Genomic DNA, 144,179 nt, shown 5'->3' on the forward strand with positions numbered 1-144,179 from the left:
AGGACTGTTAGCGCTCTAGTTGTTCTTTAGAACACACTGGGAAGCTGCAGTAGAACACAAAGGAATCAACTGACAGTCTCTGCCCTTGTTGGATGTACATGTTTTACTGAGAATGTCAGACTTCATTCTCACATGACTGAGAAAGATAATGTGAATTTACATAAAATATGCTCTCAGTTAGCTTATAGATCACCTTCCAAACCTCTGTGGGAAAAGCATGAGAAAATAGTTTTCTCTCAAACATGATTCATGATATCACAGCAGAAGGCTTTTTCACATGGTAAAATCACCTTAGAACACATCACAATTCCTAAAATGAGTATGGTACCATCAACAAATGATTTATTATGTAACTAAAGTCTTAAAACCTTCTATTAACTGCAATGCTTTTTAATGAGGTGCTATCATGTATATTGGTCCCAAGATGGCTGCCAACACTTCTTGGATGAAGTTCTGACAGCCAATTAGATCTCACGATGAGATGTGTGGTTAGGCTCCGCCCAGATATATATGTGATTTTACTTTTGATTTTCTCAGGAACTACAGAACGGATTTCCACCATTTAAGCAAAAGGCACATGCCTGACCTGAGGACTACCTCTTTGCCAAATTTCAAGTAATTCTGTTCAGCCGTTCGGGCTGTACCTTCGACCAAAGGTCCTATGGAAAAATGCATGGGGAAAAGGCATTTTGAGACCCCCCTTTTTTCTCAGCCCCCACATGACGAATCACCCCGAGACTTTCAGGGTAGGAGCTTAGCGGAGCGCCCCATTAGTTTTGAAAATTTCACGAAGATAAGTCAACAGGCGCCAAAGTTATTCAAAATAGAATTTTCAGATTTCCTATGGGAACTCGGTCCTAACTACAACTATCTACTGGCATTTTTGAGTAAATATATATATATTTTCGCAATGAAATTGCATACGCAGAGCCCCCCATGCGGGTTATTGCCACGGAGCATCACTTCACTGCAAGGGGAGAGAGGAGGCGGATCTGTACAGCCTGAGAAGGGGAAACGTATGGCAAGAATCGGACAAATTTTTGTTCTTACAAAGCTGTGGCGAAATCATGTGGAATCTCGCCAAAGATTGGAGACACCACTGTGTGTTCTTGGATTTTCTAGATCACTGGATCAAGTTTCCACGAGCGACTACATGAAGCAGCATGCAGCCTACTTTGAAACGCTGTGAGAGGAGGTACAAACCTGGTCATAGTAGGAGGAGCTAAGAGACTGAAACATTGGGAGTGGTCTCTTAAGGCTTTAAGAACTTCAGGTGAAACAATCATACCTGTGATTCTGGCACTGATGAAAGCCGAGTCCCGGCTAGAAACGCGTCTGCCCCAGCGCTTCTTGAACTTTTTTTTGCACGCTTCGATTGCTTATATAAATCGTTTTACCCCGGAGCATGTGTCCTGCCTACTTCTTACTGAGTAAGTGAGCACCTGGTGTTGATGTATAGCCGGTAGTTGACACCGGCAAGGACACGCCCTCTCGATCAGGCGCCCTGCGACAGTCAACTCTCTCTTTTGGTTTTCGCAATGAAATTGCATACGCAGAGCCCCCACATGCGGGTTATTGCCACGGAGCATCACTTCACTGCAAGGGGAGAGAGGAGGCGGATCTGTACAGCCTGAGAATGGGAAACGTATGGCAAGAATCGGACAAATTTTTGTTCTTACAAAGCTGTGGCGAAATCATGTGGAATCTCGCCAAAGATTGGAGACACCACTGTGTGTTCTTGGATTTTCTAGATCACTGGATCAAGTTTCCACGAGCGACTACATGAACCAGCATGCAGCTTACTTTGAAACGCTGTGAGAGGAGGTACAAACCTGGTCATAGTAGGAGGAGCTAAGAGACTGAAACATTGGGAGTGGTCTCTTAAGGCTTTAAGAACTTCAGGTGAAACAATCATACCTGTGATTCTGGCACTGATGAAAGCCGAGTCCCGGCTAGAAGCGCGTCTGCCCCAGCGCTTCTTGAACTTTTTTTTGCACGCTTCGATTGCTTATATAAATCGTTTTACCCCGGAGCATGTGTCCTGCCTACTTCTTACTGAGTAAGTGAGCACCTGGTGTTGAGATATATATATATATATATATATATATTATCTACTGGCGGTCGCCAGTAGATAGTTATAGTTAGGACCCTGTTTCCATAGGAAATCCGTAACATTCTATTTGGAATAACTTTGGCGCCGGTCGACGAATCCTCGCGAAATTTTCAAAATAGGTGGGGCGCTACGCTCCGCTCCTACCCTGAAAGTCTCGGGGGGATTCGTCAAGCGGGGGCTGAGAAAAAAGGGCGGTCCCAAAACGCGTTTTTCCCATGCATTTTTCCATAGGACCTTTAGACACAGCTACAGCCCGAACGGCCGAACAGTTACTTGAAATTTGGCAGAGAGGTAGTCTACAGGTCAAGGAAGTGCCTTTTGTAGGTCTGGTGTAAATCTGTTCAGTAGATCCTGAGAAAATAGCATTTAAATCAACTATATATCTGAGCCAGCTTACGGTGCGCTTACCGTGCGCTTACGGTAAGCTTACCGTACACGTACGGTGCCGTGCGCGAGCACGATTCTGATTGGCTGTTAGATCTTAGTAAACATTTGAATCGGTCGAAACCAGGAAGCGGCGGCCGCCATTTTCTCTCTCGCACTCTGAGGGGTGGAGGAAAAACAAAGGCAAAAAACATCTAAAGGGGCTGTTTATACAGCTCCTAACCACCTAGCCTTGATTACGGTGTCCCAAAAGAACCCCCAATGCAAAAAATTCAATTTTATTTTTTTTCGCAAAAACGCCGATTACGCATACCGTACGCGTACGGTAAAAATAATTTTTTTTTTTTAAAAACTATCCACACTTTCCCCACCTCGTGTGCAAAAGGTGCCCGATGTGCACCTTTTGTGCATGGCATAAATATATAAAGGAACATTTAAAATATTACCTTTCACAACGAAGTGCATAATATGTCCTCCATGTGCGGACGGTGTGCGAAGCGCATCGTGCGTACATGGCCCATCAAGCGTAACGTGGGCACGCGGTGCGCGTAGCGCACCGCGTGCCCACTGTGCGTGCACGGCACTAACTGCGCACCGCGTGCTCACTGTGCGCGCACGGTGCGCGAAGCGCACCGTGCGCGCACGGAACGAACTGCGTTAAGTGGGCGCGCACGCCACGAACGGCGTAAAGTAACTTAGCATTTAAAAAACCGTACAAATTCACTGAAAAAACCATAGGTTTCACACACGTTATAGTTAGGAATTAGCATTTAAAAAACCTTGCAAATTCAGTGAAAAAACCATAGGTTTCACACATGCTATAGTTAGCTGGAGATTTTACTCATAAAAAACCAATGAAATTCCCCCGTTATAGTTAGTGCAGGCAACTATAACTCACGCGACCGCAATCCTCTGCTGATGACATATGTGTCTTTATGAAAAAAAAATATTTGTAATATATGTATAGCTAAAATTTAATGGAAGAAGACATGGCCAAATAAGTGTCTAAATACAGTATTAGCATCAGCAGAGGATTGCGGTCGTGTGAGTTATAGTTGCCTGCACTAACTATAACGTGGGAATTTCATTGGTTTTTTATGAGTAAAATCTCCAGCTAACTATAGCATGTGTGAAACCTATGGTTTTTTCACTGAATATATATATATATAAGATTTTTATTTTATATAACGAGTTTAGTGTATGTAAGACTATGCTTACCAATATAATCTTAAATTCACAATATTTTGGGCTTCTATAATTTTGCTACAATATTTTGGCCCCACAATATTCTGCAGTCGATACTCTGGTGGAATGCCCTGTACTTACTTCTAAGTGAATCGTATTAGCCCCCCTTTGGGATCTTACGAGAGGTTGAATTGGTTCCTTTACGCCCTGTCTCTGTCATTATAGTCCATCTTAAAGGCAGGCAATCTGTTTGTTTAACTCTCATCCTCACATTCATAGACATAGGTGTGGCTTGATTCATGCAGCCGGTGGCAGATTCAAGGATTCTTAATGAGGCTCCCACTAGCAGAGCTTTACGACACTTACCTTTGTCACCACCTGCGCCTTACACCAACTCCTATGAACACCGAATAGAACACAGTACAGTCTGTAAACTTTTGTCACTGAAATCCTCGTTTCTCCTGTTATCTCCTCCATAGTTATCTGAGGTGACTAAGCATAAATAATTAAATATAAATAATTTTCACCTCATCACATTTCGCATTCAAATGGATTAAATCCTTCTGTGAATTAACCTATCTGCTGATGCATTTGGATCACTGAACTAAAGTACATTTGATCAAGAAACCACAAGCTCCTCTTTGAACCGGAAGGAATGCTGTTGAGTTTACAGATACCTGACTTAACACGTTGAAAAGGAAAGAGTGTGAGATAACTTTCTAGTAGGCGTTAAGCCAATGTATGGGTTCTCTATACATGTGCCTATGGTAGAGACAACTGTAGCATACATATGTCTACATACCCTCACTCTGACGTTCTTGCCGTCTGTGCAATATGTTATGACGCATCATTGCTATATCAGATGCGGTATCGATAGTTCTTTTGACTAAAAGCAGCGATGGGATTTAAAGGAACACGTACCCTTCAAATAGTGCTTATGAGCGGGACCACAGATGAACTTTTATAGTATGTGGATGAAAAAGCCACTTTATTGACGAAAAAACACTTTGGCCTACCGCATAAACAGCAGGCCTCATCCAAGCACTCAAACAGGGACCGCAGTTTCAGTGCTTGGAAGCAGATTCGTCATCACAAAAACATGTAGGTCTAAAAGGAAGAAACTGATTCCAAGTTTTATTGGGTCCTAAATATGTATTTACCAGCTTTGAAAAGTCACCTTGCACCTATATGTAGAGGATTATGCGTGTAATTATCCGTGCTTGCATCCTCATCATCTAGCAGGGTGAAAACCATTTTATGCTATTCAGATTCCTTACAGAAAATAACAAGGCGTCAGTACAAATATTATTATTATAATGGGGTTTCATTTCTAGAGGTCATCAGGGGCCGGATTAATTTTCCTTGCTTTATTGTATAGAGAAAGCAGCATAGGGAGTCAAATTACCATATGTCACGGGGAAATGACATCCATTTCTAATGAAGCAAATTCTTTTATTTTACAAAAGTTACATACAATATTTTTTAGCGTTTTTTTTATGGAGAGTTTACCACATATCTTGCGACTTTCAACTTCATTACTTTCACACTTTTGGTGTTTTGAGCTCCGATTTCAAGACCCGAAATGAATTTCTTATTAATCGCTAGTACACACACTGTTTATTTTTTCTTTAATGTTTGCATTCGTTGTCTTGCCTGATTTCTTTTTGCCTTAAGCACTAATTTTCCTGTCCCTTCAAAAATCTCGAAGGAAGTGGTAGGAGCTTTTAGTGAATTGCTGTTAGGGATGGGAAAGCCTCTGGAAAAACACACACACACACACACCCACACACACACGCACACACACACACACACACACGCTCTCTCTCTCTCTCTCTGTCGTGGAAGGCCAGACCAAAGAAATATTCTAGTTCAAATTATTTTTTGCCACAGAGTTTACACATAGGCTCAAGTGCAGTTGTAAAAACATTTGTGTGCATAAGTAAGCAGTAGCTTTGAATGTCTTCAACATTCTCTTGCTCTTTCTGAGCAGCACGAGTAGTTCCCCACCTAAGGGGGCTATAGCATGCTTTACTTAGAAGCTCAGGAAGGACAGGAGCAAAGGACATTTATATGTGCTATGCCTGGTCCCACAGCACCTCTGTTTGGAGGACCCCTCACAGGAAAAATAACAAGGGTGGGGTGGCCGGAGGACAAAGAACCACAACAATCAGCTAAGGAACTGAAGGAACAAGGAATGCCTTCAGAGACACATGTGATATTTCAGACAATCAATCAATCAGCGGAATTGTAAGCGCACTACTCACCCTTGAGGGTCTCAAGGCGCTGGGGTGGGGTGTGGGGGGGGGGGGTGGTGAGCAGCTCCATTAGTTGAAAAGTCAGGTCTTGAGTGTTTTCCTGAAGATGTTCAGGGAGGGGGCGCATCTGATGTCAACCCGGAGCTCGTTCCAGGTTTTGGCCGCGATTTAGGAGAAGGCTCTTCCACCTGTTCTGGCTCTGTGAATGCGAGGGGTTTCATAGCCACAAACCCGCTAGGTCATCATAGCCTCTGCTCTGCTCACCTTGTGGAGGACCACATGCCATACTAAGATATCCCTAAGCATTAGAGGTACAACCCAGTGATTAGTTTTCAATATAAATTCAGTGCAAGGACTCGAGGCTTTTTCGTAGGAGCTGCTTCTGGCTCTACCAAATGCTGTGATATCTGAATGCCAAGACTGCTGTGCCACAACTTCACCTCAGGATCCATTGTTACCCTTTTCGTTTAGTTCCTATATACCCATATAGGTTCTGCGTGTTTGGATAAGATAAACTGTGGGACTGGTGGCAGACGTGCACCCCCACATGGTATGTTAGTCTATCTGTATCAGCTAGCTCACAGTGCCACTAGAATCTCCTCTTATCGTGGAGAGAATAGTTCTTGGCAACTTCAGAACATGACAACCCTGATCCCTCAGAATCGTGGAAACAATATACTACCTTGCGCTCAGTCACTCGTGCTCACTTAGTTTGTCTCAGAGATACACAGAATAAACAGGCTGGGCGTTATCAATAAGAATTTATTGAACAGTTGTTATTCTAGTGTAGAATAGATGAGCAGCAACAACCATTAGACAGTAGCAGAGATATATGATTAGAAGTACTACAAAAGTAAAGGGATGGTACAGTTCTACCATCTTGCAATAATCATGATTACTCTTGATTACTCTGGATTAATACCTCCAGAAACAGTTTTTACAGTGCCTGCCCATTGAGGATCCTTGTCCATAATTAGTTGGAACATTTCAGGGTTCAAGTCCAAAGTGTGAATACCAGAATGGGTATCCTTTATCAAAAAAGTATGATATAATATTTATTTAGAGAACCTGGGACATAGGGCCAGTAGAGAATAATGGTTATACATGCTATTATACCCACACCATCCGTTCTAGCTCTGGTTGAGCGAAAGGAGACTGGTAATTAGGATTAAAGTATCACTTAATCTTGTTGTGGAGGAGGCCCTTACTGTGCACCATGTATTCCAACCAATTCATGTTAAGGGAGAGGAAATGTGCATGTCTATTTGATACATCTGTATAATAACAATTTCCATAGTAAAGCCAATAGAAATGTTGCTTATCTGTTTAAGTTTCTCAACAACTTAATAGCTCAGTGTCACACTCAATAGCAGCATTTTATGGGTTGTGGAGATTTGAATGAAAAATCTAATTCTAGTATAGCCGCTGTGGGTTTTTGACACCCCCAAATAACTAAACATTTTGTAAAGCACAAACATATCACCCCTGTAAGGGCTTCAAAGTGCTGAGGGCTGTCGGGGAGATTAAATGAGCTATTGCCCAGAGTCACATGATGCTGACCTGCCGCTGGCACTGGGGAACTAACCATGAGCCCCACGTTCCGAAGTCAGCCCCTCTGGCTGCTGCACAACACCTCTCACACTGCTGTGCCACACCTCTCACACCACTGCACCACACCTCTCCCACGATGCCCCCCAACCAAGTAATCGAAGGGGTGAAGAATTGGGAAAGTATTCAGCTACTTTCTACTTAGTTGACGCAATGACCTACATGGACAAAGGAGAGAGGAGACTACCCTCATTCCAAAGGAGGGGTGGTCCTACGACTATTGATTGATTATATATTTGTTTCTAGAAATGTACTGCCCTTTATAGTTAGGGGTAATATATGCGAAACCAGACACAATGATCATAGTGCTCCTACTGTGCTGCTAGCTTTACCCATACTCAGAGGTAAGACTCCATCAAATGCCCTGACCCCAACCACGGCCCAGCAAAATGGCTTAAAGCTATGTTGGCACATGCGTAATTTTAGTTAAATCCTGGCCAGATTACACTAAAATATCACTGTCTTTTTAAAGTGGGGAGAGGAGTTAGCCTAACGGCTAGGGCAATCGACTTTGAATCTGGGGAACCGGGTTTGAGTCTCAGCAACGACGCTGAACATCCTGTGATTCTGGGCAAGTCACTTAATCTCCCCGTGCCTAACAAACAATGAATGTGTCCTCACGTAATGCAACTGGTGCTATGTAAAGCGTTCTGATATCCGATACCTTCGGGTCAAGTTTGCGCTATATGAAATTCCGTAAAATAAAAAACTCTAAAAAAAAATCAGGTTGATGTGTTTACTATCCCACACAACTTCGAAGAACTGTGAACTTTTATTACACTGTCTCTTCTGAAACCAGTAAAAAGTCATTGGGTAGCTCCTAGGTGGTTTGTTCCCTTTATTCTGTGGCAAACTGATGCCTTAGGTAAGCTCTGTCAGCAAAATTTAGTATACCGTATGAAATAACGAAAGCTAGATTTGAATTAAAGCAGCAATTAAAGAGAAGGAAGGAAGAACTTGATGAGGAAGATTCAAAGCCCCTTACCATTTCGGACAAACCTTTTGGGCCACAATTAATTGTTGTAGGTCAAGGGGGAGCCCAGAAAATAAGCTATGGAGTAATATAAATCCCAGAGCATGGGTTAATCATTTCTCAACAATATAGCGGAGCCCTGCAGAGGACTCTGTGTCCAACCCATTATCAGAGAATTGTTCTGGAAACAGCCCTAAGTTAATGTTTTTCCATCAAAAAAGTGATGGAAACTATCAAGTTAAGCCTAATTGGTAAAGCTCTTGGACCAGGTGGACTACCTATAGATCTGGTGGAATACAATGTGGAGTTTTGGGCCCTGTTTCTTTAAATGTATTTTACAATCTTCCCTGAGACAGTGTCCCAGGAACTTGATCACAGCCAACGATCATGCCAATTTTCAAGAAAGGCGATAGGTTAGAGCCCAAATGCTACCGCCCTATCTCCCTGATCGACACCTCGGTTAAGATTATAGGGAGAGTCATTTTCAATAGGAGTCGGGAGTGGGCTCGGGTCTGCAACGTAGGTGTCTGTTGCACTTGCCGCCAACCAGCTCTCATTTTATTACTCACAGCCAGCTTGGTTTGGCATATATGGAAGGTATTGCTAAGATGGCCGCTATTTTTTTGTGGCTCTTGGTTTGGTCCAACCATGAGGCAGCCCTGAATAGGGTCATTATTAAGTATTGCCTATTTTAAGAAAAGGAAACAGATATCCTGTTGATCACTTATGTCGTTTCATCCCTTACAGAAAGAAGATAAAAAGATAGTTAAACTCCTCCTCCTGAAGACCAAATCTTAATAAACACACTGCACTTACTAAAATTACTGTTGGAGGGTAAGGAACCACATATAACTTGGACAATGGGAAGGTAAGAAAGGGCATTGCTATTTCGTTTTAGGGCATGAACAGGTCATTACAACTCCGTTTTCTTATGGTCTTCATCCACGAGTCCATCCCGGGTGTTTTCCGTTGCGATGGCTCTTCTGAGCAAATCCGGCTTCACTTTCTATTTTTCTGTATGTTTTATGCAATTTTTACTAAACAGTTTTTATGACTGATTTAAAAATAAATCTTTTTTGGCCCAGTGTTAGGTGACTTTTTGCTACTGTTAGGCAACAAAACTGTGTGTTACGGGGTGGCCTACTTAAACTTCTGTGTAATCGAGGAGAAGCATGCTCTATTGAGTTTTTGTTTTAGCTACCCGCACTTTTGTCCAGTCTCTCTTCATTGCACTTTTGTTTTACATCATATATATACACACACACACAACCCACCCCACACACACACAAACATACATATTGGTATTTTATCAGCTGATTTGCACCAGATGAATGGATGTATTTATTGACTTGTTTTATATTGTTTTAATATTTGCTTTACCCATCCTTGGTATGCGTATAAATAATTTTGATTGATTGATTGATTGACTACTTTGCCTTTATCTCCTTTACTACATCACACTACACTTCCTGCCTTTCTATCACAGTGTTGTAGGATCTTTTTTAACCCTGGTTAAACCTATGTTACTGTTTTCCAAACGTTCTCTTCCTTCTTCTTTCTATATAAGTCCCAGCTTCCAAAAATGAGTTGGATAGCCATCTGCACAAATTATGCACTGGTAAACATCTTTTGGGCGTTTTTATTCATGAATATTTAACTGTGTGGAAACCAGCTCGTCTGTGCTCCTCTTATGAGCCACAGATGGAAATGCGTAACGTGAAGACATATTTGGAATATGAATACCTATAAGGACCATTAAGAAGTAGGATTAGATAATAGAGTAACTTGAAACCTGAATTTAGTGAGACGCTGGGGGATCTCTATCAAAGAGACAGCTGTATTACCTTTGAACAGGCACAAGAGATTTTTGGTTCATGGCAATTTTGGCACTTTGCTAAATTGACGAAGACAGCAAAAGATATATCGACATGCTTCCTACTACACCCAAGGAAACATAATGAATGTGCTATTAGAAATGGGTTCTTCCGGACGGTTGGTCTCCTCCCTGAGTGAGGCTTTAAATAAGGATAGGGTACAAATCATACTGCCTGGAAAATGAAATGTGAAGAGGACCTCTCAGAGCCATATACAGACAGAGACTGGAATACTGCATGTGCACTGGGAGGTGTTCCGTTAATGCTAGACATGCACTTGCTCAAGTTTATGTGTTAGACTGCACTCACCTATCACCTACAAGGTTATGTAAAATCTATCTGGCCTGTTTAAATGAGTGTCCTGGATGCACAGAGCAGGGGGCTGAGTCTGAGTGCATGATTGGGAGCTGTGTTGTGATCACACATTATTGGGTGGAAATGTATCGATTTTTGAAGTAGATATCTAGTATTAGATTGGAGATCACCATAACAAATTGCCTACTTAAAGTAATTCCATGCCCTAAAGCTAGTGGAAAACAAGTAATATAGATTTGCATTAATAGGACTGTTGCTGGTCAAGAGAAGGATGGCTATTCAATGGATATCTACCACTGGTCCTCACTACAGGTGTGGACCAAAAATATGTCTGAATAGACATTAGCAGAGGAAAGGCGCATGCAGAAGGACTCATGAGCAGGTGGTGGAAGAATCCATAGAATGAGCTGAAATGTTACAGAGTTGCTTGACTCCTACAGCAGAGGGCCAGGAAGTGTAAGCTACATGTAATGAAGAGATTCATTGAAGCTGAAAATAATGCTTCTGTCACGTGACACAATGATCATGGAAGGCAGTTGTCACAAACTAACAATGTGCATGCCACAATGCTAAAGAGCAATAATGGAGGAGCGTTATTTAATGTTACACAGGAGACACTTCAATGGAGCCTATTAGTAGAAACGTAAATAATCAGGTGAAAGGAAGGATTGCAATAAAGGGAATCGGAAAAAGTACACTCTGCAGCTGATGCTTGCTATATGTTTTTCAAACAATGAAAAATAAAGATTAAAAAACATATGAACTGTGAGATATACACATATAACGCGCACTTACAAAAGGAGACGCAAGAGCATGTAAGGGTGTTAAATCCAGGGTACGCATTTGACAAACGTTGATGCTGATGCCTTTAACTGCTACCAAAAAATCACATCTCTGAGTTCTAAAAGCTGGTGGCTATGTACCAGGGGAGATTTTCTCTTTCAACATTGCTTGACATCGGACCAGGTACATAAGTATTAGGTTAGCTGAATCCTAACTGATATGTATCAGTCTGATCATCCCCAAACAGAGCAAATTCTTCAATAGGCATTCCATCGATGGAAATCCGGAGGAAATGATTGCTACATGAATAACTACAATGATCATGATGCATTAGGCTATAATGCCTGGAATTATGCTGCAATGATAAATAGTGGAAAATACAACTATGAATTCTGCAAAGCAATGGAAGATCACAAGACAAGTCCCTATAAACCCCTTAACTGCGGGCACTCCGTCTCCATATCCCTCCCTCCCTCCCCTCCCCGCCACCCAGTGCTGAGCCCTTTTTGGGCTATTTGAGGTAGTACGCACTTCAGGATCCATAAACAGTTTGTCCACTTAAGGTATCTATGCCAAATTTGAGTCCTTTTTTCAAACATCCCTTTGGGGAATACCCCTTGAAGGAACAGACGTGAAAAAAGAGCTCTGGATAAAAATGTCTGTTTTTTTAAACTAAAATGGCATCTTCCCAGCTTTCAGAAACATGCAGATCTAAATAAAAAATCCTATTTTTTTTACCACAGTTTTGGCATTTTTCAAAGAGAGAGCCCATTTTTCCAAATTTCTTTTTTCATTATCTCTCAACCTACTTCCAGTTTATGGTGGAAACCAGTATCAAACCCATGGGTGGTCCAGGAAAACTATACATTTCTGAAAAGAAGGCAAAATGCAGGTTTCAGCAGGGGGTCACATGTGTATATCCCTCAAGGCTTTCCCAGAGAAACTAACTGCTAAATTAAAGAAATACTGAAAATGAGTAGGAAGAAATGGCCATTTGTGACAATGTTTTCATCTGTAACTTTTTGTCACAATGGCAAATTCACAAAAGCAATATACCATTATGTTCACTAGATCTTTGTGTTTGCGAGGATATATAGGGTTTGTAGGTTCTCCAAGAACCCAAGGTAGCCAGAGCTAACAACTGAGTTGCACAGATCAATGGTTTTGCATTGTGTACCAAGTATAGACCAATCGAATATGGTGAAATATGTAGAATGAAAAAAGGGTATCAAGGAAACCTATGTATTTCGAATTTGAGCACAAGATACAGAGTTTAGGAGCAGGAGTTATTTGTTCATCTTTGAATTTGTGGGTACATATATTAGCATATGATTTAGATAGTATTTTTCAAAATGTCTTCTTTCTTACACACTGGCTTACATTTCGAAGGCACAAATGCAGTATAGTTCAATTGGTAATAACAAATATCCTTGGGGCTATACAACATACCCTTTGGGACACTCAGGCAGTGGCTGTCTTCCTCAATATGGAGAAGGCATTTGATTCTGTGGAGTGGAGGTTCATGACCCATGTGTTGATGAGAATGGGGCTTGGGAGTGTCTTTCTGCAAATGGTAGGAGTGCTATACCATTCCCCCACAGCTAGGATTAAGATAGGTGACTTGGTTACAGATCCTATTCACATTACTAGGAGTACACACCAGGGGTGCCCACTTTCCCCATTGTTGTACGCCCTGGTTGCTGAGCCTCTCACCTTTGCGATGCGGGAGTATCATAGTCATAGGGGTATTCGGGTTCCGAACTATAATCTAATTATATCCACGTATGCAGATGACACACTGCTATACGTCAGAGATCCTGATCAGAATCTCTCGATGGTACTGCGTGAGGTCCTTCTTTTTGGGACCAGATCTGGCCTCAAGGTGAACTGGAATAAATCTCTTATTTTCCCGCTAACCGCAGAGACTGCCCAGTTCATGCCGGACTACCCCCTTTGTAAGACGACAGAGTCTGTTCAATGCTTGGGCATTAGAGAGTATAGTGATTCAGAAAAGTCTTCAAAGAAAATTATGCTACGGCAATGTCCAGATTGGCAGATGATGTGGATAGATGGATACAATTGCCCCTGTCACCAGTGGGTAGAGTCTCGATAATGGAAATGGTAGTACTCCCACGGTTTTTATTTTTATTCACTAACATCCCCATTGTCCTTCCAAGGTCTTTTTTTCGATTAGTGACAGCCCTGATGGTGCGGTTGGCCTGGGCTGGGAAGCATGCTCATGTTAAATGGGAAATTCTCACGCTGCCATACGGTTTGGGGGGGCTTGATGCTCCGGATTTAGAATCATACTACAGGGCGCTGCAGGGAGCTCACGTGCACCACTGGATGCATGGCCCCACAGACGCTCCACATTTCCACATTGAGAACGTAGTGGCGTCACCTACCCCACTGCCAGCACTTTTGTTTAAGCCCTCTGATTGCAGAACTGGCATCCTGGACTTCATTAATGCGACTACGCATGCCTGGCATCACCTGCTAAAGCTGCAGGCGGGCCCCCTACTATATTCCCCTAAAATGCTGCTGGAGTGGTGTCACTGGTTGCCCCCGTGCAGAGAAGGAGGGGTTGTTAGAGCCCTTAACACCATAAACATCCACACTATAGGAGAGTTGTTTTCCGGGGGTAAGGCGATCTTGTGGGGTGACGCTACTCGGGACGCTCAGTCGGTCACCCCATGACCCAATTCCATTTCCACAGAGTGAGGCATGCCTTGAGAGAGCTCCTAGGCAGCGAGCTTGACAAGCCGCCAGAAGTTGCCCCGCTCTCATACATCATAAAGGCAGAATCGCCAGCGTGTAAGGTGTCCAAGATTTATAATACAGTACAGGGCTACTGAGCCAACTATTACACCAAAGCTAGACGGGCATGGCAGGTATACTTGGGCCGCCCTATTGACGATCCCTCTTGGAAATATTGCTGTGAGAGCATGAAACGTATTTCACTAAATGGCGTCACAGATTGATCATATTTTTAAACAGGGTGTATTATACTCCGGAGAGGCTCTGCAGGTATGGCTTGCAAGACTGAGCATGTGCGAACGCTGTGGACTTCACCCTGCAGATTTTTTCCAATTAGCCTTGTCGTGCCCTGCGATAGCGCCCTTTTGGGCACTGATATTTAATACACTGAGGGACATCACAGACACCACACTTGACCCAGGCCCTATGCTCGCATTAACAGGATATTCCAAACACTTGCCCAAGGGAATTAGACGACTGGTAGATATGGGGCTCCTCATGGCTAGACGCAGGATTGCGATCTGCTGGGCTCGCGGCCCGACTCCCACTGTAAAGGGATGGACACATGACATGATGTTTGGCAGTACACAAACTGAACACTATAGCGAGTTATTGCCTCCGCGCGACCATCCCAAAAATGTCTGGGGTCTATACCAGTCTTATTTAGATATCAAGGCAGGTGACTCAAATCGTGCTGAACCCCTTGAACCATAGCACGGAAGTGCGAGACGTATGTTGTGCTCCCTGTTGCTGACCAGTGTGTAAATCCTTGGCTGCTGTCCGCCCTTTCGTTGCCTCTAGCACAGCACTGTGCCCTGGGTATTAACATCATTACACCACACTGTGCGCATTATTGTTGCAAATTGTACGCTGATGATATTGACATAGTCTGCTTCATGATATTTGCATTGCCCCACTGTGTTAGACTTTATGCACTGTGTGCTCTGTGACATATGTGTTATGTTTCTATTTTTCGTTTCAATAAAACTTTTCAAAGAAAAAAAACATATATATCCTACTATTCTATGCTCCCACATGTCTTCTGATAAAAATGGTAACTCACATGTGCAGCTAGGCCTAGTGCCAGGATAGGAAACAACACAAAACGCAGCTTGGATACATCACATTTTCAACTTAAAACTGATCACATTTTTGCAAAGTGGGTAGCTGTGGATTTTGGTCCCTAACTCAGAAATGCGGTCTCAAGTTGTCAATAGATAGGGACCCTCACTGTAGTCAGTGTAAGTCAGTTGCACCCTTAGAATAAACCTTGCTCACCGCCTTGGTAGCTTGGCAAGAGCAGTCAAGCTTATCTTCAAAGGAAATGTGTAAAGTATTTGTACACACACACACACGCAGTAATAGAGTCAAAACAGCACAAAGCACTCCACCTCAGTTTAGAAAAATAGCCAATATTTATCAGAACAAAACAAGACCAAAATGACAAAAATCCAACATATACAAGTAAAGATGCAAAAGTTCAAAGTTAAATAAAGTTATAGCTCTTAGAAATCAATGGTTGCTCTTGACCAGGACCAAGTACCTTTGATGCATAAGAAATCAAAGACGATGCATGGTGCAGTGGAGGTAAGGTGTCACGAAATCAGGTGATACATCAGTTCCTTACTGCCATGTAGGTTGTTGGCACACTGGCACTTGGTGACAGTGCGTTGCACAAAGAAGATGATGCGTCGCTTGTAGTAAAGGATGCATCTGTTCCTGGAGGTGGTGCAGGGTTGTTGAGCTGCTAACGCCGGATGATGGTATGAGGCATAGGGGAGGTGATGCATCGATTGCAAGTGTGTTACCTCGGTTGCGGAAGGCCACATGGTGTTGATATCACAGTGCGATGCGTTGATGCCGTGGGGTTGATGTCGAACCACAGACGCTGCGTCAGAGTTAGAGCGGTGCAAAACGGACATCAGAGATGAAGTGTTCGACAATCATGCAGTGGCGATTCTTCAGGGCCCTACGGCAAAGTTGGATCTTGCGTTGTAAACAGCAGTCGGTGTGTCGTGCACTCGACAAGCAGGGACCTCAGCTTCAATGCAGGCAGCAGCAATGTGGCTATTCTTGCAGGGGTGCAAGTGATGCTCAGAGTCAATATGTGGCTTTCTTCTCTTCACACCAGAACTCACTTCCAAAGGCCCAGAACTGGAATTTGGCACCACTTGGCAGAGCAGGGTTCTCAGCAGAGGAGCCCAGCTGCTGGCAGATGAAGCCTTTGATGGCCCTGATACTTCCAACAGGACGTAAGCTCAAATCAAGCTCTTCGAGAAACTTAAAAAGCATGATTCAGAAAGCAAAGTCCAGTCCGTTCACTCCCAGAACGTAAGCAGCAAGCTGCAGGGCAACACAGCAAAGCAAACAGCAAAGTGACAGTCCCTTCTGACAGCAACACACCTCTTCTTCCTGGCAGAATATCCTCAATCCAGAAGTGATCTGAGTGTGTGGTGTCAGAGCATCAGTACTTATACCCATTTCAGCCTTTGAAATTGGCAAACATCAAAGAAAAGTCTTTGTACTGCACAAGACCCTGCCCTTCCTGGCACTGGCTCCAGACATACTACAGGGTTGGGAACTTCTTTATGAGGGTACAGGCACAGCCCTATTAAGGTGCAAGTGTCAACTCCTCCCACCATTCTAGCTCAGGAAGACCCCTCAGACTGGCGATGGACCATCAGGATATGCAGGGCACAACTCAGCTCCCTTTGTGTGTGACTGCCTAGAGTAAATTCGCAAAGCCCAACTGTCACCCAACCCAGATATGTATTGACAGACAGGCAGAGGCACAGAATGGTTAATCAAAAAAATGGCAACTTTCTAAAAGTAGTATTTTCATACCTGTAATGTGAATACCAACTTCAATAAAATATATGTGTTTAAATTGTGAGTCCAGAGACACCAAACTCCAATTTTCTATCAGCTTCCAATCAGAAGATACACTTGTAAAATGTTACAAGACAGGACCAATGCTAATCTAAGCGATAGATATGCCTTGCTGTAGTGAAAAACTAATGTATCAGTATTTCACTACCAGGACATGTGAAACTCCAACATGCATGTCCTACCTTTTAAATGCACTGCACCCTGCCCTTGGAGCTCCCATGGGCCTACCTTAGGGGTTCCTTACATGTAATAAAAGGGAAGGTTTGGGCCTGGCAAGGAGGTGCACTTGCCAGGCCAACATGGAAGTTTAAAACTGCACATACAAGCTCTGCAGTTCCAGGCCTGAGACAGGTTTGAAGGGCTACTTATGTGAGTGGCTCAATCAGTGCTGCATACCCACTGGTGAGGCGTGGTGATCAAAAGAACGATGGGTTAAACCCAGATCTTTGTTACTGGGGGTGAATGCTTGCATTGTTCAGCATTCCGTCCATCATTTGTTCCTTTTGCTTTTGTCGCCCTAAATGGGAAGGGTATGCTCAGACGTGGGTCCCGTGCTCACTGCGCCACTGGATTCGAGCTAGCCTGGCTGATGAGGGGGTGATGCCTTGAAACCGGTCCCAGGATGCTTGTTTCCGGTCCATGGAGGACCTGGCTTGGCAGTTCGGGCTGGACTGTTCTCATGAGGAACAGGGTTAAGATTCATTTGCATATGGCTGGGTCCAAACTGGGGTGGCATGGTGAGCAAAAGAACAATGGACTCAACCCAGATCTTTGTGACTGGGGGTGAATGTTTGTATTGTTCAGCATTCTGTCCCTCATTTGTTCCTTTTGCTTTTGTCGCCCTAAGTGGGAAGGGTATGCCCAGACGTGGGTCATGTGCTCACTGAGCCACTGTGTTCAAGCAAGCCTGGCTGATGAGGGGTGATGCCCTGAAACCGGTCTCAGGATCCTTGCTTTCGGTCCCGGAAATACCAGGTGTGGCAGTTCAGGCTGGACTGTTCCCACGAGGAACATGGTCAAGACTTATTTGCATATTGCTGGGTCCAAACTAAGATGGCGTGGTGATCAAAAGAACAATGGATTTAATCCAGATCTTTGTGACTGCGGGTGAACTTTTGCATTGTTCAGCATTTTGTCCATCATTTGTTACTTTTAGTTTTGTAACCCACAAGTAGCTTTTGATTTACAGGCCTTTAGATTTACTAATAAAGGTGATAAAACATGTAACAGCAAATAGTTGGATTCTAACATGTCCAGTGCGCACCTCTCGTAGTGCTCTGATGCAGTCACCAGGACTGCACAAAGAACCAAGATAAATGTAGGATATTATTCAGAAATTAGAGAAAAGAAAGACCATGCCTGTCACAAGGAGTGCCAGATAACCCTTCATTAACAGCAAGAAGGTGAACAGGAGATAAAGTACTGGAAACACACACAAAGCTGGAAGTTAAAAAAGGTATTATTCTCAAAACCATGTTTGAAAGTGAATGCAAACGGAAACTTCTGATTTGTTTTGTCATCTTATAAGGTGAGAATGAAAGGGGTGGGGCGAGTGGTGAAAGTGGAATGCAGGTGAGAACCGATTCCGGGAGGTGAGGAAGTGAAGATGTGGTAAGAATGTTGAAAGGTAGTGAGCTTGGCAGAGGGGAATCTGAAAGGATGGGTATCCGAAATGACAGATGTAAAAGATGGCATGAGAAAAGTAGCTTTGTCAATGAGTTAGTACTCAAAAATCAACTAAGCCTAATACAAATTAATGTACCAAAATGTAGTACGTTTTATTCTGTTTTTATTAGATAAAATAACTCTGCTTTTATTACCATGTTTTAGTTGCCACTCTTCAAAAATTGATCTCGGATAAAAATCTGGGATCACCACCTAGAATGTGTTGCTTAGTAATGCCTATTTCTTCTGCGATAAAGTTAGTCTTTTACCCCGGGAGGGATAGTCATCAACTTCATATTGGCCTGTAGTGTTCAGGGTCAGCAGCGGATGGACAATAGCCTTGTATGTATGATCGCAAATGGGAGCAGAGTGATTGCCATCCACTGCTTGACTGTGGTGATGGAATGTCAATGGCCTTAAAGTGAGAGATGCCAGAGCCCTCCTGTGGGTAAAGAAACGCAAGCATCTCATTCCAACTTTCCTTTTGAAACTGATAGGCCGACAAAGTAGACTACACTGACTCATCAGATCCACTGTACAGTTCACCATGTGGCAGGTTTTTTTGTCAGATCACAGAAAGTCTTCCGCAACACAAGTATTCATGCTTTAGGAGCAGCGATCCATTACATACAGATTATTTAGGGGCGGTACTGAAAGAAGCTACATGCAATGATCTCCAATAGCGAGTTGCAGTCTTGGGGAGCTGTTCACTCACAGTTGCTGGAAGAGGAACATCCAGTTAGCCAATAACAGGCTAATAATGATGGTGGACAATCGTGGTGCAGATGTGAAGTGTGAGATCTTCACAGCCCTGTTGTAACTTATCCAGATGTTTCTGATGAACCGAATGAAAACAAAGAACAGTGGTGACAATCTTAGAATGGGACCGTCTTTCGGCAATAAGGTGACCACTTAAATGGTGAAATACAAAAATTGCTTTGCCAAGCATTTAATGTGTGCACATACAAATATTGTGATGCTGTCCGGGCCTTTCTGCCTCAATATCTTGGAATGTAACTGCAGCACCAAATAATGAGGAGAGTTTTTTAAGGTAATACAGACATGTACCCGACTGGGACCAGCTAATTTAACTTTTGTTGTTGGTTGGCGCTAATCATATTTTTGTTATTAATAATTTCTACAATGGTCAACATCAAAAGACTGCTGAGAACTGCAGTGACAGTAAGCTTGATGGGTTGCTTGCCATAGCCAATGCTCTAAAAACACTGCTAATGGGAGAACACTATGGCCTACTCGCCAACAATCTTTCCCAAAAAATGTTTCAAAAGCTTGGATAGCTGTAGCCACCATTCACAGTACTAACAGTGTCAGGGAGGCCACGTCCAGGAGATTGGAGGCCTACGTTTCAACCGTGTCCTGCCATCGGACAGGGTAGGGTAACTGGATTTTACTTATTAACAAGCAAAACCCACATCTTCTTTGAAAGCTGCAGGGTGACAAATATGAAAGGTCCATCGAAAAGGGGCACTACCATATCAGAGGCTACCTTTCTAAGAAAGCTCATACATGGGCAGCAAACACATCAGGGCTTGGCGAAGGTCAAGTCGCTCGCTTGAAGATAGCTTCATAATTTATTTTTGTTTAATACCCAAGAGTTTTCATAAATAGATCATTAAACACATTGTCATTCACTGTTCTTGGGGCACTTTCTACTAGTTTCCCCATCAGGAAAAAGAATTGCAGAACCCATCAAAAACCTTAGGGCTGGGACTTCTGGGTTTACCATACCTCAGGAAGAGTGTTGTACAAGAAATTTTAAAAGAACCTCTTCAAGCAGACTCAGCTGGAAGCGACTGCCACGCTTCTGTCTTTGGTGTTTAAAGCTGGTTGATACCAACATTCGACACAACTTCACGTAGAAGATCACAGGAGTCAGAAGCCAACAGCCAGACATATATCCCTAGATTGTTCTCCAGGACTTTCCCCCTCGTTCCAGAAAAGTCACCCCTAAAACTCTTAAAGTTACTGCAATCAACATGTGACCGACCAAATTACCCTCTCACATTAAACTATCTAACAACGCAATGTTATTTTGTATTCCTCACCAGCCACATGCCGCATCCTGCTCATAGTGCTGCTATTAGCCATGGGACATTGTACACAGCAGAGCATGGGGGAGAGGCACAGTGCCCCAAGCACAGATAAAGGAACAAGAAGCTACCCCGCCAACTCTCCCCAGACATGTTCACATGGTTATAATGTGACACCTGATTCACCACTGCTTTTGAACCCATCTACACTGGGCTCTGAATGCCTTTTTAGGGCAGGATCCTTGATCTCACAAAGACATGCCGGCTGCCCAACTCCTGCTCTGACCTTTTTAGACTTGCCGGGCACAAACAACAGCAAAAAAGGCTCTAGGTTCCACTTTAAACATGTTAACAAATACCACCTGTCGTGATTCCTTCTGTGGTATCTGTTGTAAGGTGTCTTCTAGGAATTCTATCCCAGTTTGTAGAGCAGGGCTTGCTATTGACAATACTTAAATATCACACACACTGGTGGCAGTGCTGTTCAGAATTACAAGGTTCCAATACCTACTCCAATACAGACTATAAACAAGGGAATAGAGGAGAAATCGCTCTATTCATACCGCCAAACGTAACCATCACCACACTCAGCTCCGTAGTCCAGCCACCTACCATAAACAACCGCTAATTGACATCTCAAAAGTTTCTGTAGGGCTCGGACAAGCCGATGAGTTTGTTTTCTGGAGAGCACGGAACGCGGGCAGTCTACACTGTGATCTGTGAAAAACACACATTTTTGAAGTGTGTGCTACGAATTACATTGAAGCGCACCCACACACGCAAACAAATGTAATTAGATAAATTCAAAATAAAACGGAGCGTACATAAAAGAAAAAAGCAATTACTGAAGTCGATGGGAGAAAGTAAGCGATGCGGCAGAAGGGACCGACAGGTAATGCAACCGGTGGTGAAATTAATAGTACCTGCATCAGCAGAGGGGCACTAATCAAATCAAATTATTCTGTACTTGAGCAGTGCTCTGTAGTTAGAAACGGCAATGACATATCAGATGCCTGAAACAATTAGGAAAAGACACACAATTGATGGATGGAATGCAGAACAAATCAAAACATTCATCCGAGTCAAGAGATCTAGGTTAAGTCCATTATTCTTTTGCTCACCATGCCACCCCAGTTTAGACCTAAAACGATGATGGATTCATCCCAGATATGTGACTGGGGGTGAGTGTCTGAAAAGTTTCAGCACTCCATCCATCAATTCCTTGTGTTTGCTTTGTTCGCCCTAAGTTGGCAGAGTATGCCCAGACGTGGGTCCCTTGCTCACTTTGCCACTGTATGCAAGCTAGCCTAGCTGGTGAGGGGTGTTACTCCAAAACTGGTCGCAGGATGCTTGTTTCTGGTTCAGGGAAGGCCTGGCTTGGCAGTTCGGGCTGGACTGCTCCCATGAGGCACAGGGTCAAGACTGATTTGCATATAGCTGGGTCTGAACTCTGAACGGAGGTGGCGAAGTGAGCTAAAGAACGATGATGGATTCAACCCAGATCTGTGACTTGGGGTGCATGTCTGAAAAGTTTCAGCACTCAGTCTATCATCTCCTTGTGTTTGCTTCGAACCAATTAGGAGGCAGCAAAGAGGAGCGATGCTGGAGTAAACCTATGTTAAGCAGCAGGCGGGATCAAAGTTCTTTTAGCATATACAACATCTTGCAGGCAGCACGCTGACGCTCACCCTAAAAAAAAGCTCAGGCTCCTCGGGAAGCTCTTCCCGAGTTGCCTGAGTTTAGAAATTAATAAAGGAATCCCTCTTCACCAGAGAGGCCTTTAGGTGTCTCCGCAATGGCCGACACCTTCACTTGGGAGGAAGTGCGGCCGTCAGCCATTGGCAACAGCTGCATTTAAAAGGTTAATGCCAGGTGACACTCTTGAGAGTCATTGCTACTGGTATGAGTGTGCCTACAACACACATTTTTTTATTTAATTTTTGCGTCTGACAGTCTTGTTGCAATTTACATGGGCAAAAATTCCCTTACAGTACATGATGTTTTTGAACATGTACTAAAATACCATATTGCATTAATATTTAACTGCTAACAAACAGGCACTATTTCACTCCCCTGATGATGTCCTATAAGTGGGAGATATATATTCAGAGGTTCAAATATACTGAACTGTTTACCCCATGAAAAACTAGCGTGGTCAACAAAAGTTAGGTCTTTTGCAATTTGCGATTATGCTACAACAAAAGAACTGTGAAATATGCAAATAGAAGTCCATAATGCAATGGATAAGAGAAGGAGGAAGGCCTAATAAAGTCAAGGAGCTTGCCAGAAAGACACTGATGCAAGTTAGCTATTTGAAGACCTTATATTATCTTTAAAGTGCATAAAATACATGTAAGAAATACTGGCCTTTGGGGAATCCCCTGTCATGCCACAAGGTTTCATGTAGTTTTCAAGGTTTGCCATTGATTGAATGGGTTGTCCTTGTGTTGTATACTTACCGAGAATACTGAGAGCATTGAGAATTTACCAGAGCTTACAGGCATGCAGCTGGCGTGCTGCTTATGTGCCTGTGTAGTGTATGACCAAATGCTGTTCTCTAAGCATACTAGGACACTCCTTCCAAGTAGACCTCACTGATTTTTCTGTGCTTGCAGTTACCTGGAGAGGTGTTTATGAGTTATGTGGAACATTGGACAGGAATGGCAGTAGTGAAGTACACTGCCAAATGAAGAATGTCAGACTTGGGCTGTTGCCTCTTATGCCTAACTTCTGCATGAATTTCAAGAAGGAGGTCTGAACAAGCTTTACATCCAATTATCAATCCAAGATGAAAGAAACGTTTTTCTTCTGATGTCAAAGAGTCATGTATAAGAGATTGATGCATCACAGTGCATTCATTTCCTTATTTTGCACCATGGTTATCACCAATATTTACTCTTTTTCTCACACATTTTTGATCCTCTTTAACTGGAGACTGCTGGATTCTTATGGGCAATACTTGTTTGCCTCTTGCTCCTACATGATGTCAGAGTGGGAGTATATTGCCTAGCTATTTATATGAACTTCAATTTCATCTTCAATTAAAAGCTCCAAAATTTCCATTGACGTTTTTTACAGTTTGTGAGTTTTTTTCGTCCTCTTGGTAGCTTTTCAAGGAGACATTTAATACCTTTTTGTATGTACTGTTAAGCGCAGTGAGGCACCCTGGCTACTGGGAAGAGTTACCCTTACCCTGGGCAATGAAAAATGTCATTCAACAGACCTTCTCAGCTCCCAGTCCTTGACCCCTTCATGGCCATGGTATTTCATTGACGGTTTTATTGGTGTCCTTTACTGTTTGCTTTTAGGTTTTGCTGAGAAGGCTGACTTCAAGTATCTTCACTTTCCCCTGTTGTTTGCTTCCTCTCACTTTACTCTCCCATTTCTCATACTCCCCAGATTCATCGTCCCCATCATTTTCTTCATTCATTCTCATCTTGCTGCTTCCATCCTCATCCCTGCCTCACCTTCTTGTAACAGCCTCCTTTCCTGGACATCTTCAAATCCTCTTTACTATAGTGTAGTTCCTATGGTACCCCTGCAGTACCTGCGCTTTTGGATAACATACACTGTGGGATTGGTGGCAGACTGACTCTGAGCATCCCCAACGCGTATGTTAGCCGTGTTAGCATTAGCTAGCTCACAGTGCCACTAGAATCTCCTTTTTAGGTCTCGACTAGGAAGCGCATGCGCTGTCTTGTTGAGAGATGCTGTATACAGAATAGTGGGGGAAGTTCCGCCCACTTTCCAGTCTTATTTTTGATTGACTTGAACCATAATTTCTGCATTCTGATTGGTGCTTTGCTTGTTAACCCCACCTCCTGACTACCATGTCGTCATTTTTATCCTTATGAGACTATCTGCCCCTTTACTAGAAAAACTGTTTTGTTCCCCTGCCTCTTCCCATTCCCTCCTGTAGTCTGTAACTCCTTACACCACAACCACACCCCCCCCTCTCATTCGTGCCTTCTTTTACGCCCGCACGTCCATGTAAAATGCAATAGGGCTTGTGTAAATACGAGCCCTATTGCATTTTCAATGCTTGTTTGCCGTGTCATTGTCTCGCATGCGCGCGATGCCTTACATCATGCGCATGCTAGACAAAGAGAGGCAGAGACAGCACAAGCAGTGAAGCAGGACGAGGTAAAGCAGCAGCCAGGTTCCACCCCATCCTCCCCACCCACAGATCACCCGCCTGACTACACAATGCTTCTTTCTACAAAGACCCGCAGGGGTCGGTCAGGCAGAAGCACTCCTACGGTCCACTTGTGTCCTCCACTCTCGCCCTTGGCTCTCGTCTCTAGTCTCGGGAGCTCCTCTCCAGCCCCACAGATGGGCCGGAACAGCACATGGTGCCTCTTACCCTGGCCGCCAGGCTGCCGCAATCCCAGAGCGAGGTAAGGCTGGTGTGTGCGGGTACTACTGCCCTCTATGGGACCTGGCGTCCCCGCTGCTCGCTGGGGCACAGGCAGGTGCAGTGTGCCACCCCGGTAAACAATGCTAATAATTAAAGTTTTTTTTCTTTTAATCAAATTTGGATGGATTATAGCAGCACTATGGCTCAAAGTTTAACATTCTCTGCTGATATCGGATGTAGGTCATACATTTGAATCTTTGCAAAGCCAAGTAAGCCCTCCATCACTTCAAAGTTGATATATTCAGTACCAGTAAATTGGGAATTAGAATCAACTGTTAGCTGACAGTGCTTAGAGACAGCTAAACTAGTATAAAGTGCACTCTAAAACACAAAAACAAAAACAAAAATACACAGAACATACCTCGCTTTCCAGAAGGCTCTAAACTACCGGATCTTAGCACCAAGTCCTTGTATGACCCTCAATCAACCCACAAGACAACACATCTTAACCACTGAAAGGGGAGGTAAGTCCACCATTAGGTGCGGACTCTCCAGGTAGGTGGGAATAAACTGCATATTGTGTGGTCTAGAAACATTAGCATAAATACCAGCAGTGCCAACATCACAGCAATACCCCCATGCCATGTGTGACCACACCACACACCTCAAGCAACTCATCCCACGAAGGTCGCATGAGAAACCACAAAACTCTCGAACCACAGAGGTCCGAATTTAACCACCCCGGCAGTTAAAGGGCTACAAAGCCTCACTACTGCAGATGCGCGCTGTACAAATGCCAAAAAACATCACTTGAACGGCCAAATTTGGAATGGTTATTGGTCTTTTGTTGTGTTAAACGTAAGAAATTGTGCTTTGTTTCTTAAAAAAACAAAAAAAACAGCAGTACTATGCAAGTCACACAGCCCGGTTGTGGTGCTCTGTGAAGCACAATATATCTTCAGAGGCAGCACCACATTGGTGTCATTTTTTTAAAGTATGAATTGTTTGTCCGTTGGCATGTTTTGCCGTCTGGGACCAAGAGTGAAGTGTGAACCGTTCCCGATCCACAGGGTAAGAGGCCTTTGCAAGGCCGGGCAGGCTCTGAAACAGATGTTTATCTGATGAATGGCCTTTAATATTGAGCCTGGGAGGTGAGCAAAGGGACGAGATGGTGTGTGCAAACAACCTACTAACAATCTTTCATATATTTGCATATCTATGTACCATGCCTCGGCTGTCCTGTGAAATAATTGCTTTCTGTTGAGGAACTCTAGCTAATCACTTTAGCATTCTTTAGATTCCAGTCCAGTCTTCGACGAGCATCCGTAGACAATATTATTTTTTCCACAACTTGTATTTTCAGCGATATGACCACCAAAGGTCCCGATATTATATTAAAAACAGAGCTTTGGACTATATCATTTACCGCTGAAAGGCAATATTTCTCTCCATATGTTCCCATACCTAGCATGTCACGCAGTTTGGTGCTTACTTTCCCTCCATGTTGAAGGACAGTAGATGTTTCAGCACCCAGGCTAATGTGCTTCATAGCTAAATACATATAAGGTCCCAAATGAGAGACCAATTGCATTGCATATGCCAGTCAGTCAGTCAGTCAATAGGCTTTATTTCAATAAAATCTTATCTTAAAAAGCAGTACATACAATATGGTGAAAAAACAAAAAACAAAAAAACAAAGCCATAACAATACAGTACAGTCGATAAAATTTACCATAAACAAATGACATTAATAAGTTACCTTTAACACACAGATTTAAAATCCTCCAATTAAACAATGAATTTAAGCCTTCTTGATCTGATCACCCACGCCCAACTTAAAAACTTTGCCATGGCACACACAATTAGGGGCCGTGAATCTGACTTCAATATTCTCAAGGCTACCATATAGTGCCTAGTACCCAACTCCTTACACAATGGTTTTAACCACCTAGATCTAGGCGCTTTGTAGGCAGGGCACTCAAACAATAGATGGGCAACCGACTCAGTCCTCTGCGAACAAAAAACACACAAGGGACTAGTTTGAGCCGGGATTTTCCAACGGACAGTCAATTCTCCCACAGGTAGAACCCCAATTCTAAATTTGATATACAAGGCCCAGTCTCTGGATTTTGAAATTATGTCGAGATAGGGTTCCCGAGACGACACATCCTTAACCAAGAAGAATTCACTGGAAGATCTACATACATTTGGGTTAGAATTGTTCCTAACCACTACCCAATTCCAAAAAATCTTCTTCAAGGCGGATTTGGGAGGGGCAGACCTGGAATACCATGACTCCCAGAGACCCAATTCCCCCAGCAAAAATTTAACATCCCTTAACCACCCAATTTTTGACCAGCCAGGCAGCGATAAAATCTCCCTCAGCCCATCTGCATAACTCACTAATTCAGGGACTCTCCTTAGGCGAGCCCAGAGGAGCAAGGGGCGAAGCCTTGCCTGATCACTAATAGAGCGGCAGCCAATATCCATAAATAAAGGTAAGGACGGGGTACTATATGGGAGGGACAACAAATCTTTCAGAAATTTACTCTCTGAACATGCTAGCAGGTCAGTGTTCTGAAAACCCCATAGCTCATCACCATACAGGGCAGCACTAACCCCTCTGGCTGTGTAGATGTCCAACACAGGAGCGATGGGTTTTGAGGTGGATAATCGTTGCTCTTTAAGAAGAGCCCCTATCACCCTTTTATGACTCAGCAACATCTTCTGGAGATGGGAAGTCCACTGCATAGTATCAGTGAGACGGATACCAAGGTAATCAAACTCCTTGACCCTTTCCAAAGGCACCCCATTTAAAATTGGAAATTTTCCAAGTTTCTTCGGGGGATTAAGGATCAAATATTTAGTTTTATCTGTATTAATTTGAAGACCCCTTTTCTCACAAAAAGTTTGGAAACTGTCAAGGAGGCTTTGTAAGCCCATCGGGGATTTGGAGATGAGCAGGGTGTCATCGGCGAATAGTAAGGTAGGTATACTCCTGCCCGCCAGGGATGGCGAATCGGTAGGATTTTCCAAAAGATGCTCCACCACACCGTTCACATACAAAGTGAACAGAGTGGGAGCAAGCACACACCCCTGTCGGACACCCCTATTCACCGGTATTCTAGCGGTCTTCTCCCCCTGCTTGCCCCACCTCACCTGTGCAAAATTTCCTGTGTGGAGCTTCATTACCAAGGATAATAAATATGCGGGCATTCCCATTTTCGACAGAACCTTCCACAAACAGCCCCGAGGGACAAGGTCAAATGCGGAACGTAAATCAATAAAGGCAAGATACAAACTGCCTTTACCCAGGACAACCACTTTCCAATATAAGAGCATCAATCTAAATGTCTGCTCAATAGTCCCGGTGCCTGATCTAAACCCATCCTGTAGGTCTGAGAGAATTTTCATGTCATCCACCCACTGAAGCACTCTCCCCAGAACCACCTTCCCCGCCACTTTCTGGGAAGAGTCAATTAGGCTTATGGGCCGGTAATTAGCTGGGTCGTCCCGGCCCCCCTTCTTGAAGATCGGAACGACCTCAGCACTAACCCCGGGCGTAGCACTACGCTTCGCCCACGTAGTGTACGTAGCGCTGCCTGCTTTGCACTTTCCGAAGTAGGCGAAGCAGGGCAGCGCTACGCACACACCGAGGGCGAAGCGTAGCTGCTTGCCACCCGCCACCCACCTCCCGCCTGCCCTCCTTTTAATAATATCAGCAATGAAAAATAAATTAAAGTAAAGCGACTTACCGTAAGCGCGGCGTCTCCGGGGCTCCCTCTTTCTGTTTCTAATTTCTTCTGGCAAATGCGCATGCGCGGACACCCGCGCATGCGCATTTCTTGTGAGAAATGCGCATGCGCGGGCGTCCGCGCATGCGCATTTGTCAGAAGAAATTAGAAACGAAGAAGAGGGAGCCCCGGAGACGCCGCGCTTACGGTAAGTCGCTTTACTTTAATTTATTTTACATTGCTGATATTATTTAAAAGGAGGGCGGGCGGGAGGTGGGTGGCACATAGTGGGGCTACGCGAAGCGCGTAGTGTGCGTAGATTTGGGCACACTACGTGCTGCTTCACGTAGCCCCACTACGCCCACTACGCCCACCCTTACTCAGCACCCATCCAACAATCAGGAAGTGCTGCACCACCATACGAAGCATTTAATAGTGAAGAGATAAGTAACCCCCATTCCGTTAAGTTAAGACGGAACAGATCACCCGGTATCCCATCTGGGCCTGAAGCTTTGTTGGGGGCAAGAGAGTTAATAACCTTCTCCACCTCCTTAGGTGTAAAAGAAACATCTTCGCTCAAACCAGGAGGTCTCAGAGAAGGTAAGACAATCATCCCACTGGTATCATCCTGGGAGGGAGAGTAAAGTTTGGAGAAATGATTAAACCACATCTCCTCAGAGATGTTACAAGTTAACAGAGAGTCAACCGGCCTGTTCCTCGACCTAACTAGGTCCCAAAAACCCCTCGAGTCCCTCTCAGTACTAGCCATTTTCAAATCACACCAGAACTTATCGTCCCACTCTTTCTTAGCGATACTGATAGCATAGCTATATTCCATTCTAGCTACGCCAATCAACTCAGAACTCTTGGACTTCACAGCTTCAATTAAAACCCTTTTTCGCTCTCTGACATTCCTTGGAATACCATCCATAGTTGCCCCCAGATTCCCTATAAACTCTTGTTGAAGAACCCTTATTCCGTATCACAAATAACTCTCCCAGGGCTTCAATAGTGTCACAAAAAATGGAGGAAACGTCAGGGTAGGTCAGGGGGCCGGTTCCTAGTCCTAACATAGCCTTAGTCAAGGTCAGACCTATTTCCTGAACCTTCCTCTCATCCAAAATGACCTTTTGCCACTTAAGACGCCTCCCACAGTTTGCTGGACAGACTTCCCCAGTTGAACGCAAAACTGGAACTTCTTGAGAGCGAATACGGACTGACAGCATAGGGGAGAGTGACAAAGAAAGCGGGTTATGATCGCTGTCTATAGATTGGAGGACAGCCATGTCAATCACATGAACCCAGAGCTTAAGGTCCAATAAAACATAATCTATTCTAGAGGAATGGCCAACCCTGTTAAACGTATGTGCTCCACAGCAGTCCGAAGTTGTTCTGCCATTTGCTGCCCTTAAACCATATTCCAGAACTAGGGCATTAAGCTGCATGGCCCGTTTGGTCCACCATTGCAAATGCTTGTTATCAGAGAGATTCGTTTTTGGCAACCTCAGAACACAACAACCCTGATTCCTCCGACTCGTGGAAACAATGTACTACTTTCCACCCAGTCACTCATGCTTGCTTATTTGGTCTCAGAGAGTTACACAGAAGAAACAGTTGAGCCTGTTTACAATAAGAATTTATTGCACAGTTGTTCTTATAGTGTGAAATATATGTGCTGCGATAACTGTTAAACAGTAGCAGAGATATATGGTCAGCAGCACAGTGAATAAAAAGGAATAGTACAGTTCTGCCATTTTGCAATAGTCATGAGCATATACATGAATATGAAATGAATTTATAAAATTAAGCGCATACTACTACGATGCCTGTCTAGATGTATCTAAGTGTACCTAGCATGTGAGTAGGTGCGAAAGAGACAAGAATCCCGCTAGGATTTAGTCAAACCCCATTACCTGAATAATGAGAGTGTGGGACCTCGTCCTTGTCTCGAGTTGGACACCCCGCAAGGGATGGTTACACCACTGTCAGCTGGAGCGACTACATGTAGGAGCCTCAGCGTCTCTGGTCAGTGTATTGGCTTGGAAGTCTTAGTTCCCTCTAACTACTGATAGCAAGAGGTGCTGTATTTATACAGATAGAGTATAGAGTCCCTTTGTCCCTTGTACTTGTGTTAGTCATTGTTTAGTGTGAGGATGACATATGGAATGAACCTTGTGCGTAGATAGGAAGAAGGTGAAGTATAGCCCCTGAATAGTTTCCTTATAAATTATTCATATGTGCTAAGGATGAAGTCATAGCACTATTGTTCGGAAAAAACCCTCCGTCTGCCTAGAACTAGGTGAAAGGTTCAGTCCATAAAAGGCGTTCAATCCTTATAAGGCGTTCTGTCCCTATAAGGCATTCTATCCTTATGAGGCATTCTGTCCTTATAAGGCGTTATGTCCCTAAAAGGCTTCTTCGTGTGTAATGTAGGGGAGATGATGTATGTGAAAGGGTACGATGTTCCCTGGACCTATATTAGGGTACCTCTATGAAAAAACCCACTACATTTTATACATTCCACATCATCATCCCCACCTCTTATCCTCATACCTGCCTCCAGTCCTAACAATTCTCGCTTCCCCTCACCCTTCTCATTCATTCCTGTTCTGAATCCCCCATCATTGTCTCTACTTATTAATCTGATCATCACTTCATTTCCTCCATCATCTCCATTCCCATCTCCTCCCCAGCCATTCTTCAAAATCATCCCTGACTCCTCTCCTGGATCATCTCCATTCACTACCTCCTCCTCATATATTCCCCATCATCAGCCCCTCTTTCCTCTCCTCATTGCTGCATCCATTGCTCTCCGTTCATGCCACCTTCATATCTGCCTCTTCCTAATTCATGCATCATCATCACCTCTCAATGTATCCCTATCATGGCACTACCATCATTGTTCTCTTCTTCAATTCCCTGCAGACTACCACATCACTCCTCCCCTTTCTTTATCATCGTTCCCGTTACTATTTTGCAAAACATCAAAATAGCTGCTCTTTATGGATCACTAAATAGTTTCTAAATAAAGTGACTGTTGCTACTTATAAAGATGAATGTGTGTTTCTTGAAAAACAAATACATGAAATGCACTCAGAGCCTCAACAATGACTACCATCCTCATAAGCCTGCATTGGGTTATTTATTAGGAACATGTAAAACAAACAAAATCATTAGACATGGCAAAGTGAATATGCAAATATATTTGTTGCAGCCACTCTCTTTCTTTGATCTGCCACACTAATATAAAAGCACCTTCGACTTCATGGCCATTGTTCCTTTCCATTTTAATACAAGGAGAACTTCCGTACTGTCTTGTCTATTCATCCCCTCCTTCAGGGTGCAATTGTGAAAGTCTCTCCCTTCAAACCATATTTAATGCACCTAGAGAAAAGTAAGTTCTGGACATTAAATTATCACACCAGCTTCACCACAACACCATCTAGACATTAAGTACTCCACTTACTGTGTATCTAGCAGATAAAGAGTCTCACAATCAGTTATTTAGGGAGTGTGAAATTCTCTCATAGGACTTTGAATCCAAAATGGGATTTGCATCTCCTTTGCGATCAAGGCCTTAATATTCAAACTCCTGTTCTAGCAGTCTCATTAATGGAGACAATAAAAGGTGCTAGAAAGCCTAAGTAATATAAACAAACAGAAAGCAGTGTCATTCTTGTGTAGGTTTAGAAATTTCACCCTTTCTGCAGGGCCACTCCAGATTTTTTGCCTTTTGTTGAACCCTATTTTTCTGGCTACAGAGCTGTGTGCAGTTTACGCTGCTAACCAGTGGTAAAGTGGATGTGCTTCTATCTGCAGCATGTTGAATGTGGTATTCTCCTGATTGGCATATTTAACTTGCTCATAAGACCCAGGTTTATGGAACAAATATGTACCCAGGGCCTGTAACTTAAATATCACAAGAACAGTGCAGCACCCATTGTGCCATCCACTACAGTGAAAATTTTAACAAGACTGCAGATCAGCCACCAGTAGCCTGGATGTGCAGGTTTAACTACAAATTTGCCCCACCAAAATAGATATTTTTTTCTAAAGGCTACGGGAAACTAATTTTTAGAAAGTTACTTGTTCCCTATGTGAAGTCTCCGGAAGCTAAATCTGCAGTTTGCTCTCCCACTTCAGCCAGTCAGTAATTAGCATTCAAATGGGTGTGAATGACATATGAACTAGCTACCGGGAGCAAACAGCAGTCTGACCTGAAGGGGCAGAGATGACCCATTTGAATCTGATAGAAATGCAGAAGTGTTAGGAGCATCCTTTTTGACACTTAAGTGTTAACTTCTGCTTGATTGTCACATCCTGCTTGACCGATCTGTGGTGGGTGTTCACATCACACTTGGGGTAAACTTCAAAGAGGCCTTCCCTGTTGCAAGCAAATTTTAGCTGACACATGAGCAGGGCACTTCTTTTGTCACCCAGCTAGTCAGGCCCCAATCACAGTGGGATTCATTTTTACATTACAGTGTCATCACCTGTTTGATAGGTTTGCTGGGTTTACATATAATATTTGTGGTGCACTTTAAATAGCCAGAGCCAAAGGCTCACAAACTTGTGTTTCCAATGAAAACTCAGCTTTGTTCTATCGGATTTCTGACTTTGCCTTTGTTGGTGATGCAGGGGCTGCCTAAAACTGGATTTTAGCGTTATATGTGGGGGACTCTAGGATTACCATAGTGTAGTTGCCACAGATACCCCCAGAGCCTATGTTTAGTGTGAGCAAAGACTTTGGCTATCTTTAAAATGCCCAAAGTGGGTAGGGTTAGCCCCAGAAACCTTTAGGTTAGGGTATCCCCAGAAGTCATTCCTACTCACTACCTCCTGAGATGCCACATATCCTGGAATAAATGTAGCAACTCAAAGCACTAACTTCAGAACACTCATCAACCTGTGGAAGATCAGAAGAGAACTGAACCTGCTCACAGTTACCAGGGAAAAGGCTAGAAGACTGGACCTGCTCTCCCTCTTGCTCCCTGGACAAATAGGTGGACTCCAATATTAATAAGGCTAACTCCTCTTCAATCCACTGGGATACAAAAAGCTACAAGAGGCTTTTCCTGCAACTGCCAGGCTGATCAGCGACAACTGTACCTGGACTGGAATCTGCCTGATAACCTGTCTCTAAGTGCCTCCCCTGAGTACTCATGTGGTGGATTGGGACCTACAGGACTAAAGTCAGATGGTACAGTCTTTTTTTTTAAGTTCAAGAAAATTTTTATTGAGAAGAATAAAGGTGTCTATATGCGGTACATAATAACAAACTCACATCATTACATAATAAGACCATTACATTCAAATTACATGAATTGGACTAATTAATAAAATTAGAAAGAGCATAACAATATAAGCGCGATATGAACATCATTAGAATATAAAAGTATTTAGGAACAATTGGGAGAATTAAGGTGGTTTAAGGACTTCTTGTTGAGATGGTTGTAGCTGGGAACTTCGTTTGGCACTTGCGTCAATGTAGATTGTTACGGGTGACCACAAGTTTAATCTTTTCGTTGCCAAATGTATAGGGTAGAGAAAGGAAGTGTCCAACCTATGGTTATGACAAACAGCATACCACCAAGCCCTGTAAGATATATTTGTAAAATCTTTCCAGTTATTGGTGATCATTGAACGTGATGTTGTCCCAAATAGGAGAGAGACTACCTAAAAATATGTGAATAGAGGCAAAAGAAAATTTGGTGCCAAAAATTAAATTAATTTGATTCCAAACTTGTTTCTAAAAAGTATGAACGCATGGGCAAGAGAATAGCATGTGAAATAAATCTGCATTTGCAGATGAACATGTCCAGCAAGTATCTGACAAAGTCGAAATCCTTTTACGTAATGCAAAAGGAGTTAATAAAAGCCTATTATATACAAAAAACAGTGTTTGCGTTGTGTTTGCTGCTCTGGAAGACTTGCGTATCTTAACCCATATGTGTTGCCAGAGTGATAGTGGCCAAGATGTATTGAAACCAGTCTCCCATGCTTCCTCTATTTTAGACTTCTGTTGAACAATATGTTTACCTTGTAAATAGCTATATATGATAGATGCTTTGGGCTTGGTATTTAACAAAGTATGAAGTTGTGGTGAAGTATTCGGTGTATTAGAGATATCCGGTGCATTAATGAGTGAAGTGTATGCACTCATCGCAGCGTCTCTAAGTAGGTTGTATTTATGGCAAAATGAGACAGGTAAGTCAAATGAGCGGCTGAGTGAAGAAAAAGGTATGAAGTCTGACCCTGAAAATAATTGATGCTTCCATAGTAGTCCCTTTGACCTCCAAGTTTTCCAGTAGAAGGGTTTGTTTCAAATGAGCAAGTTCTTATTGTGCCAAGATTTTGAGATAAGGAAGGAATCTCTGTTTGTGTGGGAGGATGGAGAGGTTGATTCCAGAAGTTTGGAGGTTAGTTTGATTATGGGGGTGGAGAGGGATTGTGGTTTACGTGTAAAAGACAGATATTCGTGAAAAGAGAAGGGGAATAAAAATTGACGTTCTATTAAGGTCCAAAGAGGAGAATCGTCTGTGGAATCAAGCAACCAAAAAGAATCTTGATGTAAAAGGAATGCTTTCTGGTATGCCGAAAAGTCGGGAAAATTAACTCCACCCTCTGCTTTAGGGCAAGTCAATTTTAATAAAGACATTCGGGATTTCTTGTTATTCCACAAGAAGGAAAAGAGGATAGAATTGACCCTCTTAAAAAGTTTAGCCAGAATAAGGACTGGGATATTGGAAATAGTATATAAAACTATAGGAGATAACATCATCTTTATAGTGTCCAAACGCCCCCACCATGATAAATAAAGAGGATGCCATTTGGTGGTTAACTCTGAAATTTTATGAATGCACTTATTCATACACAGTGCTACTGTGTCCTTAATTGAAGAGGTGAAGTGTAATCTTAAATATTTGATGGATTTAGGACTCCATGTGAAGTTAGAAGCACTAAAATCTGTCTTAAAGGTGTATTTAGTTAAGGGCAGAATCTCACACTTATCATTATTCAATTTGTAACTAGAAACACGGGAGAACGAACCCACTGCCTCTAAAAAAGCAGGAATTGAGTCCTCTGGTTTTGATATAAAAAGCAAAATATCGTCAGCAAAAGCCGCCAATTTAATGTGAGAGGTCGGAGTTTTAAAGCCATGTAAGTTTGGATTCTGACGTAATATAGACAGAAACGGTTCTAAAGCCAAGTTGAAAAGGAAAGCGGAGAGAGGACATCCTTGTCAAACTCCTCTGCCTAAATCAAAGAACGAGGAGATGAGGCCATTAGCGCAGACTGTAGCTTGTGGGTTAGAATAGAGGTGAGAAATGAAAGATATGAATTTGGGGCCAAAACCGAACCACTTAAGAGTATAAAATAAATAATTCCACGCAACTCTGTCAAGCGCTTTTTCCGCGTCCAGTGCTATTGCTGCAAGGGGTTGTTTTAAGTGTGAAGACTTTGATAAAACATTAAAAAAGAGTTGTGTGTTATCAGTTATAAGTCTCCCCTTAACAAAACCAGATTGTTCTCTGCCTAACAAATCCGGTAAACAGGAGTCTAAACGAAGGGCTAATGCTTTGGATTACATTTTGCAATCAATATTGACCAAAGAAATGGGTCTATAGTTTTTACAATATCTGGGATCTTTGCCTTCCTTATGAATGAGACAAATGTTAGCTTCTGAGAAAGAATCAAACAGAGTTGTTAAGGGAACAAAACGATTGTATCAGAAAGTGCAATTTGGGTAATAAGAGTTTAGAAAAGTGGAGATAAAATTCAACGGTGAACCCTTCTGGACCTGGTGCTTTGTCTTTTTTAATACATTGGAGAGCTTTCAAGAGTTCATGCTGTGTTAGGTCTAATTCCAAAGAGGACAAATCAAGCGGAAATTGTTGGGGTTTCTGAATTGTGGAAAAAAAATATGAGAAAATGAATGATCTGTGGATTGTGTTTCCGATGCGTATAGTGATTTGTAAAAAAGAGAGAATTCCTTCAATATTTATGCTTCTTTTAATTTTAAATCGCCATGTTCTTCATAGATGGATTCAATATTTAACTTGTTATGTTGGATTTTCAAGTCGTTAGCCAAAATTTTCCCTGCTTTGTTTTTGCCTCCATAACATTTTGTGCTAGCTTTTAATAAATATAGGGAAGCATTGTCTGTAGATTTCTTATTAAATTGTAGCTTGGCATCAATAAGTGTAGTTAAGCACTCTTTCGAGTGAGTAGTATAGTAAGAGTGCTCCAATCTCTTAATGTCCTGAAGGAGATCGTTGGTGAGGTTGTGTGCAATTTGTCGCTTTTTGGCAGTAAAACCAATGATAAAATCTCTTGCTGAAGCCTTAAAAGCATCCCAATTAGTTGAAAATGACAAGGATTCATTTTTATTATACGCAAAATACACACTAAAGAAGGTGGTGAAGGAATCAGTGAACATTGGATCTAGAAGAAGGTTATTAAAAGGCCATCTTCCAGGAGCATTAACTTTGGGTAGTAAGTCAAGGCTGATTGAGATAAGGGCATGGTCAGATAATAAAGTTGGGGCTGATTTCTGCGGTCATGATAGACTGTGTAATGTTGTGAGAAATAAAAATATAATCTATTCTTGATTGTGTTTGATGAGCAGGAGAATAAAAGGTGTATTCGATAATGGTCGGGTTACATAACCGCCAAGCATCAAGAAGTTTGTGTTGGGTAATGGCATGGACAAAAGATTCATAGGACTTATTAGGGATAAAATTGACTCTGCAGTTTCTATCAATGAATGGATCAAAGACCTGATTACAGTCACCAGTTAATATAAAATTATCTTCAATACAGTGAGTAATTTGCTTCGCCAATGCATGCCAGAAAGACGCATCACCACCAGTAGGAGCTTATACATTAAGAAAAGAAACTGAAACATCATTCAATGACAATTTCACATTCAGCCATCGACTGTCTTCATCCGTGTCTTGCGAAATAAGCTTAACTGGAAGCACTTTACTACACAGTATCATAACTCCATTGCGTTTTCCATCTCTATGGGAAAAGAAAACTTCCCCCACCCAGCCTCTTTTTAATTTTCAAGATTCAACCTCTGTAAGATGTGTTTCCTGCAGAAATACTATATCCGCACCTAATTTGGCCAGATGGGCTAAAACTCTTTGTCTTTTGATAGGAGAATTTAATCCCCTAACGTTCCAAGAGATTAGTTTTAAAGGCATAGGTTATCAGGAAAAGAAAGAAGTAAGGACGAGAAGCGAGAGTCCAATTCAGTGAAGCTAAGATAAAGCGAGAATACACTAAAGATATAGAGAACAAGTGTCAGGCAAAGAGGGATAAAGAGAGCATATGTTCGAAGCCAGAAATGCGAGCCGAACATAGTAAAAGAAATGAAGATAAGTATAGTAGATAAGAAATGGAAAAATGGAAAAATAATAAAATTTGAATATGCAGCAGTGAGTATAGAAATAAAAAAGAGAATAGGAGAGGAAATAAGAGTACTAAAGACACAAAGTAACCAAAAAATCAATGAATGCAATGCGAACCGAAGAACAAAAGACATTACGAAACAAATAACAAAAGACAAAACAAGTAACATACCTGCAATAAGGGAATGTGGATGTGGGGGTATGTGGAACCACATGAGCAGACAGACGACTAGGGATGGCTCGGCTGGAACCAGGGAGGACCTTTTGACGACTAGACATAACTGTGAAGCGAAGAATAACATATATAACTTATTTCATAAAATGAACCATAAACATAAAAACATTAAAACATGATAACAAGAACTCAAGGCTATCAAAACAGCATAAAAAAGAAGAGAAAAACTATAATGCTGTCGAGAAGAACTGTCAACATGTGCATGAAACTAACAACATAAAATCTGCAATCAAAAGGATACCAACTAATCAAATATGCAATTCAAAAAGTTCATGTAATATGAGCTGAGGAAGAGCCTGAAGAGACCATAGGATCCGTCTTATGCGAATTGATGAAACTCTGCAAACAAACTGGTTCTTCGTTCTGTTGTTGTAGGTGACCTTGAAAAGACATGGGTGAAAGAGGCCATATCTGGCACCCATGGAGCGGAGGTCAGGTCTCATGTTATGAAAGGCTTTACGTCTGGCTGCTGTAGCTTTAGAATAGTCTTGCGCAAAGAACAGTGTGGAACCAGACCACGAGATCCATTGAATAGCTTTGGCTGCTGTCAGTACTTTCAGCAGGTCAGTATAGTCTAGAAAATAAAGAATGACTCCTCTTGGCCTTTGTAAAGAAGAAGTAGTGGCGGAAGCTCATCCCAGTCTGTGGGCGTGTTGTATGTTCAACGTAGAATCTTCTGACATGTGTAGGATTTTAGGGAGGAATGATTTAAAGAATGTAAGAGAGTCTGTACCTTCAGCCCCCTCTGCCAGACCATAAATACATAAGTTATTTCTTCTATTACGATTTTCAAGGTCCTCGACCTGCTTCTGAAGAGTTGAGACTTGAGAGTGCAGGAAAGTGACACTCTTAGTAGTTTTGTTGAGGGAAGAGACGTTATGCTCTACTGCTGTAAGTCTTGTATCTAGTTGCGACCAATTGTCTGAGAGAATTTGTAGTTTAGAATTGGTGCCCTCCATGAATGATCTAAGGGCTCTTATTTCCTGTAGCAGCAATTCTGTTGAAACTGGGGAAGCTGGGTTAGGGGGAGAAGGGGGATCTTTTTTCAACCGTTTCACATTAGATTTTCCTGGTGTAGCTTGTGAAGGATCCATTGTTTTATTGGCGCGTTTTGCCTCAATTAATCGTAAATCTTTCAGTTTGGATAGGTCTGAGAAAAGTGTAGAATTTTTAATGAAAGAGCGTTGTGGCTTTGATGCGTTATGAAGATAGCCTTTTCGTTCTGCTCATGAACTGGAGAAGTAGGTAAAGCAGGGATTTCTAAAGGTGAATTCAGAAAGAATTGGCTGAAAGGTAAATAAAAGAAGGAAGCAGTTTCAAACTGGAGAGCGCAGTGCCTTAAATAAAGATTAAGCAGCCAGGTGTATTGATGTAGCCTGTGAGGGGCGATAAGATACTTACTGTCCTAAGGGACAAGGACCGCTGCAGTCATTGTTACACAAGAGCTGTACTCCCTCAAAACACCCTCACCCTCCTCTTAACATGTGACATAAGAGCCAGCATTTAGAGCAAGAGAGTGAAAAATTCAAAAATATCCACTATTTGAAGTGACATTATAAGTGAAAAGGTGTAAAAAGCAATTAAAGGCCATCTAAGTACTGAAAAGTTTGCTGTGTTGGAGTTGCGAAAGAAACTCAAGAAGCCGGTCATATCATAGTCCCCTCAACCACTGTGGAAGGGTGAAGCAATGTGGGGTAACTGTGCCACGATAATGTCACCATTGATGAGGGCAATAAAGTAATTGTAATCCAAATGGGGTACAAGGCATACTGAGGCAGCCCAATTTCGATTCTAGGAGATAGTAAAACACTCGCAGCTCGAGCCGAGTTTCCAAAATGGCGGCAGCGATGTCGCGAAGTCACGTAAGAGCGCTTTACCTCGAAATATTCCTTTTTATAGCCTTGAGCGGCTTCGAGCATCGTCGCGTCTTTGCTCACATCAGTTCACCAATGCTTTCCCATATGCGGCTCCACTCGGAATTCTGTTTCAGCGGGGCTCCTCCATGTCGGTGCCGGGAGCCTCACGGAGAGGCCGCCATGCTGGCCAGGCACCTGGCCATGCCCCCCCAGATGGTACAGTCTTTGACCACAACAAATCTGATTAGTGTATCCAAACATGTCCCATCGATGTCAGCGTCAAATTGTGCTTACTGTGACCATGAACTATCATTTGCACTTTGTGCTTCTTGGTGCTATTCCTAAATAAACCTTCAAAAATTCTTATTTCTGATTCCTCTTATTGAAGTTTTATTATTTTGGTGTCATTTTGTTTATTATACTTTACATTGGAATTTTTTATTGTTTTGCATTTTTTTTTTTTTTTTAAGTTTGAAAGAAGAATTTTATTGAGACAAACAGAGGTATCCATACTGTAAGCAATAACAATAAATACATATCAAGGTAATCCATTGACATAGAACAAAAAGAAAGCGGTAAGTTCATGCCATTACATTACAATAGACTTATACTGCTAAAAATAAAAAGACAAAGTCATGAGTAAAAGATAGGCTAGTGATGCAAAGAAAATAACTCAAAACAGTATTAAAATTTGGAAATAAATCTGGGAACGCATAAGGGGTTCATGGGGGTTTCAAGACCTCTGGTTGGGACGGCTTTAGCTGAGAGGATTTTTTGGCACACAAGTCAAGGTAAAGTGTAACAGGGGACCACAAGTCCAAACGCTTCGTTGCCAACTGCATTGGATATACAAAGGAGGTGTCCAGTCTGTGATTATGGCAGACTACATACCACCACGCCTTGTAAGAAATTTTAGTAGAGTCCTTCCAATTAACCGTGATCTGCTGAAACGCAGCCGCTAACAGCAAATCAACAATTTTAGTATTACCTGGGACATTCTCCCAGCATGATGAGAGACTCCCTAAGAAAATATGAGGGATAGAAAAGGGAAATGTAGTGTCAAAAATTAAATTTATTTGGGACCAAACTCGCTCCCAAAAGCTTTGCACAAGCGGGCATAGAAATAGCGCATGGAATATGTCAACGTTTGGGGACGAACATGACCAACACGTATCTGGAGTAGATGTGAATCTTCTGCTCAAAGCACTTGGAATAAGTAGAATACGATTATACACAAAAAATAGCGTTTGTGTGAGATTGGCTGCCCTGGAGGATTTACGCAACTTGAGCCAGATATTATTCCAAAGAGATAGTGGCCATGAGAGTTGATGATCGCGCTCCCAAGCATCCTCCACTTTAGATTTCTGTCTAAGAACGTCTATCCCCTGTAAGTGCTTATATATGCTAGAAGCCGAGGGTTTAGACTTAAGTAGGGAGGAGAGTTGTGAGAAAGAAGTCTGGGATGTGGGGACCTGAGGCAAAGCAGATAGGCGATCAAACCTATCCATCACAGCCAACTTGAGTAAAGGATATTTATGTATGAATGAGGCAGGCAAGTCAAAACGCTGCTTAAGTGAGTGAAAGGACATAAAATTTGAATCTGAGAATAGCTGGTGTATCCATATTAAACCCTTTCGACGCCAGGTCTTCCAGTAGAATGGTTTACCACGCACAACCAAGTCTTTATTATGCCAGATTGTTGAATTTAGGAAGTAGTCAATCGAATCCGGGGGGGGAGAAGGTGAGAACATCAGGAGCTTGGAAGTCAATTTAATTATAGGAGAGGACACCGCCTGCGGTTTGCGTGAAAATAAAAGGTATTCAGAAAAGGAGAAGGGAGAAAGGAAAAGACGCTCTGTCCTAAGCCATAGAGGACAGTTCTCCGAGGGGTCGAGCAACCAGAGTGAGGCTTGTCGCAGAAGGAAAGCTTTTTGATAAACCTGGAAATCAGGAAAATTAACTCCACCCTCAGCCTTTGGGCGAATTAATTTAGCTAATGACATACGAGGCCGCTTTGAATTCCACAAGAAGGAAGAAAGGGTGAAATTGATCTTTTTAAAGAATTTGGCCGGGATGGGGACTGGAATATTGGAGATGGTGTATAGTACAATGGGTGCTAGCATCATCTTTATGGTGTCTAACCGACCCCACCATGATAGGTACAGTGGATGCCACTTGGCCGTTAAGTCAGTAATTTTTTGTATACATTTGTTTAAACATAGTGCTACTGTGTCAGATATTGAGGGAGTAATATACATGGCCAAATATCTAATATGAGAGGGGCTCCACGTAAAGTTTGAGGCGCTGAAATCTGCTTTAAATGTGTACTTGGTCAGGGGAAGAATCTCACATTTATCGCTGTTCAATTTGTAGCCAGAAATATTAGAATATGCCTGTACATCCGTCAAAAAGGCGGGAACAGAAACACTAGGGTTGGACATAAAAAGTAAAATGTCATCTGCATAGGCAGCTAACTTAAGGTGAATGTTCGTTGATTGAAAGCCAAATAAATTTGGATTCTGACGAAGCTTAGAAAGAAAGGGCTCCAAAGCTAAATTAAAAAGAAAAGGAGAGAGAGGGCAGCCCTGACGGACCCCCCTGCCCAAATCAAAATATGAGGAAATCAGACCATTGGCACAAATAGCCGCACGCGGGTTGGAATAAAGAAGAGAAATCAAGGACACAAACTTGGGACCGAAACCAAACCAACGAAGAGTATAAAACAAATATTTCCATTCAACCCTATCAAACGCCTTCTCGGCATCAAGCGCAATTGCCGCTAGGGGATGCTTCAAAGACGAGGATTTGGACAAGACATCGAAAAGAAGTCTGGTATTGTCCGTGATAAATCTGCCTTTGACAAAGCCCGATTGTTCCGCATCTAGTAAATCAGGCAAGTAGGAGTCAAGACGTATGGCTAAGGCTTTGGAGAAAATCTTATAGTCTATATTGACCAAAGAAATAGGCCTATAATTTTTGCAGTGTCTATGGTCTTTCCCTTCCTTCGGTATCAGGCATATGTGTGCTTACAAAAAGGAACCTGAAGAACAACCCAGGGTATTAAAGAAAGCTATAAGGGAGTGCAACTTGGGTAACAGGAGTTTGGAAAAGTGCTGGAAGAACTCTACTGTGAAGCCATCAGGCCCCGGCGCCTTATCTTTCTTGAGCAGCTGGAGTGCCGCTAACAGTTCTTGGTGCGTTAGATCGGTCTCCAGGAGACTGAGATCCGGCTGATGACAGGGAGGAGCCTGAAGTGTTGAAAAAAACTGGGAAAGAGAGTCATCAGAAGGCTGCGATTCTGAGGTATAGAGGGATTTGTAAAATAGGGAGAATTCGTTCAGAATATCCGAATCTTTAAATTTCAAATCCAGGCAGTCATCATAGATGGACTCAATATTAAGTCTATTCTGTTTAACTTTCAGGTAGTTAGCTAGTATCTTTCCTGCCTTGTTTTTGCCTCCATAAAATTTAGCACTGGACTTTAGCAAGTACAATGAAGCATCTTCCGTAGATTTCTTGTTAAATGCTAATTTGGCGTTAATGAGGGCCGCGAGGGAATGGCTCGAATGCGAAGTGTAAAAGGAATGTTCCAATGCTTTGATGTCCCGTAAAAGGTCAGCAGTAAATTTGCGGGAAAGTTTCCGCCTCTTAGCAACAAAGCCAATTACGAAATCCCTCGCTGAGGCCTTGAAAGCATCCCAAATGGTTGAGAAGGGCATAGATTGGTCAGTATTAAACACAAAAAACTCTTCAAAAAAAGCAGCGGTGAATTTCGGATCCAGAAGGAGGGCATTGTTAAAGCGCCACCTTTTAGGATGTGGCTTGAGGGAGAATTTCGAGACCAATTGACACAGGGGCATGATCTGATAACAAAATAGGGCCAATTTCTGCGTGTGTAAGGGTTTGTGAGATAGAGTGAGAAACAAAAATGTAGTCAATTCTCGATTGAGTGTGATGTGAGGGGGAATAAAAAGTGTACTCTCTGGTGGTTGGATTACAGAGACGCCAGGCGTCAAAGAGTTGTTGCTGGGAAATAACTCGTACAAATGATTTCTGAGGTTTTTAGGAATATAAGGAACCTTGGAGCTTCTGTCAATAAAGGGATCAAAAACCTGATTACAATCACCAGCAAAAATAAAATTATCCTCTAAACCAAGGGCAATCTGAGCAGCTAAGGTGGACCAAAAAGATGGTTCTCCGCAGGTTGGGGCGTATACATTGAACAGAGAAACAGGAACCCCTTTAAAGGACAGTTTAACATTTAACCATCGTCCGTTAACATCTGAATTCTGGGTCAATAACGTAAGCGGGAGAGATTTGCGGCAAAGAATCATCACCCCATTCCGTTTGCCATCCCCAGGAGAGAAGAAGACCTCCCCTACCCAACCCCTTTTCAGCTTTAATGATTCATCAGCGGAGAGGTGAGTCTCTTGTAAAAAGACAATGTCCGCATTTAATTTGGCCAGATGGGTCAAGATCCTTTGCCGCTTAATGGGAGAATGTAAACCCCTGACGTTCCATGTAACTAGTTTCAAAGACATGAGCAATCATAAGTAATACAGAATGCAATTAGAAAGCATAAAGTCAATGCAGTACAAAATCCGTAGAAAATGGAAAAGATGCATGGCACAAAAGAAATCTGTTGGTTGAAGAGAGAAACAGAAGAAAAAGACGAAGCAAGCATAGAGAAGAGGATAGAAGTAAATAGGAGAAAGAAAGTCGGAGCAATAGGGATACCAGAAAGGCAATGAGATACACATGAAAAAGTAGAACACCAAAACAAAAACAGTACAACAGAGAAGACGCACAACAAAATATAAAACATACCTACAAAAGGAGAGAATGGGTGGGAAGGTGGGTGGAACCACATGGAGCAGACACACGTCCAGGGAGGATCCGGTGGGGAACGGGGAAGACCGTATAAGAGGACATCATAACTGTGAAACAAGAACATATGACAAAAATTAGTCTCAAGAGGCAACTGTAAAAGACAAGCACCAGGAAAATACGAGCCTAAAAAATATAAAAGAACAATACTGTAAAAATGCAGAACCATTAATGCAGTGAAGAACGGCACAAATAACTAGCACTACTATATAGAATAAAATGGGAACAACTTTCAACTAGCAATTGGAGAGACTATAAAGCAGGAAGAATGATAGAAAGACAAAAATATTGAGTAACGATTAAGCAACATGTGAGGAGGGAGCTCCCGAAGAGGTGGTGGCATCCATCCTGTGTGAGTCGATAAAGCTCTGCAGGCGCCCAGGATCTTCGTAAGTCGTAGTCCTATTATTGTACGTGACCTTGAAAAGACAAGGGTGAAAGAGGCCAAATCTAGCCCCCATAGAACGAAGATCAGGTCGGAGATTCAGGAAAGCTTTGCGCCTGTCGGCAGTGGCCTTAGAGTAATCCTGCGCAAAAAACTGCGTGGAACCTGACCATGTGACACGTTGAAGAGCTTTGGCTGCCGCCAACACCTTTAGCAAATCTGTATATTCTAAGAAGTAGATGATGACACCCCTCGGCCGTTGGGGAGAGGAGCCAACAGAAGGAACACGCCCTAACCTGTGGGCTCGTTGGATGTTGAGCATAGTTCCGTCTGACAAGTGAAGGACTTTAGGGAGGAAAGTCTTAAAGAACGCAATAGGGTCACTCCCTTCAAGTCCCTCCCCCAGGCCAAAAATGCGGAAGTTATTCCTCCGATTGCGATTTTCAAGGTCTTCGACCTGTTTCTGGAGGCTAATAATTTGCGAGTGCAAGACAGGAACAGTCTTAGTAGTGTCACTGAGGGTGGCAACACTATGTTCAACCGCTGTAAGCCTTGTGTCGAGTTGCCCCCCTTGTCAGAGAGAGCTTGTAATTTGGAATTTGTTTCCTCCATAAAGGGTCTAAGAGCCCTTATCTCATGTAGCAATAGTTCCATGGAGATATCCGAGGATGCTTTGGGAGGCGAGGGAGGGTCTTTTTTTAGCCTCTTCACGTTCGACTTGGCAGTTGTAGCAGGTACAGGATCCATCGTCAAATGCTCAGTCCCTTCCTCAGGCAGCTGCGAATCTTCCAGCTTGGAAAGTTGTGAAAACAAAGTAGAATTTTTGACAAATGAACGCGGCGGTAGGAACGGACTGGTATGAGCGCCCGTGTCCTACCCATAAATTAGTAGGACTAGTAGCAAGGCACAGAAGAGAAGAGACCACCAAATATGGTGTGCAGTAGCTAGTCGTGAGTCAACAAGAAAGGTGGTAGCGAGGGTGAAGAAAGCAGTCCAGAACTTATTTGCCAATAAGGTTACTAGAAGCTACAATCCATGAAAAAAGTGGTAATGGAGAGTAACAGCGAGGAGCTTTCGTGGACCCAAAGCAAGACTATGCAGTCCCAGCCAGCGCCTATCCGGAATTGGGCAGCAAAAATATAACAGGAGAGAATGATGAGGCAAACCATCACCTAAAATGGCGGCCACTGCTAGTATCCATGTAGGCTGAGGTAAAAACAGAAACAGCAACAAAGAAAAACCAGGAAAAACGGTCTTGTAGGCATCATGAGTAAAGGAGACATCAATTGCCACTAGAATTATGTCTTGATATCGCTTTGTAGTGGAAGCTCATGAGAAGAGAGGTCATTCCGCCGAAATTCAAAATGGCGGCCGCGATGCTGCAGAGACGGGCAGACGCTCATTACCTGAGAAAGGTAAAGTAAATCGGCTCAAATCTGCTCGTGTAACATCGTGCGCGATGTAGGAGCGCTTCCGATGCTAAATGCTGCCAGCCGCTTCTCAGGAAATCATCACGAAGTCGGACTTCTCCGCTCCGGGCCCGGGAGCCTCACGGAGACGCGTCCATACTCCTTGGGCGTCTAGCCACGCCCCCATTGTTTTGCATTTTAACTTTATTACTTTATACATTGCCGCTTAGTTAAGCCTATCTGCTCTGTTCCATAAGTACAAGGTGATTGAGCTCAGGTGAATATAGTGACTTTAGTGGTTCACCCTATCAAGGATATTGGATTGTGATTATTACTTGAGATGGGTACTTAACCCCTCTACTACTAACCCAATTTCTTACATAAACCCATTATCTGTGCTTCCTATTTAGAGAGCATGATTTGAATGCGTTTGCGTAAAAGGACGCAGACCACTTCGCCCATGTTAGGTTGCAAGCTTCATCATAGGGGTCGCTGCTCACCAGCAACATGTGTTGCTAGGCAGGCTCATGGAGAGCTCTTCTCATGAGCAGTTGCAAATGTACATGTCCTCGAAGGGTCACTGTAGTTAAAATTGCCTTCACTGGGGAACTAATGACTGATTTAATCATTTCTTTGCCCTCATTTATACAAGATTAAAAGCAGATATGGATGGGGCAGTATGTGGACTGTGACACCTCCATCATCACTTTTCTTGTGGTCAACATTTTTCTGCCCTGTACTCCATTACCTTCTGTTCAATGGGTTTTCATCAGGACTAAAGGGACCTTTGCTAATCTAAATCTAGCTGCTGACTATGTAGTGTTGAGTGTTAGAAATTATAATCTCTATCAGAAAGCCAGGAGATAACATGATTCAGAATTTGTTAGAACATTATCTTTCTGGAATTAATGAGAGAATAAATTAATTCCAGAGGCCCATTCTTTACTTGGCGTACCACAGAAATATTATAAAAAGAAGTAATACCATTAATGTTCACTTCCATACATATAGGTTAACCACCAAAACTACACCATAAACACATGATACCAATGCAAAGGCATGCTTCGAGGTTACAGGAGGTATGTGAAGTAATTGTCTCTCCCTCACATAGTCTAGGATAGTCATCGTGAACAAGACTAGAGGGGAATGCCGCATAACTCTCTGGAGATTCATCTATTAACTTCTGTGAGGCACACAATTTACATTTTATGTCCAAAGTTAGTCTCAGACCTTCTTCATAGTTAAGTCTTCTGTACCTACCATTTTATTGGTAGACTGTAGTAAGTGCTCCAAGTGCCACCTATTAGCCTACTGTATGGGGAAGTATGGTAGTCGGATACATACTGTAATGGAGGGCTTGCATGACTGAACTGTCAAAAATGATGTGTTTTGTAGGGCTAGGGAGGAAGTACTGTGAAAACTCTATAAATTCTACTCTCTTATTTTTTCAAGTGACGGAATGTCCATGGTAATGATCAAGCCCAAGAAGGGTTCAGTTATTGTAAATGTGTTGGTCTAAGTGGGGTGGTTCTTGTTTTCCTGTGCTATATCTGTGTTTTTCTTTCTCAAGATTTAATCTAACTCACTTTCACACTCCTAAAATTAGTTTTATCCTTTTCTACCTTGGTTACTCATCCACTCACTCACATCACTCAATCAAACTCCTGCTTTAAACTTTGCAAACCAGTGAAAAGGTAGGTTTGATTGTCTTATTCCACTATATGAGTTCAAAATGTTTTCAACATTTTCCTCTTTATTCATTGTTTTCGAGTTCCTCATCTAAAAATGCCTGTGTGGTTTTGTAAAATACAGTCTAAATCTAACACAGACTCACTGTTCTTTCCTGTCAGGGGCATCATGAACCCCCACTTTAGGTGGGGTGCTTTATGGGTTTCTTCTGTCTGCAACTCGGCAGACAAGAGAGCACAATTAACGCTAAGAAGCCAGAGTTAATAGAAAAGGGAAATAAGAATGAAAGAAAGGAAAAGTGAGAGGAAGAAAGAATGAAGGAAAGTTGGGAAGAGTGATAGAATGGATGGCCGGGTGGATGAATGAGAGGGTGGATGAAAGAGTAGCTTGATGGATAGGTGAATGGAGAAGTGGATGGACGGGTGAAAGGATAGCAGAGTAAATGGAAGTCTGGGAGGGTGACGGATGGGCTGGTGAATAAATGGCTGGGTGGATGAATGGTAAAAAGGAACAATTGATGGATGTAAGCCTTTAATGATGGTTGTGCAAGACAAAGGATGAATGTATGGGTGGATGGAAATATGCATATTTGGCAGATGTGTGAATGGATGGAATAATGAAAGAATGGATGATAGAACATAAAGGTGAAATGATGGCCATCAGAGGGTGGATGGAAGGGTGAAAGTACGAATGGATGGATAGATGCTTGGATGGAAGAGACAAGGAATCGCTTCTATGAAGGTTTGACCTCCCTTTCTGCAGTTGCTTGATGCCATCAGAGGTTTTACTCCAAGTGCGGGTATGTTAATTTTCTGACTACGCCCTTGCTTCCTGTAAGCACTTTTGAGTCAATAACGTGTTTAAGTAAGGCAACACCTAAGGAGCGCTATATCTAGTGCTTAATTATTTATTTTTTTAAATATGGGCTTAATGTTGTTTTCAGAAGCCTGATGGAGCTACAGCTGTTTGTCGGGGTTGCCAAATACCAACGCTGTCCAGTCTTAATACCACCACCATTCTCTCCCTGACCCTTCATCTCTCTCTTGCAGGTTCTTTTTCATCCCTGCTTTTTGCGTATGTGATTTTCCCACCTTTGTCCCTTCTTCTCTGTTGTCTGCCTTTCTCCCTTTTGTTTCGGGTCAAAGTCTGTGGATGAAAAATAAGCCACGTTCCCCCAAAAAGAGGGCCGGTGGGACTCACCTGTAATTATCGGCTCGACCTAAAGACTGACAGTATCCTTAAGAACATCTTGCAAAATAGCCCCCAGCTGACGGTGCAACTTGAGGTTTCTAGGCAGAATCTGGATTTGTTAGCAGCCTGCCAAAAAGGTAAAACGCATGCCGTTCAAGTACTTGAAGCAGGATCCTGGCTTTTTATTGTGAGAGAGAGGAACATTTTCACATTTGACGTTTGCAACAAACCGGTATTTGGAATTACCGCTCTCCATTCTGTAAGGGATCCACTGCCTATTATGGGAAAGGACGCCCAGGCTAAATGAAAAATTCCATTAAACAATAGGCCAGTGCTCTGATGACATTCTTAAAGCAGTTTGATCGAGACCGTTCCCAAGGATAGGGAAATCTCTCCATTACTAAATGCAGCATCGCTCTCACATGCCCAAGGATGCCATAAAGTGTGTGAAGACGTCTGTGACCTAACCTTGGTACGACATTTGCATTGTGCTATTTCTATACAGCAACACAGAACACAAAAAGAGGTGTTGGTGAATTGATAGCAGTTGAACCTATGCACAATTTTCAATGAACATTCTCTCCTGCAAACAATAAAAAAGCAGGACAAAAAGTCTAAATAGTGTATGTTATGTGGCACTGTATAGGGATCATTTTTCGTTCAAAACCAGTTCTTTTTTCTGTTATTCTCCCGAAGCAGGAATAATGTATTTATGAACAGCAGTAACACATTTGGATCAGAAGTGCTGTACAAAGAATCAATGACAGTAATTACGTAATGAATGTTGGATTATTTATTTTTTGGGTGGACGTCATGATGAGTTGTGCCAGTGATTGGTTGTGAATGATGAAAGCAAAAACAAAACAGTGAAAAAGTCCTATAACTACCAAAGGATCATAACTCGACACATAAGGGGCAGGACATCTACACATTTACATCTGAGTGGACGTTATCCCACAGTTATTACAGTCGCACAAGATTTCCTTTCAGTGTGAATTTGAACACCCGGAACAAGCCACAGGCACAAATAACAAGTAGTGGAAATTTCAGTTAGAAGACTTGGACATTAAAGGTGACACTTGGTGGTTTAGATGTTGTCAAAAGCTGTTTTGTAGCATGCTAGGTTATCTAAGAAATATCTAGATGCCAGGTTGTTAGTTGATTTGACTATGAGTAATAGTAATTTGCATAGAGCTCTATTCTAGATGGCTTCCAATTAGCCTGGTGTCATTAAGTGTAAGTGGAGACATACTTAGGAAGGTTAAATTTAGTCTAGGTGTAGAGCTTAGAACCCTGCATGAGGTTGTATGTGAGTAGCTGTGGAGGCCAACCAGAAAGCTAATCCAGTCTACTGAAGACCAGGGAGTTAATGAGTGATTTGGGTGTTTGTCTGTTTCAATAGGCAGAAGAGAATATCAAGGTTTTTAGCCAATAAGGCAAAATTAAGCTAGTCAGGATATGATGGGCAGTGGGGCGGGTGCAGCCTAGGTTGCAAAGTTTAACGCTTCACATTTGTGAGTGTGCAGCATGAGCAACTGGAATGTCATCCAGTGTCTAATGACTTGGAGGCAGTTTGTGTCGTTGGAGTCAGATGTAAAGTTTGAAGATAAGGAAGTAAATTTAGTTATCATCAGCATAAAGGTGTGAGGAAAAGTCAACAAGGGCAATAATGTCTCCAAGAAAGGTGGTGTAGAAGAAGAGAAGAAGAGGAACAAGGAGTGGCACTGTATGAAATCAGCAGACCTCCATGCCTGTGACTGCTTTTAAATAAAGCAGTTTTTCTTTTTTAAAATGCAGCCTGTTTTCCTTAAAGGAAAACGGCATGCATCTAAAAAAAGAAAAATGAAACGTTTTTGTTTCATTTTTTAAGGGCCGGTAGTGGTCCCTGGGACCACTGCCTGCCCCTAAAAAATATTTACCCCTGCATTCACAAAGGGGAAGGGGTCCCCTGGAGACCCCTTCCCGTTTACAAGTGCTTTTGGTAAACTGTGACTGTTTTGCAACCGCAATTGCGGTCACAACACAGTCTCACATAGGGCTCAGACTCACTATTAGGAAGGGACGCCCTTGGAACTCCCCTTCCTAATAGCGAATCACTAATCCTATTTAGCGAGTTTCAAATCATTTGCAACTCGCTAAATAGGGTTAGTACATGGGCCATTTGTTTTTTGCATGCGCAAATGGGTCACAAACCCGTTTGCGCATGCAAAAAACTGTAGTACATCTGGCCCTATGTGGCTAAATCGTAGAGAGTTAAAAGACGGAACATTGAGGAGTGGTCAGTGAGGAGAAAAAAAGAGTACTTATGATATGTGGAATTCTCTAACGGTGGTGTTGTTGTGAGGAGATGAGGGTTAAAATGTATGAAGATTTAGCAGCATCAAGGGAAGTAGGTAGCATGTGCAGGGCTTCTTTTTATCCATCTAAGTTTGCATTAATCTTTGTTTTGTGTCATTCATGTAGCTGTATTTTCATCTTAGTGTAAGTATCCTGATCCTTGATGTTATCTATAGTCAAGGACATGGAGAACTGGGGTGAAGATATGTAATGGGTATTGTGTATTAAAGGTTTGACTAACAATGTTGTTAAAGAGGTCGAATTATGTTTTGTGTAAAACTGGAGTGTGATTGTTGTGGGTTTAGTGTTGTAATACAGGAAGACAGTCAGGATTTTATTTTCTCCCGGACATGCGTATGTTTGTTGGGGAAGAAAGGGTTAGAGTGATATTGAATATCATATTGGTCAGGTCAAGATCATGCAGTGATGGGTTGATTGTGTGTTTAGACTGGGATAGAGTGTTAGGCAAGAGTATGAGTTTTTCTTGACAGTGTGTCACTTCAAGATGTGCATTGGTTTAAGAGTGGTCAGAGAGACGTTGTGAGAATAATGCATATTGGAATTGATTGCTGAGTGTTAGAGTGAAGTCACCAAGATGGATGGTCAATTTGGAGAGAGAAAGTAGGTCAAGGATGGTTATACGCTTTGAGAAAGTTGTCTATCACAGTTGGAGCGGGAGAATAGATTATGATATTTAATTTGAATGGTGCATTGAGTTTCTGATTAAAGTAGCAACTGCCTGACCCTTCCATAAGATGTGTAAGGATTGTGAGAGGCTAGGTCAGTATGAGAGCTGCGTGTTTGGCTGAACCTTTGAGGTTGATCCAGGTACCTGTAATGACTCTAAAATGTAGTGGGGCTTGTGAGAGGCAAATTGATCAGTGATGAAGAAAGTTTTATTGCAGCCTGATCTTGCACCCCACAGACTGACTAAAATGGAAAGCTTAGTAGTTAGTGTGGAATAGGCCTGGAGCCCAAAGATCGAAATGCAGTGGTTGCGAGCAAATAGCTAATTATTAAATAGTATTGTGGGACTGACTTGAGGGAATAGTGTTGCAAGGAACTAGATTCACCTTCCTCAAAAGATTTTGGTACATGTTCTAACTTGTCAACTAATGAGTACTGCATGCTGGAGGTGTGTGAATTACACTAAATAAATCAAAGTTATTTCTATAACCAGTTTAACTTCATTATCCCATTGTCTGGTTACTCCTACCAATTCTCAGAAGACCTGGCCCTTAGCCCAGTGATTGACTATCATCCCCTGTCCTGATGATGCCCTCACAGTAACCCTGAGGTTGAAACGCTGCCAACAACAGATGACGCATAGACTCTATTGTCCTCTTAATTCAAATACTTCTTAGAGTCAAGAGTCATGCGTCTTCTTATGTATAAGTCCTTCCCACTTGTTCACTTTGTCTGCACCACATGATCATTATCCTAGCATTCTATTACTAAGTAAGCATACATCTTCTGTTAAGAAAAAACTATATTGAATAGTTCCTTCTTGGTTGGTTTCTCACAATTGCTATTGCTTCATTACTGAGAAGTGTCTATCGGAATGTGATTGATCTTTGGATGGATTAGTCATCCCCTTTTAAAGAAATTATATCACTTAAAATAATACAAAAGTAAACTACTGTTATTTGATAATAGTTGTTGCCTCTGGTTCCTTTCTAGCATATAGGTCACACCTTGCTTTTATGCTGTTGTATGGGTGATGCAACAGCGTTCCCATGCATTACCCATGTGAATTGATGAAAGTCTCTCTCTACTAACATTTGTGAACAGGGATTTGTGCCAAAATAATATGCCTCCTCGAAGCAGGCATAAATGGGAGAAAAACATTCTCCTTGTTTTTCCAATTTTGCATCTGTGCTGCATTACACAGCATGCATACAAAGTGCAAAAAGCCTTGGAGTGTGTTTTTGTACTAGTGGGGCTCCCTTCAAGAATAAAACCAATGCTTCAGAGAAATTAAAAACCATTGCACTGTGATTCGAGGGTATGTGCTTTGGTACGTGGCTGCTAAAAATGTGTCAGCTCTGGATAGACAAATGCACAATAATCTTAGTAGCTATCTACAAGAAATGGGTTGATGGGTGACTGGGGGGGTGAGCCCTGGTCATGTAACAACCACAGTTGCTGTCAGGGTGAGGCACAAGCCAACTCTAAATTAACCTATGCTCAAACGTCTGGTAGCTTGGCACAGATCAGTCAGGATTAACTTGAAGGAAATGTGTAAAGTATTTGTGCAAATCTTCAAACAGTAATACAGTGAAAACACGACACAAAAAGGATCCCAAACCAAGTTAGAAAAATAGAATGGGCCTTATTTATGATGCCTTGCGACAGTTTTTCGCTTCCGTTGCGTCATTTTTTGTGACGCAACGATGGCGTAAAACATGCCTCCTGTTGCGCCCTATTTACAAAGTGACGCATCTAAGCAGATGCGTCACTTTGTAAACCCCTGCGCTACATTATACCTGCATCAGGTATAATGTATTCAGGGTGGGCGTTCCCACGTAAATGTGCCTCGTAGAATGCTTGCCCCATGTGAAATGCTTGCCCCATGTGAAAGGACACATTGATGGAGTTGCGTCACTTTTGTGACACACTCCAGCAATGCGTCACTTTTGCACCTACAGATACATCAGAAATACTGACGTATCTGTAACGCCTTGAGACATGATGCTTTCACGCAGCGATGCGTCACTTCCCATAAATGAGGCCTAATGTTTTTTAATGACTAAAACAAGACCAAAATGATAAAAATCCAGTCAATAGAAAAAGAAATATGCAATTTTAAAAATTTCAGTCAAAATAGAACCAAAAAGCACAAAGCACCAAATATGAATATCTGGTTGCACCAGACTGAGACAAAGTTACAAGTTCATGCCGACGGCGATGGAGCCTGCTGAACACAGTACCTTAAATCCTGTTTTGCAGAGAGTTGTGATGATTCTAGTCAAAGATACGTCACGCAGCCAGAGCAATGCGTTTGTTCTGTGGTTCAACGAGGCTGCAATGCGAAGTTCATTGTCAAGGATGCATTGCGCAGTCAGGGAGATGCGTTGGTTCTGAGAAGCTGTGAGGTTAGGAAACGGAGTCTGGCACCATCGTGGAGGCTGCTTTCAATGAGGAAAGCGAGGGCCTGTGCCTAGGATGCATCACACAGCAACAGCTCCGAAGAGGCTGTGGGCTGCAGAGGCAATGTGGGTCTTTGCGATGGGTCCAATCCACGCAGCAGCCGCGTTGCACTGGTTCTGCTCAGGGTTGAGCCACGCAGCAGAGTAGATGTGTCAGTGTCACTGGATCCACAATGACTGGCAGAGCACCTTAGGCCCACTTCCAAGGTTCCAGTACTGGGGTGGCAGCACTTGGCAGACTGGACTTACTGATGGCAGAGTTCAGGTGCTTGGGTTGAGGTTGTGGGAGACTTCTATCCCTGAGGCTGAAGTCAGGAGGCCAGTCAACTAGCCCTTGGAGTCACTCTGGGGTCCTAGGTTCAACAGATGCAGGTCCAGTCCTTCTCGCCCAGACAACAGAGTTACATTCCTTTCAGCAGCACAACAGTCCTTCTTCCTGGCAGACTATCCACGGATACAGAAGGATACTGAAGAGTTGGTGCCTGAGATCCAATATGTATACCCAGGTGTATCTTTGAAGTAGGGTGAAGCTTCTAGAGGCGTGCCTTTGAAGTGCACAGGTGCCCTGCTTTCCTGGCCCTGGCTCCAGACTAACTATGGGGGTAAGCAGCCCATTGTGTGGAGGCAGGACACAGCCTATTCATGTGAAAGTGGAACTGGGCCCAGTTCCTCCTTCCCATTCTGCCAGTGATGGCCCATCCAAGCACACCTAAGCTTCCTATTGTGTGTGTCTCTCTTGGAGGAATACACAAAGCTGTACTGTTACCTACACCTATTCATGTGATCCACAGACAGGCTGTAGGAACTAAATGGATATGGCACGAAAATGCCAACTTTCTAAATGAAGCATTTTCAATTTTTTTTTTTAATCTGACTTCACCATCAGTTAGGATTTTTCATTACAATTCCTAAGACACCAAATATGAACTGGTTACGTGCTCCCATTTGTAAATTACAGCTTATTAAATGTAATTTAAAAAATGTCAATGTTATCCTATTGGAATGTTAGGCCTTGCAGTAGTGAAACATGAAATTAAGAGTTTTTCACCACTAGGACATGTAAAACTTGAAAGTACATGTCCTACTTTTAAAAAACATTGCATTTTGCCCTCTTGCCTGTCCTGGACCTACCCTAGGGCTGACCTATGTAAATTAAAAAAGCAGGTTTGGGTCTGGCAAAGCTTTCTCTTGCCAGGTCGAAGTGGCAGTTTAAAACTGCATACACTAAGGCTTCAATGGCAGGCTTAAGACATTTTTAAAGTGCTTCTTAAGTGGGTGGCATAATCAGTGCTCCAGGTCAACTAGTAGCATTTAATTTACAGGCCCCGGGCACAGGTAGTGCCACTTTACAAGGGACTTACAGGTGCACTTAAATATGCAATTGTGTATAAGACAATTCTACCATGTTTTAAGGAGAGAGCACAAGCACTTTAGCACTGGTTGTCAGTTGGAATGTGCATAGAGTCCTAAAGCTTGGAAAAATGAATTCAGCAAACATAATAGTTGAAGGCAAAAAATTAGATGGTAAACCATGCCAAGCATGCCAGATCTAATAATATCTTGCACTTTTCTTTTCTCCCTTTAGCGAAAGGTAGCGCAGAACTATGGTGCAATGTTACCTTGCATCAAAGAACCATAAACCCCAGCCTCTGTGCTTAGTAAACAAATTTGATGTAATGTAATGTGGCATCTTTACAGATATTCGTGCATAATTATACTAATAACAGGTATTTATAGAGCACACAATGTAGCAAACGGGACAGCTCAGTAAGTTGAACATTCAATAATATGCAGGTCACATGTTTGAGTCCTGGCAAGGCCACATTACCATTTAATCGATCAGTGGTCACAATATTTTGTAACAATTATTTCGAATAGTATAACCTTTTACTTACAGCACATAGAAGCAGGAGTGTAGCATGTAGTGCTATGTGTCATTACTAAAATACAATTTAATTACATTGCTATGTAACATTAGGTTACTACCCATCACAATGCTACAGAAACACAAACCTTTGAGTCAGTTCTGCATAGATTCAATAGTATGCTTTGCTGGTTACAAGCAGATGATTGGAGCAGGCACATAATCCACTAAAGCAATTTGTTGACCTGCAGTTTGTTCAAAAATGTTGAAACCCATTGCTTTATGTTATAGGGATTAAAATGTGATCTACAGCTTTCAAGAAGTACTATGCAGCCTCCATGTTAACCCTATGCATTATCTGACTACTCGTGCATGCAACCAGCAGACTACACATAGAACTTGCTCTCTCTAGCAAGTGCTTGACAGCCTAGGCTTTCTTGCCAGTATTATACTAAAAGTTACTAGAACACACACATGTCTTCAGAAGGTGTCTTACCCACTTCATCTTACCAGTAGATGCACTTTGTAGGTAGTTGTAGCCAGTAAGATAATGCAGTTGACAATGCTCCTATTGTGGTAGCCTGAAGCACACATGTGTAAATGTCTTGGTAGCTTAGCCTTTCATGTTTCTAAGGTGGCTAAAATAAACACACATGATGTGCGTATTGAGAATTCTTGTTAACTGTGAACACACAGGTATACTTTTGTATCTGTGCAAGTGCACCTACTTCAGTAAAAATAAATGGGAATGTTGCAAAGATATGTGTGACTTTCATATGGGCAGAGTTTAACTCCAGATTTTACTTTCAGCAGGGTTCGCAGCTCTACCTGCTTGAGCAAGCTGTTACATTCGATAAGAAGGTGGCCTTATTTGTAACATATTTGTGCATATTAAGGTGGCCGTATGGCTACTGATTTTCAAAGTTATATGCTATTGTTTATTGTCGTTGTATGAAGGGGTGTAACGCAGGCTCTGCGTGCACGGGGGACTGGGCCCAACTCTTCCTCGGCCCCATAACTCTTCTGGGTGCCCCCCCTTTAGCTCAATACCAAGGAATATCTGCAAACTAAGGGAGACCAACGGGGGCCATATTCATATTCTTCCAGACGGGCGTCATCATGTTATGTTTCGCCACTGGGTGTGTTTTCATTGTTTATGTCACATTCGTTCTGTAGAGACAAGGTGGACAATGCGAGGAATCCTCGGTGAGCTCGTTTTTTTTTCCATTTTGTTTTGCACTTGAAGCAGTGGCGTGGCTCGCTCTGTAGAGGAAAAAATGTAGTCTCTGGTCGCCACACTCCCCTTTCCAATTCCCCTTCAAAACACCCCAGCAGATACGAAACATGAATTAGTCTGCAGCCTTGCCGTAGCGCCAGGCCGCCCGTTGTTTCCTCGCGTCAGTAACAGTCCCTCCATCACCTGCGCGCCACACACTTCTCAATACTGTTTCATAAAACAAATGTCAAATCACAGTTGCTTTTTCTTTTCGTTCTTATTCCCGGAGAATTATTTCTCTTGCGCTTGTGACGGAAACATAGAAGAAACAGGAACAAATCATGGCGGCTTAGGATCTCCAGATCATAAATAATGCACAAAATAATCTATGCATTAGATAGTCACAAAAGAGAACAAAGTACGTTTTGCTTTATTCATTTCTTATTTATTCCCCTTGGCCGCAGATCCCACTGAGGCACTTAAATATCCGCAGCCTTCAAGGTGATACAGTGTATTGATCTAAGCCATCCTCAGACCTCATAATAAAGTACATGTTTTATGATTGGATGACATGCCGGCTCACGTCTCGCTGCCTACAGAACGTTCAGTGGACTAAGGTCATCCATAGCCTATAGATAATCTACACAACTAATAAAAATGTTAATGCTAACCTGGATTCCAATTCACTTTCCAATTAAATATACTTAATAGGCTATCCTGTAATTTTCCGGCTCAAATTAATCCTGAACAAGATTTTTTAATGAACTACTGTGTATTGCGTTTCAGGATGCCACTTTTCACCGTTTTGAGGTTACTCGCCTTTGGTCATGGAAAACGCGCTGCGCGCGTGCTTACCGGCAGGGTGGCCACATACGGGCTCACGTAGGCACGCTCTACGCAGCGTGTCCCATCACGCGGCCTCTTGGAGCCGGACTGCACACTCCCTAAGGGCCTCTCTTCCTCCGATGCTAATCAGACCTCACAAGGTATAATGACAATGGGCTCTTGTACTATGCTTGCGGGCAAGAAGGGGGATTCTTGAAATATTTAATATTGAATTTGAAAGCAATTATAATGCGGCTATGAATACGAAATCCATAGGTGCGTTACAGTATGTTAATTTATACCTGTGGGGCACCTGTTATTGGATAACATTGGCGTCTCCCTCTAGACTCGCAATTTTCACGCCTGTGCTGCTCAGGAGGCGCCGCGATTATTCAATAAGTGGGGTCCCTCAGGGTATGTATTAACATATTGTTGAGGTAAAACAAATCTGCTGTAGAGTCACTGAGTGGATATAAGGAAATAATTTTACAGACGATATAAACAGTTTTAAGATATATTTGTAAGGCTCTCCAGACCTGCGTGGAGTTTCTTGTGGAGAGGAATATTCCAGCTTCCAATTATTGTTTCTCGCTGGCAGTAATAATATATCTGCCCTGCACGAGCAGCATTGTTTTTACAGATCTGACTAATCTGAGATTAGCTTCCAGCGTGTAAAAATAATGTGCGGCGTATCTTATTAAAAATCAAATCATAACAATACTTTAACATCTCAACCTGCTGGAAAATGTATGTAAATTGCATCACTCATTTCAGTCAAATTGATTGATTCAGTTAACAAGATAAATACATACTTCATGAACAGTGCTCATGAAAGGTCAGACATACTAGGGGATTGTTTAAAATATGGATGAAACTAATGCCATTAAATTCAGCCGGATCATTTTTTGTTTGATCCTTCTGTGTTCTCTTTATGCCTCATACTCCCACCTCAGACTTGAACAAGATGTGTCATTGTTTTCTGACTGCTCATCAGAAGTCACCAAAAAGTCATCTTTGGCCATCATCAAGTTGGAGATGATGTCTTCCGAGGTTTAGCTTTTATTTTTAAATCCGCAAATATGTCATCTCAATGATCAAAGATAAAACCATGTAAGACATAATTAATTAATAAGGAAACAAAGTGCAAATGATAATTGAATGCAGGAAGGTACATGGGTGGAAACGTAATAGTTGCTGCATTCTTAGACCCGTATATTACTAGGATTTGTGGTCGTGCCTTCACAAACAGCCACAAAAGCCAATGCTCCTGGTGTTCTGGTAGGAAAAAGACAGTGGGGCAGATATACAAAGATTTGGCGCAGTGCAACACAATGCAATGCAACAAGGCAAATTGCTTTGCTGCACTGCATCAAATGAAGACAGCAGGGATGAGGCACCTCCCTGTCCAAAACAATCCTCCGAGGCATTTTCCTCTTTCTTTGTGTGCTGAAGAATGCATCACACGTAGAAACAGGAAACAATGAGAAGAAATACAGATATTTCGCCTTGTTACACCTCACCTGCAAATACATAGCATTTTTGACACATTTCCAGGTTTGCTAGTGTAAGTAAATCTGGTAATACTCCAAAGACAATGAAAGGATGAGTGGCAACACCCATGCTTGACCCATGGAATGCCTTTCCAGCATAGAGTAACACAAGGCAGTGACTTGTGGTGCCTTGCATTACTCCAAATGGACTATGCCATGCAGACCTATATGCAGAATCATGCAAGGTGGCTCTGCGTGGCATAGTGAATCTCACGAAAGCTCTTGGGTTGCTATGTTCTGCCTTGGTTGACACAGTGGCAACACTAGGGCTTCCTACATCTTGGCCAGTGTGTATAAAATTTCAGACCCCTGCAGCTATATATTCTATTTCTGGGTATACAAACTCATTTATGCTGAGTTTCCTCTAGATCTGCTTGTAGGGTCTTTGATTGTTCCTGTGGTGGTATTTTTCTTTAAAGTGGTATAGTTGTACAACTTCCTGTATCCATATATTTATATAAAAATAATGGGCATCACAACTTGTAACCTTTCCCTTAGGATTGCAAGGTTTATGATGTCACAAGTCTTGGTATTACTGATTTCCACTATATGCATAGCCAGTCAGTCAAATAATCTTTATTTCGGTCAAAGACCCTAAAAGATACATAATTGCAAGCAATAGCATATCAAATGTTACAAGCATTTATAAAAAGCACAATATGGATATCATATTATGAAAGTTATTTACAATTAAGAACTAGAGCTATAAAAAATTAAAAAGATCATATTATCAGTTCTAGCATGATTAGCTGCCAGAAAATGTAAGTCAAAGAAAGTTATAAAAAGGATCTTCTCCTGCGCCACATGGCATTAATAAAACGCAAGACCGAAAAGACTATTGGGGTGGAGGTGTTAGTTTGGAATATTCTGAGCATCTCTTTATAATTGCTGGCCCAAAGGTTTCTACATAGTAGAACAAGCCATCGTTTTCGAATGAGTTTATACCCCATACAGAAGAAAAAACGTGGGCTACAGACTCTTCCTTTCCCCCACATGCCGGGCATTCTATGGACTTATCAGTCGACCATTTGTAGGAAAAAACCCTGAGTGGGAGTGTGCCATATCTAAACTGTAGATAGAGTTTTCTCGCGGAGGTGGGCAAGATCTCGTCTAGAAACGGCTCCACTCTGTAAACAGTTTTTATGTTCAGAAAATCGAGGGTAAGGGAACCCAACCCAGGGTTACTAAAAATGGCCGTAGAACTACACGTACGATGTAGGTGAACCAAATCAGCACGGGACAACTCAGCACAGCAGGATTAGACCAAAAGGCTGGGATGCCCAATCTCCTGCTTTCTTTTTTTATAAAAGCAAACCAGGGCAAGTTCTGGGACCCCAGAAGGCCCAATATCTCTACAGTTTCATCTCTAAAGTGCGTCAGCTCAGGGGTGACCCATAGTCTGCGCCAATATAGTAGAGGCCGTAAGGCGACTACTTCTTCTATGGGTCTGATACCCAAATCCAATCTAATGGGAATAAGAGGGGTGCTAGATGGTAAAGCTAACAATGATCTAAGAAAATAATTTTCAGACTTGCAAATGTCAGGTATCAAAGAGTAGCCCCACAATTCCGCCCCATACAGAATAGCACCACGTGTTTGAGCTCTGTATATTTCTATGATGGAAGCAACAGGCTTAGAGGAGGATTCTCTATGAAGTTTTAGAATACCACCTGTAGTTTGCACCAGTCTTAATTTAGCTTTAGCCAGTTGTGGGCCCCAATCCATTCTGTCAGTCGGGGTAATGCCCAGATATTCAAAGACAGTAACCCTGTCCAATGCTGTGCCATTCAAAGAGGGATTGGGACATCTGGTCTTTAGTGGATTACAGACCATAAACTTGGTCTTTTGGGTGTAATCTCCAACCCCCTTATAAGACAAAAATTGACAAAACTGTCCAGGGCACGTTGGATACCCATGGGCGATTTAGACAGTAGAAGGGTATCATCGTCAAACATTAATGCCACCACCTGATCATTAAGTAGCTTTGGGGCATCGATGTCTTTAACCCCTTTGAGGTGGGCAATCAATGCATTAACAAAAAGACAGAATAGGTGGGGGCCAAAACACAGCCTTGTCTTACTCCTCTCTCAACTGGAAATCTAGTTGTTAGAACGCCCCGTTTACCACTCCTCACTTGTGCAAAGTTATCCAGATGGAGCCTCCTAATGATATTTAGGAGGTTGGCTGGGACACCCATGTTCTCCATCACTGCCCATAATATTTGACTGGGTACCAGATCAAAGGCAGATTTAAGGTCAACAAAGATTAAGTAGAGGCTGCCACCCTCTACTCTTACGGTTTTCCAGTGTAAGAGTTGGAGCCTTAATAACTGGTCGACCGTAGATGTCTTTTCCCTAAAACCTGCCTGATAACAACTAAGGATCGACTGGTCCTCCATCCAAGTCTGGAGCCGATCGAGTATAATGCGTGAGAATAGTTTTTGGCTTACATCGATCAGACTGATCGGACGATAGTTGGCCGGTAATAGTGGGGATCCTTTTTTAAATACTGGTATAATCTCAGCACCCACCCAGGTATCCGGTAATTTGGCTCCCAAGATTATGGCATTAAACAAATAACAGAGATATGGAACCCAGATCGCTGTTTGATCCTTGTAAAGATCGCCAGGGATGTTATCAAGGCCAGGCGCCTTACCTGCTGGGAGCCTTTTTATGGCAGATTCAACCTCCATCAAAGTAACTTTAAAATAGGATGCTTCAATGGAAGTGTAGGGAGAGGGATGGTTGTCGAGGGAGCATTCTGGTGCCACGTTGGTGTTCTGGGGCAGTGACTGAGGAGAGGGGTCGAGAGAGAAGTTGGATACTGTCAAAGGAGCATACAGGAAATGGTAGTGCTCAACCCATCTCTCTGGTGCAATATTGGGGTCATCTGCCTTTAGGCCAACCCCACTACCAGTTCTGATTATTGACCAGAATGCCCTCATATCCCTATTCCCAAGAGCAGATTTTATAGCGTCCCATTTGCTGTTGTCCCAATTCTGTTCAGCCTCAGTTAACACTTTCTCGTAATCCAATCTCTTTTGTCTTATAAGTGGTCTATTCAGAGATTTTATAGCTTCCAGAAGTGCCCCCTTTGCAGTCTTACAATTATGATCAAACCAAGTGAGGGCCTTCTTATTCTTCCTTGGTTTGGCCGATAATGGATTTAATAATACAGCAAGAGCAGTCACTAAGCCTGAATGGATGTTATATATCTGATGGGCAGAAGATTCCTGGCCCTGGTCTAAGTGTCCACTTAGTTTGAGAAGCGCCTGATAAACGGCTTGGTAGAGAGTGGTCATTATATCAGGGGACCTTTTCACCATTGGCCATTTAAGCCTTCTTCTGTCATTAGAGAGGAGTGGGGTGCCACGGTTGTCAGCTCTTTCCTCTATATTTAAACCCATCTCAGGGATACTTAGGTCAAGAACAAGGGCGTCGTGGTCACTATCGTGACGTGGAAGAATCATAAAATCAATTACCCTAGGCCAGGTCCTTGTCTCTACCAGAACATAATCAATACGGGAGGTCTGGCCAGGACGATTAAAAGTGGATCTACCCTCCAGATCAGATTGAAAGCGACCATTACAGGCTCTCACAGAATGTGCCATAGTAATGGAATTCAACTGGAGGGCAAGTGGTGTCCATGCCTTGATCGGGGAAACTTGGAGATCAGGGATAGACCAAAGTGAGTCCTCCTCAGAAGTGATAGACTCCGTAATGCCCGGGAGAGGTTTCTACTGACAGTTAAAATCCCCTACAATGATCAGAGTAGTCTCCCCCTGTACTGAAGATTAGGGGTGGGCGGAATTTGCGTAGTCGCGTTACGCAAATCTCCGTGGAATGGTTCAAAATCTCCGCGAACACGCAGAAATTCCGCGAACACGCGGAATTGCTTGTTCGCGATGCTTTTTTCCTGTTCGCGACCGCTGTTTGCTTGCTCGGGGGGAAATATCTCGCGAACACGCATTTTGAGATCGCGAACAAGCAAAAATTCCGCGAAGCCGCGGAAAGCAGCATTTTGGGCAATTCCGCGTTCTCCGCGGAACGCAAAATTACCTAAATTCCACAAATTCCGTGAGCGGAACGAAATTTACCGCCCAGGCCTACTGAAGATATAAATTTATCGAGAGTGTCCAGTGTTGGTGATTCTTTACCCGTCTGGGTAAGACGAGAATAGACATTAATGAAGGTTAGGCTAAATTTAGATGAAAAGGAAAGTCTGACACATTGTAGATCAGGGGATGGAGTGTCTAATTGGGACACTGAACAGCCTAGATGTGAGCCAATTAGAATAGTCATACCCCCAGAGGGTCTACTCCTCTCAGCAATTAAAGCCAAATTGTTAACAGACAAAAAACCCAACCTAAAAAAGTGCTCCCTAAGCCAGGTCTCCTGAAACAGGCAGACATCGAACTGGTCGATAAAAGATCCCCAGTCTGGTGAGGTCATTTTGTTACGGAGCCCCGCCACGTTCCAAGACAGAATGGAAAATTTGTTGTCAGATGCCGATGGTTCGGGTCCTTTGTCATTTGGGGACCTTAACACCGTAGTTGCAGCAGGGGAGGGAATGATGGCCATATCACTTATAGGTTTGTTAATACCGTTCACCTTGTGGGGGCATAAGGGGAAGATAGGTAGAGGAAGAGGGGAACCCACGGTTACATCATACCTTGTTGTATCTAATTTAGTAGGAGTAGCAATGGGATCTAAGATGATACTAGTCCCCAAAATACTATTAGGGAGAACAGAATTGGTAGCTGTAACAAGGAGGTCAGAGTGGTGGCCACCGACATTGGCAAAGAGATCAGGATAATATCGTCCCAGGTACGGGTCGTGTAACCTGCCAAGTCAATCTACTTCCTCCAGTTGGGCATAACGATTTCATACAGGAATATTAAAAAGAGAAGAATGGTGTTGCAAACTAGCGGGTGTGATCTGACGAGTCAAGCCTCGTCTTTTAAGGTTAATTAGAGGCTGGGGGGCTCCCGTCCTCCAGGGACATGGATAGAAGAAATCAAGAGGAAGGGTACAGATTTTCACAGAGGATTCCCTGTTGGTCGGATGTTGCATTAATAGACTTCGGATGGTTTCTGGGAATCTAAAATTGATAATCGCACAATCCCCATCAATAGACTGTTGGAGGGAGGACCACCGGGGAGTCGGGGGGACTGCTCCGGCCACCTTCCTTCCGCAAAGTTATAGCCGAGCGCCGCTGAGAAGCCTCCGAGGAGAGGTCCTTCTCCTGAGATCGTACTAGGCCCAGTAACACCACCACACAGGACTCTGTATCAGTTGCTTATCTTGGTTCTTTATCAAAGGTAGCACATTCAATATTTACAGTGGGATCGAGTGATCCAAAAAGAGTCTCAATGTCTTTAGGGGGATAGGGTAGCGGGTCAGTCTCAGTACCAGCCAGGTACGGGGAGGCTCTGCGCCAGACCTTGCGTGCTGGCCTCAAAGTAGCTCGGACGTGGAGAGCCGCGACGGCGTCTGCAGGTCTCGGGTGGTAGTTCCGCTTGGGTCGAGCCGCGACACAGTCAGCAGGGCTCCGGTGGTAGGTCCGCTTTGGTCGAGCCGCGACGAGGTCAGCTGGGCTCTGATGGCAAGTTCAACAAGGTCGGGCCGCGACGGCGTCAGCAGGGCCCCAAAGGTTCGTGAAGGTCTTTAAGCACGGTGGAGCCGCGACGTCGTCAGCAGGGCTCAGGGGGTAGTTTCAGGATGAGTCTTTCTCCGTAGGGTCAGCCGCGATCCGATCAGCAGGGCTCTCGACTCCGGGATACAACTGTTGTCTTGTTGCCGGGTCGCCCCAGATATAGGACTGGAGCCCTTTGATGTCCGGACCCTTGCGCCCAGGGGGGCGGAGAGGCCGGGTAGGGAGCGGCCAGACGCCCAGCAGGAGAGGCGCCAGGCCCCAGAGAGCTGTGGGGCGATCGCACCTAGGTGTGGAAGGACGGTTGGGGGTCCCATCGATACTGCCCTCCACCGGGAGTGGGAAGGGTTCACGTGGTATCCCCCGGGCCAGGGGTTGGCGCCTCGATGTCGGGCCTCACTGGGACCGAGGCCGGGTGGAGCGGGGTCACGTAGGTGGTCACGTGGAGTGACGTATAATCCAAAATGGAGGAGCCCCGAGGTGCATGGGACCTCGTGCGGCTTAGCGAGGGGGAACAGGACCACGCCACGAGGCTGGCTCCAACACGCGTCCCCCCCAGCTGAAGGCAGGGAGAGTCACCCATCTCCTTGGGGGTTCTCCTCGCCGAGGCGGAAGAATCTGGACAGGCCGTCAGCATTGGCGTGGTCGTTGCCGGGCCGGTGCTCCACGGTGAAGTCCATCCCTTGCAGCGAGATGGACCATTGCAACAGCTTGGGGTTCTCGCCCCGCATTTGCATTAGCCACCGCAAGGGCCGGTGGTCAGTTTGGACTCTGAAGTGGGTGCCGAAAAGGTAGGGCCGGAGCTTCTTGAGAGCCCATACCACAGCAAAGGCTTCCCGCTCGATGGTGCTCCACCTCTGTTCTCATGGCAGCAGTCGGCGGCTGATAAAGGCCACAGGTCGGTCGAGGCCCTCGGCGTCCATCTGGGAGAGGACCGCCCCGACCCCGTACTCTGATGCATCGGTCTGCACCACAATTTCCTTGCTGTAGTCAGGGGCCTGTAGCACAGGGGCAGCACACATGGCCGCCTTGAGGGCTTCAAAAGCGGTCTGACAGCGGGGCGTCCAGTGCACCGCCTTGGGCTGTTTCTTGGAAGTGAGCTCCGTAAGGGGCCCCACAATGCTGCCATAATCTTTAATAAATCGCCGGTAGTAGCCTGTGAGGCCTAAGAAGGCCCGGACAGCGGTTTGGGTTGCGGGGGGCTCCCACGCCTGGATGGCATCGACCTTTAACTGGAGGGGCGCCACCTGGCCACTCCCCACCTGGTGGCCCAGATAGGTCACTGATCCTTGACCGATCTGGCATTTGCTGGCCTTAATTGTGAGCCCGGCCCTTTGGAGAGCGGCCAGGACTTCTCCGAGGTGTCCTAGGTGCGCGGCCCAGTGGTTGCTGAAGATGGCAATGTCATCGAGGTAGGCCGCGCTGAAGGCTTCTAGCCCGGCCAGGACCTTGTTCACCAGCCTCTGGAAGGTCGCTGGGGCGTTCTTCATACCGAAGGGCATCACCCGAAAGTGGTAGTGCCCATCGGGGGTGGAAAAGGCGGATCGTTCCTGGGCGCCGGGAGTGAGCTTGATCTGCCAGTACCCAGCGGTGAGATCAAAGGTGCTTAGGTAGCGAGCAGCCCCTAAGCGATCGATCAGCTCGTCTGCCCGTGGCAGGGGGTGGGCATCGGTCTTGGTGACTGCGTTCAGGCCCCGGTAGTCTACACAAAATCTGAGTTCCGGGGAGGTGCCGGGGGCAGCGGCCTTCGGCACCAGGACCACTGGGCTGGCCCACGGGCTGTCTGATGGCTCGATGACTCCGAGGGCGAGCATCTTGGAGACCTCGGTCTGTATGCAGGCTCGGACTTGGTCGGGTACTCTGTAGGCGCGGTGCCGCACCGGGGGGCTGTCCCCGGTGTCCACGTCGTGGACGCACCAGGGGGTCACCCCGGGCGTGAGAGAGAAGAGGGCAGCGAAGGTTTGCAGCAGCTTCCGGCAGTCATGGCGCTGTTCTGGGGTCAGGGTGGCGGAGAGGTGGACGCCCTCCAAGGAGCCGTCTTGGCCCGAGGACCCCAGGAGGTCTGGTAGGGGCTCGGAGTCGCTTTCGCCCCCGTCGTCGGTAGCCAGCAGCAGGCTTAGTTCAGTTCGGGCAAAGTGGGGCTTGAGCCGGTTGGCATGTAGGACCCGGAGGGGGTTCCTCGGGGACTCCATGTCGACCAGGTAGGTGACGGGGCTCTTCCTCTCAACCACCTTGAAGGGCCCGGTCCACTTGTCCTGCAGGGCGCAGGGGTCCACGGGCGACATGACCCAGACTTGCTGGCCCGGCTCGAACTCGATGGTCGAGGCATTTTCGTCATACCAGCGTTTCATGTCTTCTTGGCTGGCTTCGAGGTTGGCTTCTGCCAGGGCCCGGAACTTCCAAGTCTGGTTCCGCAGGGTCAGGAGGTACCGGTAGACGTCAGGGGGGGCATCTTGGACGTTCGTCTCCCAGCCCTCCTTGACCAGGCTGAGGGGCCCTCGGACGAGGTGCCCATACAATAGGTCGAAGGGGCTGAAGCCCAGGGATTTCTGTGGTACCTCTCGATAGGCGAACAGGAGGCAGGGCAGCAGGACGTCCCATCTCTTCCTCAGGGGCTCTTCCAGACCCTTGATCATTCCCTTCAGGGTTCTGTTGAACCGCTCGACCAGTCCGTTCCCCTGGGGGTGGTAAGGGGTGGTGAATTTGTAGGTGACCCCACATTGTTGCCAGAGGGATTTCATGTATTTTGAAATAAAGTTCGTACCCCTGTCGCTCACCACTTCTCGGGGGAACCCCACTCTGGAGAAGATGCCCATCAGGGCCCGGCCCACCACTGGAGCTGTCACAGTGCGGAGTGGGATGGCCTCGGGGTATCGGGTGGCGTGGTCGACCAGTACCAGGATAAAGCGGTGTCCCAGGGCGGTCCGGGGGTCGAGGGGCCCCACGATGTCGATCCCTACTCGTTCGAACGGGGTGTGGATGGCTGGAAATGGTTGGAGGGGGGCCTTAACTCGACCCCCAGTCTTTCTGCTAGCCTGGCAGGTCTGGCAGGACCGGCAGTGATGGTCCACGTCCCTCCGCATTCGGGGCCAATAGAAATGGGTCACTAGGCGGCTGTAAGTTTTGTCTCGCCCGAGGTGTCTGGCGAGGGGCACGTCATGCGCCAAGTTCAGGAGGAACTCTCGGAATCGGAGGGGAACCACCAACACCCGGCCGGCTCCCAGTTCGGCGACTTTCTGCTCGCTATACAATAAGTCATTGTCCCAATAGATCCAGTGGGTTCCTGTGGTGTCCCCCGAGGCCTGGGCGGCCGCTTGCTGTCGGGCCCCCTCGAGGGATGGGCAGGCCTTTTGCTCTTGCTGGAATTGTTCGCGGGTGGGGCCCCCGTCATGGCGCCACTGGGCCAGCTCGGGGATCTCGCTGAGGGAGGCGGCCTCGTCGGGAGGAAGTTTGAATGGCCCGGCCTCATCGTCAGGTTCCTCCGTGCCGGAGGAGGGTGGTAGTTCTGGGCCCGTAGGCTTGTCGGGGGCCGCGGCAGCGGCAGGTTGGGCGGTCATGGATCGGGTGGTGGCGCAGGCCCCCTCGGGCAGCCCTAGCATCCCCAGATGCTCTCGGTGCTCCACCTGGGCCCAGGGGGAGCTCTCTAGGTCGTTCCCCAGGAGGCAGTCCACCGGGGCGTCGTCGCGGACAGTTACTTTGAGGGTGCCTGACACTCCTCCCCACTCGAAGGGGATCCTGGCCATCCGGCACATGCTTTCGGTGTTGTCCGCGGTCCGGACAGGGCATAGGACATGCGGCAGGATTTGTTCGGGGGTCACCAGGTGGCATCGGACAGCGGTCACACTGGCCCCAGTGTCCCGGAGAGCTTCGGCCCGTTGTCCATTGATGGTGACCCACTGCTGGTACTTCTGGGTGTTGCTTGGGATGGCAGCCCGGGGCACCATTTCTCGGGGGCCTAGGCATACGAGTGACATGGCAGCTGGTTCCCACTCGGGGGACCCGCCCTCGCGGTTTTCCTCCTCTTCCTCTCCTTCCCCCAGGGCTGCGGCGGCTATTTGTCAGGGAGGGGGCCCAGCGGTCCCGCTCCGCCGGTTCACAGGGCAGGCCGGGTCGCTCGCATAGTGGCCGGTCTGTTGGCAGCCGAAGCAGGTCACTGTTGGTCGGGGTCCATGCCTGGCGATGAGGGTCCCCCTTCGGACCAGGGTCGGGGACGTGTGGTTGGCGGCTTGGCCTCGTGGCGGGCTTCTGGGCGGCCCGGTCGGGAAGTCTCGTCTGCGGTGGGACCCCCCTCCTCCGCCCCGCTGGCGAGGAGGTCCCGTGGTACTCCGTTGGTAGTCCCCCACGGGGTTCCGGGGGACCCGGGTGTTGACCCATCGGTCGGCTTCGGCGGCGAGCTTCCGGGGCTCGGTCAGCTTACTGTCCAGGAGGTGTTGCCTTAGTTCCACAAAGCAGTTGTTGGCGAGGTGCTCCCAGACAATGAGGTCGAACAGTTCGTTGTACGAGGTGACCTTGCTCCCTTTTATCCACCCTTCAAAGGCCCGGCTGAAGAAGTCCACGTATTCGACCCATGTGGTACCGGGGAGCTTCTTACAGTCCCGGAAGCGCTGCCGGTACATCTCGGCTGATAGTCCGTAGCGTGTGAGTAGGGCTTCTTTCATGTGGTCGTATGAGGTCATCTCCGCGTCGGGGAGTTGCAGCAGGGTATCCCGGCCCTCGCTGAGGAACCTCCCCCATAGGCCGGCACCCCAATCCTTCCGGGGTACCCGATGGGAGGTCATGGCTACCTCGTAGGCTCGGAACCACTGCTGGATGTCGTCGTTTTTGTAGTATTCTTTGACGACATCCTCGGGGATATGAACCTTCGGCTCGGTTAGTGGCAGAGCGTCCCGGGCCCCGGGGTTGCAGGTGTCCCCCGTTTTGGATTTCAGTTTGAGTGCCTTGAGGCCCCTCTCGTGCTCGAGGGTTAGCCGTTTCTCTTCTAGTTCTCGCTGCCGATTCTTTTCTTCGATTTCCTCCTGCAGCCGGAGTTGCTCCAAGGCTAGTTTCTTCTCTGCCAGCAGGAGTTCACTGTCCAGCCGGAGTCGGGCGAGGTCCATTTCGTGTGTCCGGGCCCTCTCCCGTTCTTGCATCTCCTCGTGGGACAGGCCGGCTTCCAGGATGCTTCGTCCCCCATCTGTCGGGGTTATGGTTGGTGGCAGGTTTCCGCCCCGGGCCGCGGTTCCTTCGGCTCGGGGTGGAGTGGTCTCGGATTCTGCCCAGGTTTTCAGGGCTTTCTGCATTTCTTCCTTGGTGCCCAATCCTGTGGTTGGGATCCCTTTGTCCTTGCAGAATTGTTTCAGTTCTTTGTGGGTGTATTCTTCCAGCTTTTCCAGTTGGAAGGTTGCGGCGATGGTTGCTTCTTGGTCGTTCTTGGTTCCCTTCTTTCCGTCTGGTTAGGTAGTGGTTGCGTTACTTGCTTGTACGATTGCGTCTGGCTCGGATCCCGTCGCTGGCCACCAAATGTTGGAGGGAGGACCACCGGGGAGTTGGGGGGACTGCTCCGGCCACCTTCCTTCAGCAAAGTTATAGCCGAGCGCCGCTGAGAAGCCTCCGAGGAGAGGTCCTTCTCCTGAGATCGTACTAGGCCCAGTAACACCACCACACAGGACTCTGTATCAGTTGCTTATCTTGGTTCTTTATCAAAGGTAGCACATTCAATATTTACAGTGGGATCGAGTGATCCAAAAAGAGTCTCAATGTCTTTAGGGGGATAGGGTAGCGGGTCAGTCTCAGTACCAGCCAGGTACGGGGAGGCTCTGCGCCAGACCTTGCGTGCTGGCCTCAAAGTAGCTCGGACGTGGAGAGCCGCGACGGCGTCTGCAGGTCTCGGGTGGTAGTTCCGCTTGGGTCGAGCCGCGACACAGTCAGCAGGGCTCCGGTGGTAGGTCCGCTTCGGTCGAGCCGCGACGAGGTCAGCTGGGCTCTGATGGCAAGTTCAACAAGGTCGGGCCGCGACGGCATCAGCAGGGCCCCAAAGGTTCGTGAAGGTCTTTAAGCACGGTGGAGCCGCGACGTCGTCAGCAGGGCTCAGGGGGTAGTTTCAGGATGAGTCTTTCTCCGTAGGGTCAGCCTCGATCCGATCAGCAGGGCTCTCGACTCCGGGATACAACTGTTGTCTTGTTGCCGGGTCGCCCCAGATATAGGACTGGAGCCCTTTGATGTCCGGACCCTTGCGCCCGGGGGGGCGGAGAGGCCGGGTAGGGAGCGGCCAGATGCCCAGCAGGAGAGGCGCCAGGCCCCAGAGAGCTGTGGGGCGATCACACCTAGGTGTGGAAGGACGGTTGGGGGTCCCATCGATACTGCCCTCCGCCGGGCGTGGGAAGGGTTCACGTGGTATCCCCCAGGCCAGGGGTTGGCGCCTCGATGTCGGGCCTCACTGGGACCGAGGCCGGGGGGAGCGGGGTCACGTACGTGGTCACGTGGAGTGACGTATAATCCAAAATGGAGGAGCCCCGAGGTGCATGGGACCTCGTGCGGCTTAGCGAGGGGGAACAGGACCACGCCACAAGGCCGGCTCCAACATAGACTTATATGTGGGGCCCACCCAAGCAACCCGCCTTACCATCAAGATGTCACCTGCCTTACTATATGGAAATTGCTTATTTTTGGCCAACCAAAACAAGATCTTATTTCGTAGTTCCAGATGGGATTCTCTGTGGCCATTCTTCAATTCTAGTAATCCTGCCAATATGATTACATAAGTAGCTGCTTCCGGGGGTAGATTAATTGCAGGAAGACAGGTTTGTGGCGGAACGTGACTTTCCCCCCCTGGATTTCCTATGACAGATAACGAAACACTCTTGACAGTATCAGGTACATTTCTTGGTGTAGGAAGAGTATGGGTTGCTATTTCCCACACAAGGTTATGGGTATTGTCGTGTAAAATTTGGGAAGATGGTCCAACCAGTCCTTGACCACTGGTTGAAGTCACACCAAAGTTATTCCTACGGGCTTCGGAATTTTGAAGAGGTCGATCTTGGGTCAATTTTGTAGCTGCAAGAGACTGCTCAACCTGAGAAGGAGGTAGATTCCGTGTGGTCAAAGGACCATGCTTTTGTATGAGGGCTATGGGGGTTGCCATGGGTTCCACATTAGAATGGACCTGAGATATAATATTAGTAAATGTAAGGTTTTGAAAGTAATAAAGAATCGGGGCAATCTCTTCCCTCACAATTGCTCGACACTGGGCTAAAAAGTCCGCCACTAGAGCGTGAGCCCAGGGAGGATAAGACTGAAGTGGGAGAGATTTGGGAGAGATGGGCAGTGAAGTTCCAGTGTCAGTTAACCTCATGGTACCTTGAGCGGGTCTTACTCTTGTTTTTTTCCCTTTGGAGCCCCCTTGTAATTTTCTCTTCCTGGGTCTGGAGGATTTAGAAGTGATACCCTCAGCTACGGACTCCAAATTTGAAGTTGAGAAAGGTTCAGAATTAATAGGAGCCTCATTTTGGCCAAAATTCAAATCTATAAGATTCACTGGGTCATTCGGAGGTGATTGAGTCAGATGGAAACAATCTGGAGTAATTGAAAGGCGTCTTTCAGTCTGTTCAATTTCAGATGTAACAACACCAATTGACTTCTGAAGCATTAGGTCAATAGCAGTGGGCAAAGATGGTGAGGGTGGATTTGACTTTAGCCCAGGGCGCTTTGCTGCACATGCACGTCTCCCCTTTCTACGGAGGGGAGGATCTTGGGAAGCCATCACAGCACAGAGACAAAAGATGAATAGATGGACAGACAGATGATCTAATTGGCGGTACAGTACCTTCTGGCTGGTAAGCGAATGTAGTACCCAAGAATCCAGGGATTAGAGGGTTAGCCCAGCCCAGCCTCCTCCAGGCGATGACGGGCAAGGACGGGCCCGCCCTTGGCCCAGGCTTTGCCCGGGTGAGCCCGCGCGTGTCCCTCGCTGCGGGAAGTGCTCGTTGCTTATGAGGGCCTCTGGCGCCCTCTGGTGACGCCCTGCGCTGATTCCGCGCACTGCCCCCTGGGATGGATAGTCCAATCAGCGAGCCGTTCCCCTCATGGCGATGACAACGTGGTAGGCGACGGAGCAGGACAATGCAGCATGTGGAAGGTAATGCAGCAAGCGAGGGTGAGTACCAGCCGTTCCCCTCATGGCGTGTGTAGATAAGTGGATAGCGCGTCCCGTGCTGCGGGAAGTGCTCGTTGCTTATGAGGGCCTCTGGCGCCCTCTGGTGATGCTCTGCGTGGATTCCGCGCACTGCCCCCTGGGATGGATAGTCCAATCAGCGAGCCGTTTCCCTCACGGTGATGACAACGTGGTAGGCGACGGAGCAGGACAATGCAGCATGTGGAAGGTACTGCAGCAAGCGAGGGTGAGTACCAGCCGTTCCCCTCACGGCATGTGTAGATAAGTGGATAGCGCGTCCCGCGCTGCGGGAAGTGCTCGTTGCTTATGAGGGCCTCTGGCGCCCTCTGGTGACGCCCTGCGCGGATTCTGCACACTGCCCCCTGGGATGGATAGTCCAATCAGCGAGCCGTTCCCCTCACGGCGATGACAACGTGGTAGGCGACGGAGCAGGACAATGCAGCATGTGCAAGGTACTGCAGCAAGCGAGGGTGAGTACCAGCCGTTCCCCTCACGGCGTGTGTAGATAAGTGGATACCGCGTCCTGCGCTGCGGGAAGTGCTCGTTGCTTATGAGGGCCTCTGGCGCCTTCTGGTGACGCCCTGCGCGGATTCCGCGCACTGCCCCCTGGGATGGATAGTCCAATCAGCGAGCCGTTCCCCTCACGGCGATGACAACGTGGTAGGCGACGGAGCAGGACAATGCAGCATGTGCAAGGTACTGCAGCAAGCGAGGGTGAGTACCAGCCGTTCCCCTCACGGCACGTGTAGATAAGTGGATCGCGCGTCCTGCGCTGCGGGAAGTGCTCGTTGCTTATGAGGGCCTCCGGCGCCTTCTGGTGACGCCATGCGCGGATTCCGCGCACAGCCCTCTGGGATGGATAGTCCAATCAGCAAGCCGTTCCCCTCACGGCGATGACAACGTGGTAGGCAACGGAGCAGGACAATGCAGCATGTGGAAGGTACTGCAGCAAGCGAGGGTGAGTACCAGCCGGTCCCCTCACGGCGTGTGTAGATAAGTGCATAGCACTTTCCAGGAGTACTGAGTATGACTGATAAGTATTATAATTGCAGTGTTTTGTACCAATCCACTGTTTCATCTTTCATATGCCCCAGAACTACTGCAAATAAAACACCAGCATACTTATAATTTGCATCCACTAATAAAAGTCAAAGCAGATACGATGAGTGCTAGTAAAGTATTTCTGTAGCAGTCTATGTCACTGTACATAGAGTGTGACTGTGGGAAAAGACCAGGCACATAATCTAATCTGCCAGTTCACTGCATATTCTATAATCTATAGGTATGTAAATATTCCCAAAGCAATATGCAGGAGGCACTTGTTTATTCAAGCTACTGTTTTCAATAGGACAGTGTTAGATCTTTCAGCCTTAGGGTGGTCTTGTCCCAAACTTTTTGCCTTCGTCCTCCTGTATTGCTTAACTCAGTTTTGTTGACTCTGGGGACTCTACACACTTTGGCACTACCAATCAGTGCTAAAGTGCTTGTGCTCTCTCAAACATGGCGATATTGGCTTGCATCCCATTGGCAAATTTAATTTACTTGTAAGTCCCTAATAAAGGGGAATACATGTACCCAGGGTCTGTAAATTAAATGCTACTAGTGGGCCTGCAGCATTTAAGTAGCCTTTTAGACCAGTCTCAGGCCTGTTGTTGTAGCTGTGTGTGCAGCTTTAAACTGTCATTTCAACCTAGCAAAATAAACTTTTTGCCAGTTCTAAAACGTCCTTTGTAATACATATAAGTCACCCTAGAGTAGGCCCTAACCAGCCTAAAGCTCAGGGTGCCTTGTATTTAAAAAGTTGGACATGTGTATTGAACTTTTACATGTCCTGGTAGTAAAAAACTCCTAAATTTGTTTTCCACTACTCCAAGGCCTGCTTCTCCAGTAAGTTAACACTGAGTTACCTTATTACATATAATACATGATGGGCCCGATGTACGACCATGACAATTTGTGAGTCGCAAATTGCGCTCGATTGCGAGTCGCAATTTGGGGGTTGCAAAATGCCATGTACAACAGTGTCTGAGACACTGTTTGTGATTCCAAAATGGGGTCGCAAATTGCATGCCTCATGAATATTCATGAGGCACTCACAATTTGCGACCTCATTGGGAATGGCTGGCCCTCCCAGGGATGGTGGCCTGCTGGGCTTAGCAGACCTCCATGTCTGGAACTGCTTTTAAATAAAGCAGTTTTTTTTTTAATGCTTTAAAGAAAAACGGAATGCATTTAAAAAAAGAAAATGAACCGTTTTCCTTTCATTTTTTAAGGGCAGGTAGTGGTCCATGGGACCGCTGACTGCCCCTAAAAATATTTTACCCTGCATTTCCCTGGGGATCCCTTCCTATTTGCGAGTGCATTACACCCCTCTTGAAGAGGGCGGTTAATTGCGAGTGTTTTGCAACCGCAATTGCGGTCGCAAAACATTCATACATGGGGTAGAGAGTCTCTATTAGGAAGGGACACCCTTGAAACGCCCTTTCCTAAGAGCGAGTTGCAATTCCTATTTAGCGAGTCACAAATAAATTGTGACTCATTAAATAGGAATTGTACATGGCCCTATTCGTTTTTGCATGCGCAAATAGGTCGCTAACCTGTTTGCGCATGCAATTTAGGGCCGTACATCGGGCCCAATAACGTTCAATTCGGAGCAGGTAGAAAACTTGACTTTGGTCTCAAAAGAATTGTAATTGAAAACCCCCTTTAATGATGAAGCTAGATTTTAAGTTTTAATCCTTAAAATGCCGCTTTTATAAAGTTTTTTTTTTGTCCCAAACAGGAGTTAGTGTATTCTGGCTGGGTGGGTGCGCTTGCCAGCACCTGAAAGTCTGCATGAGGGGCATATTTGGTATCCCTGTGCATAGTCCAGTTCAAACCAATCCTGGGAGCCATTGGTTCCCGCTCTGGCGCAAAACTGGACAAAGGACATGGGAGTAACCTCCCACCTGTCCAGACCCTCCCCTGGGAGGCCCCCCTGAATCTTCCCAACCTTTTCATTAGGGTACTTAAGGGCTTACCTGGCTGTAGGACCTTAGCTGGACAAGATTCAGAACTGAAACCACTGCACTTTGACCATCTGGGCACTCTGGACTTCGCTGGACTTCATTTGGGCCTGACTTTGTCTCCCTCTCAGTCTGCTGCATCATCTGTACCTGTGCACTGTACAGGATCCATGCAGGACCTGTGGAGCATCAAAGACACCTGAAGATAATCTCCCTTGGAGTGAAGGAGTCACTCCCCTGCAATCACAGGCACCGCAACACTGCTGACCCGTCTGCTGATCCTGAGCTCCTACGGACTCGGAAGGGTTGAACAACACAGGAGGTGGGCTCCTACATCCCTCAAGGCCCAAGCTGCCATCTCACTGAGTTTGAGGCCAGTATCCCTCGTGGGGGCTGCATTACCCGAACCCCTGTGCACCGCATACTTTTGCTAGTGCATACACTTGTCGGCAATTCTGTGACAAGTGCATCGGGCTCCAAGTTAGTAATCTAACCCTGACCAAGGGGAACGCGATGTCTCCCACCAGGACAACTCATATCTGCCAGAAGATATGAAGAAGGCCCTGAGGGCCTCCCCTTCATTCCTCCTGGAAGAGTGCAGAGTTTACCCAGGATATCTAGATCTCCCTCTGCAGAGTCTAATCACACAGGACAGTCTGTAGGGACCTCTGTATCTAGCAAGGGAGACAACTCCTTTGATAGGGAATACCAACTTCTTGAACTTGAGAAAACTTGGCTTAGGCTTAGGCTCAGGCAAAAGCAGTTGTCCCTTGACAAGCAGTCCCTAGAAGTCCAGAGAGCTTGAAAAAAGTTGGAACTAGAGTCTGAAGGAGAGAGCAACAGTGTCCCTAGAATTAAGAAACATTCCTTTGACAATAGGAACCTGAGCAAGATTGTCCCTCCCTACCATGTTGGGGATGACACACATAAATGTATAACTGCTTTAGAGAGGGCCTGTAAAGTACAGAGGGTCCCACAAGAGCAGTGGAAAGCTATCTTGTGGCTCTCCTTTGCTGACAAAGGTAGAGATAATCTCCTCACCGTCAGAGAGAAGGATGCTGACGATCACTCAGTTGTGAAGAGTGTTCTCATTGGTGGGTTTGGCTTAACCACTGAACAGTACAGGATTAAGTTCAGAGGCACCCAGAAGGCACAGAATGAGGATTGGGTAGACGTTGAGGATAGTGCTATGAAGTCTGGGTGCTTGGCAACAAAGTGCATGATTTTAATGGATTATACACTTTGATTATGAGGGAGCAGATCCTTAATAATTGCCAAAATCAGTTGTTGCATCAGTACCTGGTGGATTATGATCTGGCTTCTCCCCAAGAATTGAGAAAGAAGGCAGATAAATGAGTCAGGACCAGGGTGAAGCAGAAAACCCAGAACAATGGTGGTGACCGAAAGTAGCACGATTCTAAAACTCAAGATAAGGGTGGGGACAAGGGTAAAGGCAAAAAGGAGTCTTCATCAGGGCCCCAAAAGCCTGCATCTGAAGGGGGAGTCCCAATCCAACAAGGGAAAAGGCACAAAGAAACCTTGGTGTTACTTGTGTAAGGTAAAAACCCATTGGACAAAATATGTTGATTGTTCAAAAGCCAAGGAGACTACTCCTACCACCACTGCCCCTAAGACAACTGCTCCCCTTAGCACAAGTACAAGTGGTGGTAGAGGAAACAAGGGATTAGTGGGGTAACCTTGGGCTCTGAGTTGGGTTCTAGCCTAGTCAGAACTCCAGCTCAGGCTGTTCTAGTCTGTGATGGTGGCATAGATCTTGCCACCTTGCTTGTCATCCCCAGTAACCTGGGAAAGTACAGACAACAGCCTTTGATCAATGGAATTGAGGCCATGGCCCATAGAAACACAGGTGCCTGTGTCACAATGACGACAGAGAAACTTGTGTCTCCTGGTCAAACCATACCTGTTGAGATATACCAAGTGACCAATGTGAACAATGTCAGGACTGACCAAGCCTTGGCAGTTGTTAATTTCTGCTGGGGAGGGGTAACTGGCCCTAAGAAGGTTGTGGTTAGCTCAGACCTATCAGTAGATTGTGTGTTGGGCAATGATTTGGAGACATTAGCCTGGGCTGAGGTGGAACTTAGGACTCATGCAGCAATGCTGGGCATCTCTGCAGATGTGTTTACTGTGACCAGGCCACAAGCCAAACTGACTAACACTGAACAGGCCCTGGATCCTGGAAAAATGGACCAGGTGCCTTCCAAGAGAAGGAGCAGGAGGGGTAACGCTGTGTCTTCCCCCCAGACTCAGAGTGAAGATCAGTCTCCTGTGGGAGATGATCTCAGTTCCTGTGAAGGAACTGTCCCTGATGAGCTTGAACTTGATTAGGTTGATTTCTTGGGAACAGGGGGCCCTTCCAGGGCAGACTTGAGTTTGGAGCAGCAAACCTGCCCCTCTCTTGAGCCACTCAGACAGCAAGCTGCTGTTGAGACTGCTGAGAATGCCAGTGGATCCCACAGGAACTATTTGGATGAGGGACTCCTTTACTCAGAGGGTAGAGACCCCAAGCCTGGTGCCACCAGAAGGTCGGTTATACCTCTGAAATTTAGGAGCTTCCTACACAATGTGGCACATGGCATTCCCTTAGCAGAAAACCTAGGCCAAGGTAAGTCTTTGGACAGGCTTGTCCCTCACTTTCACTGGCCTCACATGTCAGAGTACTAGAATCCTAACAATGGATCAAGTGTGATACTTAAAGTAACAAAACATACATCCTAACATACCAAAATAATGTTTAAGTCATACAAAAAAGAAGAAAGAAAGAAGAATCATAAACAGTGAGAAAAAAGTGCCTTACTTCCGTAAGTGTCACTGCACAGTTAAGGTAGCACCCTTCTGTGAGTGCAGGAGACTACAAAATTAATTAAATTAAACGCCCCTAACCGCCGAATGAAATCCAATTAAGTAGCCCTAGAAGAATACTCTAACCAGCGCAGTATGTGGCGTATCCAAAGACTAGATCTAAGTGTCTCAACCCCAACGAATCACGAGGGACTGCCACCAAACAGCTTAAACCAATAGCCGTTCTGCTTCTTCAAGTTAACCAGAGCTTCAAAAAAATGATAAAGAGAAAGGTTGCGTTCACTAAGAATGTAATACTCTGCTGCCCAGCTTAATGAGTATAGGCAAGAGGGCCAACAAGGTCGCCATTAACCAGGATTTATGTAATTGTGCACCTTAAACCATACTTACATCCACACCAATTTGTGGCACGGGACTGATATATATCAGTCACCACCAGTCCAGAAAGATCTGTTAAAGACTTTCTCCTGGCTGGTAATCAAAATAAATTAAATGCTTTCCGGTAGTTGCAAAACCAAAGAAAAGGAAAGGTATGGTCTTTAAAATTGAGCATGTTCCATGATTACTATGACAACTGCGATAAGGCCAACCACCTTCTACTTTTACCTTTGTGTGAAATTACAGGCAAAACGTGGAAAGACGTGGGCCTTACTGGTTTTCAAGGTCCCACCCGACGGGCTCAACAGTATGAAAGAGACCATGCAAACATTCCGTGTGAGACATTACACGCGTAAACGTTGAAATAAAACAGCTTATAGTGTCAATTCTAACTGGTACTGGACAACCAATCCCGACTTACCTTCCCGCTGGAAAAGTTGAATTAGACGAGCATGCCGATCGAATCCTGTTCTGGGCAGAGGACCGGAAGGTACACGGCTTGCAGAACGCACAGAAATTATACCGTCATGCACCCATGGCGGCATAGACATGAAAAGAGGACTGTGGATCAAGTCCCAGAAAGAGGCTGTTTGTGTCGGCACTACTGGAGTAAAGAAACTCCTTACAAACTAAGGGAATATCTGATACTTGAGGATATATGTCCATTTTTAACAGTAATGTGGAAACACACAAATGTGGCCACATTTATCCTTAAGCCAAAGCAATATCACATAAAGACTGCTTCATTGGTGGATAACTAGAAGTTGGACCGTGTTTATGGTAATCCTCCTACATCATGAAATAACAGGCGATTTTCAGTGGCCCTGACCCTAAGGAATAAATATACACAGTAGGGTGTATAATGTATATTAAAACTTATAGTTCACGAAGTATGAACAATCAAATATATTAATATATGCTGGTCATGGAAGAAAAACCTATGCAAATATACATAGTATCTACTACGCTAACAGCTCCCCAGCAATAAGGAGGACTCTAATCAAAGTCTGCCGTATGTAGCAATCTGTGATCAATCTAATGTAAATAGGCAAAAGACATGTAAAACCCAAATTGTGTGATGGTGAAAATGCAAGAAACACTCAAGGTGAAAAAAGGTAAAAAATAAGCGAAAAAAATTAAAGTACGAATTGCAAGGATTATACTGAATAAATCTTTTGCTATGTATAACTGCAGGAAACCCTAAATTAATAGGCGTACAAGTAAACCATACATTTTACGGCAATTCAACTCATTGGCAATAAATGAGAAGCAAATTACATTTCATGTATAAGGTGACAAAAAATCACAATGTATTCAGATAATAGGTACATAAAATACAAAAGACATGAAAACATAGCATTACTTTGTTTAACTGGTCATTGCACAAAGCCTTCGGCAATTGCCCTAAGAAAAAAGAGGCATGTCTGTATCTTACAATAATGTGGTCATACCAATATGTCAATTCATATAGTACAGTTCTGACCCAAGGTGAAACTTTCGTAAGATAGCTAACAGAGATAGACAGAAAAGAATTAAAAATAAATAAGACTCAGCCAGATATTATAGCATTGCATTCTTCAAGGATGTTCAGACCTTTTTTAATGCTATCACATCTAAGACTCCATCGGCATTAAGTTTTATTCAGTATGTTTACAATATTGCCATCCCTAGGTGGTTTCCTGATCATTTCAATCACCTGCCAGCGCAAATCAGACAGCGCATGATTGTGTTCTACAAAATGAGAAACTAGGGGGGCATGCTCGTTCTTACATTTAATGTAACTTTTATGCTGAGAAAGTCGAGCCTTTATTCTCTGAGTGGTTTGCCCCACATAGATGAGATTGCAGGGGCACCAAATGGCATATACAAAATTTTGTGAATTACAGTTGGTATGATCACGAAGATCATACGATATTGCACCATGAGTAAACTGTTTAGTGTTGAAGGTGGAATCACACATTAAACAGTTGCCACAACTATAGTGGCCCACAATCCTATTCATGCCCCACAAATTAGTCAAATCCAGCGGATCAAATACTGGGTAAGGCAGCCTGGACCAAATGATCACCAATGTTTCTGCCTCTCTTAAAGGAGAATAAGGGTTGTTCCTTAGTGATGCATGTGGATTGAATCAGCGGCCAATGCTTTTTCATGATCTTTGTTATCTTATTACTCTGTGTGCTAAGGGTTGTGACACAAGTTATGTGGTCCATAATTCTGGATGGCAGAGGAGAGAAAAATAATTTGCGGTGGTTATAACAAGCTCTCTTCAGAGATCGTTTAACAAGTCTCTTAGGGTAGCCGGGTTGTTCAAATTTTTTGGCAAGGATATCAGCCTCACGATTTAATCATCTCGGAAATGCCAGCTTTGGCAAATCTGCAAAAACTGGCTGAATGGGAGGCCATCCTTCAAACTCTTAGGGTGGAGACTAGTATACTCCAACAGAATGTTGCAAGCTGTTGGCTTAGTGTAAAGATTCTTTGCCAGTTTTCCATCGTGAGGAATGATGGTAAGGTCTAAAAAATCAACATGTACATTGCTGGCATGTGAAGTAAATTTAAGATCATGGGATCATGAATTTAGCCATTCAAGAAAAATAGCTAGACTAGATGCATTGCCTGACGAAACAAAGAAAATATCATTGATATAACGTCGCAAATGACGTACGTTATTGAAATATGGATTGTTTTCAGAGTCAAGATAAAGGTACGTTTGAAATTGTTGACGTATAAAATTACAAAATTAGGGGAATATGAAGCCCCCATAGACATACCCTTTATCTGTAGGTAATAATCCCCGTCAAACTCGAAATAAGTAGGAGTGAGCAAAATGGTCAGCAAAACGATGATAAAGTCAGTGAGGACCGTCACAGGACCAGATCTAGTATCCAAATGCTCTTCTGATCACCTCTATTTCCTCAAGTTGAGAAATATTGGTGTATAAGGACTCAATGCCCAAACACACCAATAATTCTATTTCAGGTGTGAATTGCATTTGCTCAAGCTGAGTGATGATGTCACCACTGTCGCGTACATAGCTCCTGGTGCTGGTGGCCAAATCTTTAATAAACATATCTATGTGGTTACATAGTGGCTCCAGTACCGACCCAAAGCCAGAAATGATGGGTCGGCCTGGAAGGTCAGTAAGATTTTTGTGCACCTTCTGGAGGGTATATAGGACAGGGGTTCTTGGCGATTTTGCATTCAGGAAATCAAATTCCTTATTGCAAAGAAAACTAGCCAGTTTAGCTTTGGATGTCATGGTCATGATAAGTTTTTGAATTTCAAAAAGAGGATTAGATCTCAGAATGTTATAGTGATTCACATTAAATAGTTGTCTTTGAATTTCAGACTTGTATTTGTTTATAGGTTGAATCACTATTCCCCCGCCCTTAAGTGTGCAGAGTCCTAAAGCCTGCAAAAACAAAGTCAGCAAAATAAAGAGGATGAAAGGCAAAAAGTTAGGGGAGAACAACATCAAGTATGCCAGATCTTATGACCCACCCAACCAGTAACCCAATATCTCATAGACGGTCTTGGTGCTGCACCCTTTTTGGAAGCTGAACTGAAGGTCCTAAAATGAATTGTTACATAAGGGTTATCATTTCAGCTGAGTCATCAAGCTTTCAAGCAGTTTTTCAAGGAAAGGAAGTCAAGTCCAGCTCAGAAATTAATAAAATCATCCATTTAATTCAGCTCTTTAAACTGTTTAGAGGAAGTTGCTTGCCTTGCCTTTAAGTGTCATGACCCTAACCTCCTTGTGTTCTCACTCCTCCTGTACCTTGTGTGTGTGGGGGGGCTTGTTGGATGGAGCACACATCTCAATGCCTCCATGGCTGTTCATGGGATGTATTGCGCTGTAGGCTTGACAACGTTCTTGGCATGGCCATTATCCCTGGGCCCGTAGGCCACCGAGACAGGAAATACCACAGCACAAACAGTAACATCTCCCACGGCCTTCAGGCTGACTCATCATGACTATGGTGATATTTGAGCTGACTCATCATGACTGTGGTGATATTTGGGCTGATTCATCATGACTATGGTCATATTTGGGCTGAGTCATCATGACTATGATGATATTTGGGCTGACTCATTGTCCCCTGGGACACCTCATGTTCAGATTGCCTTGTCATCTCTGATTTGGTAATGGTATTTATACCGCACCCAGCCAGTGCTTGGCTTATCCACTGATTGAAGAGGACGGATCCTCTTCAGCGATCCCACTCACCAGAACGTCTCCATGGCCCTGCCAAGCTTCTTATGCATTGTGGCTCTCCTGTGAGTCTCTGATGCTGCTGACATCTCCCTTGAAAATCCAGCGATACAGCGAATTCCATCCCTGCAACTCCACACAGCTCTCCTGGAATCTCTGATACTGCAGACATGTTCTCCCCTGCAAATCATGTGACTCAGTGAACACCATCCTTGCAGCGCTGCACCTAATAAATAAATGGAGATAACATGGTTAACTACCATCCTTAAGGTTAGTGCACTAACGGAAGACGTATCAACTAAAGTCTTGTTTTTATGAACCTGAAAATCAGAAAACAGAACAACTCTTGAGCATTGAGACATTGTGAGTATTATTTAACGTGCATACCGAGGCCTTGGTATTAGCGCCCGGTGACATTCTAATGTGCCATCCTTTTTAGTACTGTTATCTCTGAATCCAAAAGCACACTCTTGTGCATCTTTTGCCTAGTGTTGAACAAACAAGGTGTGCCCTAGTGTGTGATGTGAAAACACAGTTTAGCTTCTGCCAGGAGTGCCATGACTCTAGGGATAGCAGTTGATTATTGGAAGTCTATGCAGCCATATATTCATTATCGTGTAAGTGACTGTTAGTACACATGTCAAAGGTGGGAGGGAATATTTAATGATTACTCATTTGTTGAATAACCTCTCTACTTGTATTTGCAGTACAGCTCACTGTGCACTACATTACACACATATACCGACAATGCTCTCCAGGACTCAGAAGAGATGTATGTATGTCTCCAAGAAACTGGTGGTTGATCTCCAGGGCAGGCAAGTCTCTCTGTTTCTCTGTTTGTTATTTTGTCCCAAACCCCTTCCCTTCTGGGGCGGCAGTTGAGTTCATGGTTACAAATACACCACCCTAGGAGATATAGGAAGTCCAGCCTCGTCTCTGTAGACAAGAGCCAGGTGAGTGGCATGACATGAAGCAGTCTGTGAACACTTCATACCCGATGGTGTATTGTTCAAGTGTTTCTACTCTGGATTAAAAATATATGCCATGCTTTTTAAGAATTAAGGTGCTCAATAAATGAAATATCTGTTTGATATCCCTTTTTAGAGTTTTGGCACTGTGACTCAGGAACAGCCTCCTTTTTCAGGATGGTGGAGGAGAGTTCAGATTTATTGCTGTTCTCCTAAAAGAATAATGATTATTGATATTGTACTAGAATATTCTAACCAAAATATTGTCCTACAGAAATGTGATTTCCAAGATATTGTTTATATTTACATATTTTTTATTGCCTCATTGAAGTTAATAATCAAACCTCTACACCCATTGGAAGTTATTGTATCATATTAGCATGGGTTTCTTTATAGATTAGATGATAAAACTGGGCCTAAATCAGTGCTTAATTTGTGCCGGTGCTTTCCGGTGCTAAGCTCAGCACCGGCACTTATTTTACAGGGCCAGGTCTATAAGATTGTTTTTCCCCTGGGCAGCAGGCCCATTAATTATTAACAAAAATGCACCTGCTCTCCTTGGCCTCAGCTTGTGAGTCTTCGCACGCTGGCCCACCCTGGTCCAGGCATTTTGAACGTGCATCATCATCATGTTCATGAGGTCAGCAGTGCATGCCTGCCCTTTACATGCCATTTCTATTGGATAATGGTGGCTGAGGGCGGGCTCATGGCTGAGGTGGGCTGAGGCAGGCTGGAAAAGTTCAGAACAAATGTTCCACAATGTCATAGAGCTGATTAGAAGTGCGTAGCAGCCTTTCTTTAATGACCTTGCCCTGACCTGAAATCCTGCATTTGGAGCGCTCGTGGTTGGGGCCACTACCAACTTCAGTCATTGTCAGATGCAGGTGTGGACGTGTTCCTCTGTACACTTTAAAAACTGCCAGCCCTCTAATAGCTGTGCTGCACGAGCGTGGCAGCATTACTGGGAGCAGCTGGGCCGGAGGCACTGCAGGGCATTCTGAACTGCAAACTAACACGTGGAGTGCATAAGCTAATTGGAGCACCCATCCGGTGGCCAACTGTGACCAGGAATCACCCTCGTGGATCAGGTAAGTGGAGGAAATCATTGTTGGCGCTGGGAGAAAGGGGGGTGGGGTGGATGTGTGTGTCATATGTATGCATGTGTTATTGCCTTGGCCTTGTAAAAGAGAACTGTGCATTTTTGTAGTGTTTTCGTTTAACCGCACCTTTCACCAGTTCACACTGTCTGCTGACCTCATGTGGTGAAACATGATTGCAAGGGTACAAGATCACATTTATTAGAAGAAATAGTCAAAAGGAATTGCAGATATCTGTATGAGAATGCCGTTTCTAATGTTCCAGTTGCTTTTACATTTATTGGAGTGAAGAGACAGGCTGATGGGGGTAAAAAGAACCAGAAAAAAAGAAGATCTTTTAAAAACGGCACCCACCTTCCAGAAAGAAATGGAAATGCTTTTTAATTTAAATGGGCTGAAGGAGGTTAGCTAATAGCAGAAAAGTATTTTAGCATATGAATTCCACATAGTTGCTGCATTCTCTGCAGAATCAATTTTTGTTTAAATTCAACTTTCACAAACGTTTGTTATGGCAAAGGGGTCTGTATACTTTTTCTGCTTAAATTGTGCTAGGGTGTTTTTTTTCTTCATTTATTCAAAGCTCGATTCATATGCCCACACAAAACAAAGTGAGTTTTCAGGAGAGGTGATCACGTGACCTAGTGACTGCTGCTGCCCACCATGAATCACTGGGAACCCGGTAGGAATCCCTGGGCTCAACACATTGTGAATCCGATAAACCTCCCTTTGCATGAAAACAAGTATAATGTAGTCTCGATTGTTGAGCAGTGCTTTTCTGCCCTCATTCTGGGATCTCAGCACACATCTCATCACACCACATAAAGCTGCCAGGAATAAAATACAGATTCTTCTTGTCACCTCTGCTCTAAGTACACAGTGTGAAACCTGAGTCACCTGAGATCAAACACAGCTACCTTGCTTGCCCAAATCATGTGATCATAGATTAGCTTTATTTCACCACACCCTTTTTTCCAAAATTGTGCTATAAATGCACTTTTTGCTTTAATGTTTCCCCAAAATGTAATCAGGGTGAGAACCTCCTTTACTTTAGGAAAGCTCACTAACAGAAATTCCGATCAGGTATTACACCTGGTGTTCAGCCGTGCCAGTGGCAGATGTCGGTGGAGCCACTGGAGGAAATGGGTGAAGCCAGGGGAAGTGGGTGTGGCCTCCTAAGAAAAACTGTGAGCACCTGCACCTATTACTTTACAAATTAAGCACTGGCCTAAATGAATATATATATATATATATATATATATATATATATATATATATATATATATATATATATATATATACATATATATATATATATATATATTCACTGAAAAAACCATAGGTTTCACACACGTTATAGTTAGGAATTATCATTTACAAAACCTTGCAAATTCACTTAAAAAACCATAGGTTTCACACATGTTATAGTTAGCTGTACATTTCACTCGTAAAAAACCAATGAAATTCCACGTTATAGTTAGATCAGGTAACTATAACTTGCGCGCCCACAATAAACTGCTGATGACGTCACATATTACATCACTCATGACATGGTCAGTGACATCACTCATGACATCAATGATGACATCTGAAATTACACATTGTGGATTGCGGTCGCGCAAGTTATAGTTACCTGATCATAACGTGGAATTTCATTGGTTTTTTATGAGTGAAATGTACAGCTAACTATAACATGTGTGAAACCTATGGTTTTTTAAGTGAATTTGCAAGGTTTTGTAAATGATAATTCCTAACTATAACGTGTGTGAAACCTATGGTTCTTTCAGTGAATTTGTACGGTTTTTTAAATGCTAAGTTATTTATTTATTTATTTATTTTTTTCTGGTTTTTCACTATGCGCAAACCCTGCACGCACGGTGCGCTTCGCGCACTGTGCGCGCGCTGTGGGCGCTCGGTGCACTTCGCCCACCGAGCGCCCACGTTGCGCAGTCCATGCCGTGCGCGCCTCGCCTTGTTTTACACAGTAACATTAGTTTTTTTCTCCCTTGTGGGTCCTTTAATTTATTTAATAAATGTGATTGTTACTTCTTTATTTTTTATTTTTTGCCGTGCGCGTACGGTAAGCTTACCGTACGCGCACCCCGCAATTTTTTTTAAAAGTTATTAAATGTATTTTTCGTACTTTTGGGTCCTTCTTGGACCCCCTGACAAACACTAGGGGGTCTGCAACTCTCTTCGTTGCCCCCTTTTCACGTTCCCCACCTTTGTTTCTCAGTGCGAGAGACAGAAAATGGCGGCCGACACTTCCTGATTTTGACCGATTCGAATGTTTACAGTCATGTAACCACCAATCAGAATTGAGCTCGCGCACGGCACCGTACGCGTACGGTAAGCTTACGGTAAGCGCACGGAGCGTGCTTACAGATATATATATTGATTTTAATGCTATTTTCTCAGGACCTACTAAACAGATTTACACCAGACCTACAAAAGGCACATCCTTCACCTGAGGACTACCTCTCTGCCAAATTTCAAGCAGTTCTGTTCAGCCATTCGGGCTGTAGCTCGGACTAAAGGTCCTATGGGAAAATGCATGGGGAAAACGCGTTTTGGGACCCCCCTTTTTTCTCAGCCCCCGCTTGACAAATTCCCCCGAGACTTTCAGGGTAGGAGCGGAGCGTAGCACCCCATTAGTTTTGAAAATTTCGCGAGGATTCGTCGACCGGCGCCAAAGTTATTCCAAATAGAATGTTGCGGATTTCCTATGGAAACACGGTCCTAACTATAACTATCTACTGGCGACCGCCGGTAGATAATATATAGATATAGATATATATATATATATATATATATATATATATATATATATATTACCTACTTGTAGTCGCCAGTAGGTAGTTATAGTTAGGACCTATTTTCCATAGGAAATCCGCAACATTCTATTTGAAATAATGTTGGCACCGATTGACGAATCTTCGCGAACTTTTCCAAACTTTTGGCCAGGTCCGGTCCGCTCTTATCCTGAAAATATCACGGTGCTTTGTCAAGCGGGGGTTGAGAAAAAAGGGGGGTCCCAAAACGCGTTTTCCCCATGCATTTCCCCATAGGACCTGTTGACGCAGCTACAGCCCGAACTGCTGAATGGAATTACACCAAATTTGGCAAAGAGGTGGTCCTCAGTTCAGACTGATGCCTTTTGCTTAAATGGTGTAAATCCGTTTAGTAGTTCCTGAGAAAATCAAAATCAAAATCACATATATATCTGGGCTGAGCCTAACCGCACATCTCATCGTGAGATCTGATTGGCTGTCAGCACTTCATCCAAGAAGTGTTGACAGCCATCTTGGGACCAATATACGTGATAGCACCTCATTAAAAAGCATTGCAGTTAATAGAAGGTTTTAAGACTTTAGTTACATTATAAATCTTTTGTTGATGGTACCATACTCATTTTAGGAATTGTGGTGTGTTCTAAGGTGAAAAAGCCTTTTTCTGTGATATCATGAATCATGTTTGAGAGAACACCATTTTCTCATGCTTTTCCCACAGAGGTTTGGAAAGTGATCTATAAGCTAAACTGATTGCATAGTTTCTGTAAATTCACATTATCTTTCTCAGTAATGTGAGAATGAAGTCTGACATTCTCAGTAAAACATGTACATCCAACAAGGGCAGAGACTGTCAGTTGATTCCTTTGTGTTCTACTGCAGCTTCCCAGAGTGTTCTAAAGAACAACTAGAGCGCTAACAGTCCTACTTATGACAAACATATTGCACACCTGAAGCCATCTTGAATGGAAAAAGTGGTAACTTTTAAAATATTTAATTCAAAAAGGAACACAATGAGGGGGTTCATTTTGCCATAGAAAGTATGATTAGTGCTGCAGAAGAAAAATTAGGGCACATTTTGAGTGACTTCTCAAATCCTCTTCTATTATTTAAAAAAATTCTGACATGCAGACTGAAACATGCACTTTCAATACCAGCAGCAGACTTCCCTGGTGAGCAGTAGCTTTACTACAGTGATCTAATAAGCAACTAGAGTGCTAACATTCTGAATTTATGGCAAATGTGTGACACAACTGAATGCCTTCTTGATGGAATCAAAGTAAAAAACTGAAAGTATTTCCTACTGAGGAGACTGTAGTAAACGAGGAAATTAGGAAACTTCATAACAAATAAGTCTCCCAAAATGGCCACCAGAGACAAAAGAGCCCAAATGTAGCCCAAATATCACTCAGATGTAGCATTTGTATAGCCCAATGACAGAATGTCCCAGAGTGTTCTAACGAACAACTAGAGCGCTAACAGTCTTACTTAAGACAAAAGTATGACACATCTGAAGCCATCTTGATTGGAATAAAGTGGTAACACTTAAAACATTTAATTTACAAAGGAACAAAATGAGGGGGTTCATTTGGCCATAGAAATTATGATTAGTGCTGCAGAAAGAAAAATTAGGGCACGTTTTGACTTCTCAAATCCTCTTCCATTTCATAAAATAATTCTGACATGCAGACTGAAACATGCACTTTGAATACCAGCAGCAGACTTCCCTGGTGAGCAGTAGCTTTACTACAGTGATCTAATGAGCAACTAGAGTGCTAACATTCTGAATTTATGGCAAATGTGTGACACATCTTAATGCCTTCTTGATGGAACCAAAATAAAAAACTGAAAGTATTTCCTACTGAGGAGACTGCAGTAAATGAGGAAATTAGGAAACTTCATAACAAATAAATCTCCCAAGATGGCCACCAGAGACAAAAGAGCCCAAATGTAGCCCAAATATCACCCATATGTAGCCCAAGTATAGCCCAATGACAGAATGTCCCAGAGTGTTCATAAGAACAACTAGAGCGCTTACTGTCTTACTTATGACAAAAGTATGGCACACCTGAAGCCATCTTGATTGGAATAAACTGGTAACACTTAAAACATTTAATTTAAAAAGGAACACAATGAGGGGGTTCATTTTGCCATAGAAATTATGATTAGTGCTGAAGAAAGAAAAATTAGGGCACATTTTGAGTGACTTCTCAAATCCTCTTATATTTCATTAAAAAATTCTGATATGCAGACTGAAACATGCACTTTTAATACCAGCAGCAGACTTCCGTGGTGAGCAGTAGCTTTACTACAGTGATCTAATGAGCAACTAGAGTGCTAACATTTAGAATTTATAGCAAATGTGTGACATATCTGAATACCTTCTTGATGGAATCAAAGTAAAAAACTGAAAGCATTTCCTTCTGAGGAGACTGCAGTAAATTAGGAAACTAGGAAACTTCATAACAAATAAATCTCCCAAGATGGCCACCAGAGATAAAAGAGCCCAAATGCAGAACAAATATCACCCAGATGTAGCCCACATGTAGCCCAATGACAGAAGTGTGCAAAACTCTTATTATTTGTGTATTTGCCGTTTTATATAGTGCAGACTTGTCAGGTATTGGAGTGCTTTACATGAGCATTGGTTACATCACACAAGATCAAATTCATTTTGGTTGTAGATATGGGGAGATTAAGTGATTTGACCAGAATCACAGAATGTTGAGCTGAAGCAGAAACTCCAACCTGGTTCCCCAGTTGCAAAGTCTGCAGCTCTGGAAGTAACACCACATCCTCTCCCCTAGGTGCAACATTTAATCAAGTGGTCAACTGGATAAAAAAAATAAAGATTACAAATAATTTAAAAGTTCTTTGTCGCTATTTGAAAACTCAGAAAATATGTCCTCATTTAAGTTTTTTAGAGCACTAACCATAATTTTGATACAAATAAGACCCTCTCATATATGTAATTTCTAAAGGAAATGCTCTAGGTATTACAGTTTTGATTACATCAAGATGACGTCAGGCGTTCCACACTTTTGTAATAAATATAGAATGTTAGCAATCTAGTTGTTCATTGGGATACTGTTGAGAGGCAGAGGCCAGGGGCACGGACTCTGAAAATTGAAGGCAGGTAGGAGAGTTCAGAGGCAACAATTTGACCACACTGGGCAGGCAGGAAGGGCAGTGGCAGCAACACAGACTAGGGAGGGCAGTGGAAAGGGGGGCAGGGGCAACAAACCAACAATACAGGACTGGCAAGAGAGGCTGTGGCAATATAATAGACCATTGTGGGCAGAAGGAAGAGGCAGTGGTAGTACAACCATACATGCCAACAGACCTGTTAAAGCCAGGCAACGTCCAATGTTTTTAAGCTCAAATGGGCTTTATTTGATCTGTCTCCTGTCTACAATCTCCTCTTTTTCAATGTAACTCAAAGGGGAAAATCAATACCCCAGTTTTTTTTCAAAATCTCCCTCTTACCAAGTTCAAAATGTTCGCAAGTATGGTACATTGGATCATGGTAGGAAGGAGGAATTGAGGTAGGGACATGGACTCAGATAACAGAGGACAGGAGGGACATGGAGAGGTGCACCAAACTGACCCTACAGGGCAGGCATCAGGGTTTGCAGCAGCACAATACACCACACAGGGCATGCGGGACGGGAGTGCAGCATAACAATCCATAGAAAGCAATAGGGAGGGGACAGGATCATGCACATGGACAACAGAGAACAGAGGGGAAAGAGGCAATTGTAGCTAGCTGACCATAATGGACAGACAGGAGAGAAAGCTGCAGCATAACAGACCATAAAGGGCAGGAGGGAAAGATCAGGGGCATTACAATGGAACAGACAAGCCAGGAGGGAGGGAATGGGGGTCTGCACATGGAAACAGAGGGCTGGGGGCAAGGGGGCAGGAGCAGCAAGATGACCATGGAGGTCAGGCAGGATGGGCACTAGAAACAAGACACACCATGGAAAGAAACAATGAGACTATGATAGCATACACACAGACCATGGAGGGAAGGTGGGAGGGGGTCAGGGGCAGCTCGCTGACCACACAGGGAAGGTGGGAGGGGCCATGGAAGCACAGAAGGCCATGCATGGCAAGCGGGAGGGTTAGTGGCAGCACAATGGCTATGAAGGGCAAGAAGGATGGTGCAGGGGCATGCACAAAGGACTATGGAGGATAGAAGGGAGGGTCAGGACCTGGGCACAGACAAGAGAGTTCAGGGGAAGGGGCCTCACAACAGACCGCGTGGGTAGGCAGGAGGAGCAGTTGCAGCACAACAGACCAGGGAGGGCAGAAGGGTGTGGCAGTAAAATGGACCATGGAGGACAAGAGGAATGGGATAGGGGCATGGCATGTGGACAGGCAGGGTGGAGGTGGCAGGGACAGGTTGCAGTCATCTGACAATGCTAGGCAGGTGGGAGGAGAAGGGCAGCTCAACAGAACACTCAGAGTAGATGGGAGTGGCAGGTCCATGGAACATGGTGGGCAAAAAGGATGTAGCAGGGGCATGCACAAAGACAACGGAGGGCAGGGTGAAGGAGAATAGGGGCAGCAAGCTAGCACAGAGGCTAAGCAGGAGGTCAATGATGGGCCATAGAATTGGGCAATGGAGGGCAGGAGGAGTGGACTGGTACATCATGCTAAATGGAGGGCAGTGTCAGCACATCAGACTATGCATGGCAGGAGGGAGGAGGCTAGTCCATGGATTCAGACAACAGAGGATAGGGAGGAGGTGGATGGGGCAGCAAGCTAACTGTTCAGAGAAGGTGGGTATTAGAAACTTTATTGTATTTAAAATGTGTGTCTGTGCGAATTACTTAAATTATGAACAAGTATGCAGCATAATCTCACTTTTATTCAGGAAGAAGAGGACGTTTGTGACTGTGACTCTGGGCTCACTTGGCAGAAACACCCCCTGAAACTCCACCCCTATCGCAAAATGTAATGCCCGTGAAAAGGGTAGGTGGACGCAGTGTTATATAGAACATAGTCCTGAGAGCACGATTGAAAATGAAAACTAGATATAGTATATGGTATAAACTATGCACCAAAAAGTGTGATATAAGATGAACCGGGGCGTGAAATATAATATGCAATACATTATGCGCAATGACAGATTAACTGGAGAGCGCGAGATAGCACAGGCACTAGCGCGTGCTATGCGTTATGCGCCTTGGAGTGTAATTTGCACAGGACAGTGTTGTGTAACCTAACTAGTCTCTAAAGTTGTAATATAAAATATGTGCTGGGGAGTGTAACATTGCATATGCACTGTGACAAAGATATGAGTCCCAGATTGTAATATGTATGGCATAGCGCTGTGCGTTATAACATAGGCATCGAGGTAGGCACGTTAAATGGGGCAATATAACCCGTGCGAAGGCAAGTGTGGCATGACATATTCACGGGGTGGTGTTACAGTGCACATGGGCTAGAGATTGTCATAGCATACGCACTAGCTGGTGGAATAGAACACAGAGGTGTGTGGCACTCGGCGGGCACTGGTGGGTGTAACACAGCATTGGGCTCAGCCAGGAGCACGCTGTGACTCTCAAGTGAGGTCCGTCTCCTTTCCAGAGAGTAAAATAAAAAGTATTACACATTCGGCGGTGGATGTGTGTTTTATTAACCGTGAGGGAGGTTTCTTGCATAGTTTGGTCGAATTTTTGTCAAATCCCCTTTGAATGGCTTGGTGTGCGTGTGTATTAAATGTGCCAGTCAATAGCTACCCATGTTTGTATAAATAAACGACAAGGGTGTCTACTTGGAGAGTACCCACCGGCTGGGGCGCCGGGATTAGGCACGGTAGGGTGTCAGACATGTCAGAGCTTCACTAGCGGTGTAATTACATTCCACGTGGATTCATTGTATGCATAGTCGCCTTTTAATGAATATCACTCAAATCGTCATGGTGATAGGTACATACGGTTTGTCCAGCATGTCCTAGGTGTTTCTATAAATATATATTTTTTTAAAATAATAAAAAACAAAGGCTGGCCCCGGGGGATGGGGTCCCCGGGGCCATAAGTGGCCTGAGGAGGGGGACCCCATCCCCCTAGGGTGCAGGCCCAGGCCCAGGGCCAATAAATTAGAAAAAGAAGGGGGGCCACACAGCCCTCCTTCTTTAAAAAATAAAATAAATAAAAGACCGGCATCACGTCGGAGGCCACGCCCCCTCCTTGCAGCACTCTACAAACGCGCCCCCTGGCCAGTTGTAAGTTGGGGAATTAATTCCCCTTCAATACTGAGGGTCCCTGAGAGCCAACTAGCCCAACAGGTATCTCCAGTATGCGCCAGGGAGCTGCGTTGCAGACAGGTGTTCAGAGGCCATGCCCCTTTTTGCACCTCTATGCAACGCAGCTCTGTGGCGCTTACTGAAGGTACCTAGTGGGCTAGTTTGACCCTAGGGACCCTTAGTATTCAAGGGGACTTAATCCCTCAACTTAGAACGGCACAGGGCGCGTTTACACAGTGGTGAAGGGAGGGAACGGGGCCTGAGGTGACGTGTGCAAACACGCCCTGTGGCGCATTTTAAGTTGGAGAAATAATTCCCTTTCAATCCTGAGGGACCCTGGGGGCCAACTAGCCCACCAGGTGCTTCCAGTAAGCGCCACTGCTCTGCGTTGCAGAGAGGGGGTGCAGGCCGTGCCCCTTTTTACACCTCTCTGCAATGACGCTTACTGGACGTACCTAGTGGGCTATTTTGCCCCTAGGGATCCTCAGGATTCAAGGGGACTTAATCTCCCAACTTAAAAAACGTCCACAGGGCGTGTTTACACAGTGGGGAAGGGAGGGGACGGGGCCTGAGGTGACGTGTGCAAACACGCCCTATGGCGCGTTTTAAGTTGGGGAAATAATTCCCCTTCAATCCTGAGGGCCCCTGGGGGCTAACTAGCCCACCAGGTGCTTCCAGTAAGCGCCACTGCGCTGCGTTGCAGAGAGGTGATCTAGGCCGTGCCCCTTTTTACATCTCTCTGCAACACAGCTCTGTGGCACTTACTGGAGGTACCTAGGGGTCTAGTTGGACCCTAGGGACCCTCAGGATTCAAGGGGACTTAATCTCTCAACTTAAAACGGCCACAGGGCGTGTTTACACAGTGGGGAAGGGAGGGGACGGGGCCTGAGGTAACGTGTGCAAACACGCCCTGTGGCGCGTTTTAAGAGGTAGTTTTAATCCCCTGCCCTATTATATACTAGGGGCTTACAGAGGAGGTCATGCTAATCACCGGGGGACCCCAACGCATAGTGTTCCCTAGTGTATGTAGGTGTTTTCACTGTATTCTGAGTGTCTTTCTCTAGGACTGGTTAGTCAGACTCAGTTACCACCAGTATCCGTCTGAAAAAGTTGAGGGTACAGGATGATTTTGCAACAAGGCTTCTTTCTGCTCTTCTGTTTGTTCTTTCTGCACGTTATCCTTCTTCCTGCACTTTTTCTTCGTCTTTGAGGACTTCTGTTGCTTCTTTCTGAATTCCTTTTTTTTCTTTCTGTGCGTTTTTTCTTCTTTCTTCATATGTCCTATCTCGGTAGGCATAGTTAGAAATTAGCATTTAAAAAACCTTTGAAATTCACTGAAAAAACCAAAGGTTTCAGGGGCATTATAGTTAGCTGGACTTTTCACTCGTACAAAACCATTGAAATTCCCCCGTTCTAGTTAGTTCAGCTAACCATAACTCGCGCGCCCGCAATGTACTGCTGATGACGTCACATATTACATCACTCATGACATGGTCAGTGACATCACTCATGACATCACTGATGACATCTCAAATGACATCACTGATGACATCATCCTTGTGATAGAGTGGCAGACCTCCTCTCCCCCTAATATAACCTTTGATACACACATTCAAAAATAGAAACTAAAATGTTCAAAACAATGGACATACCAATACCAGTTACAACAACCTATTCAGTAATTCTAAGATCCACATACACATCCACTCATTCACCAACAGTCCTATACAGTCACTCATACATGTACTCACTCATCATATGTACTCATACACCTATACATCCTGTTACACAACACCACTCATCCATAGAGTTACTCACACACATAGTCACTCATCCTAATAAAGAATCAAACAACCATTTACTTGAATATACAGTTATACACACACTACCACACTTACTTCTACAGAAACTTACACATACTTAGTCCTTTAAACAATCACTTATAGAAACACATACTTATTCATGCAGGAACTCTTTCAATCTCTCACTCTCACATATACTCACTTATATACACCAATAGTCACATATACTAGTTTAAAACATATGTAGTTACTCATAAAGACACTATTGAGACAGTCATTCACACACTCATCCACCTATACAGTCCTGCACACATGCTGTCTTCAACACATACAAACAGTGAGTCACTCATTCATGCACCTATGCACTACGTAATACCCCCCAACGAACCATACAGACACTCAGACACTCATACTGATACTCAAAAAACCAACTAATAACCTATATAGACACTCATGTAGCTACTCACCAACCCATGCAGCCACTTATACACAAAGTGAGAGACTGATACAGATATTTACATATTTAAACATTACTCACTAAGCCATGTATTCACTAAGATACACTTAATCAGTCAGTTATGCAATCAATTTTTCAAAAACAAATCATCCATTTAGACACTTATATACCCATTTATTCTTTCATCGACCTTGAGATATACATATATAAAACATATGTAATTTTCAGAAAAACACACATTCACTGGATGATGTCATCAGCAATGTCATCAGTGATGTCATTTGAGATGTCATCAGTGATGTCATGAGTGATGTCACTGACCATGTCATGAGTGATGTAATCTGTGACGTCATCAGCAGTGTATTGCGGGCGCGCGAGTTATAGTTAGCTGAACTAACTATAACGGGGGAATTTCAATGGTTTTGTACGAGTGAAAAGTCCGGCTAACTATAACGCCCCTGAAACCTATAGTTTTTTCAGTGAATATATATATATATATATATATATATTATCTACTGGCGGTCGCCAGTAGATAGGTATAGTTAGGACCGTGTTTCCATAGGAAATCCGCAACATTCTATTTGGAATAACTTTGGCGCCGGTTGACGAATCCTGGCGCAATTTTCAAAATAGGTGGGGCGCTCCGCTCCGCTCCTACCCTGAAAGTCCCGGGGGGATTCGTCAAGCGGGGGCTGAGAAAAAGGGGGGGTCCCAAAACGTGTTTTCCCCATGCATTTTTCCATAGGACTTTTAGTCCAAGCTACAGCCCGAACGGCTGAACAGAACTACTTGAAATTTGGCAGAGAGGTAGTCCTCAGGTCAGGGATGTGTCTTTTGTAGGCCTGGTGTAAATGTGTTCAGTATTTGCTGAGAAAATAGCATTTAAATCAATATATATATCTATAGGCGCGATCCGAGCGCGTACGGTAAGCTTACCGTACGCGCACGCTGCCGTGCGCGAGCTTAATTCTGATTGGTGGTTACATGACTGTAAACATTCGAATCGGTCTAAATCAGGAAGTGACGGCCTCCATTTTGTGTGTCTCACACTGATAAACAAAGGAGGAGAACGTGGAAAGGGGGCAACGAAGAGAGTTGCAGACCCCCTAGCGTTTGTCAGGGGGTCCAAGAAGGTCGTAAAAGTATGAAAAATACATTTGAATTTTTTTTTAAAAAAATCGCGGGGTGCGCGTACGGTAAGCTTACCGTACGCGTACGGTAGAAAAAAAACACAATAAAAAAAATAGAAGTAAAAAACAAATTTAAGTGTTAAGATATTAGGGGGCTCTAAAAAGAGCCGTTGTGTTTATGAAGTGTTTTTTGGTACCTACAAGTAAGTACCGATGCAGAGTCTAAAGTTCAAGAGGAAGACTCTGTTACCTTCATCAGTGAAATGTACACCGTCTCCTCTATAAATGCCTTGCATGTTGTAACGCAAGTTGTTGTGGTATATAGAACCCATACCATAGTCTCTGAGGAAAGCAGAAATAGATTTGTTGACGTGCTTTCTTGCTTTGTCAATCTGCGGACAAAATTGGTTGGACCAGTTCCACTTTTGCCTTTGGCATATGTTAGAATATACAAAGGCAGATTGAGGAAAAAGCGACATCAATTGTACAAAGGTGTCCTTAATAAGCATTTCCAGACCTACACCAGTTAAAGTGCCTAGGTCATTTCCACCACAGTGCACAATAATAAGGTTAGGCTGTGGGAGATGTTGAAAGGTTTTCACCAAAGGCAATAATTGGTGCCACTTTAACCCTCTCTGACCAATCCATTTAATGTCTACATTTGGCAAAGCAAGGTCTCTCACCATACCTTTGTTTTCTGCATACTTTTCACTCCAGAAGACATAGCTGTGACCTACAATCCACACTGTGAACATCTTTCAAGGAGATCTGGATGCACTCAGAAGGTGTCTTTCAGTAGAATGGCAATATGAAATGAAAGACAGTTGTAAAATGGAGGCATACATATTTCTTTAAATAAAAAGAACTCATTGGCTGATTCAAATCTTTTTACAGTAAGAAGTAGGCTGTATGTGTACATTTTTAGAAGCATGTTTTGTATTGGTTCAGAAAATTGTGTTCCCACAGAAGATTAGTTTGGATTTGCTGTTAGGTTGGACAGGTGAAGCACTCTTGCTCTTTGGATTTGAAACATTGTGTGCTGAACTTCTGACCTCTCTCCTCACAGCAGTGTTCCATGAGCTGTTGCTATGGTAGCAGGCAGAAGTCAAGTTGGGGGTAGGGTACATTTGGAAAAGGGTTGAAGTTTTCAACCAATAGAAATGTGTGATTTCATTTGAAAAAAAGTGGGAAGCACTGAGATTTGTAATTAACATGTATATGTTTGAAAATAGAGAGGGAAACATTGCCATTTACTGGTTCTGGAGAGAGGAGAGAGGTGTAGAGCTCTGATATTCTGACTCTGATAGTCTGCTGTTTGAGTGCCACATTTCTTTCTCAACTAACTAATTTTAAAGGTGAGTTATGAGTTTGAGAGGGGATGTATGTGGTGATTTTTGATATAAATAGTAGAATTGTGATTCTTCTTTGAAAGTTATGTTTTACATTTTGTGGTTTGGGAGATATTTAACTGTCTTTAACTAGTTAAATATTATGGAGTGTGTTTTTACCATAAGTTAAGGTGTACTGGTATCACTGAGGAATACTGTTTTGTGCCTAGAATCAACACATGAGTCTGTGTGCACACAGGAATTGTTGTTAGAGATTTTAATAGTGATGGTCCGGTTCTGTAAGAATGGCATTTGTAGGAAAGGGGCAGCTTTCTTTTTGTAAATATGATGGTTTCCATTCAGCATAAATCAGTAAGACACAAATGGGAGGCAAATGCTAACACATTTGAAATTGATATCGCAGATTTTGCTTCTAATCATGCAATTGCTGAGCTTGGTCATACATATACAAAACTGCAATTAAACCTTGCCACACATGTACTTTTACATACATTACTACAATGTTTAAGCTGTTATGGATGCATGCATGAATATGTCTCTTGCAACTGAAAATACACAGTCTGCATAAGCAGACTGTTAGCACACACCCAGCAGTTTATCCTGTAGAATCATGCTGAGTATTCACAAGTGAGTGGTGTTTCAGGTAGCAGTGAGTAACGCTAATACATTCAACATCACTAAGGCTGATTTATTTTGCTGGAGTGTAGTTAGTCACCAAGGTCACACATGTTCATGGTCTCAAAAAGCTGTTTGCACATGTGCTCTTTTCTGTTTCTGAAAACTGTAATGAAAATGTATCAGACTGTTAGAGTACTTAACACTTGCAGAAAAAAACAGTAGTAAGTGTGCTTTGAAATTGGCAAGCAAATTTCATTTTCTGCCTAGAATCACAGCATGAGTCTGTGAGCACACAGGAATTGTTTTCACAGATGTATTTCGTGTCACTCTGGGTCTTTTTGGATGTATCCATGCATATGTCTCTTGTAACTGAAAATACACCGTCTGCATAAGCAGACTCTTAGCACACACCCAGCAGTTTATCCTGTAGAATCATGCTTAGTATTCACAAGTGAGTGGTGTTTCAGGTAGCAGTGAGTAACGCTAATACATTCAACATCACTAAGGCTGATTTCTTTTGCTGGAGTGTAGTCAGTCACCAAGGTCACACATGTTCATGGTCTCAAAAAGCTGTTTGCACATGTGCTGTTTTCTGTATCTGAAAACTGTAATGAAAATGTATGCGACTGTTGGAGTACTTAACACTTGCAGAAAAAAACAGTAGTAAGTGTGCTTTGAAATTGGCAAGCAAATTTCATTTTCTGCCTAAAATCACAGAAAACAGTAGTAAGTGTGCTTTGAAATTGGCAAGTAAATTTCATTTTCTGCCTAGAATCACAGCGTGAGTCTGTGAGCACACAGGAATTGTTGTCAGAGGTGTATTTCGTGTCACTCTGGCTCTTTTTGGATGTATCCATGCATATGTCTCTTGTAACTGAAAATACACAGTCTGCATAAGCAGACTCTTAGCACATACCCAGCAGTTTATCCTGTAGAATCATGCTTAGTATTCCCAAGTGAGTGGTGTTTCAGGTAGCAGTGAGTAACGCTAATACATTCAACATCACTAAGGCTGATTTCTTTTGCTGGAGTGTAGTCAGTCACCAAGGTCACACATGTTCATGGTCTCAAAAAGCTATTTGCACATGTGCTGTTTTCTGTATCTGAAAACTGTAATGAAAATGTATGAGACTGTTAGAGTACTTAACACTTGCAGAAAAAAACAGTAGTAAATGTGCTTTGAAATTGGCAAGCAAATTTCATTTTCTTCCTAGAATCACAGCATGAGTCTGTGAGCACACAGGAATTGTTGTCAGAGATGTATTTCGTGTCACTCTGGGTCTTTTTGGATGTATCCATGCATATGTCTATTGTAACTGAAAATACACAGTCTGCATAAGCAGACTCTTAGCACACACCCAGCACATTATCCTGTAGAATCATGCTTAGTATTCACAAGTGAGTGGTGTTTCAGGTAGCAGTGAGTAACGTTAATACATTCAACATCACTAAGGCTGATTTCTTTTGGTGGAGTGTAGTCAGTCACCAAGGTCACACATGTTTATGGTCTCAAAAAGCTGTTTGCACAGGTGCTGTTTTCTGTATCTGAAAACTGTACTGAAAATGTATGCGACTGTTAGAGTACTTAACACTTGCAGAAAAAAACAGTAGTAAGTGTGCTTTGAAATTGGCAAGCACATTTCATTTTTTGCCTAAAATCACAGAAAACAGTAGTAAGTGTGCTTTGAAATTGGCAAGCAAATTTCATTTTCTGCCTAGAATCACAGCATGAGTCTGTGAGCAAACAGGAATTGCTGTCAGAGATGTATTTCGTGTCACTCTGGTTCTTTTTGGATGTATCCATGCAAATGTCTCTTGTAACTGAAAATACACAGTCTGCATAAGCAGACTGTTAGCACACACCCAGCAGTTTATCCTGTAGAATCATGCTGATTATTCACAAGTGAGTGGTGTTTCAGGTAGCAGTGAGTAACGCTAATACATTCAACATCACTAAGGCTGATTTCTTTTGCTGGAGTGTAGTTAGTCACCAAGGTCACACATGTTCATGGTCTCAAAAAGCTGTTTGCACATGTGCTCTTTTCTGTTTCTGAAAACTGTAATGAAAATGTATCAGACTGTTAGAGTACTTAACACTTGCAGAAAAAAACAGTAGTAAGTGTGCTTTGAAATTGGCAAGCAAATTTCATTTTCTGCCTAGAATCACAGCATGAGTCTGTGAGCACACAGGAATTGTTGTCACAGATGTATTTCGTGTCACTCTGGGTCTTTTTGGATGTATCCATGCATATGTCTCTTGTAACTGAAAATACACAGTCTGCATAAGCAGACTCTTAGCACACACCCAGCAGTTTATCCTGTAGAATCATGCTTAGTATTCACAAATGAGTGGTGTTTCAGGTAGCAGTGAGTAACGCTAATACATTCAACATCACTAAGGCTGATTTCTTTTGCTGGAGTGTAGTCAGTCACCAAGGTCACACATGTTCATGGTCTCAAAAAGCTGTTTGCACATGTGCTGTTTTCTGTATCTGAAAACTGTAATGAAAATGTATGCGACTGTTAGAGTACTTAACACTTGCAGAAAAAAACAGTAGTAAGTGTGCTTTGAAATTGGCAAGCAAATTTCATTTTCTGCCTAAAATCACAGAAAACAGTAGTAAGTGTGCTTTGAAATTGGCAAGTAAATTTCATTTTCTGCCTAGAATCACAGCATGAGTCTGTGAGCACACAGGAATTGTTGTCAGAGGTGTATTTCGTGTCACTCTGGCTCTTTTTGGATGTATCCATGCATATGTCTCTTGTAACTGAAAATACACAGTCTGCATAAGCAGACTCTTAGCACATACCCAGCAGTTTATCCTGTAGAATCATGCTTAGTATTCACAAGTGGGTGGTGTTTCAGGTAGCAGTGAGTAACGCTAATACATTCAACATCACTAAGGCTGATTTATTTTGCTGGAGTGTAGTCAGTCACCAAGGTCACACATGTTCATGGTCTCAAAAAGCTGTTTGCACATGTGCTGTTTTCTGTATCTGAAAACTGTAATGAAAATGTATGAATTATGTATGTACTTAACACTTGCAGAAAAAAACAGTAGTAAGTGTGCTTTGAAATTGGCAAGCAAATTTCATTTTCTGCCTAAAATCACAGAAAACAGTAGTAAGTGTGCTTTGAAATTGGCAAGTAAATTTCATTTTCTGCCTAGAATCACAGCATGAGTCTGTGAGCACACAGGAATTGTTGTCAGAGGTGTATTTCGTGTCACTCTGGCTCTTTTTGGATGTATCCATGCATATGTCTCTTGTAACTGAAAATACACAGTCTGCATAAGCAGACTCTTAGCACATACCCAGCAGTTTATCCTGTAGAATCATGCTTAGTATTCACAAGTGGGTGGTGTTTCAGGTAGCAGTGAGTAACGCTAATACATTCAACATCACTAAGGCTGATTTATTTTGCTGGAGTGTAGTCAGTCACCAAGGTCACACATGTTCATGGTCTCAAAAAGCTGTTTGCACATGTGCTGTTTTCTGTATCTGAAAACTGTAATGAAAATGTATGAATTATGTATGTACTTAACACTTGCAGAAAAAAACAGTAGTAAATGTGCTTTGAAATTGGCAAGCAAATTTCATTTTCTGCCTAAAATCACAGCATGAGTCTGTGAGCACAGAGGAATTGTTCTCAGAGATCTATGTCGTGACACTCTGCTTCATTTAGAATTGCATTCGTATGAAAGGGGAAGCTTGTTTTCTGGAAATGTGATGGTTAGCATTCAGCCCAAAACAGTATCTCAAATAAGAGGCAAATGCTAACATATTTGAAATCAACATGGTAGATTTTTCTTCCACTCTTGCAATGGGTCATGTAGTTGCTACATGCTAAAAACTCATATTAACCCTTACCACACATGTAGTCTTACATACATGTTTACAGTGTTTAAGCAGTTATGTAAGGGTCCATTCAAGTCTCTCTTGCACCTGACAGTAGACAGTCTCCAGAACCACACTCTTAGCAGAGAGCTAGCTGTTTTTCCTGTACACTCATGCTTACTAATCAGCACTGTGTGGTGTTTTAGGTAGGAGTGAGGAATGCTAATGCATTGAACATCACCAAGGCTCATTATCTTTGCTGGAGTGTAGTCAGTCAGCCAGGTTACACATGTACATGCTCTGAAAAAGCTGTTTGGACATGTGCTCTTTTCTGCCTCTCTAAACTATAAAGAAAATGTGTCAGACTGTTAGAGTAATTAACAGTTGCAAAAAAAAAAGTAAGTGTGCTTTTGAATTGCAAATGAAATATCGTGTTCTGCCTAGAATCACACCAAGAGTCTGTGTGCACACAGGAATTGTTCTTAGAGATTAAATTCGTGTTGGTTTTGTTGTGTTTTTTACTTGTAGGAAAGGGGTAGATAGTGTTATAAGATTAGAAAAGATTATAAGAAATATAGTAATATTGAAATTACAAAAAGGTATTTTTTTTAGTTTCTTTCAGGTATTGCTGCAGAGCAGTGAAGGAAATATAAGATGCCTATAAAATCAAGAAAGCGAAAACAACTGAAAAAACATGTATATTTGAAGACAACTGGAGGACCCAAGTTAGTTGAAGATGCTCATGTTGGGAAAAAGAAAAAGTCTTCTGGTAAGCAGACAAAGGAATTCTTTAAAAATATATTCAAAAAAAGGAAAAATTTAAAAAATGTCCCCATTGGAAAAACTGTTTCATGTAGAAAACAACAGGACAATAGTGAGAATTTACTAAATGCTAATGTTGAAGCACAAGCAATAAAAATTGACTTGAAAAGAAGATCAGCATTTAAAGAGATCCGTAGGAAAATGTTTCAGAGAAGAGTGATGTCCAATTTGCTAAAGGATGTGAAAAAATATAAGAAAAGAGCTAAATTTTACAACAGAAAAAAAGATATTGAAGCCATTGTAGCTAAGGCTTTAGAATTAAAAAAGAAAACTATTCATTTTAATTTTGAACAGGATGCGTACATTAGATAAAATGGTCAATGTAATGAAGTCACAAAGCAAAACGAAAAGAGTAGTGAAAAGAAATAACTTTTGTAAAGTGTTTTTAGGAAAATGGATGCATAGTTCAAGTTCTGAACCATTTTTTAATGAAGAGAGTTATTTTCAAAGTAATAGTTTGTTGCCTGCAGTTGACACCAGTGGGTCGAGCTTATGAAGTGAAAGATGGTTGTATAATGGAAAAGGAGAAAATGGTTCCAAGAAATGAGGAAGAAGTGATGGCGGCTGAGGTTATGGGGAGACGTCCTAAAGCCCCAGTGTACACATGGAATTGTAGTAGTATTTGTACTGTGCGACAGGAATCTATTGATAAATTACGTGAGTTTCTAAGAGAATATAGTAAAAAAAGTGTTAAACAGAAGATTAAGGTGCTTCAAAGACTAGATCCATGCAGAGTGAGAGAGAATACTGGTTTGCAAGGACATTCTCTGGCTTGTCTTTCTAGGAAAGTTTGTCAAAGTGTTTTTCACCATTTTAGGATGCTGGCAGTACATCAGACTGAAATAAGAAAATTTGTGAGAATATTGTATTCTGCTAAAAGTCCAGCACTAAAATTAAATGAGTTGAATAGGGCTCTGTTCCGGGGAACTGTATCAGATGTTCAGAAGGTTACTGATGAAATTCAGTTTAGTTACTTTGGTCCGGAACAAGAAAGTGAAGAAAATGACACAGTTATTGAGGAAAATGTGGAAGAGAATGTAGAACCCTCCGTAAGTAAGAAATTTGAAGATCATATGACAAAATTTGCTATCACCTCTAATGAAAGACCAAATATTACTTGTATATGTTGCCGGAGAAGCCATTACAAAAATCAAACAAGGAATGTTGATCTGTATGAAAAAAGTGAAGAAGAAGATAATTATAAGTGGAAGGATTTTGCAACATATATATTTCTTGAAAAATGTTTTGATTTGGGTGAAGATCAGCGTATTTGCAAATATTGTTATAACAAGTTAGAAGAAAATAAAATGCCTGCTAGAGCTGTACATAATAATTTAGAACTGGTTGATATTCCAGTTGAACTTTCTGATTTAAATACGTATGAGTCTATACTCATTCAATGTGTTCATCCGTTCCAGACCATAGTACGTATGGAGCCAAAAACCGGTAAATTACCTCCTTCAGATTTACAGAGAGTTTTAAAAGGAAGAGTGGTCTGTTTGCCGTTGGATTTGAAAAAAATATGGAAACTATTGATGCAGATACTTTGGAAACTGAACCATTAGTTATTCTGGTTAATGGTGTACCTACGAAGAATAAGAAAATTTGGCAGGAGCTGGTAGATGTACGGAAAGTACAAAGAGCAAATTTATATTTGAAAAGGAATAATAAATGGTATGAATCAATTTATATAGATGAAGATGAAGAAGATGTACTAGGAGACACAGAAACACCAACTGGGCAAATTGAAAAAGTTGACAAGTCAAAAGAAGAAGAAATTTATGAACATTTCAGCATACATCCTCTTCATTCAAAAGAAGTAATGGCAAACACCATTGATCTGTTTCAAATGAAAAAAGCCAAAGGAACTACCGTGAGTGTATGGGAGGAGAGCTTGGAAGCTCCTTGTTTTCCCCAGCTGTTTCCTACAGGAGAAGGTGGACGATACGATGAACGCCCAGTACAGATTCCTGCTTCTGAGTATCGGACTACAAGATTATATGCAGAAGATCCAAGATTTCGTCAAAGTATTCCATATTTGTTCCATCTGTTATTTGAAAGTGACTTGTCTGCACTATCTTATGCAGTAAACCACATTTTAAAAAGTGGAACACATCTACATAATGTGTCTGCTAAGGATTTTATGACCAAAGTGCAGCAGCGAGATGATCATTTGGAATCACAATTGATCAATCTGATGGCTTGTCAGACAAATGAATATTGGTACCGACGCCATAGAGAATTGAAATGTATGTTACGGAATTTAGGAACTCCTACATGGTTCCTAACCCTAAGCTGTGCCGAGTACGCTTGGGATATATTTACTGGATTTTCTACGAGAGGCAAATTCAAACATTAAAAACATCGAATACAAGACAGCAGGAGAACTGTGCTCATTGGATCCTGTTAATGTTTGCAGATATTTTAATCATAGATTTGAGGCTATGATGTCCTTCATCTGCAATAAAAAAAATCCACCTCTTGGAGAAGTTGTGGATTTCTTTTGGAGAAAAGAGTACCAAGCAAGAGGTGCTCCTCATATTCATATGCTGTTGTGGATCAAGGATGCTCCAAAATTTGGAACAGATGCTGATGAAGCAGTGTTATCTTTCATTGAAGAATATGCAACATGTGCTATACCTAAAAGCACAGAAGAGAAAAAGTTAAAAGAGCAAGTTTTACGTTTCCAAAGTCATCGGTGTGGAAAATACTGTCGACGGAAGTACAAGACCAAAGATAAATTCTACACAAAATGTCGATTTGGATTTCCTAGACCTGTTCTTTCAAAAGGAAGAGTCAACAGTTTTATGTCAGCTGTGCGACATACTATTACAAGAAAAACTCTCCCAAAAATACGTACAACCTAAGAAGAAAAGAAGAGTCAAAATATATAAATGACTACAACCCAGTCATTTTATCCATGTGGAATGCTAACATGGATATTCAGTATGTGGCAGACAATTTTATTGCTGTTGCTCGGTATGTCACATCTTACATCACTAAATCTGAGAAAACGGAATTGAAGGAAATGTGGGAAGAGATTTCTCACGAGAAGACTGTCAGTAAGAAGCTGTACAGTTTCAGTTTAAAGATGTTATCACATCGAGAAATTGGATCCTACGAATGTTCAGATAGGTTATCATCTGCAAGTCTGTACTCGAAATCAAGAAGAATATTTTGGGTCAGTTTAGGCCTTGCAGGAATGCGAAATCGGGTACTGAAATCTGTTGGAGAAATTGAATATTTGGCCGAGAACGACCCAGAAAGTACAGATATTTTGAAAACAAACATGGTGGACACATATTACCCAAAAAGAAGTCATCATCTTGAGAACATGTGTCTCTATGAAGTGCTGCAGAACTACATTTTTTCACGGAAAGCCACAAAAGACATCAACAATCGAAAATATAAAGTCATTGGTGAGGAAGGATGTTTGGTGAAGCAAACAAAAGGAAGTTTGATTAATCACAGGAAGCTGAGTTGTGACACTACTGACAAAAAGGAATTTTACTACTTGGCACTTTTACAGCTGTTTAAACCATGGCGTTCAGAGGACGAACTACTTGGAGAATTTTAAAGCTATGAGGATTCATTTAATGCATGTAAAGATACCATTGAATGCAGTATTTTCAGGAATTATGTCCAAATGTTAAACAAAGAAATTGAACAGGAAGCTACAATTGCAGCTGAAGTAGCTAGAGACAGTTCTCAAGACAGCCAAAGTTCTGGAACGCTCAGTCAAGATCCACTAGGACAACCAATCGTAGAAAATGAAGCTGCAATAGCCATGACTGAAGTGGAAACGGCTATGAATCAAGCTCAGGAAGATTTAATAGACTTACCAAATTTGGAACAACAACTGAATGAAGAACAACAACAAATTTATGAAGAAGTCAGAAAAAAAATTGATCACGGATTACTACATGAAAATAAAGAGTGCACATGCACATCATTTGAACCATTTAGGTTGTTTGTGAGTGGACAAGCTGGAACTGGGAAAAGTTTCTTAATTAAAGTCATCAGAAGCTACCTACAGCAAAAAACTGATTCAACTTTATCTTGTGTTGTTACTGCTCCAACTGGGTTAGCAGCATATAACATTAAAGGAATTACACTCCATCGCTTGCTAATGTTACCAGTGGAGCATGAGAACAAAATAGAATATCACAAGCTAACTGGCGAAGCATGCTTCGAAGTTTCAAGAGTGTTGAAAAAGATGCAAGTTCTCATTATTGATGAGGTAAGCATGGAATCAAACTTAATGCTTGCCTTTGTGCATTTAAGAATGCAGCAAATTCTAAAGAGAGACTATGACGTGTTATTTGGTGGAAAACATGTTATAGTTTTTGGGGATCTTCTACAGCTTACTCCAGTTAAAGGACAACCAGTGTTTAATACTGTGACACATGAGGACACGAAGAAGTCATTAGGAAGCATTGGTAATGCAAATATTTGGTCATTCTTTGAGTACAAAGAACTCACTACCAATATGAGGCAAGCAAACGATGAAGAATATGGAAGTATTCTGAAAGATATCAGAATTGGACTACTCACAGAAGTTGGCAGAAAAGCATTACAGAGTCGGTTGCTATATAATTTATTTCCAAGTGAAGAAATAGTTGCAGAGAAAATATACAAGAACATTGCAGAAAAAAATACTGTAATCTGCTTAATGCCAACACTACGTGAATGCTCAATATTCAATGAGGAACTTTTGAAATTGGAAAAGGAAGAGATTAAGAAAATGGAAGCAGTGGACACAATCCAACATGAAAGAATTACTATTACATTAACAGGCGAACTGAAAAATAAATTGGATTCTCTAGAGAAGAACATTTCAAAAACAGCTGGATTAGAAAAAAATCTATATCTTTGCATGAACTGTCGACTATTTTTAAGGAGAAATTTGGATGTTGAAAAAGGTTTAGTAAATGGAGCTATGGGTAAAGTTGTGGGTTTTGTTAACTACCAGAAAAAAGAAGGAATTGAGTTTTTAAAAATAAAATTTGATCAGATTGAAGAGGTAAAAGACATTAGTCGTTGATCAGTCCGTTTTTTGCTTGTGAAAGACTTATATGTACGTAGGAAGCAGTTTCCATTTTCTCTAGCATATGCTGTAACTATTCACAAGTCTCAAGGATTAACTGTAGATAGTGCATTTGTAAACATTGGATCTACTGTGTTCAAAGAAGGTATGGCATATGTTGCTCTGTCACGAGTAAAAACATTATCTGGTTTATTCATGATAGACTTTGATGACACAAAAGTTAGTGCAGATGCAAATTGTGTAAAGGAGTACAATAGATTAAGGAGAACCTATGCTCCTCATTTAGGTCAGTATCCTGTGTTGGAAAAACGTGCTGTTTGTCGGAAAAGGAGAATTGAGAATATCTGTAATGAGGATGTAGAGAACAGAAAACAAAAAAGAGTGATGTGACTGCAAGCAAAAAGAAAAAGAACAGTATTGAAGAGGTTGTTGGTTGTCATTTTGAAAATAGCTCTGGTGTCAACTGCTACGCTAATGTAGTGCTGAATGTTGTATTTTATCTTGAAAGTTTGCAAGAGCAGATAATAGAAAATCATGAAAAAAGATTCTGTTCTGTGCTAAGTCTTCTTTATGAGAAGCTGAGTGTTGATAAAGCTAAAATAGAAAGTGCGACTGAAATTAGAAATCTTTTAGATGTATGTTCAGGACGAACACAGTTTTCTCAAAATGTCCAGCAAGATGCACAGGAATTCTTGATGTACATCCTTTTGGTACTGGAAGATGAAGGGGTAGAAATTGAAAATTTGTTTGGTCTCTCTTATAAATGGGAACATAGTTGTGAAAACTGTTTCTACACATGCAGCTCTAATGTTGATTCAGAAAGGTTTATCTATTTAACATTGCCAGAGACTAAATCAGTGACTTTTAGTAAATTAGTTAAAGATGCCAATCATAGCATGGAATTTTGTGAATGTAAATCTGACATGTTTTCAACCGTACTTTTAAAGAAATATGGACAGTATGTAATTTTAATGATGCAACGTTGTAGAGCTGATGGAACAAAATTGGACACTTTAATAAAGAAATTTACAGGACAGCAATTATCAATTTCTGGAAAAACTTTTGTCACAGTTGCAATAATTTTCCATGATGGGCCTATTGTAACTTCTGGTCATTACACAGTTTTTCTTAAATGTGAAAAAGGCTGGACACTGTGTAATGATTCTCAATTGGTTTTCAAGCAACGTTTGCCTTTTGATTTAGCAAATTCCTATTTAATTTTTCTGAAACCAAAATTTTAGACAGAAATTGCAACATCTGTACAAAACATTATTGCAATTTAATTGGATTACCATTGGAAATGTCATCAAAAAATATTTTAAAAATTACCATTTGGCCTAAAGGAAAGGTAATAATTTGCATTGTGGACTTCTTTGACACAAATTATTTTGGCGATTATGCTTATGCAACAGAATTTTCAGACGATATTTATTGGAATTAGTTATTGTTCTTAGGTGAGATTTTTATTGCAAATGTTACATTTCTATAAAGGTATGTTTTAGTGAGAAGAGATTCTGGGCTTTTTTTAAACAATCTTTCAGGTTGTTTTTTTTTTTTTTGCCCGCTGTTAAGTGATGAATGCAATTGCTTTCACGATTTACAGTGAAATGCAATATATTCTGAAAACAGCAAAAAAAGGGCAAAAAAATGTTTGTTTAAATATGAAAATATGTGCACTGTATTCTAAAATGTATTGTTAAATATTAATACTTTTTTCTTTTTTTACAGATTGAGAAAGGAAAAATAGGAAACATAAACTTCTTTATAGAAAGTTAAATAAATCACTTATTTTTAATTAAGTTATTTTGATTGGCAGGTAATTGTGAAATTTCTGGAATTATCACACATTTACTTTAATGCTCACTTTTTTCACTACTCCTCTCTATGCTTTTCTCATTTCTGTAGTAGTCCCTCAAGGACCTTGTAGGTTTTGATTAAAACATTTTTGTTTAAAAAAAAAAAAAAAAAATGCGCGTACGGTAAAAAAATAAATTAAAAAAAGTGATTAAAAAATTTTTAAAAAAGTTAAGAGGTAAGGTTGGCTCTTAAAAGAACCGTTGTGTTCGTAAAGGGAAAGAGGAAAGAAAGAATGGGAATACTAACAAGAACCACAGATGTGCTGGTCTATCCTATTGTTTATTAGGGAAACACTGGTCTCCGCATAAACAATTAGGCCATAACATCTTGTGCACCTCATTGAAACCCTCCCAAAACGAGGGTTTATATCCAGAGGAGCAGAAGAGGGTGATGCTCCCACCGCAGAGGAAGGGCTCAGCTGAGCTGCCGAAGATGTACTCGGCTGAGCTTCGGCGGGTGTGCTCGGGTGACTTACTGGAGATGTTTCTCCAGTATGTCGAGCATAAGTCCTGGGATGTTTATCCCTAATGTGTCTAACCATAGAGTGATTTCCAAAGGAATACTTCTTCCTTGGATTCCCTCTAGATAAGACACGCTCACAAAGTGAGCAGGTGACTAAAGGAGCATTTACATTTTTCTGCCCCTCTGGATAGGTAAAATATTCCCATACAAAAGAAGTCTTTTGTTTCCTCCTTCTCTCTCTGATGATGCTGCTACCAGGCTCACTCTCAGAAGAGGACTGCTGTTCTGCCATCGTATCTCAAAGACAATTCAGCTCCTTCTCCTAAGGGGTCACAAGCAGTAATGAGGGGAATGGGTGTGGTGTAGGAAGGTTCTAGAACTGAAAGTAGTTTAAACCAATCAAAAGTGTTGTTTCTTGATCACATGATCAACCGTACGCGCACGTTAAGCTTACCGAGCGCGTACGGTAAAAGTACGCATGCGCGTACGAAAGACACGCGCACACGCGCACGCGCGCATGCGCATTACAGGCACGCTCGAACACTTCCGCATAACGCGCGTGCGCGTGTAAAGCATGCGCTTACGCGTCACGTAGGAAGTACGGACGCCTACGCAAATTGTGTAACCATACGCAAACAGAGTAGAAATATTACGTACATAAAGCGAACCGTGCGCTTACGGTAACCTTACCGTACACGCACGGTAAAAAATTTAAAAAAAAAAAAAAAAAGTTTGTTAGTTTCACTATGTTATACAACTATATCTTACCTTTTTTTAAAAAAAGGTGAAACTTTATATATTGCAGAATGCATTACATTTTAGCATAGTGTTTAAAGGGAAAAAAAATAAAAAAAAGATGTAAAAAACCTTGCAAAGTAAAAAAAAAAACGAAATGTTTCACACACGTTAAATTTAAGAATTAGCATTTAAAAAACCATACAAATTCACTGAAAAAACCATGGGTTTCACACACGTTATAGTTAGGAATTAGCATTTAAAAAACCTTGCAAATTCACTGAAAAAACCATAGGTTTAACATACGTTATAGTTAGCTGGACATTTCACTCGTAAAAAAACAATGAAATTCCCCCGTTATAGTTAGTTCAGCTAACTATAACTCGCGCGCCCGCAATCCACTGCTGATGACGTCACATATTACATCACTCATGACATGGTCAGTGACATCACTCATGACATCACTGATGACATCTCAAATGACATCACTGATGACATCACTGAGGACATCATCCTTGTGATAGAGTGGCAGACCTCCTCTCACCCTAATATAACAATTGATACACACATTCAAAAATAGAGACTAAAATTTTCAAAACAATGGACATACCAATACCAGTTACAACAATCTCTTCAGTAATTCTAAGATCCACATACACATCCACTCATTCACTAACAGTCCTATACAGTCACTCATACATGTACTCACTCATATGTACTCATACACCTATACATCCTGTTACACAATGCCACTCATCCATAGAGTTACTCACACACATAGTCACTCATGCTAATAAAGAATCAAACATACATTTACTTGCATATACACTTATACACACACCACCACACTTACTTCTACGGAAACTTACACATACTTAGTCTTTTAAACAATCACTTATAGAAACACATACTTATTCATAAAGGAACTCTTTCAATCTCTCACTCTCACATATACTCACTTATATACACCAATAGTCACATATACTAGTTTAAAACATATGTAGTTACTCATAAATACACTATTGAGACAGTCATTCACTCACTAACACACCCTTACGCACACTCATCCACCCATACAGTCCTGCACACATGCTGTCTTCAACATATACAGTGAGTCACTCATTCATGCACCTATGCACTACGTAATACCCCCACCGAACCATGCAGACACTCAGACTGATACTCAAAAAACCAAATAATAACCGATATAGACACCCATGTAGCTACTCACCAACCCATGCAGCCACTTATACACATAGTGAGAGACTGATACAGATATTTACATATTTAAACATTACTCACTAAGCCATGTATTCACTATGATACACTTAATCAGTCAGTTACACAATCAATTTTTTTTAAAAAAATCATCCATTTAGACACTTATATACCCATTTATTCTTCCATCGACCTTGAGATATGTATATATAAAACATATTTAATTTTCAGAAAACACACATTCACTGGATGATGTCATCAGTGATGTCATCAGTGATGTCATTTGAGATGTCATCAGTGATGTCATGAGTGATGTCACTGACCATGTCATGAGTGATATAATATGTGACGTCATCAGCAGTGGATTGCGGGCGCGCGAGTTATAGTTAGCTGAACTAACTATAATGGGGGAATTTCATTGGTTTTTTACGAGTGAAATGTCCAGCTAACTATAACGTATGTTAAACCTATGGTTTTTTCAGTGAATATATATATATATATATATATATATATATATATATATATATATATATAGTACCTACTGGCGGTCGCCAGTAGATAGTTATAGTTAGGACCTATTTTCCATAGGAAAACCGCAACATTCTATTCCCAATAAGTCTGGCGCCGGTTGACGAATCTTCGCGAAATTTTCTAAACCTTTGGCCAGCTTCGGTCCGCTCCTATCCTGAAAGTTTTGTGGTGATTCGTCAAGCGGGGGCCGAGAAAAAAGGGGGATCCCAAAATGCATTTTCCCCATGCAATTTCCCATAGGACCTGTTGACGCAGCTACAGCCCGAACTGCTGAACGGAATTATACCAAATTTGGCAAAGAGGTAGTCCTCAGTTCAGACTTGTGCCTTTTGCATAAATGGTGTAAATCCGTTCAGTAGTTCCTGAGAAAATTAGAGTGAAAAAGATAGATATATCTATGGCCTCGGAGGCTGAGCGCACCCTCTGCGAACCGAGCGCGCACCCTCCCGATCATGCGCTGAATGCTAATTGGCTGTCAAGTGTCTGTCAACATTCAAAAGCAGGAACTGTTGGCAGCCATTTTGTGCCTCGGTAGAAGCGAGGCTGATTAAGTAAGGGAAATAAGTGTGTGAAAGATGAAAGGGGGAGGGTAGAAATACTCTGACCCTCTAGTGTTGCCCAGAAGGACCCCCTTTTTTTTTTTTTAAACGGCGAAATGCGCGCAGGGTGCACGGATCCAGCCAAAAAAAAAAAAACATAGCGCGGGCTTCCACGCTTCGTTAATAATTAGCCCCCGGGGTCCAAATCCCGGGGGCAAAATCTGTAAACATGAATGGGGGAGTGGGGCTGCATGGCCCCCCTCCTGGAGCCCTTGAGGGCCCTGGGGACCGCCACCCCCCAGGGCCGGCTCCTACAGTGTCCTGGGGTGCCCACCCCAGGACACTGTTGTTTGCTATGGGAGGGCGGGAGTTTCCCGCCCTCCCATAGCAAACTTCCTTAGGATTTTGAAAGAGAGAGCAGGGAAACCTGCTCTCTCTTTCAAAATCCAAACGATATTGCTTTTCCACACGGGGAGCTGCATGTTAGCAGCTCCTCATGTGGAAAAGCAATGCTGGCTCCCGAAGGACGCGGGGAGCCGGCTGGGACAGTGGGGGCGATGGGGCTCCCCCTACTGTCCCCAACGTTTTTTAATAAACCCCGGGGGATGGGGTCCCCGGGGATAATAAAAATTAGTGATAGGGGCTATTTATTTTTTTCAGTAAAATTAGGAGTCGTGCATCCTAACGCGTTGGGTGCATGATTTCTCTCGCGTTTGGTGCGCGGTTCCTAACGCGTTGGGTGCATGGATCCAAGGAAAAAAAACTGACATTTTTTGGAGATAAACATCAAGCTTAAGTGTTTCGTTCTTCTTGAGTGGCTCTAAAAAGAGCTGTTGTGTTCATTGAGAGTTTTTGGTACTTATAAGTAAGTACCTATGCAGAGTCTAAAGTTGTTGAGGAAGACTCTGTTTCCTTCACCAGTAAAGTGTACTCCATCTCTCATATACATCTCTTGTATATGAATGCGCAGATTGTTACTGTAAATGGACCCCATTCTATAGTCTCGGAGAAAAGCAAAAACAGATTTATTCACAGGTTTCCTAGCTTTCTCATTCTGTGTACAAAAATGATTGGACCAGTTCCATTTCTGCCTTTGGCATATGTTAGAATACACAAAGGCAGTTTTGGGAAAAAGTGAAATAAATTCTGCAAAGGTGTCCTTCATAGGCATTTCCAGACCTACCCCAGGCAAAGTGCCTAGGTCATTTCCACCACAGTGCACTATTATGAGGTTAGGGTGTTGGGTATGCATAAAGGATTTTACCAATGGCATCAATTGGTGCCACTTTAACCCTCTCTGTCCAATCCATTTAATGTCTACAATTGGCAAACCTAGGTCTTTGTGAATGCCTTTGTTTTTTGCATACCTTTGGCTTCGGAAAATATAGCTGTGTCCCACAATCCACACTCTAAGCATCTTGAAGGGAGGTATGGATGCACTCAGATGGTCTCTGTAAATGAAATGGCAGTTTGAAAAGTAAGATTTTTCTAAAATGGTGGCTAAGATGCAGTTTTGAAAAAAGACAAGAAATCATTAGTTGTTTGACAACCTTCTACACTGAAAGGTAGGGTGTATGTTTCTGTTTTTTAAACGCATGATTCTTATTGGTTAACAAAAACTGATTGAAAGGAACATTATATATGATAAGCTGATATGTTGCACACTTGCTGTTTTGATTAGCAACATTGTGTGCTGAACTTGTGACCTATGTGCTCAGTTAAGTGTTCCATGACCTTTTTCTATGGTAACAGGCAGAAGGCAGATTGGGGGTAGGGTTCAAATTGATGTCATTTGGAAAGGGTTGAAATGTGTAACCAATAGAAATGTGTGTTAGCTTTTGAATTATTGTGGGAAGGAATGTGATTTGATGTTTACATGTATATGTGTGGAAAATGAGAGGGAAACTTTGCCATTCTTTGGTTTTGCTGACAGGTGCACAGTGCAGAGATTCTGTATAAGAAAATCTGGTATGTGACTGATATACTTCTTAATCTACAAAACAACTTGAAAGGTGAGTTATTTAATTGTGAGGGGATGTATGAGGACTATTTTGATTTTAATTAGACTAATGTATTTCTCCTGCTAAAGTGCAGGGAGTACTTTTTTTTGTCTACAATTTTATTGACAGTGTGTGTGCATGTAGAAACCATTCTGTGATAAGCATTTTTGTTTTTCATGTGTTTGCAGACAGATAAGTGTGCTGTTTCTATGTTTTGGTAGAATTGGAAACCAGTCATTGTTTATGAATTTTCAAAATGAGTCATGTTTCTACACTAAAATGTAGTACTCGTAGATTAAGAAATGTGTTTTGGTATAGTGCAAGGGATAGTGTTGTTTGTCTAGAATCACACAGTGAGTCTGTGTGCATTTAGGAATCATTTTGAGAGAAGCATTTTGGTACTAATGTGTAGTAGAAAATGTTCTGTAATGTGTGCAGTCACCTTAGATCTTGTAGACTAGTAAATGTATTTTGTACAAGGGATAGATGGCTGTCTACAATCACACTGTGAGTCTGTGTGCATTTGGGTAACCATTGTGAGAGAAGCATTTGGTAACATTGTGTATTTGCTGACAGATAACTGTATTAAAACCTGTCATGTTGTCAAGTTTTAGTAGCATTAGAAGCCAGTCATTGCTTATGCATTCATACAATGAGTTAGGCTTTGACACTAAGTGCAGTACTGAACTTCTAGGGATAGTGTTGGTTGTCTAGAATCACACTGTGAGTCTTTGTGCATTTGAGAACCACTGTGAGAGAAGCATTTGGGTACTTCATATCTTTGCATACACATAACTGCTCAAAAACCTTTCCTGTTCTCAAGTTTTGATAGAATTAGAAGGCAGTCATCGCTTATGTATTCACCCAGGGACTGTCCTTGCAATACTGTAAACATTCAGTTAATATCCAAGTAGTAATGGAGTAAGGCAGGCCTTAGCACATGCATTGATTCAAACGCTTATCCACTATGCATGCAGTCCTCTAACCATCTACACAGTTCTCTTTCACACCTTTAATTCCACAGTCAGTATCCATACACTTCCAGCAAAACCCCGGCCACTCCCCTTGTACTCCTCTAGTGACCCATTCAGCACCATGTACTAATTCATTCACTGTGCCAAAACCCAACCACTTATAAATTCACCCAGATACTCTCCTTGCAGTACTCTACTCATTCAGTCAGTATCCAAGTACTCATGCAGCGAGCCAGGCCTTAGCACATGGACTGCTTCAAACGCCTATCCACTATGCATGTAGTCCTCTAACCACCCACACACTTGTCTTTCACACCTTCAATCCCCCAGTCAATATCCATACACTTCCAGGAAACACCCTGTCACTGCCTTTGTACTACTCTATTGATCGATTCAACACCATGTACTAATCCTTTCAGTGTGCCAAAACCCAAACACTTATAAATTCACCCAAGCAGTGTCCTTGCAGTACTCTAATTATTCAGTCAGTACCCAAGTGCTCATTCAGTGACCAGGCCTTAGCACATGGACTGCTTCAAACCCCTATCCACTATGCATGCAGTCCTCTAACCATCTACACACTTGTCTTTCATACCTGCGATTCACCAGTCATTATCCATACACTTCCAGCAAACATCCTGTCACTCCCCTTGTACTCCTCTAGTGACTCATTCAGCACCATGTACTAATCCATGGCCTGCACCAAAACCCAACCATTTATAAATTCACCGAGGCACTCTCCTTGTAGTACTCTAATGTAGGGGTGGGCGGAATTTGCGAAATTCACTTTCGCAAATTATCGCGAAAATGTTAAAAATCTCCGCAAACACGCGGCAATATCGCGAAGATGCGGAATTTTTTTTCCCGCCCGTTCGCGGTATTTTCTGTGTGGTCGCGGCTCGCCAACTTACCCATGAGGTTGCTCGCGGGCGCGGCCATCTTGTTTTCACTTGTCTCACGGTGCATGATAGCGAGAAGAAAGACGTGATCGTGTGACGCATGACGTTACTGCGGGCGCGAACTGTCGCGAGACAGCGCAAATGGCTACCAACAATCCAACATCTCGTGGAGAACGTGACCGGATCGGGAAAACTTGTCGGCTAACGTGGGGATTTAGGTAAGCCGATAGAGGGCGCACGTGAGAATGTATTATTTTACAGCACGAGCAAGCCAAAAATTTCTGGTAAAATGCGGATTGCGGAAATTTTGACATTTTTGCGCTCTCCGCGGAACGCGAAAATGTCAAATTATCGCAATTTCCGCGAGCGGAACGGATTTTTAGCCCAGGCCTACTCTAATGATTCAGTTAGTACCCAGGTACTTATGTAGTGAACCCGGACTTAGCACATGGACTACTTCAAACGTTTATCCACTATGCATGCTTGCCTCAAATCACCTATACAATTGTCTTTCACACCTTCAATTGTCACTCCCCTTGCACACCTCCAGTGATTCATCCAGCACCATGTACTAATCTATTCACTGCGCCAAAACCCCAAAACTTAAAAGATTCATGCAGGCACTCTCCTTGCAGTACTCTAATGATTCAGTCAGTACTCAGGTACTCATGCAGTGACCCAGGCCTTAGATAATGGACTGCTTTAAATGTCTGTCTAGTATGCATGCAGGCCTCTAACCACCTACACACTTGTCTTTCACACCTTCAATATCCCAGTCAGTATTTGTACAGTTTCCGCAAACACACTGTCACTCCCCTTACACTTCTCCAGTGACCCTTCAGCACCATGTAGTAATCCATTTACTGCGCCAAAAGTCAAACACTTATAAATTCACTGAGGCACTCTCCTTGTACTTCTCTAATGATTCAGTCAGTACCCAGGTACTTATGTAGTGAACCCGGTTTTAGCACATGGACTACTTCAAATGACTATCCACTATGCATGCAGGCCTCTAACCACCTACACAATTGTCTTTCACACCTTCATTTGCCCAGTCAGTATCCATATACTCCAATAAACACCCTGTCACTCCCCTTGCACACCTCCAGTGACTCATTCAGCAGCATGTACTAATCTATTCACTGTGCCAAAACCCAAAAGCTTAAAAGATTATCTCTCCTTGCAGTACTCTAATGATTCAGTCAGTACCCAGGTACTCATGCAGTGACCCACGCCTTAGCCCATGGAGTGCTTCAAACGTCTGTCCAGTATGCATGCAGGCCTCTAGTCACCTATACATTTGTCTTTCACTTTTTCAATTAACTAGTCAGTATCTATAAACTCCAGTAAACACTCTTTCAGTCCACTTCCGCACCTCTGCTGACTCATCTGTCACTATGTAGTAATCTATTTATTGCCCCAAAACACAAAAACTTAAAAGGATTAACCCAGGCACTCTCCTTGCAGTAGTGTAATGATTCAGTCAGTACCCAGGTAATCATGCAGTGTCTGAGGTCTTAGGTCATGGACTGTTTAAACGTCTATACAATTTGCATGCAGGCCTCTAGTCACCTACACACTTGTCTTTGACTTCTTTAATTAACTAGTCAGTATCTATATACTTCAATAAACACCCTGTCACTTATCTTGCACTCCTCCAGTGACTGATCCAGTACCATGTACTAATCTATTCCCTGTGCCAAAACCGAAAAACTTAAAAGTTTCATCCTGACAGTCTCCTAACAGTAGTTTAATGATTCAGTCAGTATGCAGGTATTGGTGCAGTGAACTGTGCATTACCACATGCACTGCTTCAAAGGTGTATCCAGTATGCATGCAGGCTTCTAACCTAATATACACTTGTCTTTAACAGCTTGCATTCCCTAGTCAGTATGCATGTACTTCCAGCAAACACCCTGTCACTCCTCTTGCACTCTTCCAGTGACTTATTCAGCACCATGTAGTAATGCATTCACTGCGCCAAAACTGAAACACTTATATATTGACCCAGGCACTCTTCTTGCAATAGTCTAATCATTCAGTCAGTACCTAAGTACTAATGGAGTGAGGCAGGCCTTAGCACATGGATTGATTCAAACGTCTGTCCAGTATGCATGCAGGCCTCTGGTCACCTAAACACTTGTCTTTCACTTGTTCAATTAACTAGTCAGTATCTATATACTTCAATAAGCCCCCTGTCACTCATCTTGCACTCCTCCAGTGACTGATCCAGTACCATGTACTAATCTATTCATAGCGTCAAAACCGAAAAACTTAAAAGTTTTACCCAGGCACTCTCCTAGCAGTAGTCTAATGATTCAGTCAGTTCCCAGGTACTCATGTAGTGAACCATACATTACCACATGGACTGCTTCAAATGTCTATGCAGTATGCATGTAGTCTTCTAACATACTATACACTTGTCTTTAACAGCTTGAATTCCGCAGTCAGTATCCATGTACTTTCAGCAAACACCCTGTCACTCCTCTTGCACTCTTCCAGTGACTTATTCAGCACCATGTAGTAATGTATTCACTGCGCCAAAACTGAAACACTTATGAATTCACCCAGGCACGCTTCTTGCAATAGTCTAATCATTCAGTCAGTACCTAAGTACTAATGGAGTGAGGCAGGCCTCAGCACATGGATTGATTCAAACGTCTGTCCAGTATGCATGCAGGCCTCTAAGTACCAACACAATTGTTTTTCAGACCTTCAATTTCCCAGTCAGTATCTATAAACTCCAATAAACACTCTGTCACTTCAATTGCACACCTCCACTGAATCATTTGGCACTAAGTACTAATCTATTCACTGTACCAAAACCCAAAAACTTAAAAAGATTCACCCAGTCACTCTGTTTGTAGTACTCTAATGATTCAGTCAGTACTCAGGTAGTTTTGCAGTGATCCAAGTGTTACTCTATGGACTGTTTCAAACGTCTATCCACTATGCATGTAGGTCTGTAGCCACCTACACACTTGTCTTTCACACCTTCAATATCCCAGACAGTATTCATACAGTTCCCGCAAACACCCTGTCGCTCCCTTTATATTTCTCCAGTGACTTATTCAGCACCATGTACTAATGTATTTACTGCACCAAAATACAAACACTTATAAATTCATCCTGGCACTCTCCTTGCAATACTCAAAACATTCAGTCAGTATCCAAGTACTATTGAACTGAGACAGGCCTTAACATATGGATGGATTCAAACACGTATCCACTATGCATGTAGGTCTCTAATCACCTACACACTTGTCTTTCACACCATCAATATCCCAGTCAGTATCCATACACTTCTAGCAAACACCCTGTTACTCACCCAGTGTCTCTCCTTATAGTACTGTAATCATTCAGTCAGTTAGGTTGTAGTCTTTTAGTGAGGCAGGCTTTAGGGCATGAACTGCTTCAAAGTAGTATGCACTATGCATGTAGGGCCTTATGTAGGTAAATTACATTTACCACTTCATAAATACCGAATGTTACCGATTCGGTATTTATGAATCGGTAAATGTAATGTAGGTAAAAAAATACCGAATCGGTAAGTGTCGGTATTTTAGAGTCGGTATTTACCGATTTGGTAATGGCAACCTGTATCTCATTGATTCCTATGGGCCAGGAGGCCCATAGGAATCAATGGGAAGCCAGTTACCATTACCGAATCGGTAAATACCGAATCGGTAATGGGGGAGCTTAATCAAGGGTGGCAGGGTGTCACATTGACACCCTGTTGCACCCCTGATTTCTGCATGTGTGCACATGTGGCACACATACATGCCCTGAGGGCATGTGTGTCTGCCACATTGCACACATCTAAGGGCTAAAAAATGCATTTACTGAGTCATTTGTCATTTACCACCAATTTACAGTTGGTGGTAAATAACGACTCCCCACAACCACCACACACTCCCCCTACATCTCATTTCTGTATTCGGTATTTACCGAATCGGTAAAATTACCGATTCGGTAATTTTACCGATTCGGTAAATTACCGAATACAGAAATGAGCCCCCTACATGTCAAAAGCCTAAATACCGGTCGGTAACGGTATAATTACCGAAAATCGGCCGTTACCGACCGGTATTAGGCTACGTACATATGGCCCGTAGTGTTTTAACCATAGTCACACTTGTGCTTCAGGACTATAGTTTCTTAGTCAGTATTTATATAAAATGTGTTTGTACAGTAATAGAATAGTATACATTTGAAAGTTATTAATATACATTTATTTGTGATTATTTTTTATAGATACTGTTCTTCACCGTTACAACAGAGAAATCATGCCAGAAAAGAAAAGAACAGAGACAGGAGAATTACTTGAAGAAACATCAACCATAAGTATTGAATGAACAACATAATGTGGCTAAAAAGAAAAAATCTTCTGGTAAGATCACAAAGCAATTTATTAAAAATGTTTGTAGGACCAAACAGAATGTACAGAATGCTGAAACGTCTGAGAATGCTTCAACTAGAAAAAACATTCAAAATAGGAGGAAAAGCAAAAAAGCAAATAAACAGTCAAAGGAGACAAAGTATGGTAAAAGAAGGCAAAACCAGTATAAGGAAATACGCAAAAAAATATTTTACAAGAGAGTAGTACATAATTTGCTGAAAGATGTGAAGAAATATAAAAAGAGAGCTCAATTTTATAAAAAGAAGAAGCATATTGAAACCATTGTTGAAAAGGCTTTTGAAGTAAAAAGGAAACTATTCATTTTAGTATTAAACAGAATTCGATCACTAGATAAACCAATCCATTTAATGAAGGCCAAAAGTAGGAGGAACAGAGAAATTTATAGAAAATATTGTGATTTTTTTGGAAGAATGGAAACACAGTTCCAGTTCAGAACCTTTCTTTAATGAAGAGAGTTATTTACAGAGCAATAAATTATATGCAGTTGACACCAGTGGTTGAGGTTATGAGGTTAGAGATGGTTGTCCTATTGACAAAGAGAAAATGGTTGAAAGAAATGCAGAAGAAGTGATAGCTGATGAAGTTCTAGGGAGTCTTCCTAAACACCCTGTGCACACTTGGGATTGCAGTAGTATTTTAGTGTACAACAAGAATCTATTGGTATATTATGTAGTTTTTTACTACCATATAGTAAAAAAAGTGTTAAACAAAAGATTAAGGTGTTGCAAGGACTAGACCCTTGCAGAGTGAGAAAAAATACTGGTTTGCAAGGTCATTCTCTGGCTTGTCTTTCTAGGAAAGTTTGTCAAAGTGTTTTTCACCATTTCAGGATGTTGGCAGTACATCATACTCAAACGCGGAAGTTAGTGAGAAGATTGTACTATGCAAAAAGTCCAGCACTAAAGTTAAATGAGTTGAACAGTGCTCTTTTGCGTGGGTCAGTATCAGGTGTGAAGAAGGTTTGTGATGATATTGAGTTTTTTTACTTTGGTCCTCAGCAAGAGAGTGCAGAAACTGACACATTAGTAGAACAAAATGTTGAAGACAATGTAGAACCTGTGATTACAAAAAATGTTGAGGATGAAATCACAAAGTTTAAGGTAATTTCAGATGAAAGACCAAATGTGTCTTGTATTTGTTGTCGGCGAAGTCACTATAAAAATCAGACTAGGGGTGTCAATCTGTATTTAAAAAGTGAAATAGAAGATAATGATAAGTGGAAGGAATTTGCAACTTATTTATTGGTAGAGGATTGTTTTGATTTGGGATTTGAGCAGCTTATTTGCAAATATTGTTATAACAAATTAGATGAGAATAAGATGCCTGCTAGAGCTGTTCATAATAATCTAGAGTTGGTTGCTATTCCTCCAGAGCTGATAGATTTAAATACGTATGAGTCTATTCTCATTCAATGTGTTCACCCGTTTCAGGCTATTGTTCGTATGGAGCCTAAAACAGGTAAATTACCTCCATCTGAGTTACAAAGAGGATTGAAAGGAAGGGTTGTGTATTTACTGTTAGATTTAAGGAAAAATATTGAAACTATTGGCGTAGACCATGCAGAAAATGAGCCACTAGTCACTCTAGTTAATGGTGTTGCTACTAAGAATAAGAAAATCTGGCAAGAGTTAGTGGATGTTAGAAAAGTACAAAAGGCATCATTGTATCTGTTAAAACATAATGAGTACTATAGAAATGTGTTTGTAGGAGAAGAAGAAATAGATTTAGCAGAAGATACTGAAACATTAAGTGGACAAATTGAAAAAGTAGACATGTCCAGATGTGAAGAAATCTATGAACATTACAGTGTACATCTACTTCATACCAAAGAGGTGATGGGGAATACGATTGAGTTGTTCCAAATGAAAAAAGCAACAGGAAGTCCCATGAGTGTATGGTAAGAGAGCTTGGAAGCTCGTTGTTTCCCGCAGTTGTTTCCAACAGGAAAATGTGGACGATATGATGAGCGTCCTGTGCAGATTCCTGCATCTGAATATCGGACAACAAGATTATATGCAGAAGATCCAAGATTTCGACAATGTATCCCTTATATGTTTCATCTTCTGTTTGAAAGTGACTTGTCTGGACTTTCATATGCAGTAAATCACATTTTAAAAACTGGAATGCATCTGCAAAATGTAACTGCAAAGAATTTAATGGATGAGGTGCATCAGAGAGATGATCATTTAGAATCTCAGTTGATTAATCTGATGGCATGTCAGCGTGGGACTAATGAATATTGGTACCGTCGTCATGGAGAACTGAAATGTATGCTACCGAACTTGGGAACTCCTACATGGTTTGTTACACTAAGCTGTGCTGAGTATGCTTGGGATGATTTACTTGAATTTCTTCGAGAGGCAAATTCCAATATAAAAAATATTGAATACAAGACACCTGGAGAATTGTGCTCTTTGGATCCTGTTAATATATGCAGATATTTCAATCATAGATTTGAAGCTATGATGTCTTTCATCTGCAATAAAAAGAATCCTCCTCTTGGAAAGTTGTGGATTTCTTTTGGAGAAAGGAGTATCAAGCAAGAGGTGCTCCTCATATACATATGTTGTTATGGATAAAGGACGCACCCAAATTTGGAACAGAGAAGATAAAAACTTCAAAGAACAAGTCTTATGATTCCAAAGACGAAAGTACAAGTCAAAGGATAAGCTCTATACCAAATGTCGTTTTGGATTTCCACGTCCTGTATTATCCAAAGGAAGAGTGAACAGTTTTATGTCAGCTATGCAACATACCATCACAAGAAAGTCTCCCAAAAATACCTACAACTTAAGAATAAGCGAAGAATCAAAATACTACAATCCAGTTATTTTATCCATGTGGAAGGCTAACATGGATATTCAGTATGTTGCAGACAATTCCATTGCTGTTGCTCGATATGTAACATCCTACATTACTAAATCGGAAAAGACGGAATTGAAAGAAATGTGGGAAGAGATTTCTCATGAGAAGACTCTAAGTAAGAAATTATACAGTTTCAGTTTGAAGATGGTATCGCATCGTGAAATTGGAGCATATGAATGCTCACTTCGGTTATCACCTGCAAGTCTATATTCCAAAAGTAGAAGAATCCTTTGGGTGAGTCTAGGTCTTGCAGCAATGCGAAATCGGGTACTGAAATCTGTTCAAGAAATTGAATATTTAGCAGAAAAAGAACCAAAAAGTACAGATATTTTGAAAACGAATATGTTGGACACATATTACCCAAACAGAAGTCATCATCTTGAGAACATGTGTCTCTATGAAGTGCTGCAAAACTACACTTTTAAACGGAATACCACAGAGAACATCAATGATGGAAAATATGCAGTGATTGTTTCATAAGGATGTCTGGTGAAACAAAGGAAAGGAAATTTAATTAATGACTGGAAACTGAGTTGCGACATTGCTGAGAAAAGGGAATTTTACTATTTAGCCCTTTTGCAAATGTTCAAACCGTGGCGTTAAGAACTGGAATTACTTTGAGATTTTCAGAGCTATGAAGATTCATTTAATGCTTATAAAGATACCATACAATGCAGTGCTTTTGCAAATTATGTGAAAATGTTGAATGAAGAAATTGATCAATTGCAGCTGAGATTTCCAGAAACAGTTCTCAAGACAGTCAAAGTTCCGCTGCACTGAGTCAAGATCCACTAGGACAACCAATTGTTGAAAATGAAGCAGCGACTGCCATGAATGAGGTGGAAACAGCAATGTATCAAGCTCAAGAATATGTAATACAGTTAGGAAACTTGGAAGAACAACTAAATGTTGAACAGAAACAAATATATCAACAAGTGAAAGAGCAGATTGACCATGGATTACTTCATGAAAAGAAAGGGTGCTCATGTACATCATTTCAACCTATCCTAATGTATGTGAGTGGTCAAGCTGGAACAGGAAAAAGTTTCTTAATTAAAGTAATTACAAGTTATCTGTAGAAAACAACTGAGTCGCATTTGTCTTGTGCTGTCACTGCTCCAACTGGATTGGATTTAACCCAGATCTCTTGACTGGGGTAGAATGTCTACATTGTCAGCATTCCGTCCATCATTTGTTTGTTGTAATGCTTTTCGCCCTAAGTGGGATGGGTATTCCCAGACGTGGGACCCGTGCTCACTACGCCACTGGAGTCAAGCTATCCAGGCTGATGACGGCTGATAGCCAGAAACCGGTCCTAGGATGCTTGATTCCGGTCCAGGGAAGACATGGCTTGGCAGTTCGGGCTGGACTGTTCCCATGAGGCACAGGGTCAAGACTGATTTGCATATGGCCATGTCTAAACTGGGGTGGTGTGGTGGGCAAAAGAACGATGGATTTAACCCAGATCTCTTGACTGGGGGAGAATGTCTGCATTGTCAGCATTCCGTCCATCATTTGTTTGTTGTAACGCTTTTCGCCCTAAGTGGGATAGGTATTCCCAGACATGGGACCCGTGCTCACTACGCCACTGGAGTCAAGCTATCCTGGCTGATGACGGCTGATAGCCAGAAACCGGTCCTAGGATGCTTGATTCCGGTCCAGGGAAGACATGGCTTGGCAGTTCGGGCTGGACTGTTCCCATGAGGCACAGGGTCAAGACTGATTTGCATATGGCCATGTCTAAACTGGGGTGGTGTGGTGGGCAAAAGAACGATGGATTTAACCCAGATCTCTTGACTGGGGGAGAATGTCTGCATTGTCAGCATTCCGTCCATCATTTGTTTGTTGTAATGCTTTTCGCCCTAAGTGGGATGGGTATTCCCAGACGTGGGACCCGTGCTCACTACGCCACTGGAGTCAAGCTATCCTGGCTGATGACGGCTGATAGCCAGAAACCGGTCCTAGGATGCTTGATTCCGGTCCAGGGAAGACATGGCTTGGCAGTTCGGGCTGGACTGTTCCCATGAGGCACAGGGTCAAGACTGATTTGCATATGGCCATGTCTAAACTGGGGTGGTGTGGTGGGCAAAAGAACGATGGATTTAACCCAGATCTCTTGACTGGGGGAGAATGTCTGCATTGTCAGCATTCCGTCCATCATTTGTTTGTTGTAACGCTTTTCGCCCTAAGTGGGATGGGTATTCCCAGACGTGGGACCCGTGCTCACTACGCCACTGGAGTCAAGCTATCCTGGCTGATGACGGCTGATAGCCAGAAACCGGTCCTAGGATGCTTGATTCCGGTCCAGGGAAGACATGGTTTGGCAGTTCGGGCTGGACTGTTCCCATGAGGCACAGGGTCAAGACTGATTTGCATATGGCCATGTCTAAACTGGGGTGGTGTGGTGGGCAAAAGAACGATGGATTTAACCCAGATCTCTTGACTGGGGGAGAATGTCTGCATTTTCAGCATTCCGTCCATCATTTGCTTGTTGTAACGCCAACTGGGTTGGCAGCACATAACATTAAAGAATTACTTTACATCGTTTACTAATGCTACCAGTAGAGCATGAAAACAAATTGGAATACCACAAGCTATCTGGAGAAGCTTGTTGTGAAGTTTCAAGAGTCCTGAAGAAAATGAAACTTCTCATTATTGATGAGGTAAGCATGGTTTCAAACTTGATGCTTGCCTTTGTGCATATAAGAATGCAGCAAATTCTTAAAACAGAGTATGACGTGTTATTTGGAGGAAAACACGTCATAGTTTTTGGAGATCTACTGCAACTGACTCCGGTAAAAGGACAACCGGTATTTAAAACACTTGCACATGAAGATACCAGAAAGTCTCTTGGTAGTGTTGGTAATGTGAGCATTTGGACTTATTTTGAATACAAAGAACTGACAACAAATATGTGACAGGCAAATTATGCTGAATATGGAAGTATTCTTCAAGATATAAGAATTGGAATTCTGACAGAACATGGCAAACAAGCTTTGGAGAGTCGATTACTTTGCAATTTGTTTCCAAATGAAAATGTAGTTCCTGAGAAAGTGTACATGAAACTTGCAGAAAATAAATCAGTGATCTGCTTAATGCCAACACTGCGTGAGTGTTCTATATTCAACTATTGAAACTGGAAAATGAAGAAATTATAAAAATGGAAGCCATCGATAAAATAGAGCATGAAGGAATCACTATTATTTTGACCGGAAAGTTGAAAACAAAACTGGATTCTTTAGGAAAAAAAATATCTAAAACAGCTGGTTTAGAAAATACACTATATGCATGTGTAAACTGTCGGGTAATTTTAAGGCGTAATTTGGATGTAGAAAAAGGTTTAGTTAATGGAGCAATGGGTAAAGTGGTGGAATTTGTTAATTATCAGAAAAAAGAAGGAATTGAATTTTTTAAAATTTCATTTGATCAGATTGAAGAAGTTAAAGTAATTGGTCGTTGTTCAGTTCGTATTTTGCCTGTTAAAGATGTATATGTCCGTAGGAAACAATTTCCATTTTCTCTGGCATATGCAGTGACTATTCATAAATCTCAAGGATTACGTGTAGACAGTGCATTGGTGAACATTGGATCTACCGTATTTAAAGAGGTTATGGCATATGTTACTTTGTCGTGAGTCAGAACATTATCTGGTTTGTTTTTGATTGATTTTGATGAGACAAAGGTTACTGCAGATGCAAACTGTGTAAAAGAGTATAATAGGTTAAGGGTGTATGTTCCCAATTTAGGTCAATATCCTGTATTTGAAAAGCGTGTGGTTGGTCGAAAAAGAAGGTTTGAGAATATCTGCACTGAAGGTGTAGAGAAGGGAAAAGAACAAGATAATGTTGTGATTGCAAGTAAAAAGAAAAAGGACACTATTGAAGAGATTGTTGGTTATCAGTTTGAAAATAGTTCAGGTGTCAACTGCTATGCTAATGTAGTGGTCAATGTTGTTTTTTATCTTGAGGGTTTGCAAGAACAAATTATGCAGAATCGGCAAAGAAGATTTTGTTCTCTGTTGCATTTTGTTTATGAAAAATTGACAACAGATACAAGTAAAATACAATCTGTTTCAGATGTTCGTAATCTTTTGGATGTGTGTTCTGGTTCTACACAATTTACACAAAATATCCAACAAGATGCTCAGGAATATTTAATGTATATGCTTACCATTTTTGAAAATGAAGGTGTAGAAATAGAAAATATTTTTGGCCTTTCTTACAAATGGGAACATCATAGTGAAAATTGCATGTATACATGTAACAATTATGTAGACACTGAAAGATTTCTGTATTTAACATTACCAGACTGCAAATCAGTGTCTTTCAATAAATTAGTTAAAGGTGCAAATCAAAACATGGAGTGTAGCCAATGTAAATCAGAAATGTTATCCACATTTAACAAAATATGGACAATACATAATTTTAATGATGCAACGTTGTACAGCTGATGGAAGAAAATTGGATACTTTAATAAAGCAATTTGAAGCAACACAACTATCAATATCAGGAAGGACTTTTGTAGCAATTGCAATAATTTTCCATGATGGTCCTTCCACAACATCTGGTCATTACACTGCCTATCTAAAATGTGACAAAGGCTGGACACTTTGTAATGATTCCCAGTTGGTTTTCAAACAACATTTGCCTAGGGAATTACCAAATATTTTTAAAGTCAAAGTTTTAGGAAGATAATTCACTCTCTGAGGAATTTATTATTATAATTTACCATTGGCCTCAAGGAAAAGTATATGGTTGAATTATAGACTTTTTCGTGCTCATTGAGTCGGTGAATATTTTAAAGCGACAACATTTACAGTTTTTATAAGTTAATGTTATAAAATTTTGTTAGCCATAAGCATTTCATATATGTGTGATTTGTATTTTCTGGTATTTTACTGAGAATAGCATGTTGTTTTTTTTAAACAATCTTTTTGATTGTTTTTTTTTTGCCCGCTGTTAAGTGATGAGTACAATTGAAATCACTGTTTCTAGTGAAATTCAATATATTCTGAGAACAGCAAAAGCGGCAAACAAATTACTTTGTTTAAATTATGCTGTGTTGTAACTAATGTATTATTACATATTATAACTATTTTTTCTTTTCTTTTACAGATCCTAATTCTAAAATAAGCAATTTACCTCAATTTACATTACAAAAAACATCTGAAAAAAATGTGTACCATTTTTAATTTCTATTACTGTGAAGGTAAGTTTAACTAAGTATTAATATGCAGAATGGGCAGATCTGCAAGAAGCTACAAAGTTTGAACACATTTTTAAAAACACTCTGTTTATTAGTATGTAGTTTTGAAATCTCTCTGTTATTCAGATATCATGTGACCTCCAAAAAAACAGATTTGAGTGGTTCATAATATTTCCCATTGTACCTATTGAAGGACCGCAATCATTTCAATCATTCTTCTTTGAGCATCTTTGCAGACAAAACCCTGTGCTTAACTTCTATCATTCGCAAGCAATTTTAAAAACAGAAATATGTCACTTTTTGTAACATAGTTATTGCGCAAGACACTCTTTCATATTTACAAAGAGAGAAAAAGGCACTCTGTATTTTTCTACTCCATGTAAATACAACCTCATCATACACACCACTTTGTGTTGAAAGGGTGTTCTATAAGTGTTGCTGTGCCTGATTGCACTGAATACTCATAGAACAAGACACATCTCCAGATTTATCAGAAATCATAGATCTCAATATGTGTGTGAATGCTGCACCATTCTCCAATTGGTGTAGGAAAGCACAACAAGGAGAATTGTTTTCATTTCTCCTCATTTTTTAATCTTCAATGCATGCTAAAATGTTCAGCATAAATTGAAGGAGAAAAATGTGTTTTCTGATTGTTTTTGTGCAGGAAGGTGTGTCTTCCCGCACAAAAACAAACAGCACATGACACAGATATCCTTGCACCATGGTGCAAGGGTGCCTGTGTCACCACATGGCTGCCGTGCAGAGAGAAGCATAGATTTGCAACATATTTATGTACATATGTTGCATCCCTCTGCTTCGGAATTACTACAGCACACTGCAGTTAAAGAGGTTACTGTGTGATGCTGCAGCACTTCCTCATAGTTCTGCACTTATACATTCACCATATGCTACTAATGCATTCATTCAGTCAATTACATACTACACATACATTCATCTAAACTTTCACACACTAACAAACAAATATAGCTCTTTTTTTAAACCAGGAAAGTTAGTTCTTAGAAGAACATTTTTTTTTCTTTTATACTTTTTTTGGGATAAATTGTTTTTTCTTGAAAAAAAAGGAAAAAACAGAACTGGAGGAACAAAACAATGAACTTCAGGGAAAAAAAAAATATTTGCAATAATGACTCTCATGCTTTCGGCAGAAAGGATCGATTGCATCCATAGCATAAAACAGCATTGCATTTTATGCAGAGCACTTTCAGGGTTCGAAACTGTGGACGGATGTCCAAATTTTGCACAGAAGGATCCACCCTTGAAGTGCTTGGCTGCGATGGATCTGATGGAGCAGGAACAACTCTCTTTCTGCGGCATTCCTCCCGAGCAAGGTTCACCAGATGGAGGGTCCTCAGATGCTTTATCATATTTGCTGTTCCGCAGGAATATTTTTTGTTCGGATCTCCACGGGACAGCACTCTCTGGCAGATCTTGCAGGTTACTAAGGTGGCATTGGTTTTCGTTTGCCCCTCAGGAAAGGTGAAAAATTTCCACACCACAGATGAATATCTTGGTGGGCGTGGTGGTTCTTCCAAAAAATCCTCCTCAGATAAATGAGGAGATCCTGGAGATGCCTGCTGCCCTGAAGCCATTGTTTGAAAAAAAAAAGTTTGAGCTAAGTGTAAACTTAGTCCAAAAAAGCTTCTTCTCTGCAAAGAGATGCTCCTCCAAAGAAGGTCAAAGAAGAATGATTGAAATGGGTGGGGTCTTTCAATAGTTAGAATGGGAAGTGTAATGAACCAATCAAATCTCTTTTTTTCAGGTCACATGGGATTCGCGCACCGTGCGCATAGGCAGCACACACCAAGCGCGCATCCACGAAATTGAATTTAAAAGGAATATAGGATTAGAAGTAAGAATATATTACTTTTATGAGTAGTTTAGAGTTTGTCTTCAAATATTTTTCACATGAAATACATATATATATGTTTTTTTAAATGTAAAATATTTTGCAGGATTCGCGCACCCACCGCGTCATACACGCACATGACGTATCGCAGAAGCGCGCAAGCGTCACGTAACTTGCATCGTATGTGTCGCGTATAGGCTTGGAGTTGCATACCGGTCGCATTGCAATCGCGCACCAAACACGTACCCAACGCATACCGTACGCGGTTGCTTTCGCGCAGGAATCGAGAAAGGAGCGCATAGGGTGCGCGAATCCCCAAAAAATGAAGAAAAAAATAATAATATAGTATTGAAAATATAGTTTAAAAAATATTTTAAAAAATATTTAAAAAATATTTTTTTAACATTTCGCTTTTTAAAAAAAAAACATTAAAAACAAATAATATTTTGTAATTGTTAAAATAATTAATTGAAAAAATAAGTAAACAATATAGTGATAAAAAATATTTTTAAAAAACATAATTAAAGGAATTGACACACTGAGATAGACATTTTTTGAAATCCAATGAAAATCATTAAACATCATAGCTTTAGAGATAAGTTATAGATAGGAATTAGCATTTAAAAAACCTTTGAAATTCACTGCAAAACCATAGGTTTCATGCACGTTATCGTTAGGAATTGGCATTTAAAAAACCTTAGAAATTCACTGAAAAAAACATAGGTTTCAGGGGTGTTATAGTTAGCTGGACATTTGCCTCGTACAAAACCCTAGATATTCCCCCATTATAGTTAGTTCAGCTAACTATGACTCGCGCCCCCGCAATGCACTGCTGATGACGTCACATATTACATCACTCATGACATGGTCAGTGACATCACTGATGACATCTTAAATGACATCACTGATGACATCACTGATGATGTCATTCATGTAATCATTTGAAGCTTCTTTTCACACCCTAATATAACCTTTGATACACCCAGTCTAAATTACATACTGTCACTCTCAAAAACATAGACAATCCAACACCAATATGTAGATACCCCATCACTGACTCTTACGTCTAAACACTCATTCACTCACTCACCCGCACAGTCACTGAAACTTATGGTCACTCAGTACAGGACTATCATATGCACTCATACACCTATATAGACACTCCCACACTGCTACTCATCCATAGAGTTACTCACACATATACTCAGTCATGCAAGTAATTAATCACACTACCATTTACTCACCTATACAATTATACACGCACAAGCTAAATTACTCATACAAATACTTGCAAATTCTAATGGTCTTATACAATCAATGATACAAGCATACACTCATCCATACAGCCAACCACACTATCACACACTCTCAGTTATAGTTATTTCTGTACTCCAACATACATATATACTGCTGTTCACATATGTACTAAATTACACATGTACTAATGAAATATATATTCACTCACTAACACAACCATACATACACTCACCCACCCATACAGTCCATCACAGATGCACTCTTAAAACCATGCACCCACTGAATCACCCACTCACACATCTATGCACAGAGTCACACACACTCCACCCACACAAACACTCAGGTAACCATACAGATACTTAGACAACCAATCAATTACCCATATAGACACTCATGTAGCTGTTCACAAACCCATGCAGCTGCTTACCCACGAACAGACAGACAGATACAGACATTCACACAGTTTAGTCACTAGTCTGCACTTTCATAGATTTAATCACTCACTTATAGAGTCAGTCACACATCTACTAAATCATCCATTTACACACTTATACACCCACTCAGTCTTCCATAGGCCTTTCACTATAAATATATAAAACATATTTAAACTTTACAGAAACACACAGTCCCTGGATGACATCATCAGTGATGTAATCAGTGATGTCATTTGAGATGTCATCAGTGATGTCACTGACCATGTCATGAGTGATGTAATATGTGCCGTCATCAGCAGTGCATTGCGGGGGCGCGAGTTATAGGTAGGTGAACTAACTATATATATATATATCCAGAACAAACGATCAATCCTTCCTTGATTAAAGATTGCGCCGAGCCCCAATTCCTTTCATTAGCGTGCTTTATTTAAAGCAATAACAAACACTGTCCCCAGTGTTTGTCATTGCTTTAAATAAAGCACGCTAATGAAATGAATTGGGGCTCGGCGCAATCTTTAATCAAGGAAGGATTGAACGTTTGTTCTGGATTTGAAGGGGTCACGACCCTGCCGGCAGCCCGCCACCACTTAAGAGGCAGAGATCAACCGCGAAATAAGGTTCGAGTGATATATATATATATATACATATATTTATATATATATATATATATATATATATATATATATATATCCAAACGAAAATTGCCTTTACCACATCACAGAGACAACGCCTTAGCCCATATCTGCTTCAAACGTGAGTTTATTATCACAGAAAGGAAATCACCCAACGCGTTTCAAAGCGTCCGCTTCTTGTTCACGGGTAGTGGGCAAAAGAAAACAATAAAGTTAAATACAAATCATGTGGCACTCAAATTCATAGAAAGTGAAAACAGATTGCATCCACGATGTCTCCGAATCTCTTAGTAAATAAGACTGATAGTAATTTGTTGTTTATAACATCTTTGTTCATTCCGGGCGAAAATTCATATACATTGCAGTATGTCCAGCAAGTGTGTCAAATGAACATAATAATCGCAGCCTATGTGCGGTAAAATGTCATATTGCCGTGCAAGTGTCTCCTATACAAACGTGAGGCGCCTGCGCACAAAGGGCCATATTCATGATCTGATATGGCCATAAATTGATGAACAGAATATTTAAACCGACCCAAGTGGGAAAACCATTACCCCAAAAGGGGAACACTGTTCAAATCCACAGATTAACTATAATCCAGCCCATGTGGGCAAAAAATATTATCAAATTGTGCTAATAGCAGGTATCAAGCCCCACAGACGCGCAATAATTATACTATACTATATACGTAAGGCCCTAGTGGGCATGTATCGCCAAACAAAATCTTTCGCCTTCCACTTGCATCTGAGACATTTCAGCAATCTGAAATTAAAAAAACAAAATGAATGTTCCACTATATATGTATTCATCTAGATTACATTATTACAATTACACACATCATTCCATTGACTCAAGGACAGTGGCAATAAAAACAGTAGTTAAAATTCCAGCTAATGTATTAAAAAAGGAAAGGTCTATCGTTCAGGGCAGTTCTAACCTAAATGTATAGCCAATGCTTCATCGATATTATGACCACCAGGCTGTCTAGTATGATATTTAATAATCATTCTGGATTCCAGATGTCTAAGTTCTTTAATTCTGTCTCCTCCCCTTTCTCTCTTCGGGACACAATCCAGAACAATAAATGATAGTAAACTGGTATTCTGGTTATGCATGGACTGAAAATGCCGCGCAATGGGATATTGTCCATCATTATGTGTTATCGCCCTCAGATGCTCCAAGACCCGATTTTTGGCATTGTGGATGGTACTCCCAATATAAAATTTGTTACATGGGCATCTGAGGGCATAAACAGCATATTCCGTGTTGCATGACACATGTTTGACAATTGTAAATATTTTAGAGTCAGCAGATAAGCTGACCCTTTTAGAATTAGTGCTGTACCTACAGGCCTTGCATCTGCCACATACAAAGAACCCTTGGACAGCACTCCTTTGTATTGTACTCAATTTAGGCAATAGGGCAGGGCACATCAAATCATTGAGAGACTGAGCTCTCCTGTATGTTACCTGGGGATAATCAGTTTTCCCCAGGTAACATACAGTTTTCCAAATCTGGATCCATCTTAAGGATGTTCCAGCATTTACCGAGACATTTCTGTACCTCTTTGGATTGATTATTGTATGTAGTGATAAATCTTATCTTATCCAAACCATCAGTGTCAACATTACTTTCTTTAACTGATAACAACTCATCCCTGTTTCCAGCTTCTGCTTTCTTGCATGCCGTAGCAATGCATTCATGACTGTATCCTCTTTCATTGAAACGTTTAATCATGACATCTCTCTCTTTCTTGTAATTCTCAGGAGTGCTACAATTTCTTTTTGCTCTTAGAAGTTCCCCATTGGGAATACTTTTGATCAAATTTGACGGATGACAGCTCTGAGCATGTAATAAGCTGTTGCCCGCTGCTTTCTTTCTATACAGCAAAGTTTGTAACTTGTTATTTATAACTTGTAGCTGTATGTCTAGGAATTCTATAGTCTAGTCACCAAAATGACTGGTAAAAGTCAAGTTAAACGTATTATTATTTAATGCAGTTACAGAAGCCTCTGCTTCATCTTGACTCCCTTCCCAGATACAAAAAATATCGTCAGTGTATCTGGTCCAGATTCGTACATGTTTGTTATATGCATCCTGGGCCCGGACCACCTGCTCCTCCCACCAGCCAAGGTAGAGACAGGCAAAGCTGGGGGCGAAGCAGGTGCCCATCGCGGTCCCGAGAGTTTGTCAGTATACTTGATCATCAAATATACAGAAGTTTTTTGTTAAACATGTTAACATCATGTCAATGAGCATTTCAGTATGAAACAGGTATGATATAGATCTTTCTCTAAGAAAATGTCTGCACACTTTGATACATATATATATATATATATATATATATATATATATATATATATATATATATATATATATATATATATATATTTTCACTGAAAAAACCATAGGTTTCACACACGTTATAGTTAAGAATTTGCATTTAAAAAACCTTGCAAATTCACTGAAAAAACCATAGGTTTCACACACGTTATAGTTAGGAATTTGCATTTAAAAAACCTTGCAAATTCACTGAAAAAACCATAGGTTTCACACATGTTATAGTTAGCTGGACATTTCGCTCGTAAAAAACCAATGAAATTCCCCCGTTATACTATAACTCGTGCGCCCGCAATCCACTGCTGATGACGTCACATATTACATCACTCATGACATGGTCAGTGACATCACTCATGATATCACTGATGACATCTCAAATGACATCACTGATGACATCACTGATGATCAATCTCATAGATGGGCTCAGCGACATTGCAATGGTCAGGGAATATTGCCCCAATAAAACACACATGGAGCGGGCATGAGAATTCTTAAAAACACCATATAGTCAGATGCCACATGAGTTAGGAACACATAGCCAATCAAGACCTAGCATACATAGTGATCACGCGCTCCCCATGCCGAACATCTGGACATGTTATGCACTGGCCACACTGGGCCCAATTCACAAAGGTAAACTTAGATCAAAAGTCTAAGTTTACAACTTTCGGTATTCACAAAGGTAAGTTAAGAGTAGGACCTTTACGTCCACAGTCGGGCAGAATCTTTGCCCCGGTTACAGAGATTCCACTCCGCACCTGGAGTGTGATCTCTGCACGTGAAAAGTACACTGGGTGCAGAGTGGAATCTCCACAGTGTCTGACTGCGAACGTAAAGATAATACTTGTAACTGCCCTTTGTGAATACCGACAGTTTAAACTTAGACATTTGGTCTAAGTTTACCTTTGTGAATCGGGCTCCATGCGAGGTCGAGACCCACCTCTAGTAATCATTTGACCATTCATTTATGACTCCAAGGCAGGAACCAACATTCCTCACCATACACAGTACACTGGAAACTTTTAGAACCTGTTGTGTCTTGTATAAAGGAGGACACAAACTTATTGCAAATTGAGACAGTCCTCAGACTTCGTGCCTGCAACTGTTCTATCATTAGTAACGTTTAATTAAACAAACTGTTCCTGTTTTGCCAAATGCCTCTTATCTTCTGTTTTTTGTAAGGATTTCAAACTCAAGCAACACCTATGAATTGAGATTTTTTGAAACTGCATTTTTCAATTTGAAGGTAAACATTCACTGAAGGATGATTCTAGGACAGTAGGGGCCCGATTCACAGAACTAGCTTAAGACAAAATCCTAAACTTACTACCATTTTGGTATTCACAGAATGCACTTACTGCTTTTGGTATTCACAGAATGCACTTACTACTTTTGGTATTCACAGAATGGATTTACGACTACTAACTTTACGTCCGCACTCGGGCCAGAAATTCCGGCCGGAGGCGGAGCTACCGGACCGGAGGCGGAGCTTCCGGCCCAGAGGTGGAGATTTTGGCCATGGCTAAATCTCCGCCACTGGCCGGAATCCCCACCTCCGGGCCGGAAGCTCCGCTTCCGGGCCGGAAGCTCCGCCTCCGGGCCGGAATTTCCGGCCCGAGTGCGGACGTAAAGTTAGTAGTCGTAAATCCATTCTGTGAATACCAAAAGTAGTAAGTGCATTCTGTAAATACCAAAAGTAGTAAGTGCATTCTGTGAATACCAAAAGTAGTAAGTTTAGGATTTTGTCTTAAGTTAATTCTGTGAATCGGGCCCTAGGTCAATAGTGTTTTAGGGAAGGTAGGTTGGTCATGATGGATCTTGGGGGGATGAAGCAAGTCTGACTTTTTACCATGTTACTTTCATTTATGACACTGGTTATCAGGCGCTTTCTGCTCCGAAGTAGACAAGGGCTGCTGATGAAAATGCTCTTCTCAAAAAGACAAATATTTAAGGTTACATTTTCATACTTTCATAATTTAGTTCCCATAGGTTTTGCTCAGTTGTGCAAAGGATAGAATCAGAGTATTGGATTAAAGGAAATGCTTATTCACATTGGCAATAAAATAATATATGTGCTTTTAGAAGTGTATGTCTCCTTCTGCAAAGCTGCCAAAACAGTTTGTATGTCAAACATTGATTTACACCCTGCCTACTAACATTTGACCAGAATGTGCTATCAAACCAACCTCTACAGCCAATATGTAATCTTGTCCCTAAACAAGGGAATACAAATACATTGTTTATCTTTGAGTACTAGTACCCCTGATGAGACTTGCTGAGACAGGGACAAGATGAACTATAAGAGGGTTCTTCCTGTCTCCAGGGAGAAGGCAACTCAGGAAGAGAGTTTTAGCATACACCGGAGAGTACCTGAAAGCCTGGAAAAAGAAGGATATGACAGAAGCCAAGGACTGGAGAATGTTAGCATTGACAAGGATCAGGACACTGGAAATGAATGGGGTAATATAGGAAAACACCATATTAGACAAACAACACATATACTGAACAACATACAATAGGTAAACAATAAAAAGCAGAAGAATAATTGATAAACTATCATAAACGATACTTTGAAATGCTTTGTAGAAAGAGATCTATCTTTAAGGAAAAACCTATAATTATAAAGCAAAGAATAGTTAATCTCAGAGTCATGACAGACACTCTGCAGCTCTTACTGAAGAAGAGTTCTAAATGAATCCTTGAGCAAGAGGTACCAAGCCTTCAAACCCACTTGTACCCTTAGTAGCAATACGATTTGAACATTTGTGCAAGGAAGGATAAAGGGAACAGAGAAAACTCAACTGATCACAGAACCAGTAATCGGGGAAAAGCAGGACCAGATTCTAGTAAACAAGAGCAAGACTGGAATGGAAGTATGCAAATTGAGGAATATTCAAGTACAGGACAGGACGTGAAGTATCAACACAGAATTAGGAACACTCTAATCCAGAGGTCCTCAAAGTTTTTTGCTGTGAGCCCCCCTGAAGAAAATCTTTTCAAGTCGGGCCCCCCTCCAAAACCTTGGTTAAGGCTGAGTGCAGGGGGCGGGATTACCATTTCAGGAGTTCTTATTCTGTGCCTTATAATCCACACTAAATGTGAGATTTATAAAAGAACAAATATATCAAGCAAAAGCATGACTCCTGATAATTGTGGTGGTCCGAGCCACTCACACCTCTGGGACCCAATGCAACTACACCTGCTGCAGCACTGAGATGCAGACTGTTTCCTCTGCCTCCTTCACCCCTTCCTCACCATGCATGGCCATCACTCCTATCTTGAAACAGATTCTCTATTCCTTTCAGAACAAAATGAGCTCCGGCATGTTGCGCTCCACAAGGTTGCCCTCACCTCTAATGCTAGGATGAAAAGTGAGCGTCCAATGCTCTCTTATAAATGAAAGCAGTCATAATTGTTATGCAGTGGACCTCTCACTCCTGTGCCCCATTGCCATTGCATCTGCTTCAGTGATGAGATTGACTGCCTTGGGAAGTGGCGGTCATCTCTGCCCCTTATTGAAAAAATGGGCCTCCATCTTGCCCCATTCCCCGCTCTGTCATCTCTCTGAGGCCAAAACAAATGTGTCTCCCCTGCTTCAATTTTCCCTTTTCTTGGGCCATTAGTCCAACGTTCAAACCAACACTGGCACAACAATATTGCACTGTGCCCTAACGTAAGCAAGAAAAGCGGTAAAACAAAACTAATTGCGGTTTAGTTGATGCCTCACACCCTTGGGCCCCCATGCCACTGCATCTGCAGCACAAAGGATACCTACTACTCTGCCCCCTCTCTCTACTGGCCCATCAGTCTTAGACATGGGGCCCAAAGCAGATTGTCTGTTCTCTTGCATAAAAAATAAATGGATTAAATTCCATATCTCACCCCCTGTTGCTTTTGACCTGTTCCATGTGCAGCAAGGATAACCTCTGCCCAAATGCTAACAACGAAAAAGGGCTTCCACCCGCCATTCTGCTAGTAGCACAGCCAAAATTGGGGTACACTGCCCTAGTGCCACTGCACCTGCTGCACTAATAGTAGTGATGGTCTCCATGTATATGTGGTCATATTTGTTGTTACTAGACCTACTTAAGTTATGCCATCAAAATTAAATGCATAAGAGAAAGACTGTGTTACCTCCCATCTCTTGTTTTAGCAATAATGGCTATCAAGAGAAAATGTCCCTCTGATTAGTGCATTAATGTAATTAGAAACTCCTGGGAATTCTCAGACAACATTATAAATGCAATTCCAATAATTCTACATTAAAACATGACCAGTCAGGTTTACAAAGTTGTCATGCAATGCAATGCAGCAACCAAGGAGGGGACGATTGCATGGTAGTTCCATATCTGTAAAGATATGACGCTCCTGCTGTGTTCCCTAGCACTAGCATACTTTCATGCTCGGTAGTGCAGGGCACATACAATTGCATGATAGTGCAAATGAGTTAGTGTGATGACTAGCCTAGGTTTTGTGCTGGATGAGCGCACTTATAAGGTAACAGGGTCCTCTCCTCCACCTTTCAAGGCACACAGCCCATTGGTTTTATGAGTAGTGTTGATTTTTAGTTCCCGCAGGCAAGTGCGCGTTTAGGTGACAT

Source organism: Triturus cristatus, chromosome 5_1 (genome assembly GCF_964204655.1).
Source record: "Triturus cristatus chromosome 5_1, aTriCri1.1, whole genome shotgun sequence".
In the NCBI taxonomy this organism is placed as follows: Eukaryota; Metazoa; Chordata; class Amphibia; order Caudata; family Salamandridae; genus Triturus; species Triturus cristatus.